Source organism: Haemaphysalis longicornis, unplaced genomic scaffold (assembly GCF_048455015.1).
Source record: "Haemaphysalis longicornis isolate Haplotype H1 unplaced genomic scaffold, Haemaphysalis longicornis Haplotype H1 scaffold_9, whole genome shotgun sequence".
NCBI lineage: Eukaryota > Metazoa > Arthropoda > Arachnida > Ixodida > Ixodidae > Haemaphysalis > Haemaphysalis longicornis.
Window position 1 is genome coordinate 156,328,771 of NW_027526460.1, and position 124,785 is coordinate 156,453,555.

Below are 124,785 nucleotides of genomic sequence, written 5' to 3' on the forward strand. Positions count from 1 at the left end.
GAGGTATCAAATTAAAGGTCCCAATGAGGGGAATCACGTGGGGCCAATTGAAAATTGCTTCCTTGGTACAGTTATGAGATAGTCACGTGAGTCATAGATTGGGTTAAATGTCAAAGTGATGCCACTAGGACTTGTGAGGTATCACCTTAAAGGTCTCAATGAGGCGAATCACGGGGGACAAATCAATTCCTTCCTGGTTACAGTCATGAGATAGTCGCGTGAGTCACAAATTTGGTTAAAAGTCAAAGTGGTGCCACTACGGCTTATGAGGTATCAAATTAAAGATCTCGATGGGGGAAATCACGTGGGATAAATTAAAAATCGCTTTCTGGTTATACTCATAAGATCGTCACCTGAGTCCAAAATTAAGTTAAAAGTAAAAGTGGTGCCACTAGGGCTTGTGAGGTATCAAATTAAAGGTCTCGATGAGGGGAATCACGTGGGATAAATTAAAAGTCGCTTCCTGGTTAGAGTCATGAGATAGTCACGTCATGACGGGAATCACGTGGGACAAATTAAAAATTGCTTACTGGTTATAGTCATTAGATAGTCGCGTGAGTCACAAATTGGGCTAAAAGTCAAAGTGGTGCCTCTAGGGCTCATGAGGTATCAAATTAAAGTTCTATATTGGACTTGCAAGGACTGAGGCTTGGGCATGTTGGTTCATGACTAAAAGGAGGGGAACAGCGCAAATTTGACAGACACGTGCGTGTCGTCTCCTTCTTCTTCTGTCTGTCAAATTTGCGCTGTTCCCCTCCTTTTAGTCTATATGGGAGGAATCACGTGGGATAAATTTAAAATCACTTCCTGGTTATAGTCATGATATAGTCACGTGAGTGTTGGATTCGGTTAAAAGTCAAAGTGGTGCCACTAGGGCTTGCGAGGTATCAAATTAAAGGTCTCGATGAGGGGAATCACGTGGGATAAATTAAAAGTCGCTTCCTGGCTAGAGTCACGAGATAGTCACGTCAGTCATGGATTCGGTTAAAAGTCAAAGTGGTGCCACTAGGGCTTGTGAGGTATCAAATTAAAAGTATCAATGAAGGGAATCACGTGGGACAAATTAAAAATTGCTTAGTGGTTATAGTCATGAGATAGTCACGTGAGTCACGAATTGGTTTGAAAGTCAAAGCGGTGCCACTAGGGCCTGTGAGGTATCAAATTAAAGAAGTCGATTAGGAGAATCGTGTAGAACAAATTAAAAAATGGTTGCTGGTTATAGTGATGAGATAGTCATGTGAGTCGCGAATTGGGTTGAAAGTCGAAGTAGTGCCTGTAGCTTATGAGGAATCAAATTAAAGATCTTGATTAGAGGAATCATGCGGGATAAATTAAAAATCTCTTCCCGGTTATAGTAATGAGATAGTCACGTGAGTCATAGATTTGGTTAAAAGTGAAAATGGTCTCACTATGGCTTGTGGGATATCAAATTAAATGTCTCATTGAGGGGAATCACGTATGAAAAATTAAAAATTGCTTCCTAGTTATACTCATAAGATATTTCCGTGAGTCATAGGTTGGGGTAAATGTGAGTGTGACGCCACTGGGGCTTGGGAGAGATAAAATCAAAGGTCTCGATCTAGAATGTTTTCATACAAGCTATTTTTTGAAAAGATAACAAAGAAATATTTTTAAATAAAAGTAGAAAAATCACCAGTTTAGGTGACATCAGTAGACATCACAAACCGACACATGTCCGTGAAAAATCCTTATAGGGTAGAGCGCACCTTGTACTTGTTTGCCTTTCTTTATTTTGAAAACAACATGAAGGGGAAATATGTTTGCTGACAGTATTTAGAAACCGTTTTTTTTTTGTTTATTAGTGAACTTTCTTCACTGTTGATGCGCCACTATTGTTGAGGCCACTCAATTCGCCGCTGAATGAGCTCCCAAACCTCGGTTCGACGCTAAATATCATTCACCTCAAACGTTCTTCGGTGTTGTCGTGTAGCGCTGAAATATTGACATTTAAAGCAAATGTCATTTGCTGGAAAGAAAATTTGATCTGCCGCCTGAGAGTTGTATAACATATGCTGCACAGTTTCGATCGTAATCCATATTATTACTCATAAAATAAAATGACAATGATAAGGTGAAGCATTTCTATGGCAGCCGCTTGTGTACCCAAGGTAATAAGGCCTTCGAAAAACACTCCGTGCCAATACATGGCTTGCACAACGTTCGTGCTGGCCGCTTGCATAATGTAGTTGGCCCAAGCGGGGCGCAATGGTGAAGTAACACAACGGCGAGGAGGGAACACAGTGAGAACTTCACATGTGTTGCTCTCAGCCCACCCTGTAAAATATTTGTACGGAGTTCTTTCTAAATACGGGCTGATTTTTCCAGCCACTGCAAAAAAGGATACTCGGAGTTGGACATATATACTGTAGCAGTCGAATGAAGTGAGCCTCAAAGCTAATCTATCTGATTAGGTACAAGATGTCTAGCGGAGCAGCAGAAGAACGATCGTTACAATTATAATCATAGTCACTTCTTTGTCTACGCCTCGAATTCATACGGTATTGGAATGAAAGTGGGCGGATGAGTATTCATGTTCTGGAACCCCACATGCGGCCAAAATGGATCAATTACCTTAAGTGTAAATGCAAGTAGGGTGCCATAAGCCCGCTCTATATGGTGCGAATTTACAAGGGAATTCACAGCTGTGGCGTCGCTAGTGCGGCAATATGTCGTTTTGCTGCACAAGCTAAAACAATCCAGGCGATCGATTTTCGTTGCTGCCTACGCTACAAAATTGCTTCCACAGGTTCAGAGGCACAGTTGGAGCAGACGAAGCGAGAAGTGACTTAAGGAGAACCAAAGGGAGAATGGGCTCAAAATACAAGAACAAGTGAACACACCTAAGATGGCGTTACCGGTTGCACGAAAGAGGTGGTCACAGTATCTCCTAAACTTTCCTTATTTTCATGGTGGAATAGTTTACAATTGGTGGCGCCAGTATTCAGATAGTTGTGAATAGTTGTACCGAGACGACACAAACAGGTATTTCTCTATTGGTATACATGCATGTCGATTTATTCATTTCACTCTTAAGGGGCAGAAAAGACAGTATAGTGCTGTCACGTTAAAAGAGTAACCCTGCGAAACGTCTTGCAGGGCGAATCATGGCGTTGTTGCACCGCGCATTCCCTAAGAAAATGGTGACGTCGCCACGAGTATTCTTGGTGACAGTCATCCTGGACGGCGCATCACGGTACTGGCGTTACTCGTTCCGACGGTGGCTTACAACATACTCTCTAGAGCATGAAGTCGTTTAAAACAAATTTCACTACAGGAAAGTCTGGCAATGCAATCACGTGCCGTCATGGGACTGCTGGAAAAGGTTACATTTTTACTTCACCTGCCTTTCAAATTCCTCAGCCTCGTGATTGACAACTCTTTTCCCGACGGTGGCTCGAGCTCCTTTTCCCCCTAGCAGCACGACGCTCCTTATCCACTACTTTGGAGCAAGCACTCCTTGCTTTCTTGAGGCGCTGTGTGTTGCTTTTTTTCGGGCTGTTAATTCTCGGCAAAGAGCCATAGAAAAAAGAGCTTTGAACAGATGGAGCGAACGTAGGAGAGTCGGATCGAATTGAGCAAACTTCGGCTGCATCTATGATGGTGGAGGGGGAGCGGAAGAGACCAGGGTGGGGGGGAGACAAGGACGTTTTACAGGCACGGATGGCAGAAGACTACTGTCTTTCGATGACATTAGCAGCAAAGGACGGAAATATAGGGCCTTTTTATTATTTCAGTTCAAAATTCAAATTATGGGAGTTTAACGCGCCGCGGCGGTGCACCTGAGCCACGAGGGCTCTGGAGTACTTTTGAGCACCTGGGCACCTTTAACGCGCGACGAAATCTCCACATGTGGTCGTCTGTTTTTTTCTCCTCCATATGAAAAGCAGAGATCGCGAACGGCATGAAACCCGCGTCCTTGGGCTCAGCAGCATAACTGAGCCACTGCAGCGGGTGGTATTTTCAGTTACTGCTGTAAGACTGACAGGGGATGTAAAACAGCTTCCGAAGCGCGCTGGTTCGTCATGTGTATATTTGTTTACTACCATACAAACGTAGCGCACCATAGATATGTTTACCAACCTGGTACATTATTCCATTGGTGCTACGTACGTTGCTCCACATGGTATATCAGCCACAATAATAAATTTGCAATAAAGAAGCAAAAGAAATGAATGTATTTAGTTTATATATAAAACAAAAGCGTTATTTCGAATTGCTAGAAGATTCCACCTCATTAGAGCTGTAAGTTTCCATCAAATAGTGAAGAGGGTAAAAAAATATTCTTTTCGTGTTTTTTAGAAAAATATCGAAGATATAAAAAAAGACACGATTCCAAACGTATCAAGAGCTCGAAATGCTTTTAAAGGGCTGCTGAAGAGCTTTTCAAAACATTTATTTGTGGCATTCCTTTATAGTTTTCTTGACGCTGAATAAGGAAAAGGGGTTTCTTTATTGTGAAAATACAACCAAACAGCCTTTTTTGGCGAAAGCAAATGACCCCTGCGGACAGAGCACTGGCTGCCTTTCGCGATCGGGCCCCGGTAGATAACGTCCTATTCGGAAGCCCCGGACCTGCGTCGACCACTCAGCCGGCAGAGCTCATTCTGTTCCCATTCAGAAACGGGTCAGAAAGTACCTAAGAAAATTGAAGATGCACAAAACTTTCCTTAGAATAGGGGAGCTTGAAGGAAGCTCAAAGTGAACAAGTCTGCTCGCAGCGCGCTTAAAAAAGGAGTTTTCCCCGAACGACTCATGGCCGACCTTGGATATTGGGATGCAGGGATCTTTTTAGATATGGAATTGTCGCTTTCACTACCAGCGCGAACACACATTCTTAGCACAATTTTCAACACCCCATCAGCCCCTTTCTCGCATGTGCAACTTTCTTTTTACATTCGGGAGGGCGGTAAGAAGCTCTAAGGCATTACTTTGACTTTTAACGCTATCTATGACTCACGTCACTATCTCATGACTATAAGCAGGAAGCAATATTTAATTTGTCCCACGTAATTCCCCTCATCGAGTCATTTATTCTGTTACCACACAAACCCTAGCGGCATCACTTTGTTTTTAACCGAATCCATGACTCACGTGACTAGCTCGTGACTATAACCAGGATGCAATTTCTAATTTGTCCCACGTGATTCCCCTCGTCAAGACCTTTAATTTCGTACCTCACAAGCCGAGTGGCAACAATTTGACTTTTAACCCAATCTATGACTCACTATCTCAAGCCTATCGCCAGAAATCAATATTTAATTTGCTCTACGTGATTCCCCTAATCGACCCCTTTAATTTGATATCTCACAAGCCCTAGTGGCACCAGTTTGACTTTTAATCCAATCTATGACTCACGTAACTATCTCATGACTATAACGAGGACGCAACTTTTTATTTGTCCCACGTGATTCCCCTCGTTGAGACCTTTAATTTGATGCCCCACAAGCCCTAGTGGCACCACTTTGACTTTTATTATGACTCACGTGACTATCTCATTATTATAACCATGAAGCGATTTTTAATTTGTCCCCCATGATTCCTCTCATCGAGACCATTAATTTGATACCTCACAAGCCCTAGTGGCATCACTTTCAGTGCTAACCCAATCTATGATCACGTGACTATCTCATGATTATAACCAGGAACCTATTTTTAATTTGCCCACCATGAATCCCCTCATCGATACCTTTAATTTGATACCTCACAAGCCCTACTGGCATTACTTTCTCTGCTAACCCAATCTACGACTCACGTGACTATGTCATGACTATTGCCAGGAAGGAATATTTAATTCCTCCCACGTGATTCTCCTCATCGAAACCTTTAATTTGATACCTCACAACCCCTATTGACATCCCTTTGACTTTTAACCCAATCTGACTAATCAATAATTAACTAATTAACCTAAATTAGGTAATTAACGTTCGGGCCCTACTGCCTCGGGAAAAACTCGCGGGAAGCAAAGACAGCGCTCGCGCGCAAAAAAAAATCAAAATAACAACGTGCCGCAGCTGTGAGCATCTCGCCCACAGCTGTGGCACGTTGTTTTTTTTTTTTATTATTTTCCGTCCACAACTTTTGTTTTCCGGCACTACGGGAAAAAATGGCGCTCGTGTATCGCGGCGAACTCCAGGTTCCGGTCCCTACGCAGCTATCTCCGCGCGCTCTCTCCACCCTATATTCACCCTTTGCCGCCCGCCTTTACGAGGCGCAGGGTGAACGGAGCCACGCGAAAATTTGCCGACATGTTCCGCCTGTCCATCACGCAATAAAATGACGTAAATGATTTAGGTTACTCGTGTTTTCTATCTGCTTGTTCGAAAGCGGAGCTTTCTTTGGCTCTCATCACAGGTTTGGAGGGGGCTGCTGCTGCTGCTTTAGGCACCGTGTGCCACCATGCTTTATCGTACAATGTGTGATGTTGGGCTACAACGTGTACTTCTGTTCACGCTGCAGATATTTTTATCCTACATCCGGCAGTTATATCTAGCATCCGCGTGTCGTGCTCGAGGGTCTGGTAAGAGCGCCACTATTAACAGATGTATAGCGCAAGAAAGACGAAGGACAAAGAATGCACGAGGACGAAGCGCTTCGTCCTCGTGCATTCTTTGTCCTTCGTCTTTTAAATGCGGAGCATTTCTTAGGCTCGCCTGGTCCTGCGTCGTTGATGGCGGCGCCGTCCACACGCTCACTGCGCATGCGCAACTCTCTTCCTTACACCCACAGCTCCGCGATACTACACTATAAAAAAAAGAAATAGTTAGCGGCGCCCGGTTCCGATCTCACGACTCTCTCGCCGCAACGGGAGGTACGCGGTGCTCTTCCCACTACGCTACAAATCCGGGACAGGAGCAAGTGCTACGAACGCGCCTTATGTCCTTGACTCGTTTAAACTACGTCAAGAACCTACTGATACAACGAAGGAACGCGAAGCTGAACGTCAACGGAAACGACGAACTGAAAACTTTAGAGGGGGATGCTGAATTTTCCGTGGGAAAGCTGTGGCGGGAAGCGCCACGCGCCTTGCAGCTCACTCAGCCCCGTCCGCAGCGCCTGTGATGCTGATTGTGGCAGGATGCCTCTAGGGATTGGCCAACCAAAGAATCCACCACGAGCTAGGTTCGCGTTCAACCACCGTCGTCATCTTCCCGTAGGAGAACCGCCGAAGAAGAAGAAGAACGAGAAGACAAAGCTGCGAAGACGAGGGCGTGTACATTGCTCTCAGCCGGTGCACCAATGTAAACGACCTTTACCTCACAAAAGCTGACGGAGACTACCGATTCTACCACAGAGACAACATCGACAAGAACATGATGGACGAGTTTCGGCGCCTCGAGAACCACCGCCTACTCACCGTAACACAACAGCACTTGCGTGCCTTTGCCACCGGTGTGGACCCGGACGCGGAATTCCCTCTGGCGCTAGTAAAAACCAGATCACTCAACATAACGGCAACACAATGGAACCACACGGAACCGCCACGATGCTTCGCATCCTCACCAGGGTTCCCCACGGGAAGATGGTGTAATTTTTTTTTGCGCTATACATCTGTTAATAATGATCGACCAACTAGCCCAACAACGTACTTTACAAAAGAGTCACGTTGGGAAGGTGGGGGGCGAAGTTACACGAGTTAATGCTCATTTACTTGGACCGCGCCCGAAGGGTCAGTCCATTGGGGGCGGTGGGGATGCTGAGGATACCCCGGTTCCTGCACGTTTCAAGTTTTTTGAGCTGGCGGCGCGTCGCCAGAAATATTGAAACTTTGAACGTGGATCGCCAACAGGAATTACGGATTAAAAGAAGCAAACCTGATAAGATTAGTGCAGGCTTTCGTCGTCAGTCGTATTATATACGTTACTCCATACCTCAACTTGCAAGTCGCCGAAAAGCCGAAAATCAAGCGTATCATCAGAGGGGCATACAAGCAAGCCCTCGGGTTACCTACCTGTATGGCTAACGAACGATTACTAGCTCTAGGAATTCACAATACGCTGGAAGAGCTTATAGAAGCCCACACAGTGGCACAATACGAAAAACTTACACACAGCCCAACGGGAAGACATATACTCGACTCCCTCGGAATTAACTACGCGGCACAACAAGACATCAAGGTGGACATTCCCCAGGAAATACGCGAGTGTGCCGAAATACTTCCGTTGCCAAGGAACATGCACCCGGAACACAACGAGGGAAGGCGGCAAGAGCGAGCCAAAGCCATTAAGAAAAGGTTTCAAAATTCTAGGGATGTGATCTACGTCGATGCGGCAGAATATGCCACGTGTGATGCCATGACAGTGACAGCAGTAGACTGTGAAGGTAAATTAACCTGGTGCGGAACGGTCGTAACCGCAAATACCGAGACAGCCGAGGAGTGCGCCATCGCACTTGCGATAGCCTCCACGACAGCTAAATACATAATCAGTGACTCGAAAACGGCAGTTCGAAATTTTATTAAAGGGCGCATATCACCGGAGGCGCGACGCATTCTGCTAAATTTCCGAGACCAGAAGAAAGTCCAAATTTTATGGGCACCTGCACACTCTTCCCTCCCGGGCAACGAGGCAGCTCACAACACGGCTCGAGGACTCGCATGCCGAGCCACCGAGCAGCCTCCGCTGAGGTCGGGAAGAGACCGCATGGTCTCATACAGAGAAATTACTAATCATTACAGATTCGAACGGGCCCGTTATCCTCCCGCTCATCCATCCCTAAACAAAAGGCAGTCGGGGGTCTGGCGCCTCCTCCAAACGAACACCTATCCAAACCCCGTGGCATACGGTCACTACTACCCTGGCCAATATTCAGGCATGTGCGCACTATGTAAGGACCGGGCGGACCTGTCACACATACTATAAGCTTGTCCTCAGGCAACTCAAGAAGGCCGTAAGATCGTGAATGACGAGCAGTGGGAGACCGTGCTGCTCAGCTCTGACCCAAAAGACCAACTCTGGGCCGTCCAGTTGGCTGAAAACGCCGCCAGGGCCCAAGGGCTGCTGGCCGCCGTTTAGGAAGGAGGCCTCCTTACAAACAACTGGACAAAAATAAAGTTGTCTCTCTCTCTTTTTCTCTGAACGTGTCCCGTTACGTCTCGTGTTCCCCTACGCACTCGCCGAGGGTGAGCGTGCTGGAAAATAAGCAACTACGCTACGTTCAATAACGCTCTAAAAAATGTCGCACGCCCGTTCATTTCAACCCAGGTACGCCGTCATTCCTCAATTCCCACATTTGCTTAGATACGTCAAACTCTAGAGATGACAAACGACACGGGTCGAGATCTCATATCCATTGGGCTCTTTCATAGATCGTATACACTGTAATGCAGCACCCAGCCTCAATTCACGCCTCTGCGAAATTGCTAGATGTACGACGATTCTAAAAGAACAGATAACGCCTATTTTAGCCGTATAACAAGCCGTATTCAACCTTCACTTCAAGAACGTGGCATTTACGCGCGCATGGGATCCACACGCGGTCTTGTTGTGAGCGCAAGCGCTGGATTCGACCCACCCTTTTCTCGTCCACGCTTTTGTGCCTTGGCTTCTATAGGGCTAAAAATAACCAGCCTCAAAAGGAGCAGAGTCCGCTGGCTTTCCAGAATCCTGTCTGTTAAAACCCACAAGTTCTGCCAAGAGAAGTCATTTGGAATATTCTGCGAAAGCAAACAACGCATGCGTCCACACCTTGGTGACGGTGAGATGCGTGAGCAGCGACGCTCCGACGGCCTCCAAGAGTGCGCGTAGGTCCGCGTGGGACATGAGCAGCCTGTCGAGCCTGAGCTCGCTCAACCTGGACGACAGGTACAGCGGCGCCACGTCTCGCCAGGCCACGTGGCGCATCGGCGAGTGGCTGGCCACGCTTTCGGCCACCTCGTGCAGCTCGCTCGTCGCCAGCAGGCAGAGGCCGCTTCGAACCGAGGCGCAGCCCAAGAGGAGCAGCGCCGACACGCGCTCCGTGCACAGGTCGCGCAAGGAGTCCACGTGCCTGAACCAAGACGCAGATTCGCATTACACCCCCCTGCAAATGGTGCTTGTATGCATGCATGGTACAGATTACCAAGAAAGTTCCCTGCCCCTCATAGCGGCCCTTAAAAAGCGCCGTACATAAAAGTGACACATTTCCAACAACGCAACATACGACGAAATGGCGCGTAAGAAACCTTAAAAAAAAAAGAAGTGTGCCTGGGTAGTCTCGGCAACGTGAGAATGCGTGGACACCACCTCTCGCTGACTTATGTCGCAAATATGTACCGTGGTATTCTGCTGTTTACTTTATTAGTGTTGATTTTATTAGGTCGCAAAACACACAACGTGACAAACGGACCATAGTTCAACCTATTTAATATGATTTTTTGGAAGTTTTTCTTTCGGGCTCTACTTCTACGTCTCTCCGCTTTCTTGACAAAGCTTTGGCCAATCATCCTTATAAGCCTATTTTCCGGACTAAAGCGGGCAAACTTCGATGCTGAGTCAATGGCGCCCCAACCAGCACCGAACTTATTCCCCCTCAAACGGCGTATCTGGTGGACGTTAGGCTAAACATCGGTATACGAGGTCTGTTAGAAAAGTATCCGACATTTGACCGAGGAAACAACTGGCTCTAGTGGAGCGTTGAAAACCCAATCACCCTCAAAGTTGTTGATTGATTGATTGAGGGGTTTAACGCGCCGACGCAACGCAGGCGATGAGGCGCGCCGTAGTGGAAGGCTCCGGATTAATTTTGACCACCTGGGGATCTTTAACCTGCGCCGAAATCTCGTACACGGGCGTTTTGCTTTTCGCCCCTCAAAGTTGTCTTATTGGGACTCCACACACTTCTCCCAGTGGCGCTAACGTTGTTGGGAGCATTCCGAGAAAGCCTCTTTCGGAATAGTTTAGCTCAGCTGTCCTTACAGCCATAATGTCATCTGTCGTTTCAAATCGCGCTCCTTTCAATGGCCTCTTGATTTTGGGAAACAGCCAGAAGTCGCAGGGAGCCATATAAGGTGAGTAATGAGCCTGTTGCGTCACAGGAGGCTGGTTTTCCGCCAAAAAATTTGAATAAAGTGCTAGCATTGTGCAGCAGCATCGTCGTGATGGGTGCGAGAATTTCCTATGACCCCAGCTCCGGTCTCTTGCGCCGCACAGCATTATGTTGGCAAGGGAGGACAGCCCTATAGTACTCTTTGGTGATTGTTTGACCCTGTGGTGCGTAGTCGTAGTGTACCACACCACGGGAGTCAAAGAAAGCAGTCAGCATCACGTTTACGTTGCTGCGCACTTGGCCGGCCATCTTTGGTCTTGGTGACGTGGAATGCTTCCACTGCGACGACTAGGATTTGGTTTCCGGTTCGCACCCGTACACCCAAGAGTCGTCACCATGCAATCATTATGGTGCTCATAAAGCCGGGGTCACTGTTTATACAATCCAGCATGACTTGTGAGACTTCAACACGAAGTTGCTTTTGCTTCACAGTGAGCGGCTTCGGCACGAATGTCGCCGAAACTCTCTTCATGGCCAAATCTTCCGTCATGATGGAATGCACAAAAAACCTGCTGATGTTCACCTCTTCCGCAATTTCTCGGATAGTCACAGGACGGTTCCGCATGACCACAGCGTTCACTTCGGCAATGACCTGGTCATTTCGGCATGTTGCTCGCCGACAGGAGCGTGGCTCGCTCTCCACCGATGTGTGGCCGTCTTTGAACCGGTTGTACCACTCCTAAATCTGTGTGCTGCTCATAGCATCGTCCCCGAAAGCCGTCTGAATCTTACGAAAGCTTTCCACTTGGCTGTCGCCCAGTTTCTGGCAAAATTTGATACAGCAGCGCTGCTCCAGTCGCTCCGTCGCTTTCCTTGCAATAAAAAAAACCGCCGAGAGCACTGCGCACTACCTCACTCAAACGCTGCGTCCCAGCGACTGACGCTATCGGTAGGCGGGAAAAAAATTCAAGTATATGCCCAGGAAGGTACAACGTCGGCTAATGCAAGCGCGCTTGTTTCATGTCCACCAGGTGTTCGAAATCAAAATGTCGGATACTTCTCTAACAGACCTCGTATAGCATGAGTATTGGGGTAAGGAAGAAGGAGAAAAATGCGTCAGTGTTATTGCGTCAGTGCGTCAAGTGACAAGAAAATCATGTTTGTTAGTGCAGGGCTTAGAAAGATACGTGTGTGAGTGGGGAGCGTTCTGTGGCGATCTTGGGTTTTGAGCGTGAGAAGGTTAGCGGTGTTTCATCTGCTCCTCCACCGTCTCGGGCGGAAAAGTATTTCACGGCAGTTCTTCCAGTAATGAATTGTTGTAAGCCCGGTGACTGCCTGTGTTATTTGTTTTTCGTCTCAGTTTTGCGTTATTACACTGGTTTGTTTGTGAAGACCGCAAACACTTTTCCTTCGGCTACTAAAGAAGTTAGACCGGGTTTAATTTTTGCCTTCGCCTTCTTGCAGCCGATCCGGACGTTAGCAAGAACTTGCCCTCCATATACTTACCCAATGGGGACTTGGATAATCATACCTTAATTATTTGCTGTCATAAGGATGAGATGTGCGGTTTTTTTTTTCTTTTGTTCGTTTGAAGTAAGCCAAGAAATCGGAAGTAACTCTGATTCATCAAAAGTACATCATGTTGGGACGCTGTTACGCAACCCGTTTTCTGCGCAGGGTGAATCACCGAAAACGTGCCGTCGACTCTCCCTCATCGACTTGCCACGACCCGGCGTGTTCACAGTGGCGAACTATGGCTACTTGACAATAGCCTTTCAGCGACCTCGTGGCCCCTCAAGCACCAACCGTCCAGCGGCGGTGCTGACAATACCATTGCTTGGCGCCCCGCACTGCAAGCTTCGGCAGCATGACCGCGCCTCATTGTCATGCACTTTTGATGGCGTGTTTGACGACACTAGGTCTTCAACAAGCCACCCGACGAATATTGTCACATAGCCAAAGACGACGCAGCTGTCTTGAAGAAAAACAAGTTTATTGGAGCGAACTTGTGCTCCCCTAACAATTCAAAGAATACACACTCGGCGAAACAGCAGCCAACAAAGTGACGTGCGTAGACTGGTGTCGGCGATTAGAATGCCGCGGCATCTGCTCAGCGGGAATTTATCACTCGGCGCGAGGGTTTCTGGAATAGTCAAATTGTATCCAGAACACTGTAGATCAACGCAGATTATTCTAGGCTCTTCACGTTAGTTCGGGGCGCTCTCCCTACCAGAACAGATAACAAATGCGGCACAGAAAGGAAGAACGGAACACGCGCCTCTCTTGGCACATACAACACCGATAACACAGACCGGCGCAGCCGGGCGGCAAAAGCAAAACACAAATAAACAAACCCAATGCATGGTTCGCGGCATTACCCTCCCCCCCCCCCACTTTATAACACTCCATCGACCCGATGTTAACACAAACGACACTCCGAACAAATGAAGAAAAAGAAGTCCGTCATCGTTAGTAGAAAGGTTTTAAGCGAACCACGTGGACGACTTCGAGCCGCGTGCGTCGTCGTGATGTTCCGGAATCACCATCGGGGTTCACCTCGTAGGTAAGGTGGCCAACACGTTGTAGAATCCGGTAGGGTCCGAAATACCGTCGTAGTCCACGTCGTCGGATGGGACTCCAAAGTACTCGGCGTCTCGGTGTCGGAGGTTGTAGCTTCTCGCATCCACCAGCTGCTGGTCCGTTGTGCAAACTAAAGCGAGCTGGCGGGCCTCCTCCGCACGCTGAAGGTATCTTTGGACGTCGGCGTTGACGTCGTCTATTTCCACGTGGGGAAGCATGGCGTCAAGCATCGCAGTCGGCCGTCTTCCGTAGACAAGCTCGAACGGTGTCATCTGTGTGGTTTCCTGGATAGCTGTGTTGTACGCAAACGTGAAATATGGTAGGACTTGAAAGTATCTTCGGGTGCGAGTTCAAAGTCGACGACTGCGATCACGTCACTGGCTTGTTGCCTTTCTTCGAGAAACGCAATTGCAGCGCCATTGTTTAAAATGCTGGTACTCCTCGGAGAAATTGATGACCAAAACGTGGGATCTGCGTTGCTTAAATCACACAATGCCTCTTGCGACAGACATACCGCGGTGGAGAAGCAACCTTTGGTCACTTTCCACGATAGCGTCACTCTCTATGATAGCAGAACCTTCACAGTAGACGGTGATCATCAAGCTTGCGCGGGGTGGCAGGGTGACATGATCATCGGCGATCCTTACAGCTGCACGGTGTTCGGGGTTCGGTTCCGGCGTCATGCAGTGATCGGACGAAAAATTTATCAACTTGGTCTGCTGATCAATTATTGCGCCGTTGTCCGTCAAAAAGTCTATTCCGAGAATTACGTCACGGGAGCAGTTGGGCAAGACAAGGAACGCGGCAGGGTACGTCGTGCGGCCTATGGGGACGCGGAATGTGCACGTTCCACTTGGCGTCACGAGGTGGCCTCCTGCTGTGCGTATGTGCGAACCATCGCATCTGGTCATAACTTTCTTCAGCTTAGACGCAAATGCTCCGCGCATTACTGAGTATTCGGCTCCCGTATCTGCGATGGCGACTACTTCAAAGCCATCAATGGACACCTTGACGTCGGATGCCGCCTTCCTCGAGTTCCGGGTGCTTCAGGGTGTCGCATCTCGGCTTGTGCGTGTTGACGGTCGGGCACCGTGCGTCGTCGTCGTCTTCTCAGCGGCAGACTCGGCCATGTCGGGTACGCTTCGCGCCATGTAGCTGTCGTCATGTTCGGGAGTCTCGTCAGAGTTAGATCGGGTCGTCGGGATGAGGGCATGTCGTGAATCACTGCCTTCGGCGCGTCCTTGCGTCGTTGGAGGCTTTCCGGTTTTTTGCCGTAGAGTAACTTCACCTCCAGAAGTTGCTGCTTTTACTTTCCCCCGCGTGCGCTGGGGGACCTTCCACGGGCGAAGTCAGCACTGCTACGGCGGTTCGGCGATTGGTACGGGTAGGGCGATGGCGAGCGGTTGAAACGGGCTTGGCCACGGCTTGTTTGAGAGAGATACTCGTCGATCTCACGTGATCGTTGGCCAGGAAGAGGGCGAGGTGCCTCGAAGGAGAATCCTCGCTAACCAAGCCTCTTGTATGGGCAGTGGCGGTAGATCTGGTCGGCTTCTCCGCAGTGGTAACACAGCGGGCGATTATCGGGCGTTAGCCACAACTCGGTCTTGCTTGGCGCCTGGTTTCAGGTTACAGGGGGTCGGGCGGGTGACACTTGGCGGAGGTACGGCGGGGCCTCTTGACGACGTGTTGGAACAGGGCGGGGCCGACGAACAGCCGCGGAGTAGGTCATAGCCTCTGGCTCGCGGGGTGCTTCGGACGGCATAGAAGTTCCCAAAGCCTGCTGTACTTCTTCCCGGATCACGTTAGTCACGGAAGCGACTTGAGGTTGTGGCGTCATCGTCGTGAAAAGTTTCCGCAGCTCCTCCCTCACCACTGCACGGATGGTCTCGAATAGTGAGTCGGAGTTAATAGCGCCGGCACCAATCGTATCCGAAACCAGCGCATTGATTGGGCGGTCGTACTGCCTCGTTCGTATTTCAATCGTTTTCTCCAACGCGGCCGCCTCAGACGCAAATTCGGACACAGTCTTCGGGGGGTTGCGGACAAGGCATGCGAGGAGCTCTTGCTTAACCCCTCGCATCAGCAACCTTAGTTTCTTTTCTTCAGTCATTTCTGGGTCCGCACGGCGAAAAGTCGCTTCATCTCCTACGCGAACACAAGCACGCTTTCATTGGGATGCTACGTGCGTGTCTGCAGCAGCTGCTCGGCCCGTTCCTTGCGTACCAGAGTCGTGAACGTTTTCGAGAGCTCGGTCTTAAATAACTCCCACGTTGTCAGCGTACGTTCGTGGTTCTCGAACCAAGTCCGTGCGGAGTCTTCAAGGTAGAAAAACACTTGCCGGGGTGTTTCGTCGTCATACCATCGGTTAAACGTTCGGGCCCTCTGAAGATGCTCCAGCCATTCCACAGGATCTTCCGTAGGTGACCCATGGAATGATGGTGGCTCCCAGGGTTGCTGCAGAACTACGGCGGTGCTCGATGCGTTGGTCATCGTAGATGCGTTGTTCATGGCACCAGTCGGGACGTGTTCCGCCTTCAATTTATCTGGCAGTAGTAAAAACTCGGGCGGGAGGCCTTGCAGTCGGCGGCTGGCTCTAGTTGGACTGGCTTGGTGGCTTTCCGAGGTTGTTGGTAGCATAAACGGTGTGCACCCAGCACCTCCAACAGATGTCATGAAGCCGAAGACGACGCAGCTGTCTTGAAAAAAAAAACAAGTTTATTGGAGCGAACTTGTGCTCCCCTAACAACTCAAAGAATACACACGCGGCGAAACAGCAGTCAACAAAGTGACGTGCGTAGACTGGTGTCGGCGATTAGAATGCCGCGGCATCTGCTCAGCTGGAAGTTATCACTCGGCGCGAGGGTTTCTGGAATAGTCGAATTGTATCCAGAACACTGTATATCAACGAAGATTATTCTAGGCTGTTTGCGTTAGTTCGGAACGCTCTCCCTATCGGAAGAGATAACACATGCGGCACAGAAAGAAAGAACGGAACACGCGCCTCCCTTGGCACACACAAAGCCGATAACACAGGCCGGCGCAGCCGGTCGGCAAAAGCAAAAGATAAATAAACAAACCAAATGCATGGTTCGCGGCAATATCACGACACAGGGATTCAAGACATCTTCACGGTTGTGCAACATCCCCAGGACAAAGGGGTCTCCGACCCCAGGCGGTTTGCCACGGCGGCGGCAACCTAGCGCTCACCTGCGCAGGAGAGGAGTGGGTCTTTGGAGCGTGTGCGTATGTGTGTATGTTTGTGCGTGGAGGCGCTGCTATGAGTGCCACGAATTCTGTGGTTGGTGCGTCCTGACGTCAGCCGAGAAAAAGGATGAAGGGGAATGAACCCAACGCGCCTATTTAATCTCTCGCGCGCAGGAGCGCACTGCCCGTTCTCTGATACCGAGATGTAAATACTTGTATATAAAGTTTTCTTCTCCGTCAACTTCGGCATCATGATTGCCCCGGCACTACACCAACCTCGGCCCACATCGCCCTGGCTACCCTGGGTCGCAATAGTGGAGACAGCGGTGGAAATCCCTGCAACCCAAAGAAATGAGCGCCAAAAGATGCCAGAGGCTCAAAGTACGGCGGGAGAGAGCGTGTGGTTGCGGGGTTTCGCTGAATTTCTGCAGAATGCGACAGTTTCAAGTGCTTCCAAGAGTATGTCCTGTGAGCGTCGTGGCGCTGCCCGCATGGCCACGTGGCGCTGCCCACCGTTTAGCAGACAGAGTTGACAGTGGTGACCGTGCCGCTGGAGATCAGAAGAGCACAGTAACGAAACGCTTAGGGCACAATTCTTATTATAGTTCGTTCATTTATTTTTCACATAGTTTTGGTCCCTTTCGTGAGTGAGGTTACACCATTTTGGCGCGTGCATCAGTTGCGCTGGGAGTGCACTTTCGTGCGAATCAAAACAGTTGCGGTCTCGGCGTGGCGACCGTATCTGCCAATCACACTGAGACCACCGATGGGGAGATAACGAACTTCCTTCAACGTGCCCGGCGCTTGCTCAAATTACGTCACGTCTTCGGTGTCTGCGGGATATATTATTGTTGGTGAGCCCATGGTAACACCTCCTTCATTACACTCTTGGCGGAGGTTCATGACGTCCTTCCACGGACGCCCGATCAACACGCCTGATAGTGGACAGCAAGCGGTCGAAAAGATGGCGTTAAAACCTCTGCTCTGTGCCAAAAATATACTTCGCCCAAAAGACTTTCTCGTCTGCAGTGCTGCTGGGGTCTTGTAAATGCCACTTGCAATAGGGCCGATATACGCTTTCACTCTTTAGGTATTATTAGCACCAAGTACCAGTGCGTGATTAGCTCGTCTTGGCAGAGACGTTTTACGGCTTAGGCTCTGCCTTTGTTTGGATTGCAGGCGGCTCTTGAATGCGTTTATTGCTCGAACTAAAAGGAAACCGTACAATAGAACCTATACTGAAGTCAATCATCACGCCAGCAATGCCCACACCAAAAAAGGAAAAATATATTTTGAGCAAATGTCCAATTTACCAGAAGGGCAGAGACCTGCAATACTTGGTTGGGATACTTTCTGGCCACATCACCCAAGCACTGGATGTCTATTTCACATCGTTCTAAAAGTATTTCGAATGCTTCAAAAAAAAGGGGGAAACAGCTTCGGAAGCAGCCCTTATTATTCCTGTCTTTACGGCGAACTCTAACGAATGAATACATAAAACAGCCGTGTATATAAATTAATGTCCTTGTGGCAAAAGTGGAACCAGGTCGCATATAAATGCGACCTGGATCATTAACCTTGTTTCAGCTAGGCGTTACAGGTTGTTTTTCAGTGGGAATCACTGTGCCTTAAACACCATATCAAAGATTACCAAAACGAACTCTGATACAACTCTGAATCGAGGTTGCTCAAAAAAATAGCCCAAATTACCACCGAATTTCGCCAAGAAGGGACGGAAAAGAAGAAATTGCAGATAGTAAGCACCTGCGCCAGTGCGGTAACATTCCCAAATTTCACGCATGGACGTGGTTCCTTTTACATAATAAAGCGTGACTTGGGGCGGCGTATTTGGGGCGGGACATAGAAATGTGCCTTCCCATTGGGGCAGTACTGGCCACATGTCGGCACTCTTAGGCGGTGGTTGAAATACTTGGACACCTCAAGGAAATTATGGGAAGACCGGCGAGGACCAGGTCAGTGTTTTGCTGGACACGTACTTGCTGCTGCAGGCCCCTCCAGCGGGGATCGTCATATCGCACACTTTTACTCCGTTGTCACGTGAAGACCTACCTGCAAGAGATGCAATATTATTCGTTTGGGAATTTTTCAGCTTAGTTGTTGTACGCACACTCCCGATTGTAAGCCTACAAATAAAGCTGCATCAACTCCACAACACAGAAATCGTATCGTCCATGAATTTCGCGTGTATTGTGGCATTGAACGTTTGGTTCAATGCCACAATGGCGATTTGGCAACACCGACCTGCTTTCATATCTACAGATGCCGTTGCTTACACCCCAAGGGGGGAAATTGTGGCTGGCTTGCCAACGTGGTAAAGAATAGTTTAATACCTTACTTCTGTGTTTTCCAGAAACTGTTTGTTTTGTTTTCGTCACGTTTAAATGTCGGACTCAAGTTAACCTTCGAAGCAACCACTAGAGACCTGCAAAACCCTCCTGTTACGCGAAACCCTCGGCATATGAATGAGTGTTACTACAGGTTCGAAACTGTTGCGGGAGATTTTTTTTTATCTCTTCAACGGCTTTCCAAACATAAATGAAGGCAAACAACCATTATATTTGGTTGCCTCGAAGACTTCGAGCGACATACGTAGGTTTTTATTTCGGATTCATTTTCCCAGGAAACAACTTCGCCAAATAACGCCAACCAGGGTGTCGAACCGGAACCCGAACCAAACTGAAAACCGGAACCGAACCCGGAACCGAACCAAACCCGCATTTTACGTATTTTTTCCTCGCCATTTTGCAACTGAACCCACCGGAACTAACCGAAGGAAGCGTTCCGAACCGGTTCCGGGGCTTAAAAACTAATTTTTTACTTTTTGTTTATGGTGCTCTACCTCGCGTGAGAAGATATTTTTACCACTCGCCTGACAGCACCAAAAAATATTATGCATAGTCTGTTTAATTCTTATTATTATCCTGAATTTCCCATTCGCGCGATCTGTGCCGTGTGCGCATTCAAAGGGGCGACGTGCATTCCGGTTTTTAAATCTCAAAACTGCTGAAATGTGTTTGAAATAGCAAGGTTGACAAAGCTCTCCACCTATGAGCGCGAACCAAACGGCAGGAGTATACTTTTCCGTAGCCCCCCAGTGCAAACCTGCAATCGTAAGCGGTCGCCTAGCTGAAACAATGAAGGGAGTGCAAATATGCTGGCAATAAATTGCCGCTAGCCTTGTAGTCCCAAACCAGTTCTGAAACGCATCTAATCATGGCCCGCGGTGAAAAATCTTTCCGTGAGGATACAAAATTTAGTACTACGCAGCTCCAACGCGGAGGATCACCTTTGGGCCGTCCAACTGGCCGAAAACGTTGCCTGAGCCCAGAGGCTTGTGGCCGACACCTAGGAACTCCAGTTGGCGTCTAAATAAAGTATTGTTCTCTCTCGCGCGCGCCTTACTACAATGAAAATTCTCCATTGAGTTTCCAAAATGCCGCTCTGCCCAAAAGGCCGAGGTGCAGCCAGGTTACCCCAAGGTAAACTTTTGCTGCTCACAATACGCACGCGTAGCTCATTCCCGACGAGGCCAAATGAGCATCTCTCGCTGTGAGCGGCATTTTCTAGACTGACCCAAGTATCCCCTCAACAACTCTGGGTAGCATTTCTCGTTAACTCTTTGCACCATACCAGCCGCTGTGCCGGTCGGAGTAGCGAAATATTATCAAAATATGCTTGTGTGAAGCCATGAAACATCCCAGTTGTCTTGACGCGGCTGTTCCTCTACTAAGCTACAATTATGTCACCAATCTCATTGTAGCGTTTCTAATTCGAGACTGTTAGCCTACTTTGGTTTCACTGCCACCGTTTATAAGATTTCTCCCGACGTTTTTTAGGCATGGTCTTTTAAACAAAGCAAAAATTTACCTGTTTCTGTGAACGTAGCAGAACTTTCCATCCAAAACCTGTATGGCGTACATTTTCTTTCTTCTTCTCTGCCTTGTGCCATATCCGTTCGCAAGCATTGAACCTCGCGCCCATGGCGGGGGATCAACAGCAGTCGTGCTTTAAGAAAATGTGAATGAACAGGACGGAGGAAAGTGACTACGCTGGAAATCTAAACGATATCTGGTGAACGGGTACACATTCGAGTAAAAAAAAACAGAAGTCCGAGGTGGCCTAAGCTTATATTACGGATTGTTGATGATGATGGTTGGTGCTTAATGGCGCAAGGCCAACAAGGCTAAAGAGCGCCAGAGAAGAAGTTACTGATTTTTTTTATGAGACCGTAAATACTAAAACATATGACGAAAAGAAAAAGCGACGCAAAACAAAAGACAATGAAGATGCCTTATGTATACAGCCAGGATTGGATTGATTGGATTGATTAAACTTTATTTAAGCCGGCAGAACGACGTTTTTACGCGCCGCGACGCGGGCCTCGGCGTCGTCCTGGTGGCTACTCATCCGAAACGTGAGCTCGCCATTGCCGACTCGCGAGTCTCATGCCTTGCGAGCGCTCGCAGGACCTGCTGGACGGCCCAGTGTTGATTTTCGTAGGCGTAGCTCCTTGCAGCTTCTGCAAGCCGTGGCGGGATGGTTCTTGACCTCGCTTCCATTGGGCTCGTGACACAGTTCCATAAGATGTGCTTCTGGTCCGCAGTCTCACTGCAGCAGAGCTGGCACTTGGCAGTAGGGTATGCTTGCGGATACATTCGGTGCATCAGAGCCGGGGTGGGTAGGGACCCGGTTTGAAGCTGTCTTAGTAGCACTGCCTCCGCTCGGCTAAACCCCGGGTCCGGAGGTGGAAAGGTACTCCGAGCCAGGCGGTAGGCTTTGGTTATTTCGCCATAGTCTGTCATTCGGTCCTTAGCACCGAACCACGTTGGACGGTCAGTTGCGGGGGCGCGGTTGGTGAGTGCTCGCGCCTCCGCGTGTGCCGTCTTGTTGTGGTTTGCGTTCTTACTCGACACGTCCTTGCCCGCATGCGCCGGGATCCACTTCACTCGAACAGTTCTTGGGCCTTCTAGACATGCATTGCGTATCACCTGCAAAGCTTTTTTGCAGATGCGTCGCTTGGTGTAGTTCCGAACTGCAGTTCGTGAGTCGCTGATCACCGACTGGCAGCCTGCGTCGGTAATGGCCAGGGCGATGGCCACCTCCTCTGCGCGTTCTGCATCGTTGCACTTGACGCTTGCCTCCGTCACAGTGTCTCCCGTGGTGGCCTTTATGACAACGGCAGCGAAGGCTCCGTGTGGATATTCCGCCGCATCTACATAGCGAGCGTGTCTATCCTGGGCGTGTAGGATGGTTGCACGTTATGTGAGAAGAGCTGCAGAAGTTTTACCTCAGCTAAAAACTTAAAAACACCTCGACTAGGAGGCGGAATGCCTTTATTATCAGAGGGGGCATGAATGCCCTGTTGGGGAAGGAGAGGGACACGAAGGAAGGGAGGGAATAATCTAAAAAAGAACACTATTCAAGGTTCAATCACTTGAAATGGTTGATGGCATTTTAAAGTCCGTGAACATATAGTTCGCAAATTTCGCGAAGAGATAGATGCGACGATTTTTATAGGTATCCGTCCAGGTTAATACACCAACTTGTAGAGACCACTGGTTAGTGCGTATTCAATAACTTTCTGAAGCGCTGAGGGGTCCTCTCGAACGCGCTGCAGATGCGCTTCTTCATCTCCGGGTGGAGAACCGAGGTCCAATAGTGGCTCGCCACCGGTCTTCAAGTGGGCATAGTGCCATATCAAATGATTCAGGTTAGGGGTGCACTTCTCGTCACAATAGGGGCAGCGTAGGATGTTCGATCTGGCTCCATGTGTCAATACATGTAGTACATGACGGTTAGGGCCCTGTTAGCATAAATCTTATTAGCTAACACCTTGCCCGAGCGTGTGAGCGTCTTGAGCGGGCCCAGTACACCCACAGGGGTGGTATCTTAAAGCCTCTTGCGGCACTCTGCTTTGAATTTCCGCTGGTAAAATTGCTAGTCTGCTCGTGGCAGGTGTTGCAATGGGGCACTGGAAACCACTGGAGGTGTGTCAAGTCTCTCCCGGGCGGCGGTGTGAACCGCGTGGTTGCCATGTGCCCCAGGGGTGTGTCCCGGAGACCAGACGATGCGGATGGCGATGCCTTCCAGTTGAAGGGCTCTGATGGCATGAAGTATATTCGTGGCCGTATAATTAGGTGAAAATGTTCGGCTCCATTCTTTAAGGGCGACGTGAGAATCCGTAATGATGCGAAATTTCTGGGATGAGAGTGAGTGACAATGGTCGCGGATGGAGTAGACAGCCCCCCGGACACCCATAAGCTCAGCTTCTTCAGCTAGGCCATATGTATTGGAGATCTTCCGGTAACCATTTAGCAAGGGGGCGTCCGAAGATCTCCATGCGATCGCAGCCTCATTGCCGCGCACAGCGGCGTCCGTGAAGATGTCGACTTCGTTCTTCTTCGGCTAGGCCATATGTATTGGAGATCTTCGGGTAACCATTTTGCAAGGGGGCGTTCGAAGATCTCCATGCGATCGCAGCCTCATTGCCGCGCACAGCGGCGTCCGTGAAGATGTCGACTTCATTCTCCATCTTGTCGTTCTGGATAGTGCGAATGTATAACTCGCGTGCTCTCACCTGCCGCCGAGGTATAGGGTGACGCCGAGGGATGCCAATCGCAGGGCGCTCCAAGGGCGGAAGGGCCAATGGGTAACGAGTGGGGTCGAATTTACTCTCCATATAGTCCCATGAGCCGATAGCCTTGCCTCCGGACGACTGCTCAAGATGTTCCTTAAGACGTAGCTTGGTCTCTTCGATCAGGGTATCAAGGGAGGGAAGGGGGTACAATTTGGTGAAGAATGTCTACGGGGGTGAATTGAGGAAGACCACTAATTGTACGGAGAAGGTGCCGATTTACTATATGGAGATCCTTTACGTGAGTTGGGTGAAGGTCATATACCGGAAAGCCGTAAGTGAGGCGCCCGTGCGCTATTGCATGGCCAAGCAGTGTACAAGCCTGCTGACTGGCACCACCAAACTTATTGGATAGGCGTAGGATGGCATGCAAGGTGTTGCGCCAAGCGGCGTTCAGATTAAGGATCCATTTACGGGGGCTATTGCAACTGCTAATGGGCAGGCCGAGGAGACGAATGGTGCCGTTATGAGAATCCAGCTGCGTATCCCAGATCTAGATGGAAACGGTCTGACCTGAATTTGTGCCATTTTTGCCGTCAACGTGGAGTAGCTCTGTTTTAGTGGGTGATAGCCGTAATTGAAACTTGGAAAGGGAGCGTTCAAGGCTCAATACGGCAGCCTGAAGTTCCGTTTGCATGGGATCTTTAGAGGGGCAGTCTTTAGCTTCTGTCCAAACCACTACGTCGTCCGCATAAAAGGCAAACTGAGCAGCAGTGTCTTGATCAAGTGTTCGTGCCACCCGATTCATGGCTAGGTTAAAGAAAATTGGAGTTAAGATGGAGCCTTGTGGAACACCGCGATCTAAATAGAAAGTGGTCGGATGGTGTATGGAAGCAGAAAACACTGGTTCGTCGGCTAAAGAGTATGATGGGTGCAGTGGAATGTGTCGTCTGTATAATCCAGGGAAATGTTTGTGTCGTGTTGTGTCAACTGCCTTGCATTTGATTAGTATGTGGACTTGGGATAGGCCCTTTCCACAGCAGCTACACATGGGTCCTGAAGTTCCAGTGAGCAGGTGGGTGTGCGTTACATGTGTGTGGCCTATCCGCAGCCTAGCCAGGGCGACTTCAGTGTATCTGTTGTGTGAGTCAGTTGTGTAGCGTTCCGTTTGTGGTTTTATTACATGTAGTTTATTGTCTGTTTGTTGACTCCAGTGTAATTGCCATGAGTTACGAAACTGTCGTCTGATGTGTGTCTTTAGGTCTCTGTAAGGTACTGTTGTAATATCAACTGTAGTCATCTTAAGAATGATGATAATTTTTAAGCATTTGTGTTTGAGCTGTTTGATATGGGGAATGAATGTAAGCTTTTCTTCAAATAAAATACCTAAAAACTTGTGCTCCTTGTTCACAGGAATAGACACACCGTTAAGAGTGATGTCTGGGTCCAGGTGGACCGCACGCCTACTGGACAACAGAACACAAGAGCTCTTTGCAGGATTAAGGTTATAACCATTATTGTCTGCCCAGCCGGCAACTTTCTTGACGCAGAGCTGGACTTGACGTTCGCAGATTGACATACTACATGATTTAAAGGAAATCTGGACGTCATATACATACATAAAATAAGAGATTGTACGTGACAATTCCTTCCCAAGAGAGTTCATCTTAACTATGAAGCGAGTGCAGCTCAACACTCCACCTTGTGACACGCCATTTTCTAACACATGGAACTTTGACAGTGCAGAACCAACTCTCACACGAAAGGTTTTCTCCGACATATAACTACAAATTGTGTTTAGCATGTTGCCCGCAACACCGATTGACTTCAGGTCACTAAGGATGCGGTACGGCCAAGCGGTGTAATCGGCTTTCTCGATGTCGGATAACACCATAAGACAAAATTGTTTATGCACGAAGGCATCCTTGATATATGATTCAAGAGCGACAAGTTTTAGTCGTTCGTAGATCGCCCCACCCGTAAACCTGCCTGGCAGCTCTCGAGAAGATCATTGCACTCTAAGACGTACACGAGTCTTCAGTTGATCATCTTCTCGAGAAGCTTGTACAGGCAGCTTGTGAGGGAAATGGGTCGATAGCGTGCGAGAGTGGAAGCGTCCTACCCCCATTTCAAGAATGCTACAACTATGGCCTCCATTCAAGGCTTTGTAATGTGCCCCGAAAGCCATATCTTGTTGTAAAGGTGAAGGAGTGTAACAAGAATGTCTGCGTGTAAGTGCTGTAATATTGTATATGTGATGTTGTCTGGGCCTGGAGCTGAGGGTTTACAGGTACTCAGAGCACCTCTCAGCTCTTGAAGTTAAAACTCAAAGTTATAGGATGTGGTTGATCTGTCGTTATCATGAAAAGGCTTCTTTTCGGCTGAGAGTTTGTTTCATGAAAGTGTTTGTGTAGTGTGGACACGTGTTGGAAGTGTTGTGCGAGTGTGCAAGCCTGGTCTTCCAGTGTGTCCCCTGTTGTACTAACCAGGGGCAGGCTGTGTGTCTGATGTCCCTTGAGTTTACGTATTAGTGTCCATACTTTTCGTGTGTCTGTGAAAGAGTTTATTGATGTTACGAATGAGCGCCAACTATCTTGTTTGGCTTCCCAGTGCACACGTTTTCCTAACGCCTCAACCCGTTTGAACAAAAGGAAGTTACCCGATGTGGGGTACCGATGGAGGATACCCCACGCCTTGTTCTGGGCCTCTTGCACTCGCCTACAGTCCTCATTCCACCACGGCCTCCTCTGGTTGCGCGGGGCACCAGAAGCGTGGGGAATGGACTTTTCGGCGTCGTCGAGGATGTCCGCCGTGAGCAGTTAAGCGGCTTCATATACGGGTAGGTGTCTTACAGTTATGTAGTGTGGTTTGGATGTCTCTCTAATGTATTCCAGTTAGCTCTTGCTTCATTGGACCTGTTCTGGGAAGATGGACTGCGTGGACCTTTACCTATATATGTTAGTGAAGTGGGGAAGTGCTCACTGCCATATGGGTCAGTGCCCACACCCCACTGGAGAAGAGGAAAGAGAACTACGGAGCCAATAGGCAAGTCAAGATATGAGTATGTGCTGTGTCCTATGTTATGGTATGTAGGCTGTTTATTGTTGAAAAGGCATGCTCCAGAGGATGTTAGAAACCTCTCTATGAGGCAAACCCGGGCATCTGAACGATAACAGCCCCAAAAAGAATTGTGAGCATTAAGGTCGCTTGTGAGGATATAGGGTTCGGGCAGTTGGTCAACCAGCGCCTCGAAGTCGGAGCTCGAAAGTGCAAAATCAGGAGGAATACATATCAACCTATCAACCTATTAAATAATATTGTTCGAATCACTACAGCCTCAAGGAGAGTGTTCACAGTGACAGGGTGGCATGCTAAGGATTTCCGGGTGATTATGGCCACATCACCAGAAGAGTATGTGCAGTTATCTCTGTCCTGTCTGAACACCATATAACTATTCAAGAAATTTGTATGATTGGAATTCGAATGTGTTTCTTGTAAACACACTCCACTTGACTGATTAGCATGCAGAATCTCCTACACGTCGTCACGATTATTAAGAAGGACTCTGGAGTTCCATCGAACAATATTTTCTCTTCCCATTATGATGTGTCAGACCTACTGGAATGTGACTATTTACGTAAGGTCTTTCGGGGCTTGAACTCTTAAGAGGGTTTTTTTAACCTTCTCTGGAGGTTTTGATAGAGTGACCCGCTCCTTCCGCTGCGAAGCAGACAGGAAAGGCTCATATCCATGTCATCATCAGATTTGGAAGGGGTACCCGGCGGACCGGACCCCGCGGACTTGGCACCCTTTCCGTTACCCTTCGTTCGAGCGTGACCGCCAAAGGCGTAAGGAGCACCCCGGCTAGCACAGGCGGGAGTGGGAACTACTGCGGCTTCCTCCGTATCCATCTCCTTCGTGCCCTCGCGTGTGCTTCGGTCAGGTGGCGAGGAAAGAGTGGATGCAGCAGCATCGTCAACGGACGTGGCTGCCACCACAGCCACTGCTGACTGAGCAGGTGGTGTGGTGGCAGGTGGGGACACTGGAGGCAACCCGATGGGGGGCGGGGGTGGGATGAGGTCCGACTCGCGGTACTGGGTCCCCGCCGAAACCAGATGCCGCTCCGCCCCCCGGTGAGCCACTTCGGCATACCTCCCCAGGGGGAAAGAGGCGAACCTCTTTCGCGCCTCCGGAAAGGTGATGTTTTCTGTGACCTTTATGTTTATTATTTTCTTTTCAAGTTGAAACTTCTCGCACTGTTTGGAGTACGCCGCATGTGGGCCCTGACAGTTAATGCAGAGGAGTTTTGAGCTACAATTATCTGTGGGATGGTCATGTTTTGGCGCACTTGGCACAGGTTAGTTGGCCCCGACACGCGTTAGCGCCATGCCCGAACTGCTGGCACTTGAAACAGCGCCGCAGATTCAGGATGTACGCTCGGACGGAGCACAGGATGAAACCAGCATCGATATGGTCTGAAAAGACGGAGCTGTCAAATGTCAGGATGATATGTCTATTGGGTACTACCTTATTGTCTCTTATGGTTATGCGCCTAACAACCGTCCCAACTTCACTTTTCAGGCCATCAAGAAGATTTGACGTCTGTCTCACTTGCAAGATCTGGCTCCAAGATCACTCCCTGGGAGCTGTTCGGCAAGATCGGCAATTCGGGTCTGGTTCAGCAGTTTTGTGGCCTGCTGTTGACTATATACCTCGACCAAGATCTCGCCGGTTCTTTGCTTAGCTTTGTAAGATTCTCTTATAATACTTTCTAAGAACTTCGAAATCATGAACACGGACTGTGAAGCAATAGGCTTGGTTTGTTCAAGAGATTCAATTACCAATAAGTGTGGGTAGTTATCAGGTTCTGGGATTGTCATGGTCGGAAGGGGTGGATAGGATGCTTTGGTGCGGCCCCTTTTAGGGAGCTGATCATTGGGTTTGGGAAATTTAGAAAGAACCATACAGCGTGTATAAAAGCAGGGGACGGAGGAACTTTCTTCGTCAGCCTTACCCTGATAGCTGAAGAGGTCCCGGAGTTCCCTGCCTGGTAAACAGACAGGGAGCCCATCCGCCGGAGCTTGACCTGGGCTCCGACGGCCACCGTTTGTGGTTTCTGCCCTTCACCTCGTAACTTCAAGCCAGGGTAGATTACAGCCTGAGTAGGGGGCTCTGGGTCCGCGGTGTCGCCAATACCGCCGCCAAGATTACTCAAGGTGCCCCGTGCGGGGATATTACTGATTTTGATTGTGATTGCATGAATGCTTTCTTGAACGCGTGCGGTGCCTTCCTTTGTTGTTTTTTGCGTGTATTTAATAGCCTTAAGGGTTAGTAGAAATTAAGCGAGTCCGATCTATATCAAGGAAAATAGGTTAGCCTCCCGGATAAAGTCTAGCAAAGAACGGTAGGCAGGGCCACGGAGCCACCGATGGTAATGCGCGTCTTACCGCAAATGTAGGCCTGCTTCCATCAGACATTTTCTTCAAATGTCCTTGGCTCCAGGGCGTGCCCATAATAGGTGGTGGAGGTCTGCCGGAACCGTTTCATCAGAGCAGGTTGGACATTTCACGGGCCGTCAGTAGTCCCCTTTCCATCCACTAATGCAAGCAGATTCACTCTATCGAAGGGCTTTGTAATCTTCTCGCTTGCGACGCTTTGTTTTGCGATCTGCCTTATTGCTTTCGAATGGCTTCGGCCTGTCTTCACCACGTTGCGCAGATGCCCCTTTTTCCCCCTTTGAAATTGGAGAGTTTGCAATAGCGTTGAACTTCCTTGCTTCACTGGGTTCTCCCTGCTGCTTCGCTGGTCGGAGCTCGGCGAGTACGGAATCTATTGTGGGGTCCGCCAAATTCCAATTGGCAGTCTGATGCCCATCCTGAGCAATCAGGCCTTTTATCGGAATCAGACCCTGAAGGATCAGATCTAAAATCTCGCTGTCCCCATTCCCACCCAACCTTCCATGACCCATTCCTATATTCCAAATTCCCTTTTCCTTCATCCCAACCTCTTCCGCTACCTTCCCAGGGGAGATCAGGGGAGTCTCCCCGGGCCCGCTCTCCTGGCTGTGGTGTCGCTTGGTAGCTTTTCCCCTATTATTTCTTTCCACTTGGGTGGTCAAAAACATCTTTTGCCTTTAGGCCAATTCTTTTATGTTAATATTGGGTTAAGCCTGTTATACCTAGTGGCACAGGCTGAGGCATTTAAATATTTTATGTTCTTTTTAACTTGCCTCACAATATCCATGTCGGCTTACCGTGACAATTGTTACATTGGCGAAGACGTCCCCGTACAGAGCTCCGTCGCCTCCGTCATGCAGTGTTAGCGTGGTGGATGAGCGGCCAGCAGAAGAGCTGCCTCGTTGTTGACGACAAAGAGTTGAGAGCAAAACCTAGCTGCTTTACTCCACGGCGAGATGTGAACAACGACGATGCAGGAACAGCATAACAGCCGACTGGCAGAGCGAGGCTTTCAGTTCAGCCCCTAATGCCGACTGATACGAGCCACCGAAACGGCGGAATTTATACGAAGTTCCAACGGACAAACACCCACTCCAGCGCTTTACTCACGCACAAAAAGGTACAAACACACAAGAACACCATTTCCCGGTCGCGATATAGATAGCCACGATGAGTCTGAGTCCCGGGAAGAAAGAAGCGTTCTCGGCGGGAGGAGTCTCATCGCAGAGTCAAGACTGATCATGACCGCACTAGAACCAGTTTGTTCCAGATTTTTCAACTGCCGCGGGCGTGTATCGTTGCCAACGACAGCTCGCGCGCCAGACACACTCGAGCATGTCGGAACTTGTCTGAAGAAGACGGGCTCTGTCGCAACATAGGAAAACGTCACCGCGCTGCACCAAACTTGCAGCACGCGCGCATAGGGTAGCGGCGCGCTGAATCGGAACACTATGTTCTTCCTGCACTTGATGGGACCAGCGCCTCCTGTATTTTTGCAAAGCCAAACGCATCCCCCGCTTTAGAATGGGAGTGACGGGGACGCTGTTTTGCCAGATTTCGTGAGGTGGGGCCGCAATCGTAACGGGAATCGCCGGGAGTGCGTCCCCGACAGTATCTGAATGCGAGAACAGCTTGCGCCTGTTTTCCAAGGCTACCGATGTCCGAGACCGCGTAAGTAGCGCCACTCTAACCAGCGATAGAAAACTCGGCGCCGCGTCTGAGCAAGTTTTTGCCTATGCTGCCACTTCCCACGACGCTGGGCCCTAAGAGTACCCGGTCAGATGGCTAAAGCACTGGGAAGGCTAGGAATTGGGGGAGACTGTCAGGAGTAGGAGGAAATGGTTTAGTTGCCAGCTCAGGGCTTATGCATTTGGCATTCATAAAATACAGGAGGCGATGATGGGACGCTACTTCAGAAGGATGGAAGGGCTCATAAAATAAACACCGCGTGCTATGAAACGCTTCCAAAGGAGGAATTTGCTGCCCAAGACACCTGCACAGGCTTTGTCGCTGAGAGTGTCATGTAGTGCTTTCACAAAGATGCATAATACTATCGTTTAAAACGAAGAAGGAACAGCGATGAGAGAGAGAGAAACAACTTTATTGATGCCTGCAGCAAGGACGCAGCCTAACCGTCGTGACGGCCTGCCCCCTGTCGCGACCTATTCGCACCGCCTCCGGTGGAGGGAGCACTTTCGGACCGCTGACGGTCGAGGGCAGCCATCACCTGCTGGACGGCCAAGAGTTGGGTGGCGTGGTTACCGCTTCTTGCCGCAGCCTCGAGCTGCGGCGGGATCGTGGTGGCTTTGCTGGCTTCTCGTGGGTGAAGTTCGCAGTTCCACAGGATGTGAGCCGCTGTGGCCCTCTCCTTCACACATAGTCTGCACACATCACTGGAGTACACTTCGGAACACATATGCTTGGCAGGCACCGGGGTTAGCAGTGAATTTGTCTGTAACTGTGTGTATATCACTTATTCTTCCCTTGTCATCCTCGGATTAGGCGGCGGGTAGGTTCGACGACCGAGGCGGTACCACTCGAGGACGTCCCGGTACGTGGTGAGGGGTTCCGGCTCCGCGAGTAGGGGCGGACAGGCCGGGGAGGCCAGACCATCGGGCGCGTCGCGACAGGTAAGCGCGTGCGCGGCCCGGTCGGCCTCCGCGATCCTGTTGTCGTGCCCCTCGCGGAGGCTCCGGGAACCAGCGTAGAGTTACCGGTGTCGTTCGGGGAGGTAGGGCACCACACACCCTCGCAGCACTGGGGGACACTGTTCGTGGCGTAGCTAAGGATCGCCAGTCGCGAGTCGCTGAGCACGGTGGCACAGCTTGGGTTCGTGAGTGCCAGGGCAATGGCCATCTCTTTGGCGTGGTGGGCGTCGCGAGCCGTGAAACTACCCGCGGTGTACAGATCGCCAGAGACAGCTGCTATGACTACTGCAGCGTAAGCGTTCGGTCGGCTTGGGTACTGAGCGACGTCGACGTAGAAGGCGCCGGCGTCCGTGGCGTGTGCGACGATGAGCGTCTTTGCCCTGGCGAGTCGACACTCCTGGTTGTGGTCCGGATGCATTTGTCGAGGAACCGGGGTCACGTGGAGGTTGCATAGTATACCCTGCGGCAGAGACGGCGAGACTTCGCCACACCGCTCCTCTCGTCTTCTGAGGCCGAGACGCTGCAGGATGTAGCACCCGGTGCGAGTTTGCGACAATCGCGTGAGTTGATCCGTACGCTGGGCTTCGGCGATCTCCTCCAGGGTATTGAGGACGCCCAACTCCAAGAGCTTCTCCGTGCTGGCGTGGAGATATAGGCCGAGGACCGGCTTGTAGGCCTTACGAATGATGGCGTTCAGCTTCTGGCGCTCGGCGACTTTCCAATTGTGGAAGGCGGCTACGCAGGCGATGTGCCTGATGGCGAATGACTGCACTAGCCTGAGGAGACTAGCCGCCTTCATGTCCGCGTGGCCTGTGGATCCCCTTCGGATGAGCCGGGTGGCTGCCGTAACGTTGGTCTCCAGCTTGTTGATGGTGAAACCGTTGCGCCTGTGCGCGTCGAGATGAAGGCCGAGGACACGCGGGGTCTTCACGAGCGGAATTGTAGTTCCGTCTCCCGTGCGGAGGGTGATGGGTTCGGCTGCTGAGCACCGGTGCGGCGTTCGTGGGGCAGTAGTATTAGAAGCTCAGACTTGGTTGGGGAGCAGACCAGACCCGTGTGCTGAAGTCGGTCTTCGATGACATCGATCGCTTGCTGTGGGTAGCTTCGATGTGGCCGTCGCTGCCCCCCGTCGTCGGCATAGATGTCGTCGGCATAGATGGTGTGCCGGACGTCGGGAAGGCGGGTGCTGTGGTAGGCCACGTCGATCATCACCAGGTTGCATAACATGGGGAAGATCACCGATCCCTGCGGCGTTCCAATGCTTCCCAGCGACATTGCGGGGTGGGGGGGGCTGCATGTCTCCGGCGTGGATAGTCGTGGTTCGGTTGGACAGGAAGTCCTTGATGTACGAGAAGGTGCGCTGTCCCATGTTGAGGCGGGATACTTGCTTCAGGATGGCGGAGTGGCGGACCTTATCGAAGGCACTCTGGAGATCCAGGCACAGCACCGCTCTGTTGTCGAGGGTTCGAGCGGGCGATGGGGGGACATTTTGACCTCTATAGGAACACTAACGTTTATGGCGTTGTACGTGTAGCTGAGTCTGGTGGGATTGCTGAGTCTCGTTGCATGCTCAACGTCATAAATGGTGATCTGAATGCAGTTGCCGGCTACGTCATACCTATGAGTAGATAACTCTGTATGCTCCTCAGAAGGACCTGTAGTCCCTATAAGTGTAGCAAGAGCAGTTTTGGGAATGTCTCATACGCTGATTTTCGTGAGTGGCCTCAGCAAAAGTAGGGAGCGGGGTCTACTGACCCTGTCCAGTCTTGTGATGGCCGTCTTGCGGGTTGGGCGACGCCGTTGCCACGGGGTCCAGGGGCCAGCGGCTTGGTCAACTTCATCTCCTTCCATGTCTTGCGCCTCCAGTTGAGCATCTTGATTGGGTTGGCCAGCTTGCGTATCGTGCGGAGTGTGAGCGACTGCTGTGTGGGCACTTTCGGCGAGCAATTCAAAGGCGTTCCTGAGCTTTAGGGAGCCCGGTTGAACTCCGGAGGCCATGCTGAGGCAGCCGACGCGCTCCAGTCGCTCGTGCCACGTTCCCCGGCGGCGACCACGCCGCTGGAACCCGGCTCGGTGAGCGTTAGGCTTAACGCGGCGTGCCACGAAAAACGTTTGTGAATGTCCTCCTAGGGGGGTAAATCAAGTATCAGAAGGTACGCACAAGTTCCGACGATGTTCACGAAGGACGTGGTCACCTCAAAAGTCGAATACACCCGGCAGGAACGTTGATAAACACTTTAAAAGACGGAGTGCATGTCGCAGCCATCCAGACAAGCGCCTAGTAGCGCCCTCTTCCTCTTTTAAAGAATGAGCTGGAGATAAAGAAATCACACCATGCACCAAACACGCTCTTAAATTCTATGGTTTCTCTAACAGGAGCGAGAAAATTGTAAATCACCCGGTATTGAGCATTTGTTCTGTGCTTGACGTTTGATAGCTGAGCATGTGCGGAATAAAAAAAAACTGATTTTTAAATTGCATACGTAGGGGGTAACAAATGCGTAAAACTGAACTGTTTCGAAGTACATGAATTCACTTTTCATTTCCCTCATGCTTACCCGAAACTGAGATCCGGGAGCCGTCAAGCTGTCTCTGCGACTTTCGGTCTGACTTCATGTCATATGAAAAATGATTTTGGCAACCATTAGAATGATAATATGCTCGTTAATGCTGTTGTTGGCGTTTTAATATTGCCACGGGGCAAACGAAAAGACGACGAGCGATGTGTTTATGAGGGATTGCTGCACAATCAAAATCACGAAGTTCAGTGAAGGGTGAAATTATGATGATGTTGAATAACTGTTTATTTGTCAAGCTGGTGCAGATGTTAGGGCACCCGCCCGGTGGGGGGTCTCCCTATTCCGGGATACCCTGAGCTCGGCTGGCGGTCCAGGCCTTCTTCACCAGTTCACGCTGGATCAGAAGACGAGGTTTTTGGTAACCCATTCCGAATGTTAGCAGCAGCCCACCCTTTCCTCATGTAAACAGTGCAAATACTGTAAACGCATTTTTCTCTGCCGCACCCTCGCCTCGTAACATCTTCTGGTGGAGCTGCGGAGCCTTCTGCGAAGACGGAGCTGCGTAGCGGACGCCATGTTCGGCACTCATCCCTTCGCAACAAGCCCTCCGCAACAACTCCCACCATGACTGCGCCGAGCCAGGCCACAACAGGCCCGGCCATCATTCTGTCCCACCCGCGCGAGCCCGACAATTTCTGCGGCAAAGATGACGCCGACGTAAAGGACTGATCCTCATGTACGAGCGCGTCAGTAGCCACAGACGCTGGGATCCCACACTCATGCTCGTGAACCTGGAGGTACGGCCAGGGATTGGCTTGAGACAAATAGGGCACGCCTCGCCAGCTGGGACATTTGTAGAGAGCTCAAAGCATTGTTCGACAGGTCCGCGAGTCGGCAGCTGGCAGTAAAAAATGACTTTGCCTTCCGCGTGCCAAGCCCCACTGAGTCATACGTTCCTTAGACATTTAGAACGTGCTGGCCCTTTGCCACAAAGTTGCCGTCATATGGCGGAGGAAAAAAAAGTGGGCCACGCGTTGAAAGGCATAGCCGATGATGCTTTCAGCCTCCTGGTGTTTAAGAACTGCGATAAAGTCGACTCCCTCATTGCCGAATGACGTCGCTTTGAGCAGACAAAAAGCCGCGGCATCGCTCACAAATTCGCCAGGCTCCTTAACACAGCTGCGACCTCATCCTGCGAAGATAACCACCAGCCCACGGCAGGACAGCACACTTTGATCGGGACGACACCAACTCCAAGAAATGTCACGAGAATTGTACGTCGCGAGATTGAGACCATGGCCCCAACTTCCCTCCCTCACGATGCACATACACTGTACTCAGTACCTCTCATACAAGCCGCAGTGCGCGAAGAGCTGCTAAACCTAGGGGTGCAGCCAGTAGTCCAGCCGTCAGCCCTTCTCCGTGCCACGTGTAGGCCACGTCGCTCGATACTTCCAGAGCCGTTCATTTCCGCCCCGCCAGAACAACATCTACCGGTACCCTGGTGAACCTCCTCGTCGCCTCTACTCCCGCCATCAGCCCCAGCCGAACAACAGCGCCGATTCCGCCGACAATGCTGGTCTGGTCGTTCCCCATCGCCGCAGCGTCGCCAGTGCCGTTCTCCTCGCCACTTTTTCTCACCGACCCCGCCGAATAGCTATTCGAGACCCTCCCAGAAAAACTAGAGGATGCAGCCTCCGGATGTGACGTTGCACTTTTCAACCTACCTGAAAATCCTCTAATAACACTGTGAGCCGAAACAAAACTTGTTGGACGTAAAGTTTATGGTTTAGAGGTGAGTGCACTCATCGAAACAGGGGCGCAAGTATCGGGCATGAGTGCGAAACTTCGGTGTCGTTTGCGAAAAGTTTCGACGCCAACCACGTCGTGTCGCCGGGTCGCTGACGGAAGAACCCCTGCGGTCGCTGGTATGTGCACCGCGCGCGTCGCCATCGTTGGCCATGATACAACCGTCCTGTTCGCCGTTTGAGACCATTGCATCCATGATCTTATTTTAGGCCAACATTTTTTCTCGGATCATTCCGCGCTCATCGATTGCTCTTTCGGCTTCGTCCACCTTGACCTTCCCGTGTCACCAGTCACTACAGCAGAATCCTTTCCGCATCTGTGCTGTCCCGAGTATGTTCGCTTACCGCCTCAAGCATTCACTGACGTCCTGCTGTTCATCTCTGCCCCTGTATCGGATGGAAATAACGTCGTCTCGCCAACCACTACCGTTATACTGGAGCGCAATGTGAAACTACCACACACAATTGTCACAATCAAGCAAAGCAGAACTTCTCTTCCGTTTCTAAATATCTGCCTTTCTGTCCGATCGCTGCCCGAAAGTATCACTCTTGGTGTTCTGTCTCCTTTAGGAGAGTACGATCTCGCCTATCACTTTCTTTTTTGAGGAGCTATTTAATCAATAGCGAAGGCAAGGTTTACAATGGCGAACATTCTTCTGATACCATAATTATTAATCAAGGGGTCCATCAAGGGTCAATTATTGGCCCCTTATTGTTTATAAGTTATATTAATGACATCGTGGATCATCCTCAATCAGCTCACTGTGTTCTTTCAGCCGACGACACCACATTATTTTGTCCCCACAAATCGCTACCACCCCTTGTTTCATTGTTAACCGGTGTTTTAACAAAAGCCATGGATTGGTGTCACAAGGCTCACCTTACTATAAACCCCTCAAAAACTAAATTTGTTATTTACATAGGAACATAAGCGGGTCCCCCTTTTACCGGCCATAAATCTGGGTACCGACACTATTCATGTTTCTGTCTATGTCATTTTTCTGGCGTTCACGTTGATTTTCATGTCAAATTCCGCAATCACTTCAATTACTTAACACGAAAAACTGCACGTGGCATTAGAGCCCTTTAAAAGGCTCGTCAGTTTTTGCCACATCACGCGCTTCTATTTTTGTATTTTGCCTTTATTCACAGCCATTTGACATGCGGAATTGTTGCGTGGGGTAATACGTATAATTATCACATTTAATACGTTTAACATGTCCAGAACTAAGCCATCCGCATAATCACAAATACCTCCTGCTATTCCAGCGCTAGCGCACTTCTTCGTCAAAATAACGCTTCGTATGTTCGCAAACTATTCTAATATAACATTACTACTTTGTTGTTCAAACTGCTGACTAAGAACTTCATTTTCATTTTATTGATCTGAGTTGTCTCACCAATACCAGCCCAACCAGATTCGCTGCGAACAACAATTATTTGCTTCCTTCAGTTTCCGCAAATTATGGAAAAATGACTTCGCATTTTTCCGCTATCTCAAACTGGAATAGCCTTCCGGATGCAGTTAAGTCACTCATCTTTATCACCATTTAAAAAGCATCTTAAAGTGTTTGTTTTGCAGTTTTGATTCGTACATAGTAGTTGTATGAAAGTGCAACTTAGCGTGTGGTTATTTTTGGTTTGTTGCATGCTTGTTTGTTTTCCGTTTTATTGCAAATGTGTTAGTCTTTCTGTACAGCTAGTGGGATGCAATTTTTTTTTACCTTCAGCGTCAGCTAATTCCAATTCACTTTACTCTTTTTAATTCACTTTTTTTCTAGATGTGCAATACTCACCAGTCTAATTGCGTTTGTTTATTGTCTCTCTTGGCAGAAATTGTTTAGAGATGCCGCTTAAATTTTCGTCTATTCGTTTTTCCTGTACATTCTAAATTGTTGCTTTGCTTAAAATTGGGATTTGACATATACAATATAGTGTAGTGTGTCCAGTTTTTCTTTTCTTATTTTCTTCATTTCTTCCCTTATTTGCATTTCTTTTCTTCGCATTGTTTTCTTTTAATTGAGTCTGCCTAGTAATGTTACGACATGAGTTCTTGGTTTGTATTGCTCTGATGAAGATGATGAAAAAAACTTTATTATAGTCGTCTCTGTTAAGACGGAGTCACTGCTTCGGAGTGGCAGTGTCCTCGTCCCTTCAGACGGCGGTCAGGAACCCATGGGCCCTGGCGGCGTCTTCCGCCAGCTGGACGACTGCTGTTTGGACGTCGGGCTGGGAGCTAAGCAGCGCGGCCTCCCATTGCTCGTGCCTCGTAATGCGTACATGTGGTGTCTCCGGTTTACTGGGACACGCCCAAACCATGTGTTGGAGCGTGGCGGCTGCGGCACCGCACCACTTGCACTTATCTGTGTATATTTCTGGAAAGTTTCGGTGGCACAGGGCGGGGTGTGGGAAGGTGTTCGATTGTACCCTGCGCCATGCAACCGATTGCCTTCTGCTAAGTGTACGACTAGCGGCTGGAAGTGTACGTCGGCCTAATCTATAATGCTGGGTAATTTCTTGATATGTAGCCAGCCTGTCCCTCCCCCCCGTCGATGACGGCACGTTATCTTCGAAGTCGGCCTGGTAGCTGAATCCTCGGGCCGCTTCGTGTGCCATCTCGTTTCCCGGGAGAGACGAGTGTGCTGGTGTCCATATCAAACGGATATGTCGTGAGGGCAGGATTGGTTTGCTTTGAATTATCTTGGCTGCAGCTTTGGATATTCTCCCTCGTAAATAATTTCGCACTGCGGTCTTGGAGTCGGAGATAATGGTCGTGGCCGACGTGCCCGCAACGGCCAGAGCGATGGCTACTTCTTCCCCAATTTCGGGATTAGCCTCTGTGACGTAGCATGATGCGACTGTATTGCCCTGCTGGTTTACTACAACAGCCACTGCCGCTCTTCGTCTGGGGTAGTCCGCCGCGTCAACGTAGCAGACTTCTGAGTTGGAGTGGTACTGCTTGTGAAGTGCCGTGGCTCGGGCCAGCCGTCTCTCTTGATGATGCTCCGGATGCATATTTTTAGGTAAAGGGGCCACACTGAGGTGCGCGCGTAACTCGTCCCCAAGCAAAATTTTTGTTCCGTGTTGGTCTGCATAGGAGATGCGGAGAAGATCTAAGATGGCTCTTCCGGTGGCACTTGCGGCTAGTCTGTTGTACTGTGCTGTGCGCTGGGCTTCGACGAGTTCGTCTAGGGTGTTGTGTATGCCCAGCTCCATCAGTCGTTCGTTAGAGGCTGAGAATGGGATGCCCACTGCCAACTTGATGGCTTTGCGTATAATACGCTCGATTTTTTCTTTCTCTGTTCGAGTGAGCTTGAGGTACGGGGTGACGTAGGTAATTCTGCTTATAATGAAAGCATGCACGAGACGTAGGATGTTGCCCTCTTTGAGCCCATGGTGTCTGTTGGCTATTCTTGCAATTAGCCTACTAATTTGAGTAGCCGTGTTTTGCAGGGCCCGTATTGTGACCGTATTGGTTCCCGTTTCCTGTATGCGGAGACCGAGAATACGCATACACTCTGTTCGAGGAATGCATCTTCCCTGTAACTGAACCTGTATATCCGGATCATTTCTCGGCCTTCGACCGGCTGCGGTGGGTCTGAAGAAGAGGATCTCCGACTTCTGAGGCGAACACGCGAGTCCGCGTGAGGAGACGTAGTTTTCAACAATCGTGGCAGCCTCTTGTAGTCTTTCTTGAATGTCTCCGTCCCTGCCTCCTGCGGTCCAGATTGTTATATCATCAGCGTAGAGGCTGTGATGCACGTCAGGAATTCGCTGTAGTAGGGGAGGTAACTTAATCATGGCCACATTAAATAGAAATGGTGATAAGACCGACCCCTGTGGGGTGCCACGGCTACCCAGACTTATAAGGTCAGATTTGAGGTCCTGTACCGTTATTCGGGCGGTCCTTTGGGTAAGAAAGTCGGCTATGTAGTTGTACGCCTTGTTTCCCCCGTTTAAGTCACTGAGATTATGAAGGATGGCACTGTGGGCCACACAGTCAAAGGCTTTAGTCAAGTCAAGCCCCATTATGACTCGAGAATCAAGTGGGGACACACCCGGGTTGTCAATTATTTGATGTTGAAGTTGTAACATCACGTCTTGGGTCGATAGGGAAGACCGGAAACCCACCATGGTGTGCGGGAAAAGGTGATGCGTGTCCATGTGGTGGTTGAGACGGGTCAAAACCACGTGCTCCATTAGCTTCCCGAGGCAAGAGGTCAGTGAAATAGGCCTCAAGTTCTCTAACTTTAGAGCCTTTCCAGGTTTGGGAATGAGCTTAATCAGGGCGCTTTTCCACGTGGGTGGAAGGTTTCCCGTGTTCCACACCTTGTTCATGTAGGCGGTAAGAGCCTGTATGGACGAGTCATCAAGGTTGGTGATTACACGATTGGTAATACCGTCAGGGCCTGGTGCAGATCGCGTGTTGAGATGAGAGATAGCCTCATACACTTCTACTTTGGTGATAGGTCTGTCCAGCTCGAGGTTGGGTTTACCGGCATATGGCCTAGCTGGTTCTGAGGGGGCAGTCTGAATGTAGAGGTGCTCTTTTGTTACTTTATTTCTATAAATGCAACTCTGAGACTTGTGACTATTTAAATTGTCTTTAGCTGCTTTCACTGTATTTTTCTATGTAAGAATATAACGATCTCTTCTTTTTCTTCTTCCTTTTTCTCTTCTTCTTCTTCTCCTCCTTCTTCTTTCTTTCTTTTTTTCTTCTTCTCCTTCTTCTCCTTCTTCTCCTTCTTCTTCTTCTTCTTCTTCTTCTTCTTCTTCTTCTTCTTCTTCTTCTTGTTCTTCTTCTTCTTCTTCTCTTTCAACTCCAGATCCCCAGAAACACCCCGGAAATGATTATTTGTGCGCTTACTCGACCAGACCACACTCTATGATGTTGGCTCCCCATCTGCTACCTGCCCAGTCCAAAGAACTCCGCCGCGTGTTGGCTTCATATTCGGACATATTCGACCTCAACAGTCGTCCTTTAGATAAAGCTTCATCGCTCACCCATCGAATTCACACAGGAAGCGCTAACCTCATTCCCAAACGCCCGTAGAGAGTTTTCCGAGCAGAGAGGCAAATAACCCAAAAATAAGTGGATAAGATACGTGGATAAGTGGCAAAAGATATAATTGAACCTTCCGACAGGCCATGGGCCTCACCAGTGGTGCTAGTCAAGAAGAAACATGGTACATGGCGGTTTTTGTAGACTATCGACACCTTAATGCCGTCACGAAGAAGGGCGTTTATCGCCTTCCGCGGATAGACGATGCCCTTGACTGCCTCTTCGGAGCCAAGTACTTTTCATCCATCGACTTTCGGTCCGGATATTGGAAAATCGCCGTGGATGAAATGGACCGTGAGAAAACCGCCTTCATAACACCTGATGGCCTTTACCAGTTCGAAGTGATGCCGTTTGGCCTATGTACCACTCCAGCAACATTTGAGCGCATGGTGGACTTATTGCGCCAGGGCTTCAAAGGAGCCATGAAGACAAGTTGGGTTTATTAGAAAGACTGCTTAGTCTCGATAACAACGATCATCGCAATCTTCGAACAAATAACGGAGATATGAAAGAAAACGTGTGAAGCAGTCGCGACCCCCTAGCCAATATCCCGCAATTTTTCTATGACGTCACGGAACCTTGTTTGTGTGATTGGCGGCCGCCTAACTGATCTCTCGTGACGACACATGACTGGACGTCTGTAATGGGGCATCTAGTTCCATTTGACCGCATCACTTGAATGCTAACGTGCAGTTAACGCACTGAAAATTGTTTTATTGTTGGCTCGTATGACGTCATTCTTGCTCATAACACATCACTCTGGCGCAAAATTTGAAAGTTTTTAAATACTTCTTGCTTTTTTTTGTTAAAAAACCTCTTTTGTGGCTGTAATGGAGCTGAGTGAGATACTAATTCTAGTTGTTTCAAATTAAATGAAGTTTTCTCTTCATGGCTCCTTGAAGTGGTCCACATGCCTGTATTACTTGGATGATATCGTTTTCTCGCCTTCATTTACCACCCATCTCGAGCACATTTCCGAGATTCTGGCACTTTGCCGACGGGCTGGTCTCCAGCTGAATTCCTCAAAATGTCATTTCGGCCGTAGACAAATCACAATCCTGGGACACCTGGTCAACGCCAGGGGAGTTCAACCCGACCCGGATAAAGTTCGCGCAGTCCAGAACTTACTGGCACCACGCTCAACGCCGTATAAAAGCTTTCTAGGACTCTGTTCCTACTTCCGCCGCTTTATCAAGGGCTTTGCCAACATTTCCCGACCCCTTAACGGCCTGCAGAAGAACGTTCCTGGGGCTCCGACCGAGTGGCCGCTTTTACCACCCTAATTTCCGTGCTCACCAATGCACCTTTTCTGGCTCACTTTGATCCTCATGCTCCCACAGAAGTCCGCACGGATGCCAGTGGTAACGGTATGGGGGCGGTCTTGGCGCAACGGCAAGGTGGACTGGGGCGTGTTATCACCTATGCCAGCCGCCTTCTTTCCACCCCAGAGCGCAACTGCTCAATCACTGAAAGAGAATGTCTCGGTCTTGTGTGGTCAGTGACCACGTTCCGTCCATACCTGCACGGCCGCTCGTGACAGACGATCACGAACTGTGCTTGCTCTCTTCGCTCAAATACCCCGTAGGTCGGCTAGGTCGGTGGGCACTGCGTATTCAATGATGTCCAATACAAATCTGGACGTTTGGATCAAGACGCTGATTGCTTGTCCTGCCACCCTGTCGACCCACCCGACGACAATGACGATGACGGTGCAGCTTGTCTATGCACTATATCCGGGCTTCTTCACATTAGGAAAAGCAGTGTTGTGACCCGGCACTACGGTCTATTATAGAGAACCTTAACTCGGCCTCAACCGATACTTCAAAGGCAATGTTCCTGCTCCGTGACAACATCGTATACCGTCGCAATGTCCATCCTTACGGTCCCGAGATGTTGTTCCCGCCTGCGCTGCACTGTGATCCGGCAGCCTCGCGACATGCCAGCTGCTGGGCATCTCGGCATCTCTCGCAATTAGGATCGAGTCCACCGACGATTCTTTTGGCCTGGCCTATACCGTTCCGCACGCCGGTACGTCAGGGCTTGCGGCCAGTGCCAACGCTGAAAAACACCAACTTTTTGAGCGAGCCAGCTCCAGCCGGTTGACATCCCCGCAGAACGTTTCTTCCGTGGACCTGCTTGGCCCTTTTCCCTTGTACACATCGGGAACATGTGGATTGCTGTGGCGACCGGTTAGGCCACATGCCACGCAATCACGCCAGGTTTCCCGACCAGCTGTGCTACCGTTGTAGCAGATTTTTTGCTTCGAGACATAGTTCTCCAGCATGGGGCGCCTCGGCAGTTGCTTACTGACCGCGGACGCCTTACTTCCCCTCCCAAGTCATTCAAGATATCATTCGCTCATGTTCTGCTAAACACAATCTACCGACAGCATATCACCCTATAACGGCATATAGCGGCTTTACGGAACGCCTCAATCGCACCCTGACGCACATGCTATCTTGCTACATTTCTGCATATCATCGAGACTGGCCCGTCATACTGCCTTATGGGACTTTCGCCCATAATTCATCACGGCATAATACCACCGCATATCCAATTTTCTAGCTTCTATATGGGCGTGATCCCGCTACGCACACCTCCCCACGTCGGGCGACCTGCCGCTACGGCGGTCGAAGTACGCCCGCGAAGCCATTGCTCGCGCTGATCATGCGCGGCAGATAGCTCGCCACCGACGTTCTTCCTCGCAAGCTGTTCAGAAGGCGATTTACGAACACAAACACCGCGTGGCCCACTTCACACCGGGATCCCTTGTTCTTCTCTGGACACCTACCCGCAAAGTCGGGTTTTCTGAAAAACTGCTGCCCCGCTTCCGTGGCCCGTATCGCGTACTGCGTCAAGTGACCGATGTCACGTATGAGACCTCCCCCGTTTCTTCACTCTCGTCGAGTCGTGTACCTTGGACTGACATTTGCCACGTTGTACGCCTGGAGCCGTACCACCGTCTCTCATCAGTTCGCCATAGCGCCTCGACTGCGCATGTACAGCCGGGGGTAATGCCACGCGCAAACGAGAAGACGACAAACGACGTGTTTACGAGGGATTGAAGCTCAGCCAAAAACACGAAGTTCAGTGAAGGCTGTTCGTGAAAGAAGAGGTCTCTGGTGACCCATTTCGAATGCTAGCGGCACCCCAGTCTTTCCTCCTGTAAATAGTGTAAATACTGAAAGTGCATTTTTTTTTTCACCGCACCCTCGCCTCGTAACAATATCGTGTTTGCGACTGCCGATGTTAGGCAAAATGCGGTCAAAAAGGATTATTGACTTTACACGCAGAATATTAATCCTGTGGAAGTAACCACTGCAGAAATCGCTCTGCTCCAGATGAGAAGCGCTGCTGGAATCGAGCAGGCCTACGTAATGACGCCGAAGGAATTACACTTTACCTCTCCTCTACCAGCCAGCCATTCCTTGGTGTCCTGCACGACAAGAAACTCCCAACGCGCTGTGGTGGGGGAGGGCAGTTTTCACTCACGGAGCACAGTGTAGGTAACACGACGAGTGGTTACCCAGCGTTCCCCGCGCGCAGGTGCCTGCTCACACCGGCGGGCGCGTCGACGGGAATGCTTTGTCGCCCGCTTTAGCGACGCTTGTTTTGGGCTTGTTCTGGTGCAGCTTCGGGTTTATTTCGCGGTTCCTTCGCATGGCTTGATTAACTCGTTTGACAGCGCCTAATGGGCAAACCGGGCGAGATGGAATTAAGTAGCCGTACGACAAAGATACGTTAAGTTAAGGATTGGTTGCAGGGCGGGAAAACAAAATGCAGAGACAATTTACAGACATCTGGCCGCTAGAGAAATGCTACCTTTTGCGCACTGCTTACACACGAATGGGGCTCCGTTTTATAAATTGGTGAATACCAGTTCGGTTGTGTTTGAAGACGTATTACAAAACGCGAAAGTGGCAGCTGGCTCTGATAAATAGCGACTACAAACGTTCCCTCAGCTTTCGCCCAATTTTCACGCTTACTAAACAAACCAGTTTAAATCGGCATAAATGGGAATCACTAAGCTGACATGCCGAATTGTATCGGTGTCTGCGCTTGCGTCGCGCGGTGGTGTAGCCACGAGCTAGCACGTCAGGATGGCTAGGTTCTGCTGTCTCACCCTTCGAAACGACGCTCGTCTCCATTTTCTTTTGCCGGCGCACGGCCTGGCTATAGCGGCGGAGCCCAGCCATGAGCGACGCTGCTGCGGTCGAGACGCCGCCCCCGATCATCCCAGGTAACGGCTGGCAGAATCTCTGGTTTCACTTTGTAGAGCCACGCGTGTAAACTCAAGTGACGTCCAATGGGAAGTTGTTGAGTGTCGTTTAAAGCTTTGACTTCCAACCACCCTCACAGCGTGGATTTGAGCCAATCTTTTTTATCGCTTAATATTTCGTTAATATTTGTCCACAATAACCCCCTTGATATTACCCTAACATTTAAGGTCCGCTCGATTCACCCCGCACATATTGAACTAGTTCACAGCAGAGCAGTGCCGGATCCAACATCAATCAATCAGCAGAACCTGACCAGCACTTTTTCGTATGCATCTGCCCCTCCCCGGAAGGGAGTGCCGGCAAAGCCATGAAGTCGTCCTGCACCACCGGTAAATGGAACGTCGCAGTTTAGGTGCCGCGGGCTGCACCACTGAAACGAATGGGGAAGAGCTGCACCTCCTGAAGTGGTTCGCGTGGTGCAGGTGAATCGAATTGACCCTTAGTAACCACGTACTTCTTACTGCCTGACATGACCCCTGAGCCTCTATATGAGCCCCATATTTTTTGCCTGCAACAATCCTTCTTCCTATGCTGTACAGCGCCTGTTGGCTAATTATATGGCACTGGTAGCCTAAAACATTAAAAGGGTATGTCTGGACAATATTCATAGTTGAGAAATTTAACCGAGTTTACACCTCTTTGTGACATCTTACCTGCCATTATCAATGTTCTCCATAAATATTAGGCTTTACCTCATGAATTTAAAACGGGGTAAAATGGCTCCTATTTTTAAAAAGGGTGATCATGCCTCGTTGAGTAACTACCATCCTATGTGCATACTTCCTTTAGAGAAGCTCGAGCTCGAGGCAATGCGGTTTTCTAGAACAACTATCCTTCTCGTCACTTACTTTTCGACTAAAAATTATTTCAGGAATATTAAAAATAAGATTGATAATCTTAGCTTTTATAGTGCAATTTGAATTCGAAAATCAACTCCAAGTTCACGTTCTGAACCCTGGCCTCTTTTAGGGCTACTGCATATAATGACTGCGGAGAACCTTTTTAATGAATTGGGGCTCCAAAAAAGCCCCGCTAGTAGGCGGCGTTTGCAGTTGTCGTCATCGTAGTCGTATGGCCTTGCGCTGGAGGCCCCACATCCTGGCGGCACTGCTGCCTGCAGTAGAGGATGAAGATGTTGCAGCAGATCAGCAGCGAGCCCACCAAGAGTGCGCTGGTGATAATCCACCCTCGCACCGTGGGGTGAAGTCCCCAGCCGTCATCCTCCTGCTCCACGGCAGGCTCAGCAGTCGTCGAATTTTCGTCGGAAGCAGGAAGCACCTCCGACGAGTTCTCCGGGCTGGGAGATCCTTCTGTCACTTGTGCGACCAGCGCATCGACCATATCGCCATCAAAGTTGGGGTACGCGACGCTCATGTCGATGCCGTTGTCGTAAACGCCGGCCGTATGCTCCATCGAATAATCACCTTCGGGCGAAGTTTCGCCCGTCAAACCGTCAGCTAATAGAGAATGTGAAGAGAAGGCTGCGCTCGCGATGTTGGAAACTTCGGAGCGCAAGCCATGGTCATTAATAGCGACCAGGGCGAAGAACACGTTGTGATGTGACGCCCTCAGAGGTGGCAGCGGTGTCGGCGAGGCCGGCGCCAGGTAGAAGGGCCTGGGCGCAAGTAGTTCTTGCGGAATGGCCAGAGCTACTTGTTGGCGGGAAAAGGCAGGCCGGGGTTTCACTGCACCCGAGTTCGTCTGCCGGCCCGACACCAGCGTGGCATTGTGGAATGAGTAGAGCAGCGTTTCCACGCTGAGCGATGCCCGGATTTCCAGGGAAGCAACTGCAGCATTAGTAGAGGACAAAAATTAACACTCCTCCCACGGTTACCCAGGTCATGCAAGTGATCACTCACGTGGCGACATCGGCCATGAGAATCAGTAATCTCGCAGTAATATGACCAGCGCGAGTTTACGTCCACGAGTTTCATCTTACGTCGAGAAGTCGTCGTACCAGGCCAATGAGGACGCATTGGCAAGTATGTTACAGTCACGCTGAATTTGAAGGGAAGCAATGGACTCGGGCAGCCGGGACAGGAGCGAGTGAATGTCAATAGGAGAGGCCTTCATCCTGCAGTTGATCTACACAGGCTGCTGCTGACGGTGGTGATGCATGGTTTCTACTCTGCGGGGAAATCTTCAGTGCACTGAGCCCATGCGGCCCGAAAAGCAACTACTCTCAAAACATGCCCAAGCTAAAGCTGCCTTAAGATTCTACCATGCTTTCTAAATCAGTAATAGGGGCAAGCAAGTAGGCTACAGTGCCCCGTCGATGCGCCTGATGGATAATCTGATCTGTAATCTGTACAAGAACAACCTTGGTTGCAGAGGATGGAGGGCACTGGATGAATTTTGTCTACCTGGGGATCTGTAAGAGGCGCCGAAATCTCGACACGCAAAGGTTTTCGTTTTTCGCCCCTGCCCCCTCCCCCAGAAAAATTACCAGCGCAATAGTGACAAGACCCGCTTCCTGGGGTTCAGCAGCACAACGCCTTTGTCACTGACTGATGTACCACAGCCGGTACAGTTAACACTGACGTTTTTATTGTGGCCTACGGCTGGACTGTTGCATTATTTAAACCACGCGGGCCGGTGCAGCCATAAACGCCAATTAAGGAATTCACAGCGTAAGATAACTTGGGAAAATTCCTCGTTGTTATACGAAAGTGAATTCTCAATGAACAGTGATAACATTCACTACAGGAGCCAAGCATGCTGAACAAAAGAGGCGGCTAGAAAGCTTTGTGCTCTGAAAAAATACCCTGTATTGAAACGAATGTGTACTTTAAACTCCGTCTACACAAAATAGCAATCTGAAGCGCCCTGCGTCGAAAAGAGCATGCGCCCACAATGCGAGTTTTACAACGACAGCTGAGGATTTTGGTCCACAATGCAGACGCATTTAGGAAATAATAAATTCTCCGATTTTTTTATTTCAGCTGTCCTCAATCACACAAGCACTGAAGAGGGTACTGAGTTAGGGGAGCGAATAATGTGTAAGAAATAAAGTGGCAAAAAAGTGACATAAAATAGACTCGCTGGTTGTACAGAAACACAAAAACATAAGGAAATACGCACGGTTGTTGTGAAGAGACATGTGGAAATATTAGTGCTACAACTTAACAAAACTTGTTGAGCTGGTTGGTTCATGCTTATTGGAAAGAATAAAAGGTGGCGAAGACGAAGTAGAAACACTCACCACATACAGGCGCCAATATGTGGCGCCAACATGTGGCGCCAACAGGCGCCAACATGGCGCCTTTATGTGGGGTGTGTTCCTAGTTCGTCTTTGTCTGCTTAGCGCCCCTTTTATTCCTTCCAATAGTGCTATAAGTAGGAAGCACAAAGCAGTTGCAGGCTTCAAAACCAGCTACAGTAGACTCTCCACAAGCGGAAATTGAAAGGACCGAAAAAATTAGTTCCGTTTAACAGGAGTTCCGTTTACTGACACAGATGTGTGCGCGTGCAAATTTAAGTGTTTACACACTCTTCATACCATTTCATGGAACTCTAAGCACAAGAAGGTTAATGTAGCTGATAGACAGCCAGAAAACTCCAAGAGGTGTAGGCACAGCATTTCCCAAAGTTCATTTGGCAACAATGAGTCACTGAGCACTACAAAATGCATCAATTATTTTTGTTTGAGTCCTTGCAACTGCATCTTCACGGAGGCTAGAGGCCTCAACTTCGCCAGTGCTTACGAGCCACGGAATTTAGAAGAGGGCAACGTGGTAATGAAGGACGAATAGCACCACGATTGCACGAACGAGGCGGCCGGAGCTGAGCTCTGTAACCCCGGCTTCGTGAGTGGATTCCGAACGACTGGAACAAGAACTGCGACATTGCATTTGTTGCGCCAACACGGTTGACCACTCACCATATGAGGCTTACGAGGCCAAAAAATAAATAAAACATGCAGGATGAAAAAAATAAAAAAAAACAGCCGGAATCGTAAAAAGCTGAATCAAATGCCAATGGGTTTGACAAGGAGTTCTATTTCTGGTTCCGTTACGGCGACGCGGAAATTTTAGTTCCGATTACCGAGAGTTTTTTTTTTTTTACGTTATCTGAATACAAAACATACCAACTTTCACGCTACGGTTCCGTTTAACCGGCAATTACGTTTCAGCGATTTCCGTTTATCGAGATTCGACTGCACACGAAGTTGCACAACGCTACATGAAAAATATGCAAAACTTCCGGTCGAAAACAGTTATTAAAGGGAAGTGAAAATAAACTACAACAAGAACAACAGAAATAAGTTTATGAGCAATCACTATACCCGAAAAGGGCGAATGAGGATTCGCGAAAACTAATCGGCTATTGAATTGGTTCCACTCGGTAGAAGTTTCCGGCAGGAAATAGTAAACAAAATGTGCTTGTGCGGAAAAAATGTTTGCAACTTTGTATGCGCGGTGGACACGTGAATAGCGATAAGCTCGCCTTGAGATACGTTGACTGGCTAAGCACTGGCTGTGAGAAATTTTAAGGAATAAACATAGACGAAAAATGTTCTTCGTAATAACAGCTGCATTTGCAGAGGTAAATTATTAGTGTTCCGATAGCAGTTCTGTAGTGACTCAAAAGTATGAAGCGGGCAGCGCAACAATTGCAAGGGTGCGCCACAAAAAAGCCGGATGGAAAGTTGGGCGAGTTATAATTGGTACATGGTTTAGATTCAGCGCTGGTCCTTTCTGGAACCAGAAAGGACGAGCACTCGCCCAGTTCTTGTCTTTTTGTTCTTGTTCTACCGCGCTGTTTCTAAACCATGCTGCGAAAAAACTCGATCCGAATCCCAGATTAAGGCGGCATATTCTAATTTTGGTCTAAAAGAGCTTCTAAAACAAAAGCTTTAATTAAACCAGAGCTTTTCCGACGTTTTGCCTCAGGTAACCTCTAACATGCGGTTAGCGTTATTGTATATTCGATTCTTGGACGACTTCAGAAAGTAATTAAAAGGAAAATTTGGGCTTATGAAATTTCTTTTACCTGAAATATCATGCGTTTCGTAGGTCTCTCGGCTTATGTTCGACGAGCAACGATGCGTCCTTTGCTAACAAAAAAAAAAGCAGAGGCTTAGCTCGGCTATGCCAGGATATACATAGCGTGAGCTAATGTTCAGCTGGTTATTCTTAGGTTTCCTGGTTGTCTATGATTAGCTTATTATCACGCTTACTGTAGCTAAAACAATTTCCAAACCAATCCAATCCAATTCAATCTAGTCCAGTCCAGTCCAGTCCAGTCACTGCTCCTCGCGCATGGCTCCTCCCGCAGCAAGGCTCTCCAGGAGCCACGTGAAACGGCTATCAAGCGGCTCCGGCGCAGCGTCAGACTTGGCAACTGCGCAACGGAGGCGCACAGCTGGGCACGCGCCGGCGCCAGTGCGCCTGCCGCGGCTATGACGTCACTCCTCTGGAATGCTCAGACCGGCGAATGAGCAGACTCAGTTCTCCACACACCCCTACTCCAATTGGATTGGGTTTCAATTCAAGAATTCAATTTATTCCAAAGCAATTCAAATCCAAGCCAAGCCAATTCAATCCGATCCGATCCAAACCAATCCAATTCTCTTCGCGCTTGCGCAGAATGGCCCTTCACGGCCCACGCAAAACTGCTCAACCTCGGCCACTGTAGCTGACGCTACAATAAGTAAATAATGCTGGTGTTTCTCTCACCCGCTTTCCTTTCATCTTTTCGTGACGTAGCCATTGAGACACAAAATAGGAGCGAAGCCCCGGTGCGGTATAAAGCACAAATTAAAGCCGTTCTACTCAATGTGAAAGCTGTCGGAAGTGCAGAGCAGCGATTCGCCGTAATGGGCTGCACCGCCGTTATCCGTTCACTGCTACCACTCCATACATCTCAAATTTCCCGTCTTCGTAGTGCTCGCGCGCCCCCTGCCTTAAACTGGGCCAGCGGGATTTCTGTTCTTTTTGTGCTTGCTTTAATTTCGTATGCTGGCGCTGTTTTGCATCAATTCGAACGCGCCATTTTTTTTCTTGCGCGGCTGGAGCCTTTCTGCGGCATTTTGAACGCGCTATTTCAGGTGCGACTGCATCTCATTCACTCGCCTTGTCCCTTCATACGGCGTCGTCCGTCCACACCCCTCCCCCTACACTATAAAAAAAAATAGTTAGCGGCGCCCGGTTTCGATCCCACGACCCTGTGGGCGGAACGCGAGGTACATGGTGCTCTTCCCACTGCACCACAAAACCGAGACAGAATCAAATGCTACGAACGCGCCTGATATCCTTGACTCATTCAAACTACGTCAAGAAGCTACTGATACAACGCATAATGGGGCAATGATTAACACTTGCAATAAAAGAAAAGACGCTCCCACTTACAGCAATAATGATGGAGTAAAGGTCATTGCGACAGCGAAGCCCCAAGCATACCACTTAGAGAGATTGACCAAGATTGGCCAATAAAACATAATAATAATCATAAAACATAATAATCATACGCATTCCCGACGCGTTTCACGCGATTTCAGAATCAATCCAATGGAAACACCAAGTGAACCCCACGATGCGTCGCATCTACACAGGGTTCCCCTCGCGGGGAGGTGGGCGCAATTTTCTTCTTGCGCGTGAAGCCTTTCTACGTCATTTCGAACGCGCCGTTTTTTGCGCGGCCACTTTTTAAGTGCAGAGCACTTTAGGTGCTCGCCTTGTCGTCCTAGCTCGCTCGTTCGACTCAAGTATATAGAGCACCAAGGCGGCGTCCCAGGGTAACGCTGTTATTCGCGGCGTACCCCAGAGGCTTCGAAAGCCAAGCGGTTTATGTAGTCATAAGCGTTCGAAACTCGTGAAACGCTGAAGCTTGTCATACATCTTCCCATTTTAGCGCAAAGAAAACTATAGGTAAATTTGAGGAAAAATATACTGAACTAACCGGCATCGCCCGCGTTCCTTCAGTTAAGGACGCCTGTTGGGTTGGTTTTTACGATAGTAAACGCAAAATGTGGCAGTGCAACGCTGGCACGTGCGAGGAGAAAACCAAAAGGGAACAGAAATCCCGCTGGCGCAGTTTCAGGTAGGGGGCGTGCGAGTACTGCGAAAGCGGGAAATTTGAATTGCATGGGGTGGTAGCAGTAAGCGGGTAACGGCGGTACAGCCCATTACGGCGAATCACTGCTTTGCCCTTCCGTCAGCTTTCACATTGAGTGGAACGGCTTTTTCTTTCGCTTACTATTGTAACAAACAACCCAACGAGCGTTCCTAACTATATGAACGCGGGCGCTGCAGGTTAATTACGTATATTTGGCCTCAAATGTACCTACAGTTTTCGTTGCGCTGAACAACGGGGGAGATGTAGGACAAGCACCAGTGGTTTCCGAGTTTCGAATGCTTATGACTATATAAACCGCTTGGCTTTCCAAGCCTCTAGGGTACACCGCGGACGACAGTGCTACCCCGGGACGCCCTGTTGATCTACGTAGGTCCAGCGAGCGAGCTACGAAGACAAGGCGAGCCCCTAAAGTGCTCTGCACTTAAAGCGCTGGCAATCTTAGTTTTTATGTCTCCAAGCCATGGCCGACTAAAGCAACGCTTCTCTTGCCAAGGGTGCTGGCTTGAACTTTTATGATTTTTCACCGGCGGATTGAGAAACGCGTTTAGATGCTCGAGCGGCCGGCGTGCGCCCCTAGTCAGACGTCCTAGACCCCATCGAGCCGGCTGCGAGCATGGAGAGCGGCGGCAAAACCGCTTTTGAAGCTTGTTGCCACGAAGTACAACGTGGGTCACAAGAAAAGCTCACACACTGACAAACAAAACGATAATCGGTGCTGACAACCCTGTCCTACCTTTTCCATCGAATGCATGGGCACCGGGACTTGTCCAGGAAAGCCGGACGGTCGGGGCCTTCGCTTCCCGTTCATCGACGGAGGCACGCAGGTCCCGCACCCTGCCGGGCGGAACGTGGCGTTCCTTGACGTCGGCTTTCACGACCAGCGGACGACCAACGGAGGTCGCCGCGAAGGCGCCCGTTGAGTGGCCACGAAGACGGTGCTCCGCGTTAGCAGCCTCGATGGTCGCTGGTGGTCCTATGGCACGCAAAACGAGGGGGAAACGTAGAGCAGTTTCGAAATTGCAAAATAGTAAAAGAGGTAGTCTTAGCGCAAACAATGCCATTCCTTGTATGGGCACAAAAAAATCATTATTGGCGCTGTTACCACATTCAGTGTAAATGAAGGTCATCATCATCATCATCACCAGCCTGTCTACGCTCACTGCAGGGTAAAGGCCTCTCCCATTATTCTCCAATTACTTCGGTCCTGTGCCAACTGTGACCCATTTATCCCCGCAAACTTCTTGATCTCATCTGCCCATCTAAATTTCTGCCGCCCCCTGCAACGCTTGCCTTCTCTAGGGATCCACTCTGTTACCCTTAATAACCAGCGGTTATTTTGCCTTCGCATTACATGCCCTGCCCACGTCCATTTCTTCTTCTTAATTTCTACTAATATGTCTTTAACACCAGTTTGCTCCCTGACCCACTCCGCTCTCTTCTTGTCCCTTAATGTTACACCTATCATTTTCCGCTCCATTGCCCGCTGAGTCGTTCTCAATTTAATTTGAACCCTCTTAGTGAGCCTCCAAGTTTCTGCCCCGTAGGTGAGTACCGGCAAGATGCAGCTGTCATACACTTTCTTCTTCAGCGACAATGGTAGGCTGCTATTCATTATCTGAGAATGTCTGCCATATGCATAGGTCGGCGTACTCACTCGTGAGTACACTCATTTGTACTCATTTGTACTCAAACTCACGAGTGAGTACGATGATGAGTGATCACACACCCAGAAAAAAACAGTGAGTACGATGACGAGTGAGTACAGGGGTAAGTCCACTGCTCGTGAGTACAGTACTCATGAGTACAGTACTCATGAGTATACAGTACTCATGAGTACACAGCACTCATGAGTACAATACTCATAAATACTGTGTACTCATGAGTACTGTGTATTCATGAGTATATGCACTCCTGAGTACAGTAGTGCAAACAAGTTTTATCACGAACTCGAGTCCGGACGCGCGTGTACGAGTCGCAAACATTTAGCGGTGCCGCTGTGCAGCTTAACTGTCAAGGATGGTAAAATTAGACAACGAAAACTGCACCTCCCTCCTTTCCCGGTCCCTGTTTGGCGCTGTAAGCGTTTTTCGGCGGTCGCTCGCAAAGAGGTCACGGTGAAGAGGGAAAAAGGAGGGGGTGAGGGCCCGGCGGGAAACGCGGCCGCAGTGGCTCTTCTCTGATGGGACTTGTTGACTGCCGCAGTTATTTTTGTTGACGCGGCCTGTGAACGCGTGGCGGCTTCATTGCGCTTGCTCCCTTCCAATTGTTTTAGGGAGAGGCGGTGGAGGCTGCTAACAACGCACGAACTAGGCGTACTGAAGTCCCTCTTTTTCAGTCTACAGAAGTTTCCGTAGACGCATGTCACGCTGTGTAGTCGTTTCGTGAGCCGAACCGCTCATTTCCACAGTCGCAGTTAATTTACGTAACTCGCGTCAAACCGACTGCGTGGTTTGTAACGTTCGCTGTGCGTATTCTATCGACAGTTTGGCTGATGTACGTGCGCCCATATGGTTTTATTAGGTTCCCGTTTTGAAACATTTTGCTCAGGTTCGCTAGTAATATGGTCTCGTGTAGTGCCATGTACAAGTGAGCATACAGCCCCACCGTGCTCTACGGCGTGCAGGCGCAGCGGTGGAATTTGCCCCAGAAATGGAAATAAAATATCCGAGTACACCTAAGCACGTTTGTGAGTTGTGAATCGGACACCATAATATCCAGTTCAACGCGTGCGGCGCCTTGTTTAGCCTCGCATATTTTATCGAAGAGCTCTGTCATCTTGCCGCTGGAGGAGCGTTTTGCTTTCGAATGGCTTTACTTTCGAGTGGCAATCCGATTCACCGCTTCTCGTTTATGCCACCGTGTAATGAGGGCGCTGACAATGATGGTGAATTTCGGTGGTTTTTATTCCCCTACCTTCACTACTGTTTACAGGCGGGGCGACCACCCCTCGCTAGCAACTATACCGCCGAGTTTAAGCTCGCACTGTGAAAGGCCTCGTGAAGGAATTGTTTTGAATTGATGAACGCCAACACCAGACGCCGGGATTGTCGCTTAAGCTCGCATCTTGGAACGTCTCGTAAAACATGTGGATTGCACATAACGACGTCACCGCACTTTTTGATCGATCGCTATCAGCTTCATCCGCGTTGCTAGAGATAAGAGCTGCAGATTTCCACTGTGCAACCAACCCACCAACACTGCAATACAGTGACGTCAGTACAAGCTATCACACCTCCGAAAAACGCGTCTGCAAACTTTGTTCTCGAGTACACAAAGCACGGCAGAGCAGTTCTACGCTGCTGTAACGGCTGCCAAGTACCGGCAGCAACTGGGTGCCCTGCGGCCCTCGACTGCGACCGATACCCTCTCCACGCCCCCCCCCCCCCCGAACACACACACACACACACACTGTTGGGACTGGGCCAAGAAATAAACCTCAAAATAAACTAACGAAATTGTGAAGTGACTATAATCCGGTGGTTTCACGCCATTTACTAGGATATAAAAATGAACGAAAAAAATTGGCTCTAATCTACTGTTTGAAGGTGTTTGGAAAGCAGTTTTAAATGACACCCACAACAATTGCCCATGCGACGTCAGCTGAATTCAGACACGTGGCTCTACAAAAAGTGAAAGCAGATATTCCGCCAGCCGTTACATGGAAATCACGGAGTGGCGCCCCGAACGTAGCAGCGTAGGCCACGGCCGGGCTAGAGCGGTGGTCGACACCGCAGCTGTATCCCGGCCGCGTGTCGGCAGAAAACAGAGAGGAGCGTCTATCGAAGGGTGAGACAGTGGAACCTAGCGATCCTGATGTGCTATCTCGGGGCTACAACACCGCTCGACAGAAGCGCAGACGCCGAAACAATGCGGCATGTGAGCTTAGTGATCCCCATTTATACTGATTTAAACGAGTTAGTTTAGTACGTTTAGGAATTGCGAAAAAGGTGAGGGAAATTTTATAATCGCTATTTATCAGAGCCAGTTGCTACTTTCGCCTTTTTTGATACCTCTTAAAACACAACCGAATTGGTATTCACCAATTTAGAAATCGGAGTCCCGTTCTTGGCAAGCAGTGCGCAAAAGGTATTGTTTCTAGTGGCGAGATGTCTGTGTGTGGTTTGTACATTTTGTTTTCCCGTCCTGCAAACCAATCCTTAACGTATGTTTGCCGTACGACCACCGTCAGGGGCGGATTACCCTGGAGGGGCTGTCGAACAAGTTAATAAAGCCGGGCGAAGGCACCGCGCAATGGACGCGAAGCTGCACCAAAACAGGCCCAAAACAACCGTCGCTAAAGCAGACGACAAAGCCGTGCCGCCAACACCGCCTCCGGCGAGCAGGCACTTCCGCGCGGGGACGCTCCGTAAATTCGCCGCCCCATCTCTAGTGTGCTCCATGAGTGAAAAATTGAAGGACTCTGGTGAACCCCCCCCCTCCTCCCGCCGCCGCCTTCGCCGCGTTGGGAGCTTATTGTCCCGCACGCCACGAAAGAACCGTTGGCTGGTAGAGCTAGAAAGCTTTGCTTTAAAACTGACTGGAAACAAACTCACGGTGTCACAAAGGTAAAAGCAAAAACAAGGAAACCGGCACCATTAGGGCTTATACCTCTCTTCAGTGGCACCAAGGGAACGTGCGGCTTGTGCACCGAAGAAGCGGTGAGGCTGCTTACGCATTGTTAAACAATTATCAGAATTCCTGTAACTTTTTCCCCTGTCCAGACAACTCGGACCAGGGCTGTCCGATCCGAACAACAACTTTCCTGCCACACCGGCCCGCACCGTGTACTACGCGAGGTCAGTGGCGCGACGTTTCCTCAGTGCTCGGTTCGGAGTCATCTGTTCGCCACCAAACGAACATCACCCGCGCCGCCAGCCTTCAGCGCTACAACCGGCACCGGGACGGCGGCTTTTCCTACGGGCCGTTGTTTTCCGAGGTGTACAGGCCCTCATGCGTTTATTCAAGGTGGATATTTCCCGCGGTTCGGTCAATGACTTCTTTTTTGCCGTGTTTCAAGGCTATAGCCTTTCTGACATAGCAAAGTAAGTCACGGTGTCTTCCAAAATTTGCTTGCCGAAGAAGTGCGTAATGCTGTTCTTGCAGTCGGTTTCCGCTAGGCTGGTCCTGCCACTCTTGTTGACTTGGTCGTTTGCTCCTTTGCTACGTAATTCCGTCACTGCTTTTGTCGTTCGTGTCGCATGTTGCGGTGAATACAAGGTGCTCTTCCATTATCTATCTTACAAAAGTTTGAGTCCTCTTGTGGACTTCTTGGCGTCACAGAATCCTGGGTCCAGTTTTCGGGCGTCGTCATGTCCACGAGCGTAGGCACATCATCTGGCTGCTGCACCGGCGGACTTTGGCCTCCGGCAGGGAGAGCGCCGAACGGTTAGCGCTGCTCCTCTCGTTGACGACGTCGGCGAATTGCGCACAAGCGCCCTGGTGACGTTCCGGGTGAATTTTTCCGTCCTGTCGGCTCTTGATGTTTGGAGGTCGGGTGCCTCCGCCGCTTTTCGCTGGCTGTGCAGCGAGCAGTGATTTCATTTGTTTCACCCTCAAGGCCAAAGGCGTTACAAAGGGGGGTGGGGTACAAAACAAAAAGAGCATAAAATGCAACAAAAAGGTAATGTATAACAAACGTATGTGGTTCCTCAAGTGAAAATGTTAGCTAAAGTTGCGCGAAACAGGCAATGGTTTTCAAAGGCTGCGATTGGTCCGGAAAGGTGGTTCTAGTCACATGCTGTGCGAGGAATGAAAGACGGAAAACTGGATTGTGTTCGACAGGACATGATTGCTACTTTATGTCGGTTATCAATGCGGTCAGAAACATGAAGACGCAGAAAGCAAGATAGAACGCAAGTAGGGATTGTGATAACATATTCTATGAAACAAACAGACGAAAATGCTGACGACGATGCGTGAGCTGAGGCAAGTGGAACGTATTTTTAAAGCAAAGCTTTCTACCTCTACCCCCCAATGGTTCTTTCGCGACCGTTGGTGTCACCAGAAACCTCCAGCGAACAAATAAAAGAATTTACTGGCACCGCCGGGAATCGAACCTGGAACTAATAGACTAACAAAGCGAGAGCTCGTTATCTTACCGATTCAGCTACAAGCCCACGCGAAGACGGGGAGGACAGGTGGTGTACTCACCATGCACATCTACGGGTTTACCCTCTGCCTTCTCGCTGAATGCCACGTGAAAGCGTCACACGACCCCTCACGCCCGTCTAGCGGCCCTGTGCGCACCTTGCTCATGTGCTGAGAGTTACAAAAATTAAAGGAATCTCGCACCAATCCATGGAATCTCACTTTTAGTACGCCAATGTGCTAAAGCCTGTGGCCTCCAGCGTTCACGTAAAAAATCACACCTCCTTGTCGTCCGCCCTCACGCCAAATCAAGGAATACATCCAAATACTCCTTGATGGCCAGGACATCACTCCAAGCACCAGCGTCAACATCCTGGCCCTACATCTCGAGGCTAACACCAAGAGTGACGTCTCCTTGCAGCGCCTCAAAAACAGCATTATTCAAACCATACACATGATCAGGCGAGTTGCCACCAAGAAGCGAGGCCTAAAATAATCCGGCACCTTTCGATTAATTGAAGCTTTTGTCCTCTCGAGAGTCAATTACGTCATCCCCCCTGACTTCTTCTCAACCAGGAAGACATAGAGATGCTTTATATAATGAGTAGAAAGGCGGTCGAGCAGGCCATTGGTATTCTCATGAGTGCGTCCACACAGAGGCTGCTTAGCACGGGGCTCCACAACACGGTGGAGAAGCTGATAGAAGGCCATCTTTCTAACCAGAAGGTCCGAATGAGAACTGCGATGGGTAACCGCATGCTTCACCAGATTGGCTGGGCAGCCCAGAATGTCACTCCGCTTGACATACTCCCAGACTCTTGGTGACTAAAACTAAATATGCTCCCTTTGCTTCGAAATATGAGCCCCTCACATGACGAGGGTCACCGAAAAGCACGGGCTCAAGCGCTAAACACCACCCTCGGTGGGGCTCATGCAGTTATCTACAGAAACTTCTCCAAACATCGAGGGCAGCAACACGCCATCATCGTGGCTACCTCCAGAACCAGCCTCCTTGCGTGTACCTCGCTTAGGAACCAACAAATGACGGCAGCATAAGAGGCAGCCATCACTTTGGCTCTGACTCAACCAGGGGTTCGGAGGGTAGTCACCGATTCCAAGCAATCCTACTGGAATTACCAGTCGGGTTGGGTGTCCTGACCTGCACTGTGCGTGCTAAAAAACCACTCCCCAAACGGTTCCATTCAGCTCATCTGGACACCCCCTCACGCTTCAATGGAGGGCAACAAATACGCCCACCCAACAAGCCTGCCCTTTAACCTCCCGTGCTATGGAGCTGCACGAGGACAGTCACCCGCTTGTCACGTCCAGGGAGATAATCCAGCATTATCGCCTTCTGAGACAGACCGTACCTTCTCCTTACCCTGACCTTTCCAGAGAACAACGAACTACCCTAAGGGTCATATAATCCTGGCTCCTTCCCACAGCCAACGCGTATTCACTTAATGCACCCGAAACGCTACGACGCTGAATGTAAATTTTGCTCAGCAGTAGGAACACCCCGCCCCGTAATCGGGGTGTGCGACTTTAGCCCTGAGCACCCTCCTCTCTTTCCGTCAACTACCCAACAAGAGCAATGGGAGATGCTACTCTCCAGGCCCTCTCTACTTACCCAGCTTCAGCGGGTGGACAAAACACAGGCCGCGCGGACTGCATATGGGCCCCATAGAAGAAGGAATCACTCCCCAGGGCTGCACTCTGGGCCGTTCAGAAATCTGAACAGCAGTATTTCTTCCTCCTCCTTCTGAGCCGCAAGTCTCGTCGCCTCCGTCCGCGGCGCAGAGACGGAGAAGTGAGATCGTCTAACACCGGGTTGGAGCTTACTTTGATTTTATAAAAAAAGTTTCCACTCGTGTGCTACACCAATACAACTCAACCAAACACCGTTCATGCATCATGCATTGAGTTAACCTTACCGAGAATATCTCTTTGAAGTAATAAATGGTGTGGTTACGTGCACTTCTCTCTGGTTTTACTATTTGTAGAGCGATGTGAGTGATTTTAAGTGACGTCGCATGAGTAATCGTTATGGGTGCCGTTTACAGCTTTGCTTTCCAACCACATTCACGGGGTGGATTGGCGCGATTTTTTCATGGATGTTACACTAGATGCTCTTCTTTAATTGCCTGTATTAAATCGTGGAGCGTTGTTTTTAACAAGTTCGAGAGCTTTGATTACAATTTCAGTGCCCAGATCTCATATTTATGGAGCTTGTTGTAATTTAGCCCTTACCAAAGTTGTGTACAAAAGTGTCTTCAGTGAAATTGGAGTAGACAGAAGGTTATTACAAAGGTATCCAAGAATACGGTTGAACTACGGTGGTGGCGAGCTCTCCGGAGACGCCTTTAGGAAGGGGCGTGAGTCGCTGGTGGCTCGCCGACGAGGGAGCCCTGCGCCTGCACGGAGGAAACCGTGGATCGCCAAAGGGATTGGTGTTGTTGTTCTTACGACAAACTACACCAGGAGGTGGAGTTTGTCGTAAACGTAGTTCACCGCGTCCTCACCAGGGCATAGGCGCCGGGCACGCATCTGCATCAAGCGAGCGCCATAGGTACAAGGCCGGATGCTTCGCTCCAGGTTTCCCATGCAGATTACCTTCGCAAGGTGCGCTGCCCGCACACTTTCTACAGCAATGGCCACCCGGCATGTTCGGGCCGCGTGAGGCGGGCAGCAAGAATGTCGGTCAGCTGCACCCTATAAACGGCGTCACCCTGAAAGCCACGAAATACTGGGACGTCCGTGTGGGCACGCCATGAAAACGCGGCGCGGTGGGTAAAGCCGCTAACACACCTCTGCGAGGGCCTGAAGAGCCACAGAACGGAAGCCCCGCCATTTATAGGAATAGTTTATTTTCCGTAAACTGTACAACGTTATGGGGAAAGCAAGAGAAAAGGTTGCACATAAGCAACTTGACTGTTCCTTATAACCCGTGCAAGTTGTAGCAGCAGGACGGAAGTGCAACGAAACCATAATGCACAAAACACAAGAAAAAGAATTGTAGATACGTATGCGCAATTCAAAAAGATACACAAGCATAACTGCGGGTGATAGTGCACTTAAAAACAAAACACGCATGGCCGAGCGAGGGCCGAAAAAGAACTTAAACCAAGCACGTAGATTAACAAGAAAAGCATGCATGGTTGTGCGTGTACAATGTGGAGACACAACCACACAATTCACTGCAAATTAGCAATGCATATAGAACGTTTTGTGTTGAGCGGTTGTGCAAGATTTATAATTCAATTTGTTTGAACCATGGTTATTTATTAATGCTGGAAGAGTACAGCGGATCAGGTGTTTGGAACAAACGTCATTCTCGACCGAAAATCCAAGGTCCACAGAAGTCACTGCACGAACGGCGGAAGCGGTGGCGAGTTCAGAAGACGTCAACCGCCGCCCCCAAGGCTGGATCTTCTGGGTGCTGGACGGTACTGTGCTCAGCGCTCGTGCTGACACCGCCGCCCCACCGGTGAACTCGGGCAGCGGCGTTGGAAGGCCTGCCAAGCCTTGGCCGCTACCACGGAGCAAGAATATTGAAGTCTGTCCCCGCGGCTGGATCGCCGCGAGGGAGAGCAGGTTCTGAGGCTGCAGGTCACCTAGAGACTGAAGGTCTGTCGACTGCGCCACTTGTGGTGAAATTGCGGTCGATCCCTGGGATGTCATGCTTATTCTCCCAGAACGGGCACCCCGCTTATTCTTCCTCTTTTTCCAATCGGCCGCCGTCCTCTTTGGTTTAGTAGTGAATTGGCCGCTGAGCTTGCTTCAGATGCGGTTTGCAATGATTCACGCCTTTACAATATACTATAGCAAGCAGTCATCCACGCGTGCCTCAGCATGAGGGTTTTAGCATACCCTCTGTTCCGTTCGTTCCGTATGTACCTGGACCTGACTGGGTACCGCTTTTTGCAGTCAGGATAAATTAGAATTTTATCAGGATAGAGTGATAAACCAGTAATATTACAGTTTTATCACTCCGTATGCTCCGTTTGTACCGTGTTGACCGGTACCCGACAGCGCCTGCGCGCGCGGACATGGCGAGGAGGAAGCCCCCCACCGTAACAAATGCGCAGACATGGCGAGGGCCGGTCCATGGAACTAATCCACCCACCGGAACGAATGCTCAAGTGCCCAGTCGTGTCTCCGTCAACACGGTACCAACGGAAAACACGAAGCATAGGAGTGCTAAGACTTTTTACTATCTCATCCTCAAAATAACTGCGCCTGTCACCGCGTGCATGTATTGTAGATCTTGTCGTTTATGCGCCTACTCACCAACATTACAGCGCTTCAAATCCCCACGTTTTTATATAGAGTGAATGTAAATGTCATAGACCACACTCGATTCGTTGCTTACAAGACTTCCTATGCTCACGGTTTTGCGAAGACATTTTTAGCGCACCAAATAAGCATCCGCTCCCGAATTTTCGAAAAACCCCATTTCAGCTACACCCCGTATGCGGCCGTCTCTGAAATGTGAACGATACTAACCTTGTGGAGCCTCCGGTACTGGCGAGTTCGTAGTCGAGTCCATAAACTGCGTGTGGGACTTGTTGCTGGCGTGAATGACTACATGGTAGCGGCCCTTGCCGCGAACCTTCGTGAATTGGCCCGTGTAGATTCCATCGTGGGCATGGGCGTCTTCGCCTGTGATGCGCCAAATCGGAAGACCTTTTTTAGACGCGCAACATGCAGCCAATCTGCTGGCGCGGTAGCTCTGCGACCTAAGTAACCAAAAAAGTTTTCTATGTAAGGTACCAATGGGGTATTAAGATTGAACCTGCCGGTGTGGACGGCATGAATTATCTGCACGCTCTCCTGTCTGCATCTCGTGTTTGCTACCTCGGTTGAAACGCCTTCATCCGACAAAACAAAAGGCGTCACACTTTACAATTCATGATCCTATGGAATGCATCCAGGCTCAATTTAATTCCGGTTTATTTTTCCCAAAATCAACTGGACGCCTTCCTGGCTAAATGCTGCTTGAACAGCTTGGCAAACACGCAGGAAGCCGTTACAGGGCACAGCAGACGCTGTAGATAAATACAGCTGAAATAATCCACGGTTTTACTCAACAAGTTCCACAAAAATACACCATTAAGAAGCAAATCCGGTGAAGAAAGAAAAAGAAACAAAGTATATAACTGGATGAAAAATAAGAATCGAAAGTTTTGGTTCATTCTCACACAGGAAATTTATATACACTATACCTAACCAGAATGCGCCAAATCCGAAAGCAAGAACAAACATGATGTACTGGACATAACGAGCAGGTCAGAAACACGGAAGCTAGATACACTCTGTATCAATATTTTATGTGCTAATAGCATGATGTATTTTCGAAGCTGCCCGATGTATTCGAAGTGCGAATCCCGATTGCGAGAAATCGTGGAAAGGTACGCCCTCTCGTTCCTCTCGGATTTCATCGCTTGACGGACGAGGACGAGATGGCGCCACGCGATATATCGAAGCGTTCATGTGAGACATTCTGCATCTCCCGGCAGTTGTTGTTTTTTTTTTTTCCCGCTCGCTTCCCTCGATTACACGGCTGTCTTCTGGCCAGGCGCCCTATACCGGCTCTGTGGGTGAGGCCGGATTCACCGAAGATGCTGCGAAGCAGCGGAATGCGTCCGTAATTAGGCTGCCCATGATCGAATGATTACGCATCCCCGCGTGGGCCTGGCGAAAACAAAATTCCCGCGCCTTCCCGCGAGGGGAACACGAGTAAATGCAGAGCATTGGGGGTCGTTAATGCCGCGTAAAGTCGCGTTAGGGTGGGTAGTTGGGTCGTAGTTGCGTTGGTGTTGGTTTGGGGTAGCGAGAGGAGAGTAAAGTCGCGTTAGGGTGGAGCGAGCGTCAACCACGGAAGGAAGGAGCAACGCAGTGACTGAAGCACGAGCGACCGCTAGCCGCTTTATATTTGCAGCGCGCGCAGTAGAGGGAGAGCAGTACGGGGGGGAGAACGCGCATGCGCAAGCAACGCGCGCCCTTCCACGCCCCACCGCGCTGCTATCACGCACCTGTTACGCCGAGACCGCGACGGAGCGAACGGGCTGACTACGACGCATGCGCGCGCCAGCTGCTGTTGAGAGAGAGGAGGGAAGGAGGAGAGGCGCACCTGCTGCGGACGCGGATCTGTGGACGCCGTCCGACGCAGGAAGAGGCGAGGCTAAGAAATGCTCGGCATTTAAAAGCCACCTGTCTTTAAGCAGCAACAGCTTGACATGGTCCAGTAGGTGCGGAATGACTAAAAAGGTCCCAAGGCCAATAAAACGTGGACACGAGGAGGAAATAAACTCCACAGTTAGTTTTCTCCTTGTGTCCGCGCTTTATTGCGTCTTTGAACCTGTTCAGTCTTAGTAGGACTTTATTGTTGGCTAGCTTGTTCATGACGTACGAAGGAATAGGTTTGCGCGAAAGACGAGGACTGAGAGAAGGGAGAACGAGTTCCAACTTTATTTTGCATGAAATGGCAACACAGGTATACACCTCCCACCGGTATTACCCTCTTTCCTATCACCAGTTGCACCACCCGATAAGGCGTAACAAGAATCACAAGACAAATACAACAAACAAAACAAAACAATTCGATAAAACGGCGTAACCAAACAGTATGCACCAGATAACAGATACTACTTAGACTGTGTGCGTCTTCCGCAATAAACACGTGTCGCACTTGAAATAAAAGGTGAACGAATAAAATCAGAGCCAAAAGGGCATAAAACCACTAAGAATAAAATGATAACATGATAACACGGGTGGAAGAACCGAAGTGACGAACAACACAGCTCCCGCTTCCGAGACTTATGAGAAACTAAGACGCATCAAACTTCGATACTACACAAGCTTTTTAGCATTACCACGTGTCAAGCACGTGTCAAACACGTGTCAAGGAATTTTGTAGACGACGTTTGAAACGCATTTCGTGTAGTGTTTTTCGTGTCCCTTTTCACACACTCTTTTTTCCTTTAGACATTAACGGGCACAGTTTTGCTAATTCACACGCGGCTGAAAAAAACATTTTTGCATTGTACTGGCTGGCTGCTTTTTTAATGTTGTGCGACACTCTGTGGATGTAAGGCATGATGTGCGGATTGTTACTTTTATTTTTCTGCTGTTCTTTTGTGTTAGATGTTCGCTTGGTTTCTTGACTACGTGATTCGCAGACACTACTGATGAAGAATAAACCCTGAAGAATACCCTTTATTCTTCATCAGTAGTGTCTGCTAATCGCGTTTTCAAAAACCAAACGAGCATCTAACGCAAAACAACAGCAGAAAGATAAAAGTCACAATCCGCACGTCATGCCTTAGATCCACAGAGTGTCGCACAACATTAAAAAAGTAGCCAGCCGGTACAATGTAAAAATGGCTTTTTTCAGCCCCGTGTAAATTAGCAAAACTCTGTCCGTTAATGTCCAAAGGATAAAGAATGTGTGAAAAAAGGACACGAGAAACGCTACACGAAATGCGTTTCAAACGTAGTCTACAAAATTTCTTTGACCTGCAAAAGGGTATACATCGGCCAAACTGGGCGGGAGCACTATCTATCTGTTAAAAATAAATCGGGGGAGGGAAGGGGCAGAGGGAGGGGGCATGTTGCTATGCATTGTAAAACCTGCGGCTGCGTTCCAGCCTGAAGATACCGAATTCTTCGCACGAGATCATGATCAAAGAGAGAGATAAATTATTAAAGCCTACAGAATTAGAGACTTTGGGAAAGATTGCGTCAGCACGCCCTCGGTAAGCCTCCTACCCACTGAGGTAGCCTTCTTAGAAGGTCATGTTTAAAATAAGACTTCGATAGTTTTAGGCATTTTTATGCTTTTATTAAATGTTGGCAACGCACACTCTGTGTTAGTTACCACTTACATTCTCCCATCCTACCCATGTTATTATTCTATTTTTAGCGTTTTTTGTGCATTTGACTCCAATTTTATGCTGTTATTCTGTCATCCTATGTTTTAGGCTTGACACGCGTTTATGCTAAAACGTTTGTGTATTAGCGATGTTTGGTTTGTTTTAGTTTCTCAAAAGTCTCGGAAGCAGGAGCTGTGTTGTTCTTCACTTGGATTCTTCCACCGATGTTATCATGTTATCATCTTATTCTCAGTGGTTTTATGCCCTTTTGGGTCTGATTTAATTCGTTCACCTTTGATTTTTCAAGTGCGACACGTGTTTATTGCGGAAGACGCACACAGTCTAAGTAGTATCTGCTATCTGGTGCATGCTGTTTGGTTACGCTGTTTTATCGGATTGTTTTGTTTGTTGTATTTGACCTGTGATTCTTGTTACGCATTATCGGGTGTTGCAACTGGTGATAGGAAAGAGGGTAACACCGGTGGGAGGTGTATACCTGTGTTGCCATTTCATGCAAAATAAAGTTGGAACTCGCGCTCGTCTTGTCCTCCCTTCTCGTCGTCCTCGTCTTTCGCGCAAACTTATTCCTTCGTACCGTTTCAGTCTGTCTGTAACGATCGCTGTGTCGCCCTTTCGCCAGAGTCCGCAGGCGCTGTTGAACAGCTCAAGTGCACCTGCATACTTTCATACCAGACTCCTTCGTTGTCCTTCAAAAATGGCTTTATAGGAAGTAGTGAATCAGACTTGTGAATAGACTTGGTGTTCAGTGCTTTAAGAGACTCCTTGTGGCTTATGTACGTATTTAACATAACGTTGCTGGACCATCATACTTCCCTATTAGGCTTCTCATCAGAGGTAGGCGGAATCACTCTGACCACTCACTCAGACTCATTTAAACTCAAACTCACACGTGAGTTTGAGTGAGTGCGAGGATAGTCTGGCATGGTGAGTTTCAGCTTGAGTGAGTTTGAGCCCGACTGAGTTTGAGTACGCCTGAGACCGAGTGAGCTCCGAGTCCATTTTGAGTTTTGAGTACATTTTGAGTTTTAGTATATTTTGAGTTTGAGTATATTTTGAATTTTGAGTACATTTTGAATTTTGAGTACATTTTGCGTTTTGAGTACATTCGGAGTACTGAGTACATTTTGAGTTTGAGTGCATTTTGAGTTTGAATATATTTTGAGTTTGAGTACATTTTGAGTACTGAGTACATTTTGAGTTTTGAGTATATTTTGAGTTTTGAGTACATTTTGAGTTTTGAGTACATTTTGAGTTTTGAGTACATTTTGAGTACTGAGTACATATGAGTAGCCTAGGAGGCCGCTATGGCTGGCAGTTAAGTTCCATGTGTCGCCTTGGGCTCGCAATTCAGGTTAGCTGCGGCAGCATTCGCGATACGCATGATCGGTTGGTGGGGAGGGGGGAGGGGTGTCTAATTTAGCGGCTGGGCGTGTGAATAATAATCGGCTGGTGAGGTCATAAAAAAGGGTTATCGTCAGATTTGGCTACTGCGCAACGGAGGCGCACAGCTGAGCACGCGCCAGCGGCAGTCAGTTTGCCGCGGCTATGACGTCACTCTTCCCGAATGCGCCGACCGGCGACTGTGCAGACCCAATTCTCTACACACCCGCACTCCAATGGGATTGGATTTCCAATCCGATACCATACAATCCAATTTAATCTAATCCAATCCAATCCAATGCTCCTCGCACTTGCGCAGCACGGCCCTTCAAGGTCCACGCGAAACTGGTCAACCTCGGCCAGCGTAGCTTACACTACAAAAAGGCAGCCGCTCACCGAGACCGTTGTCGTGGAGGACGAACTTCTCGGAAGCGCCTCCCGAGAAGGAGGCTGTTCCCGTGACGGCCGCGCGCACCACTGGGCAGAGCCCCTTGACGAGAGAAGCGAGCACGACGGCGTCCCGGTACGACTTCACGGACACCGGTACTGTCACCGCCAGGGTAACCGGGTAGTCGAGACAAGGGCTTCGGCGAGCGCCCAAGACGCTTACGCTTTCCTTCCCGCTCCGTTTGGCAGGACTGGTCTCATTGGGAACCTACGAAGTACAATACGCGGAAAAGCTTCTTGGAAACCACTTGGAGCAGAAAAATCTAGGACAGGAAAAATTTGCGACAGTTAAGCAACAGTGAATTCGTCCACGTAATGAATGTTACGAAAATTTTCAGGTGAACTGTAACAATGTGAAGGTAAAGCGTTCGTTCAGTATGTATAGCGTGCAGTGTGCAATGCTGTCAGTGTGTCCTTCTGTATGTGCGCTACACAGTTGTCGCTGAGACAGGGCCAGCGCACCGCCTAAACGGTTGCATATAGCTCGCGAAGAATCCGCCAGTAAGTGCTGAAGGCAGCAGGGACTAATGGTGGGTTTCAATGCCCAAAATTAACCGTGGACAATTTGGAAAGGAGTCTAATGCTTTGTCTTGATCAGTGACAGACGACAAAAGCTGGAACAATGCCGCTGGCGCCTCAGCGGATGAAAGCACCGTAATCAACAAGCGCAAAAAGTTCAATAATATGAAAAAAAAATGGTTATAACACAGTAGAACGCATCTAAGAGTGGTTGCTCAAATACCTTGCAAGAAACTTTCAAACCAAGATTTTCAGCCCCTTCCACCCTGCGCATTGTCTTACAAAGGAGCTGTAGACCATGTGATTAGAATACTTGTAAAGACTCCACTGTCACTTGGTAACGACGGTCGCAATGGCTTTGTTGCCCGAAATATATACACTGATCGACACGCTCGCAACTGCACACTAAGCTCTGACAATGTCAAATTGATGCACGCACGCTGCAGGGTATAGACTGGATCGGTTGACATCTCAAGAAAAATACGTACACTTCTGCTGCCTTTTCTCTGCCAACATGCGTTGAAGTCACCGACTAGGACTTCACGGGTATACTTGTCAACGTAACCAACCCATTGTCGGAGCGCACCTAATCACTCAATAAAGGTGTGGAATGTGAAAACAATGTCGAGCCGAACGTGTGGGACGCCGCTTTGCTTCAGTCCCTTGTTAGGGATTCCCCCAATTGCCACGTGACACATTTCTCTTGGCAATCCTCTTCGGTCATACGGTTTCGCATGGGTTCGATCTGTACTCGACGCTGACGCTCGCTCATGGTATCAAAGGGGGTTTCGAGGAAGCTAGAAACGGGGGGACGAGGAGTTGGGGTTGGGGGGAGGAAAAGGGCTATTTTCCCTTTCAAGTGCCTCGTAACTTGATCAGACTAAAACTGCTTGACATGCCGACCCTTAATAAATCAGTTACATCAATGGCTATGACAGAAATCCCCACTCTGAAAGGCCAACCTAGATTTGCCAACAGAATGTTTCTCTCGTGGATCACGATTGCGTTGTGATGATGCTGCCACCTCATAAGGCATAATTTATGCTATTAAAGCTGTTTCTCAGAGGATCTTTCAAGAAATTTTACAAAAACACATTATTTTGTTGTTGGCGTTAGAGATTAATTGTCTTGTGGACAATTATGATCACGGTATTGGCATGTGCGTGAAGTTTTCCTCGTTTGTGCTATAGCTGTTATTGCTGGTGCTATAGCTGACTGTGTCAGCTAAAGGCACAAGTAAATGTTACTGAACAACTGGATTTGGCAGTAATGTCAATTTGCAAAATATCGACCTCACTAAGAAATGTTTCCCATACTGAGCGAAGGCACAGGCAAATTTTAATTCCAATAAAACGATGGTAGTAATTATTCTCCGCTACTCACAGGTTTCTGGCTTTGCGCAGAGGCGCCTTTGCGTGGCATCGCTACCGCTTCGTCCCTGACAGCGGCTTCAATCGCACCCTCGATGACGTGGCGAGCGGTTTCGGCGTCTCGCAGGGCGAACGTGTAGCCTCCTGTCTCCAGTGCTGCGCGCTCGAGGTCCGCCGAGGCGCCGAAACCCAAGGCCACGGTGCTGACAAACACGCGGGCACGGCGCAGAAGCGCGACTGGCGATTCCACTACCTCGCTCGCTGTGGCTGGTGAAGAGGGAGACGCGGACGAAGAGGCGGTCCTCGCTTTGGCTCTGCCGTCGCTCAAGAGAACCACCAGGCTTCCCTCGGGCCTGTGGCCTGGCGTCGAACGCAGCAGCTGCGTACAGAATGCGGTTTTCTTTGACACAGCTAACAAGGAACATGCAAACGCCGCATCATACATTGATTGATTGATTGTGGGGTTTAACGCGCCGACGCAACGCAGGCGATGAGGCGCGCCGTAGTGGAGGGCACCGGATTAATTTTGACCACCTGGGGATCTTTATCGTGCGCCGAAATCTCGTACACACGGGCGTTTTTGTTTTTCGCTTCCATCAGAAAAGCTGCCGCCGCGGCCGGGAATCGAACCCGCGACCTTGTGCTCAGCAGCGGCCGCATCTTACAAAGCCCCAGACACGTACATACCGCACCCGGCAGAGGGGAGGTGCTACCAGAACAGCGCACCCGGACCGGTAAATCTGGATAGTAGGAGGGCCTTCTATAACGCCGCAACGGCAAGTTCATGTTCTTCCACAGACTGTTAAGCTGTCGACTCGTCAGCTATCACGTTTATTTCATGTGGTCGTAAATGCCAATTCTCATTTCTCATACAAAATTGTTTTTGATCTAACTTACGAAAAAAGTAGCCCCTTGTGTCGCTTCGACTTAGTTTTCAGGACGAATAACATGTCCCCCAGTGGCTTAGACACTCTTCAGATGAAACTGCGCCACTAGGCGCGACGTCTTTGACCGACAAGCCTTTGGTGACGGTAGTGCATCTTCGCGACGTGGCAGATTTAGTGTGGCTCCACCACTCGTCTGCATTGTGGTTCCCATAGGCCAGCACTGTGTATGAAGGTATTGCTATTCTGGCTGTGATTTCTACTTAAAACGTGAGCATTTGGCGGACTTCTAAGCACGGCCCGTATTTTTTACGACACCTATAATCCGGTGTCAATGCGGGCTTGTTTGTACATACTTAGTTTGATAACAGCGCTAGGACAGGACAAAGAATAGGGGACACGAGACAGCGCCCAATCTCGTGTCCCATCCCCTTTGTCCTGTCCTAGAACTGTTATCAAACTAATTATAATCCGCCAGGGAGTTTAGTGGCTAAGACGTAGTGGTACTCAGCCTAGGGAAAAAGGGTCGGATTCGAGCCGTGGAGCCGCTTTTGTGATGGACAAAAACCTGTGTCTCGACACTTCAGCGCACTTGAACAAACCTCCTTTATTTTAATTTATTACGTAGCGCTCCACTGCGGTGCGCCTCACAACGCAGTTTTAGATTCCGGGCGTGAAAACACCCAAAACTTGAATTTCAAGGCAGCAAAGTATGTGCTCAGCTCGTGCAGTTGAATGGCTTCCTCGCGTATGCCAGACTGTTCGCCCTAAAAGCTCGAAACAAACCACCACGAAATAGATGGCAGGCAGGCGTAAAGATCAAGGCCCGGGAGTTTAGCCAAAAATGAAAAAGCAACACGAACGATCGCCGTCAACTAATCATTTTCTGGCCCCATGCAGGGGCACGGGAGTTTCAGAAGTGCGAGAGAGGTCTGCTCTCCTGCAAGCGCGTCTCTCTACATGCCAGGCTTATCGGTACACACGGTTCTCTGGGCCCGGAGATGCACATCCAGCACGTTTTCCGCACTTGCATCCTTGCGCTCGCTCACGTGCTGTGCAGCATGGGGTGCATACGAGGGTTGCATTCGAGGGTCGAGGGTTCAGAGTTTGTTGGCCTTCACGTGTAGAATTTTTGCGCTCACCTGAAGCGCCGCTCGCAGGCCGCAGTCTGTGCAAGAGGGCCCCTTCGTGTCCAGCCGGCGCACTCGGTCGGCTAGGTTCGCTCGCGTCGTGTTTTCAAGCGTTACAGGAGGTTCGCTGACAGTCTCGCCATTGGTAAAGTGCACGAAGGAGACTGTGTAGCCGTCGGGCAGTTTTTCCGACACGACGGAAGCCACAGCCGCCTTGAGCGCCTCCAGAGGAACAGGCTCCTGAAAGAAATATGCTATGGCTTTAGCTTGGTTCAGCTTCTGGCACGAGTACGCCGCTTTGACGGGTTGGACCCTTTTCGCAGTAAAGCGTTTGGGGCAGCCGTAATTAGAAAAGGTGGCGTTAGTTTGAACGCACAAATATTTAATTCTCAAAGGAACGTTGCAAACATAGTTAATATTCTCTCTTAAAGGGGCACTGACACAAAAATTTTGCATCTTGTTTTTTTGTTCTTGTTGCGATAAGTAGCTAATTATTTAGTTATCACGTGTAAGTTACACGTGCTAAATAAGTTACACCATGCTGCTGACAAGCAGGATAGTGCAAAGCAAGGCGAGAAGCAGGTGAGCAGTAATCATGTTTATAATCATCATCAGCCTAGTAAGTCCACTGCAGGAGTCCCGTTTTTAGACGGAGCTAGATATATTGCTGGTTCCTTGAATAAACTGCAGCTGCGCTAACGCCCAACCACAGCGCAATGATCCTGAGAAGTGTTGTTGATCGTAAAGGAGGCAAGGAAGACTGCTTTCTCCACCTTCACGAAGTGGTAGAAACCAAATCAAAATAATCCCACGGTTTTCTGGAAAGGGGAAGTGAGGCTGCCGGGGAGACGGGAAAAAGGTGGGGAGGGGTTAATGATAGAACCACCCCTGAATCTTTACAACCACATTCAGCTCTCGCGTAGCGTTCTTCTGGACATTAATCTGCGCGCATTCGCTTATTAAAGAGTTCTTCCAGAGGACGCACTGAAGGAAAGGTCGTCATTCACGTACTGGACGACCTTTCTCGAGAAAAGTTTCTAATTCCTTCGAGTGACGAGGTGTAACTCCAATTTTTTTTTTTTCGTGTACTTGCACACACGTTATTCGGTAGAAGAGCTGCGGAATGGGCAGCCCCATTTTATTCCAATGCCATTTCGAGAAATTAAAGCTTTCCGCAATTCCATTCCTCTCTATTCCATTGAATGCCAAACCTTTGCCCATTCCAATGTCCCGGAATGGCCTAGAAGTTCAATTCCCTGCCTGTTATTCCTCAACGTAGAAATTACTTCTTGATGGCTGTATCGAGTCCCCTCTGTATACGAACGCAACGTGAACGCTGACGTTATCATACGCGTTGAGAACTGCCGAAATATCGCCAAAGTCGAGGGATGGCAGCAGCACCGTGACATCTGGGGCCGAGAAAGATTTATAAAAAAAAAATTCACAGCATATCCACGGGGTGAATGATGATGAGTGGGCGAAGCTCCTGAGGGGAAATCATCGGTAAAACCGTGACTCTTCAGTGAAATTTCGCCCACTACATCTGTGTCCGAACGTAACGTCTAGAAAGTCTCGCTTAAACCGCGCGTCGGCACCTTGGGGCTGAGCTCGCCTGATGCGTTTTGCAGACGCCTCACGAGCTCTCACTGCATCGGGGTCTGCCTGCCGATACGCGCCCGCTTCGCGTACGGCAGGGTCATCGCGCCGTTGCCGTGACGCTTGGGCCTCTCGTTCTCGAACGCTGGGATCTTGGCGGCGTCGTCGTGCAGCCAGACGACACGCTTCGGCCTCCCGCTCTCGTACGGCAGGATCTTGGCGGCGGCGCCGCGCAGCTTCACGGAGCGCTTCTGCCTCGCGGGCTCGCACATCTGCAGCCTTATCCATCGGGCGACTCCGAGCGCGCGCCAACAGCGAACGGATTTTATTACAACGCTCCCCGCCATCTAGTAAACAATCCAAGAACTAAACTAGAGGTAGCCACGCCATCTAGTAAACAATCCAAGCGCATCTTTTCATCATATACAAGTACCGCCATCTAGTAAACAATCCAAGAACTAAACTAGAGGTAGCCACGCCATCTAGTAACCAATCCAAGAACTAAACTAGAGGTGGCTACATACATACGTCGAGGATGGACAGACCCACGCCTTAAGGAGCTTCGCCCCTAAAATTTGGGGTACCTATGCTTTCTCTTGTGGTAAGAGAACGCGTGAGCTGCAGCAATGCTCTTTCAGTTGTGTGACCAGGTTACGTCGCTAACTTAAGCGTCGCTAAGTTTTGTGCTGCTGAGTTTAGCGTTACTAAACGTATGACGTATGACGTATGACAGACAATATTTCGACCTTTTCCTCATTATTTCCTTGCGTTTTTTTCTTCTTCTATCCGTTGTTATGACGAATAGCTTTCGCCAATAGCTCTTGTAAGACCTACGTCAAGGCTTAACGTCAGGCAGCCTTATCTTCTAGCTCAACGACATGCCAAGCAATGTCAAAGACATTTCACGTGAAGCTACGGGTACCAGTTGAAGACGTCACGTTACACCTGAAAGCGTGACTTTAGGATTAACGGCGGGTCGTGACATACCCGCGTCCACCCCAGCATCGCCAGCCTTTCGGCTGGTTATTTTTCGACATTTTTCCCGTTTCTTTGGCCACAGACCACCCTCTCCCCAATAAAGGTTTTTTTTTTAAATACATTAACGCCATTGTCTGTTTAGCCAATGGAGACGTCGATCCGACGCATACTCGCGTTCGCAGCCAGTTCGCGACCAACGCATACCCGCTCTAGCGCCTACGTTTCTGGCATCACGTAGATAAGAGGACAGCACGTTTTTTGCCACCTGAACCACGTGATGCTTGAGCGATGCTAACCCCTAAAAGGGCTTCCACGCGTGCCACCCTTGTCAGTAACCCCGCCTGCCGACTGTCTGTGTCACATACCCGAGAGCGCATGTTCTGTGCGCGAAGCAAAACTTGTAAGCGTTAAATTAAAAGCACCTAAACTGCAATGCTTGGGCGCGAAGAGGCGACAAATGCCATTTCTGCACAGACGACGTGAAATGATGTCACCGCACTAGAATTTAAGTGTGTGCTCGGGCCATAGTCGTTCCGAATTCGTTGAAATGTATTTTATTTCGCCACGTTACGTTTTGTTCTGTCAGAGGCTGACAACTGGCATTTTAAAATTGCTTATTCATGCTGCCCCTTGAGATGCGACCCACGACAGCAGAGGTTGGAATCTCAACGGCTGGAAAGAGTGGCCGCGCTTGCTGCCCTACAGGTTCTGTCGATTTTGGCGATCGCGCAGCTCTTAGGCGCCAGAAACATTTTACCTATCTAGGGCCCTTATCTTTTGGTGGATTCACTTGGGGTCGCCACTTTCGTCCACGAGTTCACGGCAACCACCGAAAAATTAAGGACAGCGACGAACCGCTAGGGTTGCAGTGATACTGGTTCAGGAGTCGGTTTGGCTGTATAAGTCGCTGGTTAAAGGGGCACTGACACAAAACTTTGCAGGCGAGATAACTTCGGAGATAGATTGGTGGGAACACATATACATCATCTGCAAAATATCAGCGGCGAATACAGCCTAGAACATATTTAAAATCAATTTTGAAGTGTGCGAAACGCAACCGAGCAGCCAGCAGAGGACCACGCGCTATTGTAAATAAACAACATCCAAACACGTCACGAGTTTGTGTTTGCCGCTTCCCCACTACCGGCGTTTTTTGCCGGCTCGCCCGGCTCGCCGCTCCAATCGGAGGGCCGGAGGGCGGAGCTTCTGCTCTCGAGAACGAACGACCCGATCGTTGGCGGCGGAGGCGCCGTGATTTCGTCAGCTAATCGGGCAGCTGGCCGCAACCAAAATTTTACAGCGATTCCAGGCACTCTGTTTCTATTACTGTTTATTGCCATTGGATGCGAAAACGCGCCGGAGGCACGAAACGCTCACTGAGCTAGCCGCACGGTCGCTGTGCAGGCGGCGGCCACGGCCGCGAAGTGGCCCAGGCCGGCGCAGGTAGCTCGAGTGATAGCTTGTTAACGGCTTACCGCTGCACGAAATTGTCCCCAAGTCCCGACCATGGTGGCTTACATGAGAAAGGAGTTAATGATGCGATGGCGGGTTGCATTAAAAATTGTCATCTGCACCGCTTACGAGAGCGGCACTCGAATATAATATCCGCCGCAGTGCTGAGCCGAACACATCTGTAGGCGGACCTGTAGGCAGACCGGCCGGCTGCTCCCAGCGCGCGTCTTGCCACCCACCATCTCGAGCGTCGCGCGTCGTTCTTTAGCCGCGGTAGCATTTGCACTCGCAGCGCCTGCGTCACATCCACGGTCGCTTTTTAATTAAGCGCCTCACGAGATCAGTACGTGGGGGCATTCGCAGAAACTGCCATCGATGCGGATTCGACAGTGCTACGGCGGCTCTGCTCTGTGATATCCCTCCGACGGTCACGTGGTCAGCTTTGTTCACACAAAATCCACAAAATCCATCGTTTCGCGGCACTCGCTGAAACCGAAACTGCGACTGGCCCCATTGAAAATGCCTTTAATTAAACAACCGTCGCACGCTGAAGCAAATGAGGTTTCTACAGGTTATAAGTAGGTCACTAGCTACTTATCGCAACAAAAAAAACAAGATGCAAAATTTTTGTGTCAGTGCCCCTTTAAGATCGAGCTAGTCTAAAAACTCAGCCTTTATATTCCGAGCAAAAAGGATCTCATTCTATTTTCGTTCGATTCCTTCAAGCGTTGTGTACCCATTCCATTTCAGTTCCATTCCGGGGTAGCAAAAAAATTGAATGAATTCGGGGTAATTCCAATTCCGAAGCCGTAACTCCGCAACACTGTTCGGGAAGGAATGTTAGCTACCATTATAATCTCAAAGTGCACGTGCATAATCTATGGTAAAGGTTAGGGTTAGCGTGTTTTGCGTTGATTGGGTGAACTAACGCAACATTAACGTATTAATAACTCATGGGGGTATTAAGGTCTGCTTACGTGCTTTTAAGGCGAAGGCGTTATGACTTCCCCTAGCGACGCTCATCGAGGACTGTTTTTTTGCAAATTCATGTTGGAGTCTCTTCGCTCTTTTTAAAACGAAAGTGTTTTATGGCCGGGTACACCAACATCTCAATCACGTCATATCCATCACGGAAGTGACATCCCCAGAAAAAGTGCAATTGACGCTGCGGCGCGCGCATTCGAGCCCATGCCCTCTCGTGCCCTCTCGCCGCAACGGGACGTGCGTGGCGCTCCAGCGACTGCGCTATGAGCAGAGACGTGAGCATCTCTACAAACGCGCCTTATGTCCTTCCCTACGACTCCCTACGACAGTTGGCGTCTCGGTACCAGGGCCTTCGTGTACTGGGGACGCGCGTGAATTGAGGTACCCTCAGCTGTGGCGTTGTTCGCAGGAGCGTTGTGTTTCAAGCTGCTGTTTCTGCGGATGTGATTTTTTGTTTTGTTGTCCCGGAATAAACCAGCTTTTTTTTCTTGCGTGTCGGCGTCACTTGATTGGCGGGGACAGGATCACGAACCCTTCGTACATGAAGGAGGTTCCTTTAACTTTTAACTTCTCCTGTGACGGCAGCTTTCGCTTTCGTGTTTTACCGATTCCTGTGAAAAAGGAATCAACCCCAATTTTTCTTCTTTGTCTTCATTGGTCACTAGACAAGTGCTGGGAGGTCATGCATCTACTACTTGGACCATGCGACATTTCACGCTGCTAACGCTCCAGGATTAGCGTTCTCCGCAGCATGGGTGCACGTGATCTTATGTGGCGTGACTCACTGCACTGCCTAGAGCTTTTCTTAATTGCGCAGCATCTGAATGCGCACTCAGCCGGGAAACCCGTATGTCCCTTCGTAAGGCCTAATCTGTCACACTTGCGCCGTCTAAGAAAGTGACACATCAATCAAAATTTTACAATACCTTTCAAAAGAAAGTTGGGAGAAGCTCGAAAGCTTTCTAAGATCAAAACTGCGTCAAAACCATTGCTGAAAGTGCGTCCGATCGATCGTCGAACATTCAAAGACCCAAATCGCAAACGAAGAACGAACGCATGCGACGATTCTTCGCGCACTAAGCAACGGCATATACGAACGATCTAAATGTATACCGATACGTGGTTTAAGAATTAAAGGAATACTATTGTACTCCTTATTCATAGTCGATGCGTGTATTGTCTCATCTAGAAGCGTTCCTTTTTTTTCGCCATTTTCAAGTCAACACAATGGAAGCCCGGTTCCACGCACGCGCTGTGTGTCCGTAAATCTTATCGGAGCTTTTCGGTCCTCCAACTGTTCTATGGGAAAATGCATTAGTTTTTCTGGCAGGACGCCATCGGTTCCACTAACAAAGTGTTTCAAAATAACTACAATATCAGAGAGAAATGACTTTGCAGAAACGAAATGCGCGGCCGTGACATTCTTATGACTGCCACATTTCAGCGCAGGCACCTTGCCCACTACCGGTTCGTTTTCATGAGCGGCGAAAAAAGAGGTCCGTGCTAGTCTTGTGGGCCGGCCAATGTGGTCACGGTCCCGTCAGCGATTCCCAAAAACGAGTCAAGTTTAGCCATACATCACCAGGGTTTTCACTTGTCCCACTACGGCGCATATATGTACTAGGTCCGAGCGGCGAGCGCTAACCTTAAAAGGTCTTTTCTCTAACACATTAGTGACGAGGGGCGAATTTCGCCTGTACACGGTTATGTAAAGGGCCGCCACGTCTTCTCGCCCGCAGCACTAACCGCACACTGATTAAGAACACGGGCACAAACGTCGAGTCGACTGCATCAGGCACAACAGATGGAGGAAAAGGGTAAAAATTGCTGCGACTGCCGTCAACACTAACGGAACAAGAGTAGAAGAAACCGGACCTCTAATGCAGCCAGGAATTTTCAACCATGCGGCGATGAACGTCACCGATCAGGCAAGTGAGCTACTGGGAACTCGTTTCCGTGCCTGCTGCCTAGCTGGTCTGGTATTGCGGTGCTCCGAAATAAGTTCCATTAAAAGGGCATTTATTGCCTATGCACTGCTTGAACCTTTTTATTGGAACGAGACTAGCACGTTCGGCTTTCTCCAATACTTTGCATAGGCTAAAGAGTCACGGCGCCCAATAGGCGGCCCCTGAATTATTTAATGCGCTAGATGCTCACGAATTTCAACTTATGTTGCTTGAGTCTTCTTTATTATGGTAGAGAAAACCTTAAGAAATGAAATCGCTTGAAATGATCCCATGAAATGAAATGGAAACGCTTACGTACCTTTTCATGGTCTGACACATCGAACACTACAACCACATGTCGACCCAACGAAAGATCCTGCTGCACTTCGCGGAAAGTCGTTTCTATCTTCTTGGTTTTCCTCGGTGCCCGGAGCCTGCACAAACCAGCGTGCAGAGATTGCCATTTTTCACGACGCCGCACTTCTTAGCAGGGGGCCGCTTCATCGTGACTTAGAAATAGTTTCTCTAGCCAATATCATTTACTAAAATAATGGTGTTTTAATGGTTTTATAGTACTGGTTAGTTTCCGCGGGGCCGCGAAGTAAATTTTTGATGGCAAATTTTTGAAGGCCCTGCAAAACAACAGCTGGTGCGTCCGTTACGTTAAACAAGGCGGTCTCAAATTACGAAGTTAAACTGCAGCGAACATCATGTCAGAGCTACATTGAACAAAGTAAACCTCTTGAGTAACTATAGTAGAAGAAAACCTCTCACATTAATTTCCTACCGCATTCAATTTCCGACTACACATAGAAGGAAGTATGGAGAACTACAGCTAGATAGTTTATGCATCTACCCATTGCGTATGTTTACGTAGACAACGACAACACCTTTGTAGCGACTTTCTTTGTTGACAATGGGCCACATAACTGCACGTGGGATGGCACGCTTGTGTATAGAATACGTAGGAAATACATCTAGGTGCGACTGCTTGCGTCGTCTGGTCATTCCATGCCAACCGTCCCAGGTGTGGCGCTCGACCCTCTCAGATATTTTTGAAAAAATTTGTACTTGATTACCTTGTTCCCTAAAAGCCCTGGTTGTTTTTTTGGCGCGCGAAAAATGTTTTTCTTCCAGGCAATAGCCCTTTAAAGATGCGGTTCCCGAGAAAACTGCACTAACTTTGTAAATTTATTTGAACCATTCTAGATAAAATCCAAAGATGGAAATCTGGTTATGACACGTGTGTTTCCTGGTCTCAACGTTCATTTCAAATTGAATACCATTAAAGCATATTTTGCCCGCATTTTTGCTGGCGGAATAAGGTTAAATGGTGTTTTTTTAACAATTTTTAAAAGTATCTTCCGCAACAAGGAGAAAACTGGAAATTTTTATCCTGCAAGACTTTTTAATGTACTTTGGTATAACATTTTTTGTAGAGCATTCAAATAAAGCAGGTGTTAAAAAATAAATTCTAAAGTTTGCAAAAACGCACTTTTTCCGCACATTCGGACGCAAATTTCGTACTGTAGCAATCCTAGTAAAAATACGCGCAATAGTTCGCTTTGTAGACGGTATGTCCTACTCTATTTTCGCAAAAAATCAGACTTGTAAATTTTGTTTGAAAGGAGTAAACATTTTTTGAAGTTTGGTTCGCACGGGTTTGTTGTGCGTTGCCTCCTATGGCTGCTTCCCTACCAACTACACCGATACCGCTGTTCACAGTGGGCACGCCGCGGGCGCTGCGGCTCTAACATTAATACTGACCTTTACCACGTGCTGTTGTAACCATGTCGAGCAATGAATGGTGTCACTTTTATTCCCTAAGTGTGTTTCCCGGGCATATGCAGCGATAGCACTCTCGTGCACTCATACGCCTTTGCTATTTGCGCGGTAGGCATTTGTAGTCGAGGCTGCGCTTAGCGCTATAGTGCAGGAACCTTTGAAATAAGTGCCTACCAGAGCAAACGATACTTCTGGCATCACCGTCAGAAAACGTCACTAAAAAGTGCAGTATTAATAATCAACAAACTTTTTTCCAATGTTTTGCAATTTCCCTTTTCAGAGGCGCCAATAAAGTGACAATAATTTATTAGGTCCGGTATGTCAGCACGACAAAAATTCGTGATCATCTGCGGAGTCACAATACGATAAAATATTCGTTATCGTCTGCTATGAGTCAAGGGTTCCGGAACGGCAACTTGAGCTTCGCTTTCTCTTTTTATTGTTGCTCTCGTTTCCTCAAGAACTGAGAAGTGTCGTTACAGCCCAAAATAATTATAGGACTTTAAACTGCGGCAGTGGGCCAATTTTATGAATTACACAACTACTGATTGAAACATTGCACTTACGGAATCACTAAGGGCAGAAGTGGAATTAGATTCCTTATGCTCATGAGAAGGTGCCACCGTACTGACGCTAGCAGAACGCGCGTAAGAATGACAACTCATGTATTTCTTCGTCTTCGTTTTCTAGTTAATGAACAGTTGTGGCCGTTCACCTTTAAAGTTCCGTACGCGGTGATCTTCTGCTTTGATGCGGGAATAAAAGTGACACCATTCATTGCTCGACATGGTTACAACAGCACGTGGTAAAGGTCAGTATTAATGTTAGAGCCGCAGCGCCCGCGGCGTGCCCACTGTCAACAGCGGTATCGGTGTAGTTGGTAGGAAAGCAGCCATAGGAGGCAACGTACAACAAACCCGTGCGAACCAAACTTCAAAAAATGTTTACTCCTTTCAAACAAAATTTACAAGTCTGATTTTTTGCGAAAATAGAGTAGGACATACCGTCTACAAAGCGAACTATTGCGCGTATTATTACTAGGATTGCTACAGCACGAAATTTGCGTCCGAATGTGCAGGAAAAGTGCGTTTTTGCAGAATTCAGAATTTATTTTTCAACACCTGCTTTACTTGACAGCTCTACAAAAAATGTTAAACCAAAGTACATCGAAAAGTCTCGCAGGATAAAAATTTCCAGTTTTCTCCTTGTTGCGGAAGATACTTTTAAAAATTGTTAAAAAAGCACAATTTTAGCCTTATTCCGCCAGCAAAAACGAGGGTAAAATATGCTTTATTGGTATTCAATTTAAAATGACCGTTGAGACCAGGAAACACGTGTCATAACCAGATTTTCACCTTTGATTTTTATCTAGAATGGTTTAAATAAATTTACAAATTTGGTGCAGTTTTCTCGGGAACCGCATCTTTAAAGGCCTATTGCCTGGAAGAAAAAAATTATTCGCGCACCAAATTACAACCACGGCTTTTAGAGAACAAGGTAATCAAGTACAAATTTTTTAAAAAATATCTGAGGGGGTCGAGCGCCACACCTGGGACGTTTGGTGTGGAATGACCCCGCACTCATTAAATCGTGCGCACTGGCATGATTGTATTTCACCTTTTAGGTTGACATTTTCTCAGTTTTATAATCGAAAAACATCATTTCTCGTTAAAATCTGAGTTTTGGATGAATTCCACGAGGAGCGGCGGATACGCGCCCCGCGCATGCTCACCGTTTAAAGTCGTCGCTGCCGGCGATCAGCTGCCACGTTGTCTTCTGCCAGCAGGGTTGTTCGCCATCATCTGGCGTGCTCCGCGAATGCAGTGCGACGCTGGCGTTGGCGCAGGCCAATAAACCCTGCAAAACCCGGGAAACGCAGAGCAATCTGACGAAACGATATTATCAGGAACAACGCCATAATTTTTTTCATTCACAACACTCCGAATCGGCTCGAATGTAGTCCGTTATTCGGCAGTTTGTACATTCTCAGATTAACACCAGCTTGAGGCTGGCATTTAGACACAGTACGTCGGGCCGGAAGTCAAAAGAATTCGATCTCAGCAAATATGTGCCTAAAATAATCGTTCTCGACGCATAGGAAGCCATGGGAAATAAAACTAAAGGTGGGTGTTAAAGGGACAGACAACCGATTTTTGTCGAGTATATATTCTCTATCCCAAATGAAAGGGCATCACTTAAAGCCCCTTGACGAGAAACGGTTTCTCTGATAACGCCCTAGAACTTTTTAAATGGAAATTTTTAGATCTACGAGCCGTATGTGTCCCTCTAAAAAATAATGCTGGCAACCATGACATAGAGTAGCTCGGCAACATACTTTTGTCTGTATGCGAAATGAAAAACGATATTTAAGAACTTGTCCCGAGCTAAAAAAGTTTGAATCGCAGGCTTTCCTGTTCCTTTATGTGTTTTTTTAATGCAACGGTCTATTTTGCACGAATGCGCCATCTCTTGAGATAGACGATAGGTAGAATCTGGCTTCACGTTGTGTAGGTGGGAAGTTCGATTCTCCCCGGGTGCGACGTTTTTTTTTTTTTTGTTTTGTTTTTCTAAGCTGCCGTTGGCGTATTTCGAAATTGCAATCAAATATTTTGGCAGGCCAAACGCCCCTGACAAACGCCATCTTGACATAGCGGCGCCCGGTTTCGATCCCACGACCCTGTGGGCGGAACGCGAGGTACATGGTGCTCTCCCCACTGCGCCACAAAACCGAAACAGAATCAAATGCTACGAACGTGCTTTATATCCTTGACTCATTCAAACTACGTCAAGATGCTACTGATACAACGCATGATGGGGCAATGATTAAAACTTGCAATTAAAGAAAATAAGCTCCCACTTACCGCAACAATGATGGAGTAAAGGTCGTTGCGACAGCGAAGCCCCAAGCATACCACTTAGAGAGATTGACCAAGATTGGCCAATAAAACATAATAATAATCACAAAGCATAATAATCATACGCGTTCCCGACACGTTGCACGCGATTTCAGAATCAATCCAACGGAAACACCAACTGAACCCCACGATGCGTCGCATCTACACAGGGTTCCCCTCGCGGGGAGGTGGGCGCAATTTTTTTTTATATAGTGCAGGGGGAGGGGTGTGGACGGACAACAACGCCGTATGGAGGGACAAGGCGAGTGAATGTGGTGCAGTCGCATCTAATACGTAAATAAACGTTTCAGCAGTTACAGTAGCTGCGATTTTTGCAGGTCACGTGACAGGGACACATATTGTAGTGTCAAGTTTAGACACTACGAACCGCCACCCTTCCGATTTCAGGAAGCTTGCTGCCAAATTAAAATTATTTCCGCCAATTTTTTTATAAATTTCTTGCGGTTACCGGGCTATATAATACGGTGGCTTTCATATGAGCTAGAGAACATATACGGGACAAAAATCGGTTGTCTGTCCGTTTAACATCAACTCAACTCAATAATGCACTCATCCCAACTTGGGTAATATTCTTTACTTATTACCCTATTTTCAGCCTTACTAGCTTCCTAGCATTCTGAGAGATAACATAAAACGTGCAACCTCGAATACATTGTAGCGCGAAGGCAGACGAAGAACAAAACAAACATGGGACAAGCGCTGTCCCGTGTTTGTCTTAGTCCGTCTTCTTTCTCGTTGTAATGTGTTCGATATCTGCATACCAACTTGACCAACAACATGGCCTTTTGCGCCACCGTGTTTTGCAATCAACTATTATACTTTGTGCTTTCCTCTTTACAATATTGCCGCATTTTACAAAGCAGCTGGTAGCATTTAGGAAAATTGCAACGTAATATGCCTTACACGATTGCTGCTGCCCCAGCTCAAGAAGGTGATACAGGGATATTTTTCGCAATCTTTTTGATCCGCGCATCAACCTATGCTCATTCCAATAGCACCTGTAAAACACGCTAGTCTTGACGGTTAGCACGCAATGCACTACGACAACTGGGGCCTTCTTCGCTTCTTGGCCTCCACTTCCACCTGACGAACTTGGGGGTATGCACGACGACGCACGATGCTCCCGATTACGCTCACGAGCGCGTTCCCGCCCAACCGACTGCTCTTCAGCCGAACGAATCATCCGAGAACTACGAGCGTGAATTCAGGCCATCATCATCATCATCATCATCATCATCATCATCATCATCATCATCATCATCATCTAATCTTGTTAATGTGGGCTTTACTGTTAGCGTTCAGAATACACAAATCGCACTTTCAAGCCAGTTATTGCAAGCTTCGCTTGAAAAGCAACGCACAAGAAGCCTTGCCTTCTCCCCTCTCCTTTTTTCTGGTCGAGCGTGGGCCACTCCCGAAAAAACTTCCTGGCGACGCCACTGTTTTGAACGTGACAACAGTCGCTTCCGTGATTTTTCCGAGATAATCTGCTTAAAAACTACTGCAGCTATGACCAACGAACGAGGTCAGAAAAGGACGATGTCCCGCACTGGGCGCAATGTCCTTGGAAAACGCGGGCGCGCGTCGACATAGCGGTCTCGTCGCTTTAGCGGAGCGATGCACTACTTGAGCTGCCGCTGTTCTTAACATGTACCCGATTATAGCTGCAAACCTGTTATTTCTCTAAGGTAAGCGAATGCGACTAATAATACGTATATAGCAAGTGTAGCAGCATTCAATCTATCAGCTGAAATATTTCGTCTTTCGAGGCAGCCAATCGTCGACTCACAATTTATTAGAGAGGCACAGCTCGAAAATACACACATTTTTTTACTTCGTTTTAACTCAAAAGTATTCTATTTCGGGGTACACAATCCTGACCAACGTCATATCCGTCACGGAAATGACATCACCAGAAAAAGTTCCATTGGCGCGGGGCCGCTACGATTCGAGCCCACGATCGGTCTGGCCGCACCGGGAGGTGTGAAGCGCTCTGCAAACTGAGCCATGAAGTCGTGCCCGGATAGCTGTACTAGAGTGTACTAGAAGTTTTAGAGTGGCCCGACCGGCCGCCCGGAGAGGTGCTCGTTTCGCGCAGAAAATAGCGGCGCCGCTGTAGTCAACGACAACTGAAAGCGAACGCGGCGGCTGGCCGCGCGCGGCCAGGAAACGCTGCAGCTTTACGCGCGGAGCGCTCGTAATTTCTTCTGCGGGTCGTCCAATTGCTTAAATATACTGTAGGTACAGTGTACTGTGGGTAACGAAATGAAAAGCCAACGCTGCAGCTCATTTTGCGTTAGTTTTGCCTTTCCCGCTCGACAACAAGGAAAGTTACGGATTTTCCTTCGCAGCATTCGTAGCGGATTGTAAATAAAGTAATTGCAGCGACATTTTCGCTTTTTCAATTTCTCATAAAAAAGTATTTTGCGTGAAATTGCTTAGTATGATCCAGTTCATGATTGCTTTATGATTGTGTCCTTATTGTGCTGCTTGATGGACATAGTTGGTCGACACAAATGACATCAAAAAATATATGACGACTGGGATGATAGCTTCTCAGATAAATTTTTTATTTATTGTATTGCAATTTACGCTCGGACTGCAGTTATGTGGGTTAATATCATAAGCTGCGCTTGTTTTTTATTGTGTGAGTTATTATAGCAGTATTTAAGCAGTGGCCCGCTTGGGATAATTACGGGTCACCGTGGTGGCCGATCAGAAAATGACGCGCGCCAGCGAGGTATCCTTTTAACTAAAAAGGGGTTAGCCCAGCGGTTAGCTCAGTTGTCCCAATTAATGACCGTCTTTCATAGAACTATTCCCGCAACGCTCTATTAATCGCAACACCTTTCACCTGATTAGGTCAAAAGAGGAGTTGAATCAAATTAACACAAATTTAATTCACAAGTATGCTGATGGCACAATTACACGCACATAAAGCAAATGCAAAACATAGATCAGAAAATATATTGAGCGCGACAACAATGAAATATACCACGTCTACTATAGAGGTAAAGGTTCAAGAACGCTAACATGGAGGTTCAAATAAACGGAACTGGAACAAAATACACATTTTGTTTTCATTTTCGATAGCCCAGAAAATGAAATGTAACGCGGGAAATCATGCACAAAGTCTACACAGGTAAAGGTTTAGGAATAACGCTAACATGGAGGTTTAAATTGACATTTTTGGCCCACGCATTTGCATAACTCGCCCTCGATCATTAGCGACGGCTAAGTTTAAGGTGTTGCTCCCACCTTGGCATGTAATCACGGAACTTGATTAAACCTTTTATATAGAAATGAATACGTGTCACAATGTATACAGAACCCAGCCAAATTTGCTGTCAAGGTCTCACGTGCTGGTCGCAATAAGGGCTGCGGCACATCCATAACGCTGTCATGGTGGAGCTCCTTGTTGCTGAAGCAACTGGTAAAAACGTCCTAGAGATCGCTAATAAACTTTCAAAAATGCACGGAAAAATTCAGAACACCCCCCCCCCCCCCCCTCCTCCGAGCGCAACACACTTCTTTCTTCTTCTTCTGCAAAAATAAACGTTTCTTTTTCCTGCAAATTATTTTGCCTTCATTACGAAATCTCCCCTGTGCAATAGTGCTTTTGTTAGCACCACTAGCTGTTATTTCAGGGACCTGGCTACAAATTGCTACAAATTTTTTGCATTTGACTTAACTTGAAACTCTGCACTTATATATCTCAAAATTTTCAGTTAATTTTACGACTTTGAGTGAACGAGAGGGGACTCTATATCAACAATTAGTGGTTTCAGAAAATGCATAAAAAATGAGAAAGTATCGTTCAAGCGGAGTCATAACGTTTCTGCGTCTACTTTCTAAATCAGCTGACCAAAGGTGCAGGTTCGATTCCCGGCCGCGGCTGGGCCGCTTTTGTGATGGATGATAAAAGCGAAAAACGCCCGTGTCTTCGAGATTTCGGCGCACGTTAAAGATCCCCAGGTGGTTAAAATTAATCCGGAGCCCTCCAGTACCGCTTGCCTCATCGCCTGTGTAGCGCCGGCGCGTTAAACTTCATAATCCAAAATAAATCAGCTTCGCAAGCGCAAAACACCGCAGCGAGCAACGCAAATATTGCCGCCCGCAGGCTGGGAGCTAGTGCCGGGGAGCGCCGGCTGTTCAGTTGTTGACGACAGCAGCGCCGCCGCTATACCGGTTTTATTTTCTGTGCGAAAGTCGCCCCGGCGGAGCAATGGGAGAGGCCGCCGCTCGGGCCACTCTAAAACTTCTAGTACACTCTAGCTGTACGAACGCGGCTTGTGTTCGTCGCGCCCTCTAACTCCTCCATTCAGATGGTGCTGCCGTCTAGGAGAGGTGAAGCCAAGAAGTGCGTCATGACGCTAATGAGCGGCGATAGTTGGCGCGTCGATGAGCAGCGCATAGCAGCGGAAGCTGCTGTGTTTATCCGTCCGCCGCGTATGAGGAACGCCGCTCAACTCGTGGAACGCCCCCGCCGCGTTCCACAGGCTGAGTGCGTCGCAACGCAGGCGCCTGCCGTACACGCCACGGAGCAGGACCAATGTGGTCGCACCTTTGCCTAAGCGACCCGCCAGCAGAATGCCGCTCGCCAAGCACACCCACAAGACTGCTGCCGACCCGCAAATCATGCTCCTCTCGCTGTAGCGGACCGTGACTTCAACAAACGATTCGCTGACAACCCGATCGATTTTGTTCGCACGGTTTGGGAGCTCCTAGGGTTTCAAACTGATTTACGCAATGCTCCGGCGCGTGTAATCCAGCGTCTAATGTTGATGCGTCTAACGGTGCCAAACCGACGAAATATAAATAGTGATGTGCAAGTTCATATCGATGCACAATAAACATTCAATTGCTCCTCTGAAGGCACATTTCACTTTCGTGTTTTACCGGTTGCTGTGAAAGTAGTATCAACCCCATTTTTTTTGTTCTTGCTGACTGAGAACAACCATGTACTAGAGAACAGACGATTCTGTTTTAAAAAAACACATCCCTAAAAGAGTAAATGCGGAAAATGGCGAAACTACAATGGTGCGTGTTTCAGTGCAAACCCCTTTACCATCTCACACACGTGTTCTTGCTGGCTGAGAACAACCTTCTACTAGAGAACAGATTATTCTGTTTAAAAATCAATGTCCTGAAATGAGTAAATGCGGAAAATATTGCAACTACAATGGTACGTGTTTCCGTGTAAACCCACTTACCATCTTACACACGGAGCTGGGTTTGCTCACCACAGCATCGAAACGTGCAGCATTAGCTGCTTTGCAAGTAAAAATGGCAGTAAGCAAAAAAGCACCTTAGCGTACCTGATCGTCGCAAGCGTCCTTCGGGAACCAGAGATCACCAGGCGCTCCGAACTCGTCGAAGACGCCGTAGCGATAGCGCGCCCATTCTCGCACCAGCTGGTAAGCTGTACAGGAGGTTGACAACCGAACACAGTATTTGAAGCGAACGCTAGGCCTTCTCGCGTTGCTCCCCGACAAACAAAATAATCCCGCGACTTGAAACCAAGCTTTCTATGACTCAGCGATGGCTTCCTTAGTCGCGCAAGACGCTCTGCAGGAAGGCCAACTTTACGCAGTGGGCTTCACAAAATGATGATGATGATGATGATGATGATGATGATGATGATAAGCGGAGGTACATCAAGTGCCTCAATAAAGAAAAAAACGCTTCCCGTGGTCGGTATCAAACCTGGGCCCCTCGCCATACGAAGCCGACGTTGATCCGATAGCGCCAGGTCGGCAAGGTCGAAGCAGTTTGGTTTGACTGAGACTGCATGCGAGAGAAAGCTCCGCGTTTCAACCACATTTCTCTTGAGAAAGACGCATCTTTGGCTCTTTTTGTGCGGCTTCCGCCCATAACAACTTGTATGGAAATGAAACTTATGTCCGAGTGCCAAGCCCAAGCAACACTTTGAAATCAACTCCCAGCTTGCATCCGCTAACAACGATCCTGTAAGATGCTGCGTAAGTCTGGGCCCTGCCTGTCACAGTGGCCTGAGTGCAACTTTCCGCCAACTTTCTTCCCGCTGGCGGAGTCTGGCGACTAAAATAATGCAATAAAGGAGACTACGGAAGGACTATAGTCATAATTTGGACCACTGCGTATTGCCCTTTCCATGCAGTTTTTCGGTGCTCTTCGAGACAACAAGTGACAACCCAGCCAACTATATCTTATTTAGTACAACTCAAGTTCTATGGCACACGCACACGTCCTTTTGTTTGCGCGCCCTTTTCAAAATCAGCTGAAGTGAGGCGATTTTTGCGCAGCAAAAGCATACTTTTTATTAAAGTCGCAGTAAAGTTTGCCCGAAGCCAGGTGCCCATCAGGAACCCAATATCTCGTGCTCGGGTTAATTTGGCGGGAGTCTCTGCAGGATAAGGGTCGCGACAAGTTTTCGAAGATGGTGGCCGAAGTGACGAAGTCGAGACGTTGTTGATATGATGAAGGAAAGCGAAGACTTTATATGCAAGTATTTACTTTAACATAATTCAGTACATGAATAACACAAGGAAAACTTCAAAAAACCACTCCGTGCAGACCACTTGAGCGCCTCCAATTCCAAATTCTCCTATGCCTCAACTATGCACAAGCCAGTTGAGCTATCATCCCAACCTAGCTTTAGCGATCGAGACCCCAAGTCTCGTGCATTACCGCCTCGCCCGCCGCCATTATCCCCCCGCTCATGCCGGGCTCACCAACTATCAGGAACACCTCTGGCGACCTTTGCAAACGAATACCCTCTCTTGTCGGGCAGTACTTCATCGCATCTACCCCGCTCCGTATCCCTCACCGAATTGCCTCCTCTGTGGGGCCCCCGCCAGGTGGGCATGCCCCCAAGATCCCTTCAAGTATGTACATAGTGATGAGCAGTGGGAGCGTGCGCTGGGCGGCTCGGACCTGGACGTGCAAACACTGCTGGTCACAAGAGCTGCAACCGTCGCCGCCACCACGCCGCCGCCACAAGAGCTGCGGCCACCACGCATCGCTGAACCACAGGGCTTAAAAAAAAAGTGTTTCTCTCTCTCTCGCCGGGATATTCAGAGCTGGAATGCTCAGACAAGAACGCTCCTTCTTGACAGAATTTGTCCTCATAAAACCTCGGCATTTCTCTCTCAAGTATAGCCCCCCCCCCCGCCCCCGCTTCCGCGCATGCGCAGTGGAAGGCCCGCACATGCGGAGTGAAAGACAGTCTTCAGCGTAACATGTCATTATCCGCCACGCTCACCTGTACCCGAGCAAGCACACAATTGAGGGGCGGTTAGAACGCGAGCCGACCCTGAGGGGATGGGGGAGTTCAAATTCACCGCGCAACGAAAACCTGCTCTCGCCACAAAACCTGCTCCTGCCCCCGATGGAAGCCGCTTGTGTTGCGACTTGCAAGAGGACTCGCTAGCAGGACGAGCTCTCCGCCAAGACTGACTGGCGCCTCAAGAAACCGCGATGAATTCAGTCTCTCTGAGGTGTAGGCTCCACAACGCAAGTTGTTGAGTCATCATAGCAGCTTCGTGTGCTGTTTACTTTACACGGGATACGCGGGTTGTAGACGAATAACCTCGCGAGTGGCCTTAGGGTGAAGTAGTGGTGCAAAGGCAAAATAAATAAGCAGATATTGTCTCGTTATTTCCTATGATTGCTGTAATGTTTGAAATGAACTGATAAGCAAAATAACGACTGGCGCTTGCACAAAAACATCACGGTAAATTGCTCAGCAGCTCAATTGTTTTTTTTTCAATCTTCTTTTTTAACTCAGTTACCTTACCTTAATCTTTCTGCTGTGAGCCTTTGTATTTGCTGTCCCTTCAGTTAGTGCTTTTGCAGCAAAACTTCCGACCTTGTGGCTAGAATGTATCTCGTACTAATGTGCATCAGCCTGACAAATTCACAGGGCTTGGTGTGTTTTCCCATCAAGGTATACCACCATCGAGAGATATACGTAACTGAACAAAGTTGTAGCGCGGGTACTTTGTTATGGACGTACGGGAAGATTGCATCCCGGGCTATAGTGGCGGCGGAACAGAAATGACAAGAACCATGCTGGATTTTGAGCGATGTATCTACACACCCTTTACAAGTCAGCCATGACGGAGCTCCCGCAGGCTGCGCCCACACCCAGCTGCATCATTGTCAGCAGTTGGACCACAGCTGTATGCCCCAGTGACCTCTTCGTCGTTGCCTTGTGACAATATCATGTCGGCGCAAGTACACACACTGGTATATTACACCTAAGGCTGCAATAAATTACTCCAGACATCCGTTTTAACGTGTCCCTCGTGTCCTCACAGGGAAAAGAGCAGGGACGTTTCAGCACGTCAATAAGAAGCAGTGGCCCGTGTACTCACCGGTGGCGTTTCTGCTCTCGGCGTGTGACCGGTCGGCCTTGAGGAGAGCTGCCACGGGCAGAAGCACGTGTTCCCCGCGCTGTCCACAGCCCCTCGGGTTGAGCGCCAGGGGCAGCCGGAGCGACGGCCACCGGGACCCGGGTCCGCCCACCACGCGTACGTGGGCCCTGTCCCAGGAGTCGTGCGGCACGGGGTACGCGCTGGGCCTCCGCGGCCACGAGGGCGGCAAGGCCAGCGTCGCCTGCTTCAGGTACACGAGGCCCCCGGTCTGGCGGTGCAGCAGGGACGAGGCGGATCGGAGAAGCGCCTGCGTAACGAGTTTTTGTGCGTGCGTAATGATGGCGTCACTGTTTTACGGTGTAACGCTGGTAGATGTTCTTCTAAGAAGCCTACAAATGCTGTCGGATCGGAGAATGAGCGCGTTTAAGATTTCGTGGTCCGTTTTGCCCAGCGGGTGATCCCAGGCCGCCGCGGTTATCAGGCCGGCGTGGCCCGGGATCGTTCGCGACGCCCAAGCAGTCTTCAGTGGCAGCATAAAAGATTCACCCAAGGCCATTAGAAGAACACCACCATGTTTTAGGAACAAAAATGGGCGATCCCACGGAGAGGTAAGAATCGGAGCCACCTGAATTGAAATATTTAAATAAGCTGGCGTGGGAATTTGTGCTTGGTGAAGTTGCTGACTACCGACATCAGTGAGCCGTGGCCAGTGCGTCGAGAAACACGAGACGTAAGGATTTAAGTGTAAAATTTTAATCAGTCTCGTTATGACGCCACTAACTGCAAGCGCAGAAAACGTGACACACGCAGGAACTCCGCAACCTCTTCCTCCCCCCCCCCCCACTTCAAGTCGCTGGGCGAAGTCCGACAAATCTAGTGTTACCCACGCACATTGGACTATACACAAACATTACCTAATTTACATGTCAAACGTTTACAGCGCTGTAAACGTCGGTCATGTATAACCAACAAGCAAAACTGATTCTTAGTGACTAACTATCAACCCTTCAAAGATTATTTTGGTCGTGACGAAAGAGTTTGCCGTTTACGGACATTTACAGAAAATGATTGCGTACAAATCAACAGGCGCTTTGCGGAAAATCTTTTGCCATTTAGCCACGTCTTCTAGAATAAGGGCCTCATAATAGGGCGCAACACTTCGACGTCTATTGTGCGCTTGCCATGATACTTCCTCGGCGTCTATATCAGCAGGTCGTCCCTCGATCGCGGCAAGGGCCGGACTTCGGGCATGCGTCGTTTGCGGTGATGGTAACTTCCCCCTTTAAACCTAACCTTAGCCTAAAATGACGCACTGTCGTCGTCCAGTGCGGGAGTTTACTCAGAGGAGAAGCAAAGCCGTCGTACCTTAGCGGCATCGACAATCCTTTCGTCGGGATCGATGGAGTGTTCAAAGGCGACCACCAGGTCCGTGTATCCGCCATCGCTCTTGCTGATCGTGAGTGCAGACAGCAGCGAAGGGCAAACCAGCAGCACCAGCAGCCAGTGGGCTTTCATCGCTCTGGAAAACCTGTTGAGTGATTAGCTCGCATGTCGGGAGCTAGGAGGAGCTATATAGCTGCGCTGTGCAACTGTCGAGGGGCAAACATTTGAAAAACACATTCTAGCTATGCATTTACGCAATCATGACTCCCTAGCACTCAGAACGTACTGTTTGCAAGAAGAACGTTGTCAGCCATAGTGTATACTATCCTATCCAACTGGTCGACGCATACATAAGTACAAAACAAAAAATGCTGATTCCGTTCTGCAATGGACAGAGTGACGAGTATATAGGAGCAATACGTACCGGCAGCCTTCCACTCGAGGGAGAAATATTTACTCGTTTCCTTCACAAAGACGTCATCAGAGCCGACATACTTCGCGTCACCTGTCATGTCGACAGCGTTGCCACATGCAAATAAGTGCTTTGAACAAATAGCGCGTAATGCCAAATATAAATTCTTACGGCAAATATGCGTTTGAAATACCTAGCGGCCTTTTTTAGTAAGGTGCGTTCTCCACAACTGCGACGAATTCTGCCACGGTTGCATACACGCTGCATAGCCGACGAAGCAGCACAGTTTTGTCCTGTTAAGGAGAAATGGGTTTATTCAAAGAACACTAAGGAAGGACGAACAATGAAGTCCGATGGACATTTTCATTGCGGGCAGCTAAGAATTAATGAACAGCCGCATTTTGCTACAACAAATACCGGACGCAATGGCACTGAGGAAAGCCTTGTGTTATTATGTGTTAGCCATTTTACCCCGGGAATCACGGCTGGGGAAAATAACAGGGGACACTGGAATTTATAACGACTTATAATAGCACGATGATTTAGTGCTCTTAAATTCGACGCCCACTAAACTTGTTCAGTACGATTTCAATGAACGTGTAGCCTTTCAACGGTAAAGTTTCTCATAGCGGTTGTAGAACTTCGACGGATCACACCACTTTCTTATGGGAACTAATTAACGTATACAGTAAAAGCTCCTTAATTAGAACTCGGTTATTCGAACTCACGCCGTGGTCCCGGCACAGCCCCTTCGATCTTGAATGAACGAGCTTTTATGTATTGACCTTTTTTTCTCCTTCCAGTAGGCTGAAAATAACGCCTTTGTTGCGTAGGCGTACAACTGCACTCACCCACTTGTTGGTGCTGTGCTATGATGCTATGCTATGATGCTATGAGATTTTTAGGGCAGATACATGGGTGAAAAGGTCCCGAAACTGTCTGACGTGGGGGAGGGAAGGGGACGCAAAAGAAGTTGGATAGCTGGAAAGATTGCGAGGAATTTAAATTAAGTGAGAGATAAAAGTTCGAATCGGGGAGGGCGGCAACTGCATTGCGAGTGCGCGCAGAAGGAACGCCTCGAGAAAGAAGTGTCGGAAGGCTAAGGGAAAAACAACAGCGGCTGTAGGTATAAGTCAATAGAGAGTTTTAACAGTCCGTCTGTTCCGTCGTGTACGTAGTTACCGTGTTGACCGGGACCCGTCTGGGCACTGGCGCATTCGTCGCAGTATGGGGATTAGCTCCGCGGGCCGGCCTTCGCCATGTCCGCGCATTCGCCACTGAGGGGTGCGCCTCCTCGTCCATCCTGCCCGCGCAGGCAGAGTCCGGTCCCGGTCGACACGGTAACTACGTACACGACGGAACAGACGGACTGCTAAAACTCTCAATGGCCGGCCCGCGGAGCTAATCCCCCTACCGCGACGAATGCGCCAGTGCCCAGACGGGTCCCGGTCAACACGGTAACTACCGTACTTACCCGATTCTAACGCGCCCCGATTCTAACGCGCACCCGATTTTCGATGCAAAAAAACTGAAAGAACACTTGCACCTCCGATTGTAACGCGCACAGAACTTTGTGAGCAAGAAAAACGAATGCGAGAGAAACGGGCGATTTATTTCATGAAGTAATCTGACGCATCTCACTCGTCGTCGCTCTCCGAGAGCTCCTTGTCGCCTTCCGCTGACCGCAACATCTCGTCCTCGGTGCCATCAAGCGCGTTCGCGATGCCGCACTTCTGAACGAACGTTCAACCATGGTCGATGGGATCGTGCCCCACGCCTCGCACGCCTATCCCGCGACCTTCTCCAGAGGCGCACGCTTCAGCGAACCGCTCGTTGTGAACGCGTGGGAGCCGCTCGTAAGCCGTGGAAGCGGCGCACCTTCGTTGCCGCTGCTCTTATTGCTGTTATCAAGCGCGCAAGTGGAATAATTTGACGATTTGTGTGAACGCCGATAGAAAAGCCTAGGCGCCTAGATCCGAAAAATTGTTGCTAAGACCTTTGGCGCCATCTTTAAATGGCGATAGCGATGGGTGGGACGAAATTTCAGCTGTTTCGGCAGTTTCGGTTTCGTATCCGATTCTAACGCGCATGCGATTTTTCGGCCTGTTTTTCCGGAAAAAAAGTGCGCGTTAGAATCGGGTAATTACGGTATGTACACGACGGAACAGATGGACTGCTAAAACTCTCTAATGAGGGGGGGGGGGAATGCGGGAGTTGTTCTTCTAAGAGTACCTAGCCTCTGGTGGGCGTGCCGTCACGCGAAAAAGCGAGGGGATCCTGTAAATGGGGAGATGAGAGGCATGCTGCCTAGGGGCTGTTCCTGCGGACGACTACAAGCATCTTCCCTTTAAGTGCAAAATAACAAAACGCGGGGGCTGGGGGGGGGGGGAGATGGAGAGGCAGCTGGTGCAGCTCGGGAGGTCCCATGGAGAGAGGAGGAGGCGGGGGGGGAGGGGGGGGCGGGCACTCCACAGTTGCGCGGCCAGGCCGGTCTCTTCTAGAAAGGAGCGAAGGTGCCTGAAGGCTTCCAGAAGAAGGATGCGGTGGCACCGGGGGAAGAAAATAGCTTCTTCTGTAGTGCACGCAAGTTCTAAGCGTCCGTAGGCTTGTTGGTGCAATAACCACTTTTAATAAAATGGAACTCTGCGCCTAGCTAGTTCTACAAGCTGCGACAGCATCTCCCACCAGCATTTGTCGATCAATGCACACGCCAGGATTCCTTTCCAAACCGCCGTTGACCCAACTGGCGCCTTGTTTTCACTTGTAATAAAGGTGTGCCGCAAATCAGTGAGAGTAAATAAATACATCACTGCAGGTATAAAGCATTCACGCTTGCACATACGTGAACTGGTGGTCTCTCCACGAACGGCAGTTTGACGAAGTCTGCTGTGGTTGGAGCGTGTTCTAGGCGAGCGGCAGGGAATCTTCAAAATGGCGCCGCTGAGGCCGCGCATGGAGCGAGCGCACGCGGCACGTGATGGTGACAACGGGGTCGCGGTTTACTGCCTTCGGCTGGGATTGGACATGAGATAGAGCAGGGCGAGAACCATTACAGGATGTTAAGGTTTTTTCCAGCGATTACACCACTGTATGCACAAGGCGACCTGAAAGAAATACAGAGGCACTTTAGAGTTCGTACGTTTGGGAATGGGAAAAGAGAGCGAGAGAGAGAGAGAGAGAGAAAGAGAGAGAAAGAGAGAGAAAGAGAGAGAAAGGACCACTTTTATTCAACTTTTATTATGAGAGAGAGAGAAATCACTTTATTTTCCAAGCAAGTTGGCTAGGAACGCGTGGTGGCTGCCGGCCGAAGGCTGGCGGCGACGGTGGCAGCTCGGTCAACCAGAAGTAGCTGCACCCCAGGTTGCGAGCTGCCCAGCGCGTCCTCCCACTGCTCGACGCTGGAGATGGGGGAAGACCCACGCCATATGGGCCTGCCCTCTTAACAAACTTTTATTATGAGCGTTGATCAGAAGATCATGACCAAGTGGTTCCCTATTCACGCGAACCCATTGGCCGTCTTGACCACGGCTGCCCTCTCGACGACGACGAGCTGGTCTGGAAGGGAGGGGCTAGACAGCAGTGTCTCCCACTGCTCTTGGGGGTGGCGGTAAGGAAATATTAGCTGTGGCAATCCTGGCGTAGCTTCACATTTTACAATAATCTGCCTGGGTGTACCTTGCTGCTGGCAGAATTTGCAACAGTACGCATTATTTCGATCTATGCGATCCTCTGTCTAATAGTAGGTCTTGCGTGATGTGTCCTCTTTTCTTGAGGCAGTTTCAACACTGCTACCATGTAATCTTGGCATTAATCTTGGTATGTAATCTTCGTAATATGGCGGTGGTTCCCCTTGTGGTAATTCTAGCTGCCGCGTGCGCCGGCGTCGTTGCTCGGCGTATGGCATTCGCATATGCCTGGCGAGAAGTCTCAGCATAAAACACTTTTTAGATGCGAAGCATCTCTTGCTCAGAGGGATATTCCGCGTCCGTTCCCCGTCCGCAGCACCTCTGATGATGATTGTGGCAGGGTGCCCCTAGGGATTGGCCAACCAAAGAATCCATCACGAGATAGCTTCGCGTTCAACCACCGTCGTCATCTTCCCGTAGGGGAACCGCTGAAGAAGAAGGAGAAGATTAGATGCGAAGCATCTCTTGCTCGGGGGGTGTCCCGCGTCCTTGCCCCGTCCGCAGCACCTCTGATGATGATTGTGGCGGGATGCCCCTAGGGATTGGCCAACCAAAGAATCCATCACGAGATAGCTTCGCGTTCAACCACCGTCGTCATCTTCCCGTAGGGGAACCGCTGAAGAAGAAGGAGAAGATTAGATGCGAAGCATCTCTTGCTCGGGGGGATGTCCCACGTCCGTGCCCCGTCCGCAGCACCTCTGATGATGATTGTGGCAGGATGCCCCTAGGGATTGGCCAACCAAAGAATCCATCACGAGATAGCTTCGCGTTCAACCACCGTCGTCATCTTCCCGTAGGGGAACCGCTGAAGAAGAAGAACGAGAAGATTAGATGCGAAGTATCTCTTGCTCGGGGGATGTCCCGCGTCCGTGCCCCGTCCGGAGCGCCTCTGATGATGATTGTGGCAGGATGCCCCAAGGGATTGGCCAACCAAAAAGTCCATCGCGAGAGCGCTTCGCGCTCAACCACCGTCGTCATCTTCCTGTAGGGGAACCACTGATTAAGAAGGAGAAGAAGACAAAGCTGCGAAGAGGAGAAGAGGAGAGAGTGTAGTTGCTCTCAGCCGGTGCACCAACGTCGACAACCTTTACCTCATCAACGCTGACGGAGAGTACCGATTCTACCACAGAGACGACAGCATCGACAAGAACATGATGGACGAGTTTCGGTGCCTCGAGAACCACCGCCTACTCACCGTAACACAACAGTACTTGCGTGCCTCTGCCACCGGTGGGGACCCGGGCGCGGAATTCCCTCTGGCGCTATTAAACACCAGATCACTCAACATAACGGCAACACAATGGAACCACTCGGAACCCCCATGATGCTTCGCATCATCAGGGTTCCCCACGGGAAGATGGTGTAATTTTTGGGCCACTAGAACACCAAATGCTCTACGGGGTGTCAAAGCCAAGGAGGTTAACCTCCTTGGTCAAAGCTCCTGTGGGTTTTCTCAAAGACTATGGACTCGAGGCCAGCTTATGAATCCCTCTCCTTCTCTAACTTCCCGTTGTCTTGCGGGCACTATTGTTGCATGTGCACCCCCCCCCCCTGAAATAAATTTCTGGCTGCGCGACTGGTCCTGTCATTGCCATTTTCATAATCCTTTTCCCGCTGCGTAGTTTCGTTTCTTTTATGGCCGAGAGACTTGGCCAATCACTACTGCCCTAGAGCCCAGGGACACCGCGGTGGCTGATTTTCATATGGATGCGAAAAGGGAAAACGCCCCTGTGTCGAAACGTCGCCGCACGTTAAAGATCTCTATGGGGCTCAAATTATTCCGGAGCTATCGACGACGGCGCGCCTTATAGCTTAGATGTAGCTTCGATGCTTTAAACCCCACAATCCATTTTAGCCCCAGCGGAATCGGGCTTCGTTGCTTTTCTAATTATCACACTAAAATTACTCCTGAAGGCCTTCAGTTGTGTGGTCGTGTTCTCTGACTTCTATGGTCGTCATCATTTTCCCATTACGACGTTTTATTCATCTCACTTGTTTCCTTTTCAAAGCAAAGATTTCTACCTCTACCAGCCAACAATTTCGTCGCGGCGTGCGCCACAAGGAACACCCAGCCAGACTAAACAAATCTGCTGTCACCGCCAGGGTTCGAGCCTGGGCCCGTAGAGAAGCGGAGCGAGTTTCCGTCGTCTTAGCGACTAAGCCACGCCGACACGTCGAGACGGGGAGACAGAAGACAGTTTTAGTTCCATGTGCGTACAGAGTTCCCGTACGCAAACATGAAAAGTATACGTAGCCCACGCGCATCTAGTTTGAAACCCTTTTAGTTACTCGTACGTGTTTCACCATTTTACTTTGCTTTAGGTTTGAAATATTGACTCGAGGCACCGACAGGCGACTAACAAACTATGCGGTTATGGGGGAATTTGCCACAGGTTAAACTAACGGGGATTGTGCGACGAGTTCCCGTGGAAGAAGAGGACGAGGCGTGATGGTTGTGCTTCCATGATTGTAACATAACTTTTCTTAGCCAATCCCCCTAAGTGGGCATGCGCCATTTTTCGGGCCCCCACTACCACCACCCTCAGTGTGTACTAGCGGCACCCAGCCTCTCGCGTTTTGAATATTGCAAATACATTTTTCTATGGCATCCTCGCCTCGTAACATCTTGTGGTGGAGGTTCTGGGCCTTCTGAGAAGACGGAGCTTCGCAGCGGTCGCCAGATTTCGTTCACCGAGCTTCGCTCCGACGACCCAGCGGCTACTGCAGCCATGACAACCCCGCTTTGCCACGAGGCCCCAGCGGCTACTGCCTCTTTGACAAGCCCCCACATCATTTTGTCGCACCCCCGGGACCCTCCCTTCTTCTATGGCACGGCTGCAGAGGATCTGGAAGACTGGATCATAATGAACGAGCGCGTCAGTGGCCACAACCGCTGGGATCAGACGATCATGCTCGCCAACCTGTCTTTCTGCCTCAAAGGTACGGCCCAAACATGGTTTCTCACGAACGAGGCACGCCTCACCAGCGGGGACGTTGTCAAAGAAGACCTCAAAGCCATTTTCGGGACGTCCGCTAGTGGGCAGCTCACAGCAAAGAACAACCTCGCTTCTCGCGTGCAGAGTCCCACTGAGTCCTACGTCGCGCACATCCTGGACGTACTCGCCCTTTGTCATAAAAGTTGACCGACAAATGTCCGAGGAAGACAAAGTGTGACACGTTTTGAAGGGGATAGCGGACAATGCATTCAACCTCCTGGTTTTTAAGAACTGTGACAAAGTAGTCGGTATTATCGCCGAATGACGCCGCTTTGAGCAGGCGAAAAGCCGTCGCATCGTTCAACATTTCACACGACTTCCGAAAACTGCTGCGACCTCGTCGTGCTCCGGCAACGTATTGCCAACAGCAGCTCAGTTCCCTTCGACAAAGGCAGCACCGACATCCGAAAATGTGACCAGAATAGTGCGTCGTGAACTTGAGGCCATGGTTCCAGCCGGTGTTCAGCCTAACCAACAACTCTCCAATGTGCCTGCTGTATCTTTGATACAAGCCGTTGTGCGCGACGAGCTCATCCATCTCGGATTGCAGCCTATTTGCGCCGTCACGCACCCAAATGATCGCCCTGTCCCTTCCTTTCAAGCGCCTCGACGCGACAATATACCGCCGTGCTTCCGGTTCCGCAACCCACATGAATGGAGGACGCCCGATGACCGGCCAATTTGCTTCAACTGCTGCCGAGCTGGCCACGTCGCCCACTACTGCCATAACCGCTCGTTCCAATTGCGCCCGACCAACTTCTCCCGGTACACCGCCGAGGGAAATCGACGCTTCCACACCAGCCGCCAGACGCCGCCCCCCAACTTCTCGAACTCAACCGACAGTCGCTGGTCCGGTCGCTCGCCGTCACCACAGCCCCGTCAGTCCCGTTCGCCCCGCCGCTCTTCCTCGACATACCCATGCTCCAACCAGGAAAACTAGACGATGCAGCGCCCAGAGGTATCGCTGAATTTTCCCGACGTCCCGAAAATCCTCTAACAACGTTGCCTGTCGAAAAGAACTTGTTAGACGTTAAAGTTGACGTTGTCCCTGTGAGTGCACTGATAGACACAGGGGCGCAGGTGTCCATGATGAGTGCGCAACTTCGCTCCCGCCTGCGCAAAGTTTTGACGCCAGCCACTTCTTGTCTCCGAGTCACTGACGGAGGAACTGCTGCCATCGCGGGCATGTGCACTGCACGCGTCACGATTGCTGGTCACGACACCTCTGTCCTGTTTACCGTTTTAGAGCATTGCACCCATGACCTCATTCTCGGCCAAGATTTTCTGTCGGGGACCATTCTGCGCTGATACATTGTTCTCTCGTGCTCGTCCACCTTGACCTACCCCTGTCGCCAGTCACCGTCGATGAACCCTTGCTCCGTCTGTGCTGCCTCGAAGACATCCGTTTGCCGCCCCAAGCTCTTTATTACGTACCACTGGCTGCATCTCCCTATGTTCCTGACGGTGATTACGTCATTCCTACAATACCAGCCGTTTTACTGGAGCGCAACGTGACCCTCCCCCACACAGTCGTCATGATCACGCAAAATCTGACATCTCTTCCCTTCCTAAATTTCAGTTTTTCTACCCAACTTCTGCCGCAAGCCATCACTCAAGGCCTCCTCTCCGCTTTAGAGGAATGCAAAGTTTCTGCATTGGCCGTCGATTACCAACAAAATACTGGCCCTCATATTCCAGACGCGACTGCCCTGACCGTTAACCATTTGCGAAAATGGTGGCCCCAGATTTTCTGCCTGCCCAAGCCGATCAACGTCCCTGCCTCCTGACTACCTTTTGGGACATTTTCGCCCTGAACAATCGCCCTTTAGGGAAAGCCTCGTCAGTCACCCACCGGATCAACACCGGCAGCGCAAGCCCCGTTCACAAACGCCCTTACAGAGTCTCTCATGCAGAGCTGCGAATTATCCAACAGAAAGTAGATAAGACGCTAGCGAATGACATCATTGAAAGTTCTTGCAGTCCATGGGCTTCTCCAGTGGTGCTGGTGAAGAAAAAAGATGGCACATGGCGGTTTTGCGTCGATTATCGACATCTCAGTGCAGTCACAAAGAAGGACGTGTATCCCCTCCCAAGGATAGACGACGCCATTGACTGCCTTCATGGCGCTAAGTATTTTTCATCCAATGAACTTCGGTCTGCATATTGGCAAATCACCGCAGATGAAATTGACCGTGAAAAAACCGCCTTCATATACCCGATGGTCTGTACCAGTTCAAAGTGATGTCACTCGGCCTTTGTAACGCTCCAGCTACATTCGAGCGCATAATGGACTCGCTGCTTCAGGGCTTCAAGTGGTCTACCTGCCTCTGTTACCTGGATGACGTTATGGTATTTTCTCCCTCATTCACTACGCACGTCGAACCCCTCTCGGGAATTCTAACCCTTTTCCGACACGCCGGTCTTCTGAATTCCTCCAAATGCCATTTCGGACGTCAGCAAATCACGATCCTCGGACACGTCGTCGACGCGAAGGGGGTTCGTCCCGACCCTGCTAAAGTGCGCGCAGTTCAGAACTTTCCTTCGAAGACCTTCGAAGCTGTCTCGGACTTTGTTCGTATTATCGACGCTTTATCAAGAACTTTGCTGATATTGCCAGACCCTCACCAACCTCTTGAAGAAAAACGTTCCGTTTTCGCGGAGCTCCGAGCACGCTGCCGCTTTTACCAACCTTATCTCCGTACTCACCCACTCTCCGCTTCTGGCTCACTTTGACCCTTATGCACCGACAGAAGTACGCACAGATGCCAGTGGGTACGGAATCGGGGGCTCTCTTGGCGCAACGATAGGATGGTCTTTAGCGGGCTATTGCCTATGCCAGCCGCCTTCTTTCCGCCCCAGAGCGCAACTACTCCATTACGGAACGCGAATGCCTAGCCCTCGTGTGGTCTGTCGCTAAGTTTCGTCCTTATCTGCATGGCCGCTCATTCACTGTCATAACAGACCACTCTCGCGCTGTGCTCGCTCTCTTCGCTAAAACGTCCGGTAGGCAGGTTAGGTCGATGGGCATTGCGCCTGCAGGAATATACATTCGACGAAAGCGCAAATCTTGACGCTTGCACCAACATGCTGATTGCTTGTCTCGCCATCCGGTCGACCCACCTGACGCTGCTGACGATGACGACGCAGTCTTTCTCTGTGCTATATCTGGACTCCTCCACATTCCGGAAGAAGAGCGTCGTGACCCAGCATTACTCGATTATCGACAACATCAACTCTGCCTCACCTGACGCGTCGACGGGAATGTTTGCGGTTTGCGATAACATTTTGTATGGCCGCAATACCCGTCCTGACGGGCCGGAACTTTTGCTCGCAGTCCCTGCGCACCTGCGCTCCACTGTCCTCCAGCAGCTTCACGACATGCCTACTGCTGGTCACCTCGGCATTTCTCGCACGTATGAACGCGTGCGCCAGCGTTTTTTCTGGCCCGGCCTGTACCGTTCCGTCCCCCTCTTTCAGTTCTTGCGATCAGTGTCAGCGCCGCAAGACTCCAACATGGCTTCCTCCGGGAACACTACAGCCACTCGACATCCTGGTAGAACCTTTTTTCGGGTTGGTCTGGACTTGCTTGGCCCTTTTCCCCAGTCAACATCGGGAAACAAGTCGATTGCTGTCGCCACGGATTACGCCACACGCTACGCCATCACGCGTGCTTTGCCGACTAGCTGTGCTACTGATGTGGCAGATTTACTTCTTCACGACGTCATTCTCCAGCATGGGGCTCCACGTCAGTTGCTCACCGACCGTGGCCGTTGCTTTCTCTCACAAGTCGTTGACGACATCCTCCGATCCTCTTATACTAAACATGAGATACCTACAGCGTACCATCCCCAGACTAACGGACTTACCGAACGCTTAAATCGTACCTTCACCGATATGCTTTCCTGCTACGTTTCCCCGGATCACCGCGACTGGGACGTCTCGCTGCCATTCGTGACGTTTGCCTATAATTCGTCACGGCATGATACGGCTGGGTATTCGCCGTTCTACCTCCTTTATGGCCGTGAGCCCACCCTACCACTGGACACCCTCATGCCTATGTCGGCAGACCAACCCGCAGTGCGATCGGAGTACGCCTGGGACGCCATTGTTCGCGCTGACCATGCTAGGCATATTGCCCGAAACCGGCTTTGTTCCTCCCAAGCTGATCAGAAAACGATTTGTGACCGAAAACATCGGGTGGCGCACTTCGCTCCGGGATCCCTTGTCCTCCTCTGGAAACCTACCCACCGTATCGGCCTTTCTGAAAAACTTCTGCCCCGCTACTGTGGTCCATTTCGCGTCATGCGCCAAGTTACCGACGTAACGTAAGAGATCTACCCCTGGCGTCGACACCGTCGAGTTACACTACTTCTACAGACATAGTACATGTTGTACGATTGAAGCCATATTTTCCGCCGGACGCTGTAACCCCATAGCGCGGCGACGGCGCTCGTTCCGCAGGGGAATGATGACACGAGGCACCGACAGGCGACTAACAAACTATGTGGTTATGGGGGGATTTGCCACAGGTTAAACGAACGGGGATTGTGCGAGGAGTTCCCGTGGAAGAAGAGGACGAGGTGTGATGGTTGTGCTTCCCTCAGTGTGTACTAGCGGCACCCAGCGTCTCGCGTTTAGAATATTGCAAATACATTTTTCTACGGCATCCTCGCCTGGTAAAAATATAATAGAAGCGCGCTAAGTGAATAAGGGCTAAAAAAAGCTACCCGGTGAACGAAAAAGGAGAAAGTGCGGTGATTTGAGCCTGCAGTCCGGTATAACGATAACGGAAGTTGCCGGTGTGCTTTATCACCGCAGCCGCATGTTACTACGCGCGGCGCGGCGTTACTGCGGATATTTTTGTGTTAGTTTGTGTTAACAAAGGCATTTGATAAAGTTTCGCACCAACTGCTTCTATTGAAACTGCTTCTATTGAAGTGCTGCCCCTGATTTAGAAGATACTTAGAAAATCACCTTATCCAAGACATCTGCAGAGTTTGTCGCTAACTGGAGTGGCACAGAGCTCTAACCTTGGGTGGTGGAGTTGTATGTATTATTCATAAATTATCTTCCCTCGTATGCCCTCCGCTTCATTGTTTGTGGATGACCTCGAATTTAATTCCGTAAGACAGAAAACTTTCAGGATAGTGTTTTGTTGGGAAATGAATTCGATCCAGCATTGGTGAACTAAAAATCACCTGCAATTGAATTTAAAGAAGGGCGCTGTTATATGTACTACGTAGTCAAGTCTCACCGGAAATTGCTATATTATGATGATGATTGATGATTCCTCGTGGTATATCCCCTTTGGAACGGGGTAATGACGTGCCATTTTTCACAAAAAAACTAATATATCTATGTTTTATACTCATAGCGCTGCTCTTAGGAAAGGCACAAAATACATAAAGGGGTAGTGAAGAGAAAATGCATTCGTCTTTGCTTAATTTTGCCTGCTTGAACGACCTTTTAAGAACATAAATCCCAAATATTTTCACAATTCATTGCTGCTGGAATTTAGGAGGCGCCTATGAAATTCTGGTTTTGAGGCGCATCGCAATCGACTATGCGAGCGTCGTCGGTCGGCAGCACAACTAGGGTGACGTCACCTCAAGTACATTCGAGAATTCAACGCGTTCATACGTTCTTTGTGTATATTGTTCTGCAATGCTGCAAACCCCATATTTTAAAAATAATGCATTTTTCATTCGTTCCCAAAAAACAGTTTTCTATGCACGTGAGCGGTGTCGTGACCGCTTCTGTTGTCTGGCAACCATTACAGCAGACCTCGGACCTACTGGCTGTTTGTAGAGTTTGTAGCCAGTTCCCCTGTTGAATTTCACATTCCTTTGACAAATTCTCTTCGGAATCTTTCCTTTTTCGGATGAAAGGGCACAAAACCGCCCAAGCAAAAACAAAAGTGCCCCGTGTGCGATTCGAACTTGCGGCCTCCGGGCCAGCCCAACGTTACAGCCAGCCTTGTCGAACTACATATATCGACGTGAGAAGCGCGCGCGACGAAAAACTGCTGCATAAAAGCCTCTTCGAATTGGTAAACCAGAAGTGTGTCGTGTTTTCATACCTTCCAGTCAACATACACCTTTAACCGCCAGCTTACTGTTAAACGCTTGTGCAGTAAGCCAAAGGGGAGCGTCTACAATCAACGAAATAGCGTTAACAGCATTGTTTATTGCAGGAAACCGGAAAGCAATCGTCGAACTGCGTGATGGAGGGACTCGGCGCTGTATCGCTACTTCTCGCTATTTATTTTTGCGCTTTATGAGTAAAGGATGGATGGGTTTAAAGTTCCGACTACTCAAAGTTCCTTCGATAAACGTGTTTATGTAATAAATTCTCATTTTAGGTGTGCGATCATTTATCTCGTCAGGTCAGAAGATTCACGTTCGCGCAACTCACATTACAGGCTAAGTGAGACAGACGTCGGCAAACTTGTGCAAAAATATCGGCAAGAAAAACGACAGTTTAGACTCGTGTGAAGCAGCGTAAACAGTTTACGAATGCCCAGTTCAGATTAAACGTGGTTAATTCTGCCTGCGCCACTCACCCGCATTGTTGACTGAAAGTTCGACCATGTTGATCAGTCGTATCAGAGATCACACATCTCCCGTACAGTTGCAGGGCGAGTTTCATCATGGCGCCGACGTTGTAGCTTTATTTGACCCTTTGCAAGCCCGGTCTATGCCGACATATTCTGCAGACGAGGGAGAACTGTGATTGGCTGCTTACTGACTTACTGAAACGTCACTTTACGAGTTGAGGAGGAAAGCCTCGGTGAAACCGTAACGGCATTTGTTTTCCTATTTGCCGATATCGGGCAATGAAACGGGTATGCATTGTTTGTTTATTAAGGTTCCACGGTTATAGGCGCAAACACAACACATTTTCTTTTGAAAATCTCTTCACGACCCATTTAATTTCTTTCTGTTACAGGTGGTATCAGCCCTATAAAAATATTCCTCTCTCTGCTTTGTCCACCAGCATTCTAATCATCTTTTCGTCGTCTCGACAGCCTTCAAGTAGACTCCCTCTATTGTACCCTTAAATCCTACGGCTTCTGGAAGCCCAATATTTCCCTCATGTAGATTTGGATGGATACACTCGCATTCTAACACTCGGTGCCGCATAGTTTCTGTTTATTTCCCGCAGACCACGCTTACCCCATCATTCTGTGTATACTTCCACACATAGCTCTCAATTCTCAAGCAACCTGCTCTAGCCTCAAAAAGCAAAGCGCTGCCCTAGAAATTACCTTAGAAATTTCTTTTTCTGATTTCCAATTTCTCCGCCCTGTACACCTGTAACGACGCTTTATCTTCCATTTTTTCTCTCCATTTATTCGTTTCTATCTGACTTGCTTCTGTTTTGGTTACCTTGGCTGTCTTGTATTCTCCACTGTCCTTTTCGTACTTTATCGTTAGCCTTCTACTCTTCCCTAGCCACTTCGTGTCCACGCTTTTCAAGTATAGGTACCTAAAAACCTTAGCTGTCCACATACGTTGATCTATTGATCTCAACCTCCTGAAAACATAGTTTACTCTGCGCTTGTCGAACTTCAAGCGCCATCTATGAGGCGCTGTCAGAAAAAGTTGTTTTTTACACGTTGTCAATAGCCACGAGCTTCGTGGCGGGCTGACGTGACCTTTGTACGGGCTGCACTGTACTTAGTTTCCGCCAGGACTAAGTTTGCGCTGTAATCCTCCTCAGACCGGTGCGAATTGATATTTCGCCTTTTTTTTTTTGAGGGTGAAATGCGTTATGGCTCTCCACAGGGCCATTTACGACGCCTCTGAGCTTCCAAACGAGGCAGGAACAAATTACGCGGGCGGCCAGGGCACGATATACGGTGCTGATCCGCCCGCGTAATTTTATTTTATTTTACTTTTGAGTTTTGTGTAAGCAATTATGCATCTAGTACTCCCACGCTCTATATAATAAACCACCGCGGCTTTATTCGCCGTAAGATTTCTCAGGTGCCAGTCTACACCGCGAGATCTCACATGCTATCTCATGGTTGCAGGCACGTGCATTGTCTCGGGTTCGATTCCCGGCAGCCGAGGGTGCGTTGAATTTATGAAGGCGAATAAACCACTTTGTGTACGCGATGTTTCGGTTCAAAAATATTGTCGCGTGTGTTGTGTCGTGGGCGACGGCGAGGGACCTCGGAGGCGACGGGAGTGAAGGAGCGCCGCTTTGGCCCGCACGCAAAGCAGAAGAAAGAGTGCTGCCTCGCTCCTCGAACCCCAGATAAAGAATGATTTATTCAACATGATGACGGCACAACCACACGCACGTGATTGGAGCATTACCATCACGTGCGTCCCACCGCAACGACATCTAGTTACACCCTAACAAAAGCCACGGCCGGACTGGAGGAGCGGCGAGCGCGCGTGAGCGCCTGACGCTCCTCCAGTCCGGCCCTGCAAAAGCGCACACAGTGCGCGGGCGCTCCACCAGATGGCGCCACATATTCCACATCTTCTCCCCGTGCAAAAGTCCGCACACTCTGAATATTCCACATCATCTCCCCATGCAAAAGAAGTCCTGACACTCTGCGAATATTCCACATCATGAAATTGTCCGATTCTGCTGCCTTTTTACGTATCCTAAAGTTGCTAATATCCACTTTGGAACGAGGCTGACGTCCATGCAGCAAAAAAGCTGGAGTAAGACCTGTCACTGAATGTAATGTGACCCTATACGACCCAAGAAATTGTGTAATGCTTTTAGAAGCATCCTTGCCTTCAAGTCTGGCTACCTGTAAATGTTCTTTCACAGCAAGATTGACCATGGTTCCACAGTCGACTGCATATTTCTTGATTTCGCCAAAGCTTTCGACAAGGTATCACATGAACTATTAATATTAAAACTAAGCAAGCGCAACCTTGATCCTAACGCTCTTGCCTGGTTACGTAACTTCCTCTTAAACCACTATCAGTTTGTCACTGTTAACCAAACCACGTCATCTTTTTCTCTGGTATTTTCAGGTGTTCCGCAAGGCTCTGTCCTCAGACCCCTGCTCTTCTTAATTTACATTATTGACCTGCCTAGTAAAGTTCAGTCTTCCATTAACCTATTCGCTGATGATTGTGTTCTTTACAGGGAGATTACATCTGATATTCCGCAATACTTCGGTTGGATATTAACATGATCTCGGCATGGTGTAACGACTGGTTGATGACACTTAATACAAATAAATGTAAAGTAATGCAAGTAACGCGAGAATGCTTCGCAGCCCTAATTATACCCTTCATGGGAATATTCTTGAGGCCGTAGCTTCCTGTAAATACTTAGGTGTCTATGTATCACCCTATCTGTCCTGGGAACCACATATAAACTATATAACAAACAATGCTAACCGCACATTGGGCTATTTAAAACGTATTTTTAATGGTCTAACATCTTCGCTGAAACTAAAACTGTACAAAACTCTTATACGCTCTCCATTGGAATACGCCGCTTCTATAGGGGACCCTGGCCTCGCATATTTAGCTTCATCTGTCGAGCCCATCCAGAACTGCTCCGCACGCTTCATTCTTTCCGAATATAATCGCACTGCTTGAGTAACGACCATGAAATCACAGTTGCTACTACCTGATCTGTCTTTACACCGCCATATACAACGTTTGTGTTTATTCCACAAAATGTTTTATCACGAGACGCTTCATGACTTACTCCTATCAAGTCCCTGTTTCATATCTCGACGCTTAGATCATCGCCTTAAATTTGCACCCATTCATTGTCATGCAAATCCGTTCTATTACTCTTTTCTACCCCAAGCAATCAACAATTGGAACCGCCTTTCCGAACCCCTTGTATTAATCCGTAACAATAAGTTGTTTAGATTAGCTTTGACTACCCGCGTTCGTAATATTACTTGATTCTAAAATTTTTTTAGCGCTGTTGTGCCTTGTTGTCCTCATTTGGTCGTCGGTTTCGAACTGTTCACCGACATCACTATATCAGCCACTGCATATAAGTAATATGTATCCAATCATAAACAGTTTTCTAGAGCCTTTTTTCCCATTTTATGTCCCTTAGGTATCGGTTTTCAAATGCTTATCTGTCGCTATTGTACACAGGCTACATTATTGTGCTTTTCTTGTGACTTTTCTCTTGATTTTGCTGTTTTGTCGCTCCTTCTTTATTTTGGCTTGTACTCTTGTTTATGTTGTATTCCTATTATTTTCTTGTATATCTGTGCCTTTTATGCCCACTCCCCTCTGTAACGCCCTACCCGGGCATTGAGGGTAACCTTAAATAAATAAATAAATAAATAAATAAATCCTGTTAAACAGTTCAATCTGGCCGCTAGCCTGAGGGTAATAATTCGACGAGAACACGTGGCGGATACCTTTCTCCTTTAGATACTCTTGCATTTGTTTAGAGACAAACTGGGTGTGATGGAACATACCCGGGAAGGGGAATGACGCCACATTCGACGCCAAAAAGCTCCCAAGACCAAGCGGTTGCGGCTGAGGTGGAGGAAGAGGAAGGGTGAACGAGGCAGATACGTTGGCGGGACTTGCACTGGACGGCCCAGTGGTGGAAATCTTGCCGCACATACAGTTCCTCACCTCGGCACGTTCTCGCAGATTAGGCCTCCAAAAAAGCATGGCTGAAACTGCGTGCGTAGGTTCAGAGTTCGAGCACCTCCGGTTCTCCTGGAAGTGCCGGATTAGCCAATCACGCGAATGCGAAGTTAGCCTAACTAACTTTCGCTGTGGCGTACCAAATTTAAATTATTATTTGCACAACTGTGATCTGGCCCCTTCACCCCTTTGTGTATTTTGCAATGAATTAGAGACTATAGAACATTTTCTCCTCTTCTGCCGACGGTTCACCTCCGTACGAAAAAGATATCTGGAAAACCCTTTTAATCAATTGGCCCACCCAATCACTGTTCCTCTAATATTATCACTCGGGGCGAAAGTACTGGGCTTTTGCCGCGGGGATCTGTGCCGCGCTGTACATTCATTCATCTTTGAATCACGCCGTCTACCGTGCTAGCCGCTAATTCAAGATGGCGGGCTGTTCTTAAAAACATGTCTGCGCCTTTATCCTCTGCCTTCCCGCTCACTGCCTCTCCTTCTCTACCGAATCTTCTTTCTTTATTTTTTACGTACTTTCCACGATTGTTTTTCGGCCTATCCTTTCCTTATTCATTTGTGTTGATTTTGTAGTTGGTGAGCTCTATCTGCTACCGCACCTCATGTTCTGGCAGTTTACTTATTATCTTTTTATTCCCGTTTATACTCACTTTTTTTCCTGCATTTATTCACTTTACTTCTTTTAATCCAAATTCCAGTTTTTCCTCTTCTCTCAGTTAGCGCCCATTTCCTGGCGAATACCCCTGAGTGGGTACGAGCCATTTTTTTTTGGTACCAACCAACCAACGGGCAGAGAGCGAGCGAGACCGAGCCAGGAGACAAGGCGGATCGAACGGGTACTGTGAGAACCCGCGTAAGACGTCCGGTCTACGTGCCACAGCGAGGCAAGGCCGTCGCCAGTCTCCGCCACGGTTCCGGCCGTCGCCGCCAAGGCCCGGGGCATCGTCGCCAGCACGGACTACCGTCTACCGGGCTCCGGCGTGCCGAACGGTGCGTGGCCGGACGCCAGGCGGGATCAAGCCCTTCAGCTGACCCGGCTGAGATACTTACGGCATCGCAACCTGTGGAGCCAACCTAGACGACGCAAGCACCGCTACGAGGGCGACGTCGGCACCCGCGTCCTCAGACGACCGACCGTGAGCGGGTTCTGTTCTTGGGACATTTACGCGGGGACGGTCGCGGACCTTGTAGTTGCGGGCGCTGGAGCGGACCACCCGGTGTTTTCCCGTTTAACAATTCTCGTCTAACGTTCAGTGTGTTACCTTTCGTAGTTGATCCAAAGATCTGTCCTGTGAAGTCTGTGAATATAATGTCTTCAATTCGTTCGCACCAAGAGCGTTCCCTTCGTTTCGCGTGATCCGGCCCTGGGATCCATTATCCGTCACTAAAACCTCAGGGAGCCCTTCCCGACTGAAAGACCAGTCCAACAACTTAATGATATCCTCAGTTGAAATAGAATTTGTGCCCAGAACCTCACGCCAATTAGAGTACCGTAATTACCCGATTCTAACGCGCACCTTTTTTCCGGAAAAATAGGCCGCAAAATCGCATGCGCGTTAGAATCGGATACGAAATCAAAACTGCCGAAACAGCAGAAATTTCGTCCCACCCATCGCCATCACCATCTCAAGATGGCGCCAAAGCCTTTAGCAACAATTTTTCGAACGGAGGAAGCATAAGCGCCTAGGCTTTTCTATCGGCGTTCACACAAATTCTCAAATCGTTCCACTTGCGCACTTGATAACAGCAATGGCAGCAGCGGCTCTCACGCGTTCAAAACGAGCGGTCAGCTGAAGTGTGCGCCTCTGGAGAAGCTCGCGGGATGGGCGTGCGAGGCGTGGGCCACGATCCCATAGACCATGGTTGAACGTTCGTTCAGAAGTGTGGCATCGCGAACGCTCTTGACGGCACCGAGGACGAGATGTTGTGGTCAGCGGAAAGCGACGAGGAGTGAGATGAGTGAGATTACTTCGGGAAATAAATCGTCCATTTCTCCCGCATTTGTTTGTCTGGGTCACAAAGTTCCGTGCGCGGTACAATCGGAGGTGCAAGTTTTTTCGGTTTTTGTGCCAGGAAAATCGGGTGCGCGTTATAATCGGGTAAGTACGGTAGTAATCGACTAGTGTAACAAGAAATCTGGGGTACGACACATGTAACGGACCGACGATGTCCATTCCGAACTTTTGTCAAGGCCCTTCAGGCCATTCCTCCGGCTGCAACATGAGGCTTAGCAGACTTGTCTGCCAGCTGACAGACGTGACAATGCTTTACATGTTCTTCAACATTATAATCCATTTGAGGCCACCAGTAACGTTCATGGAGAAGTTGTTTCCTACGTACTGTTCCTTGATGATTTTCACAAGCTAACTGGAGGAACGTAGGTACAAGCACACAGGGAATGCCTACACGGTCACCACGCATGAGTAAACCGTCCACAACAGAAAGTTCATCCTTTACATGAAAATAAGCTGTTAAATCACTGTCTTTTTTCTTCTCGGGCCAACCCTTGGATACATACTTTGCTACCTTTTGCAACGTCACATCTGCCTTCGTTGCCAGCTGCACAGTTTCTTTATCGACTGCTGATGTTACCAGCGACACTATCTCTTCCTCCTTAACACGTTCCTGACCGGTCTGAATGGGTAATCTCGACAAAGCATCAGCGACCAGCTTTTCCGTTGCTTTGCAGTATTCGATGTCAAAATTGTAGTACAGCAGACGAGCTGACCACCGTGAAATCCCTAAAGGCCTCCGACCTTCATCTCCTGCGGCTAACAACGCAACTACAGCCTGATGGTCAGTTCTAAGCGTGAACCATCTGCTTCAAAGGAAAATGTGCCACTTTTCACACGCGAACAGACAAGCCAGGCCTTCGCGTTCTCCCACAGAGTAGTTTCTTTCAGTCTCCGACAAAGTTCTAGACGCAAAGGCTACGGTTTCAGGCCTAGAACCATACCGCTGCGGTAGTACCACTCCAATTGCCACATCAGATGCGTCGGTAGTAACTACTACAGGCAAGTCAGAATTAAAGACCTTCACGACAGGAGAACAAGTGAGGCACGCTTTCAACTGATCGAAACTGCGCTGAGCATCACCAGACCAACAAAACGTCTGACCCTTCCTGAGCTATCTCTATTCAACTCTATCAAGATAGCTATACAGCTATATCTGCATAGTTCTTTATGAACTTGGCATAGTATCCCGCAAGACCTAAAAATCATTGCAGTGACTTTATGTCCGTAGGCGCCGCAGCATGTACTATAGCTTTTACTTTGATTTCCAACGGTGAGAGGCCCTCAGCCGAAATCACCCAAGAAATCGAGTTCTTCGACCGAAACAAGACATTTGTCATTCAACTTCGTGCCACTGTTTGCTATACACGTTAAGACTTCAACCAAGCTCGCGTCATGCTCAGAGTTAGACTTTCCCCACACAAGAATATCATCAAGATAGCAAACGACATTTTTGCAATTCTTCGAGATCTGGGACGCCAGACCAAAACACACCCTCTTAAACCTGAATAAGCCTCCATGAGTCACGAACGTAGTTAAGCTCCTACTGCCCTCTTCCAGCAACAACTAATGATAAGCTGACGCTAAGTCTAGCTTAGAAGAACAACCAGCACCATGAAACATCTGCAACAGCTCTTCAACATGCGGCAAAGGATACCCATCAATGATAATTGCCTTATTCGGTTCCCGGAGGTCCACACACAGTTGTATGTCACCGTTCTTTTTCCGGACGACGACGAGTGGCAAAACCCACTCCGCGGCGTGGACACGTTTAATGACATCATTGTCCTCCAGGTGTCGCAGCTCGCTGGACATCTGATCACGAAGAGGAAGACGCAATCGTCGTAGCTTAGATGCAACCGGAGTCGCACCTGTCCGCCGTTGGATACTATGCGAGAGGTCTTTGACAAGACCCAACTCACCGTTGAAGAGACGGTCGAAACAGGGAGGCAAGTTCACAGGACACTGCACTGCACACACCGATGCTAGTCAACACGTAAGAGACGCACCGTCGATCTGAATACCTAATTTCTGTATGGCGTCGAGTCCCAAAAGCGATGTGCCTTTGTCTGTGACGTAGAATGTGACGGAGCAAGACCGTTGCAACACTTGAACAGGAGTTTGGAATGAGCCGCGGATGCCGATACGTGTTTGGAAAAATTCCGCAAGTCGACAAATGCCTTAGATAGGCATGCTGTTTGCTGAAATGACGCTTGAAATCTTCGGCAGTCATCAACGACACGGATGCTCCGGTATCGAATAAGAGTTGCATGGTCACCCCGCTGACTTCGGCTCGTACGACTAAGTCTTTTCTCGAAGGATTGTTGACGCTGACTTCCGCTTGGACGACTAAGTCCTTTCTCGAAGAAGTGCTGACTGTTAAGACAGAAGCTCTCGAAGGTGAGTTGATCTCCGTGGATGTTGGATGCTGTACGGGTACCGGTGTCGGAGCCAAGCCCGTAGCTCCCCTCGAAGAAACTCGATACACTGGTGCAGGCTTACGGCCCATCGACGCCAAATGTCCCCACTTGTTGCAAGAGTTGCAACGCCGATTTCGGGCTGGAAAATTTTGGAATGCTGAATTATGCCGTTTATTACCGCATCGTTCGCACAACTGAGGCTTGGCGTTGCCTGCAAACTTTTTTGGCTAACCTGTACCGCGGAACTCTGCAGCTGACTGCGAACGGAAACGTCCGTCTTGGGGGCGACCATCTTGTCTTCCTGAACCTGGTGGAATGACGTCACGGCCACCCCGTCTGGCCTGGCCAACTTGAATTCCTGTGCCGCCATCTTGAGCTCACCGGCCTTCCCTGCGGCCCATGCCATCTTGATTCTCCGCGCCGCCATCTTCTGCGCGTCCTCCTACAGCTTAATTGTACTTGATGATGATGCGAACCGAAGGCTTGATTCGCCAACGACAACGATTCAAAACTCCGACCGATCTCTTCAGCCTTCTCCAAAGATAACTTTTCGCCATGCGCTAGCAGCTTTTCTCTAACTTAGGGGTTAAACGTTCCATGTATAATTTGATCTCGGACGAGTTCCGCGTACGTCAGGCCGAACTTGCACCGTACGGTTTTATCTTTTAGAACGGTAACGTATTCTAAAAAACTTTCCCCCTGTAATTGACGACGGCTTGTGAACTCGTGACGTTCCACAAGCGTGTTTGTGGAGGCGGCGAAGAGCCGGTCTAGCTGCACAAGTTGGTCGAATTTAGAAACAGCGAAACCGAAGATGCGGTCACACTAGAGTCGGTCACGTTACTGGCGTCCCTCCTTGCTTCCTCCTGCTCCGTCTCGGCAAAATACCTCCTTTCCCCCTCACGACCCAAAACGCTGACGAGCGCCGAAGCGCGCCGTCCATCGCTCCACTCGCTGCCGCCAGCCGCCTCGAGATGGGCCTGAAACAATTTTCTCCAGTTATGCCACGGAATCGGAGGCGGCCCCGGCAATTCGAGGAAAACGGGCAGGTTATCAAACAGGCCCATGCTGCCAAGCAGGAAGGAGACAGACGCAGGAGCACAAGCAGAAGAACGAAGTTGGGCGAGGCCTAGGCGACGGTTCGACTAGCGTCAGCACAAAAAGAACGCTAGGCCTCACGACGCCAGACGCGCCATACAGTCTCGGCCTACCTCGAGCGAGGTCAAACAAACGCACTCACTTTTTCATTCTACCCGAACCGTCAACGATGTTGCTATCGCGGCAGAAGAAAGGGATCCCATCCTCGTCGCCAAAAGATGTTGTGTCGTGGGCGACGGTGAGCGACCTCGGCAGCGACACGAGCGAAGGCGCACCGCGCCAGCCCGCGCACAACGCAGAAGAAAGAGTGCTGACAAAGAATGACTTATTCAACATGATGAAAGAGTGCTGACAAAGAATGATTTATTCAACATGATGACGGAACAACCCCATACGCATACGCACGTGATTGGAGCATTACCATCACGTAGTAGTAGTAGTAGTACTAAAAGTTTTATTGTGAGAAGAAAGGGGAAGGGGACGGGGGTGAAAAGTTAAGAGGGAGTTCATGGTTGGGGCCCATGTCTGGAACAGACGTACCATCACGTGCGTCCCACCGCAACGACATCTAGTTACACCCCAACAAAAGCGCACACAGTGCGCGGGCGCTCCATCAGAGGGCGCCACATATTCTACAGCATGGATTATAAATGGGCCATCCACTGTTTTATGGCGCTTGGTACAATCTCTTAGCGATAGATATCTGCCGTGTTTCCTGGAGAGAGAGAGGAAAACTTTATTGGGCAGTTATATGCGTGGGGATGGCTTCCAAGCGTCGTCTTTGCACGTTCCGCCCTCTCCGTCAGCATGACCTGGTCGGCTAGGTGTGCACTGGACAGCGCTGTCTCCCACTGCTCGAGGTTGGGGCTAGGGAAAGGGGGTGGCAAGTCCGGGTTTTGGCTACATTCCCAGACTACGTGATATAGGGAGCCTGATTTCCCACAGAACTTGCATTGAGGTGGATGCTTATTGGGGAATTGCATATGGAGCCGGACTGGGTGAGGGTACGTGTTTGTTTGAAGTAAGCGAAGTGTCGAGCCTTGTTTTTTACTTAAAGGGGTCCTGAAATACCTTCCGCCGATGCATGGATGTACATCTACCCAAAGAAAGCAATGTATCTGCAATCTCCTCCCGCAAAAATTTTGTTAAAGCGATGAGTATTAGCTGAGAAATCGTAAATCAAAAACTGCGCATTATCGTCGCTTCGCGTTTCCTCCTCCTTTCGACTTACTCTCCGCTGTTTACGGCGCGCGAGCCTTGCCTCCCATGATGCTGCGCTCCGCAGCGGTGACGTACTTCCGCTATTGCGCTGATCAGAGTGTCGTCTGCTACGGGCAAGCTTTGTTGACACCATGAACCCCGCACTCCGCCGCTCAAGGCTGGAAAAGCGAACGAAAAATCTGGCCGCATGTATGCGGCGGCCTCGCCTTGCCCTCTCGCGGTGTACGTTGCTGGCGGCACATGACTTGTTATCGGCGGCGAACTCGCAGCCGCACGGGGAGGGTCGTGCGCTCAAAAGTCGCTCGATCGGCGTTTATCGAGGGACTTTAGTGCGCTCGTTCCCTTGATGCACCGCGCACTGTTTATCCAAAAAGCGCCCTATCAGATGTGGCCCCGCTGGTGCGCGGGTCTTATTTTGCGGCGGTGGTAATTCCTGCCGGCGGCATGTGAAAAAGTCGTATTAAACCGATACAGAACCCATGCACAAAACGCTTCAATCATGTGACCAGTTCAGCTTGGGGCGACGCGTGGTGGAGAGCGGCAACGTTGGCAAAACATTCTCCGCCGCGGCTCTGAGCTTTCTAGCGCTGGCCGCGAGCGCCATTTCTTTGACAATCTCAAACATCGGTTGCCTTGGCAACAAGGCCCAAACCGCTTAGAAGTCAGTTACGGTTCCGTGATCCCGGTTCAGCTCGGGGCTCCACCTCGCGACATGTGGGCACTGCAGGCGTATCATACATTCCCATTGGGAAGTGCGAGATGCGTTTGGCATTACAGGAGGCGATGGTGTGTGTGTTGTGGACGCCTTTGTTTCGCGACGAAATGCGCCGCTGTGCTTCTGCGGGTGGATAGTGCTTCCCATGGTCTGGATTATCTTTCTCGAGCAACGTACGACTCAACCTCGCATGGGGTATGTGCAGTGTGCGTGGCTAAAAGCCATCGGCTTGTGCGCCAGAGTTAAGTGACTTGCTGTTCGTCCCCGCAAAGCGCGCGCGAGGTGAGTACCGAATTTACGACGGGCAGGAGGCAACCCATCCTCTGTCAATCGTGGTTCAGACTTTCAACGCATGTTGTGACGTTGTGTTCGTTAGAAACGCATCTCTGGATTGTTTTGAAGTTGAATAAAATGTATGCGTCAAACCCGGGAATTCGGCTCAGGGCGTTCTCTGCGATTGCACGAAAGAAGTGCCACGGGGCTTCAACGCTTTCTTTATCGAACGTACTCAGGTAACAGAATATCAATGTCGTGTTATGGCCGTGTTGCATTCAATACAAACGGTTAAGCGTTTGTTTTACACTTGTTTCGTTTGTCGTAAAATGCCCAAGCACTCCGCTGGCAGATCAGCCGGCGAGCCGACGCTGAGCAGACGACTCATCTCTTTGCCGGAAATGCGTGAAAAAGCCGCCCAATAGCAGGATGTCTAGCTCATGACGAACATCTGGGAATCGATGATGTAGACATGTGAAGATGGCGGCGTCCAAAAACACGAAGGAAAGGGTGAGAAAAAAACGACAAACTTTGCAACAAAAGTGTGAGCTTTCCGCTGCGCGTAAAAAAGTAATACTTGGCACAGATGACGTTGACGACCCAATCTAGCGGTTGCGCTAGTTCATTTAGTGTGCTCAAAACGCCTTTCAGGGCCCCTTTAATTGTGGGTGAGGTGGTGGATAGACTCTACGTTCTAGCCGGTAATGCTGGGTAATGTTACGGTAAGTCACAACAGGGGTGGGGTCAGGTTCTCCTTCGAGGGCCTGGTGGGCGAGTGCGCAGGCCGTCGCGAGGGCGAATTCGTTGCCCGCGAGGGAGGAGTGTGCCGGCGCCCAGACTATCGTGACGTGCCATTTCGGGGGGTTTGTGCTCAGGATGCGGTATGCTGCGGGGGTCACCGATCCAAAGGTAAATCTTCTGCAGGCCTGCTGCGAGTCAGAAATTATCGTCGTTGCACTGGTCTGGGTTATGGCAAGCACTATGGCCACTTCTGCTTCTTGAGGGGTAGTTTTGGGGATGGTTGCGCTGGTGAGGCATTTGTCTCTCGATGTTACTACTGCCACCATTGCTCCCTTATGGTTACTGCTTGCTGCGTCGGTGTAAACCGTCCCTTCGTCTTTACCGTAAATTTTCTCTAGAGCTTCGGCCCTCGCCTGTCTTCTGCCTACATGATGTTCCGGGTGCATATTGCGGGGAATTGGTTTAATGTGTATGTGCTGCCTCATATCTGGCGCAAGAGTTCAGGGTTGTAGCTGTCCTTGAGGCGTCCATTGAAGTTTCGTCAAGAGCTTTCTGCCTGCAAGTGTGAGTTCGAGTCTTAATTTTTGGCTGGAGAGGTGTCCTTCGATTAATTCTGATGCAGTGTTGTGAATGCCTTATTTGAGTAGTCGAGCAGTCGAAGTGCTCGTGGGGATACCCAGTGCTTGTTTGTAGGCTTTCCGTATAATGACGTTGAGCTGCTCCTCCTTAGTTTTGGTCAGGGTTACATACGGGGCCACGTAGATATTGCGCGATAGAATGAAGGCCTGGACCAATCTGGTGGTGTCTTCCTCTTTCATGCCTCTTTGTCTGTTCTGCACCCGGCGTAGCATCGGGGTGACCTGTTCGGCGGTAGTCTTTAGTTTCTGAATCAGTTCGTTGTTCCTTGTATCCGCCTGGATATCAAGTCCAAGTATTCGTATCGCCTTTGTAGGCTTGATGGGATGGCCTTCCAGTGTGACTTGGATGTCGTCTTTGTCTTTCTTTGGGCGTCGTCTGCGTACGACCAGAAGTTCAGATTTTTGCGGAGCGCATATTAGTCCGCACTCTTTGGCATACTGATTGACGGTATCAGTTGCCTGTTGGAGTGTGTCTTGGAAGCCGCCGATCGAATCTGCGCCAGTCCAGATAGTAATATCGTCGGCGTAAAGGCCATGCTTTATGTTGGGGATCTTCTCTAGTCGTTTCGGCAGCTCTATCAGTGCTATATTGAAAAGCATGGGGGATAGAACAGACCCTTGAGGAGTTCCCCTGTCCCCAAGAGTAATTGGATCAGAGGAGACATCCCCTATCTTTATGACAGCTAGGCGGTTGGAGAGGAAATCGGCAATGTAGTGGTACGTCCACTCTCCGCAGCCTGTTCTTGCCAGGTTACTGAGGATTGCGTTGTGCGCCACGTTATCAAAAGCTGCCTTTAGGCCAAGGATCAGAATAGCCCGGGGGCAGTGTCTCGTGGCCGGAACGATTGTGTGCTCCTTGATTTGAATCAGGATGTCTTGGGGGCTCAGGTGCTTTCTGAATCCAAACATCGAGTTGGGAATTTGCTGGGTTTCATCGAGGTATTGCTGAAGTCGTAGAAAAATTACCCTCTCCATGATTTTCCCCACGCAGGATGTTAACGAAATCGGCCGAAGATTATCTATATGTGGTGATTTGCCTGATTTAGGGATCAGTCGCACCTCGGCTGTCTTCCAGGAGATGGGAAGCTTGCCTGTGCGCCAGAAGACGTTGAAATGCTCTGTGAGGTCTTCTACAGCCCTGTCATCCAAGTTAGCCAATGCTTTGTTGGTGATTTGGTCTTGCCCAGGTGAGCTGGAGCGCTTGCAGGCTGCAATGGCGGCTCGGACCTCGTAGACTTCAATGTCTCTGTCTAGCACGAGATTGGGTGGACCTTCATAAGGGGGAGGAGCACCTCCTTTTCCCGGACGCAGGTATTTGTTCTTCAAGTCTTGAATGAGGTCATCCGTGGTTCCCTGGTACAAGTCATAGTGCGTGCTAGGCTTCTACTGGCCTCTCCCTTGTTCTTGAGGGGGTCGATAAGGTGTCGAAGCAGGTGCCACGTTTTGCGAGTAGATAGTGTTCCCTGGAGGCTATCGCATAACGTAAGCCAATTCTCCTTGCACAGGTGCGCCGCGTACTCCGCCGCCTGCTTATTTAGTTGTGCTATACGTTTCTTAAGCCGGCGGTTGTGCCTCTGCTTCTTCCAGCGTCTGGTCAGGCTATGTCTGGCTTCCCAGATGTGCAGGAGTTTGGAATCGACATGCGGTGTTTGGTATGTTGTGGCTATTGTTTTTGTGTTCGCCTTTACATCTCGTATAACACTCTCCGCCCACTGGTCGTAAGATTGTCCCTCCGAATGATCACGATCTTTCCTTTCTTTTCTGAATTTGTCCCAATCAGTTAATTTGGCTGTACCAATGTATGACCTGTAGCTCAAGCCTTTGATGAGGACTTGTATGATATCATGATCGGATCCCAAATTCTCCATGGTGTTGGTCCACGTGATGTCGAGTGAGCCTCGGAGTAGGGATAAGTCTGGGCTTGTGTCTCGAGAAACGCTGTTCCCTGTGCGAGTTGGGGTGCGCGGATCGTTTAAGAGCGTGAGGTTGTGCGATTCTATAACGCTGAGCAGATCTTTCCCCCTCTTACTGTTGTATGTGTATCCCCAAAGTTTGTGCGCTGCATTAAGGTCCCCAAAATGAGGAGAGGAGAGCTACCAGCGAGTTAGAGGGCTTCGCACACAGTGTCGTATACCTGGTCGTTTTTTCGAGGGTCGGCAGTGGACGTTGAGAATAAAGATGCTCTCTTTGCATTTTGCTGTCTGGGGAATGAGTTCCACTAGAGTGTGCTCACATTCCCTTTGGGGGGTAAGGTGCTGCATTGCTGCTATGTTGCTCTTGATCAAGGTTGCCGTAGATCGTTCAGAAGGGTCCGTGTAAGTAACGTAACCTGGGAGATTGGTTGGACCATTCGTCTCTTGGACTGCAATGATATCAGGTGGGGGAGAGAGTGTGCCGAGATACTGTTGTAGAGCTGCTGACTTGTCTTTGATTCCGCGGCAATTCCATTGGAGCAATGTGGTGGAGTCCTGCCTATTTGGTAGCATACTCATCGGGGAATGAAACCAAATCCTTGCTTTTGGATAGTGGAGGGCGGGAATACGGAGCTTGCCTTCTGCGGAGACTGTTGCTTTCAACCGTCTCCATTCTGCCTTCTAGCCGGTCGATGCGAGTTCCGAGTTGGTCGACCCGACCTACGACTTGATTGATTTGGACGCGGTTCTGGGCTACCTGGGCGGATAGCGCCTGTAGTTGTCGGTTTATTTGGTCAGTTTCAGTCTGTATCTGGGTCTGGAGCGCCTTGAGTATCTTCTAGGGAGGTTGTGCCTCCTTGATACTGGGTTTGTTGCGAGAAGGGGTCTGTGGTGTGCTCCGACGAAGTCTTGTTTTGACCTATCGCTTCGACTTGAGCTTGTGGAGAGAAACTTGCGCACTCCCCCTGAGCGGGTGGGACAGAGGGAGCTGTGTCCCTGGCATTCGAATTTGTTCCGGCGATGCGTGAAGGGCGTTTGCGTTTGTCTGGGTGCGAATCGTCATGGGAGCTTTCTAGTTCTGCTAGCCTTTTTTCTAATGACGCAATTATGATCTGTTGTTGCGCCAACTGTGCCATAAAGGTTGAACATTCTGGACATGGGTGGGAATCTGTGTTTTTTGTTGGTGTGGGTGTGGGGTCGCGTCGAGCAGTGGGAGACACAACGCAAGCCCCAGCTCACCTGTTTCTCGTCGTTCCCGGTCTTCGGTGCACGGTTGCGGTACCCGGATTTTGACCTGGTGCTTGAATTTCCTCCCCTTCTCGCGGATTGGGTTCTGGATCGGTCACGGGGCTGCCCCCGCTGGTCTGGTTGTGAGGCTGGATGGCCATGCTGCGATGCTTGCTGATCCACTTGGAGGGCTAGTTGGTCCACCCGAGAGGCGCGCTCCTCCGTCCTCTTCCGCTCGAACTGCCGTTGACGAAGGACGAAAGGCTCCCGGAAGCGTTTCGGGCAGCCCTTGGTAGCCGTAAGGTGCCCCCCCCACGCATAGCGGGCAGAGGGCCTTGCAGTCATGTCCGGGTTTCGGGTCTTTGCCCCACACTTCTGGCACACACGTGTGTTGGGCTGAGGACATGCCGTCGCCCTATGTCCGAGTTCATGGCATGCGTCACACACAAGCACAGTCTTCTTGTACAAGGAGCACGGGTACTCCGAGCCGAAGAGGGTAACGTAATAGGGGACCTTGTTACCACCAAACGTGACTACGACGATATTTGAATTTCCTAGTCTTCTGCATGCATAGATCTCGTGGTTGGGTACGTACATATTGTCTAACAATTCCCGCTCCGAGAAACGGAGGGGTGCCCCTCTTATGATGCCCTTGACGGAGTGATCTGGGGCGAGTCCGTAGAGCTGCACTGGGTAGGTCTTGTTATTGATTCGGATCTGCTTCACCTGACTCAAGGCTTTTGCTGCTTCTGCCGACGGGGTGCTGATTGTAGCGGTGTTCTGCACCATGTCATAGCGGACTCGCAGGTTGGTTTGGCGCCAGGTTGACTGAATTGCGCTCAGCAAGGCGAGCGAGACCTCGGCTAGTTCTAATTCCGCTATCTTGAGGCCACCCTGTAGTCGCAACACGAGCTTTTAATCGTCCCTGGGAAGGGGAGCTGGCCTTGGAGCAAATTTGCGTGTAAGCGAGGGCTTCGTGGTTGTCGGCTCAGCCGTTAGGCCTACCGCTGGGTTGGGCTTCCGCTCGCGTCGCCGCTGGGCTCGGGTGACGACTTCGATCCAATCGGCGTTTGAGCTTGAATCTGTCGCAATTTCATCACATTCACCTTCAGTTGGGTCTTGATGCATTACGTTGTCCTCTGTCTCACTTGCGTCTGTGCTCGGGAGCACGGCGGGGCGGTCCCCTGCGTCGGCGGTCGTACACGGCATTGGTTGTACCCGTTGTTAAGCCTAGTCCCGCTGGGACGAGGCCTAGCTTGCCGTGGTTCAAAACTGCCGTAAGTTGGGTGAATTCGCACTCACGGGGAAGTGAAATGGTGTCCTCCGGTGCACGAAGCCTAGGTGTCGATGACCGTGATATCCGCTTTGGCACAAGGAACGAAATTACAGCACTTCTGAGTAACACTCTGGAGCCCATGCAGAACACGACCGTTCGCTGTAGGCCACCTGGTGGCGCCCCCCGTGTTTCCTGGACAGCCGGGTAGCAGG

At 49.5% G+C, this 124,785-nt stretch overlaps 2 protein-coding genes across 2 annotated transcripts in view; both read right to left on the reverse strand.

The window, feature by feature from the left end:
• The window catches only part of LOC144153510 (uncharacterized), a 23,447-nt gene extending 12,155 nt beyond the window's left edge, over positions 1–11,292 (reverse strand). The window contains exons 1-2 of the mRNA XM_077685142.1: positions 11,183–11,292; positions 9,705–10,005 (exon numbers count right to left, since the gene is read on the reverse strand). Coding sequence (XP_077541268.1) covers positions 9,705–10,005; positions 11,183–11,292 — 411 coding nt within the window. The remainder of the gene's footprint in view (positions 1–9,704; positions 10,006–11,182) is intronic.
• Positions 11,293–46,130: 34,838 nt separating this feature from the next.
• LOC144153511 (calcium-activated chloride channel regulator 1-like) lies at positions 46,131–93,456 on the reverse strand. Its single transcript, XM_077685144.1, has 11 exons — positions 93,303–93,456; positions 91,938–92,244; positions 88,899–89,002; positions 82,398–82,522; positions 79,200–79,314; positions 71,937–72,164; positions 69,924–70,289; positions 67,971–68,229; positions 62,806–62,961; positions 52,946–53,185; positions 46,131–46,922 (listed from the first exon to the last, which is right to left on the reverse strand). The coding sequence occupies exons 1-11, from the start codon at positions 93,450–93,452 to the stop codon at positions 46,168–46,170; spliced, it is 2,805 nt and encodes a 934-aa protein (XP_077541270.1). The 5' UTR covers positions 93,453–93,456; the 3' UTR covers positions 46,131–46,167.
• Between the last annotated feature and the right edge of the window lie 31,329 nt (positions 93,457–124,785).

Coding starts and splice junctions, on each gene's coding strand:
- LOC144153511 (XM_077685144.1), bottom strand. CDS start 93,452: ATGAAAGCCCACTGGCTGCTGGTGCTGCTGGTTTGCCCTTCGCTGCTG. Junction 79,315..82,397: donor GGCAGCGACGACTTTAAACG/GTGAGCATGCGC, acceptor TGGTTTGTGCAG/GCTCCGGGCACCGAGGAAAA. Junction 72,165..79,199: donor ATGTGTCAGACCATGAAAAG/GTACGTAAGCGT, acceptor TATTTCTTTCAG/GAGCCTGTTCCTCTGGAGGC.